The sequence below is a fragment of the Sinohyriopsis cumingii genome, unplaced genomic scaffold, assembly GCF_028554795.1.
Source record: "Sinohyriopsis cumingii isolate HCF-2022 unplaced genomic scaffold, ASM2855479v2 utg002626l, whole genome shotgun sequence".
Taxonomy (NCBI): Eukaryota; Metazoa; Mollusca; class Bivalvia; order Unionida; family Unionidae; genus Sinohyriopsis; species Sinohyriopsis cumingii.
Genome location: NW_028316261.1, coordinates 244770 through 357965, shown reverse-complemented (window position 1 = coordinate 357965; position 113196 = coordinate 244770). Strand labels below are relative to the sequence as shown.

At 34.8% G+C, this 113196-nt stretch overlaps 2 protein-coding genes across 2 annotated transcripts; one reads left to right on the top strand and one right to left on the bottom strand.

Moving 5' to 3' along the window:
- The first annotated feature begins 18424 nt into the window (after nt 1–18424).
- LOC149770143 (uncharacterized) lies at nt 18425–94986 on the top strand. Its single transcript, XM_089949336.1, has 28 exons — nt 18425–18434; nt 23473–23703; nt 25572–25970; nt 28174–28382; nt 30596–30760; nt 33809–33956; nt 35156–35316; nt 37967–38106; nt 39247–39371; nt 39996–40079; nt 43776–43847; nt 44340–44522; nt 53412–53611; nt 57003–57145; nt 65832–65908; nt 75679–75705; nt 76218–76739; nt 81449–81720; nt 82643–83180; nt 85230–85444; nt 85691–85855; nt 86757–86904; nt 87651–87811; nt 88168–88307; nt 90125–90249; nt 91528–91779; nt 92691–92759; nt 94719–94986. Exons 1-28 carry the CDS (start codon nt 18425–18427, stop codon nt 94907–94909), a joined length of 5172 nt encoding a protein of 1723 aa, XP_089805462.1. The 3' UTR covers nt 94910–94986.
- A 3767-nt stretch (nt 94987–98753) lies between these two features.
- On the bottom strand, nt 98754–106301 carry LOC149770142 (uncharacterized). The gene is made up of 5 exons (XM_089949334.1): nt 106141–106301; nt 104295–104351; nt 102421–102508; nt 100460–100581; nt 98754–99491 (listed from the first exon to the last, which is right to left on the bottom strand). The coding sequence occupies exons 1-5, from the start codon at nt 106160–106162 to the stop codon at nt 99232–99234; spliced, it is 549 nt and encodes a 182-aa protein (XP_089805460.1). The 5' UTR covers nt 106163–106301; the 3' UTR covers nt 98754–99231.
- Nucleotides 106302–113196: the final 6895 nt, after the last annotated feature.

Below are 113196 nucleotides of genomic sequence, written 5' to 3'. Positions count from 1 at the left end.
GCTTCTCGTTAATGGGTGGTTGTGAATCTTGGTTCATATTATGATCATCGGAAGATGTGCATACTGAAAATTCATAGTGCTTATACGATCATCATATACAAATGTTCGTATTGTCAGTACTCGATGTAAATGAGCCATCACAGATAAACGAGATTGATTATTGAGCATTCTCAAAACTATCTTCTAGTCAAACTAATCCCAAATATTATCTGGTTTTTAGGACCAGATATTAAATGTGTAGACCACATATGATGTGGTCTTTATGCCCAAATATTAAACGTATCCCAAATATGACGTGTTCGTTATGCCCGAATATTAGATGTATCATACATACGATGTGGTCTTTAAGCCCAAATATGAAACGTATCTCGTATATGCGGTATTTAGGCCCAAATGTTAATCGTATCTCACATATGATAAGGTCGTGAGGCCCACATATTAAATGTATCTCACATATGTGGTCTTTAGACCCAAATATTAAATGTATCTCACATAGTATGTGGTCTTTAGGAACAAATATTAAACTATCTCACATACGATGTAGTCTTTAGGAACAAATACTAAATGTGTCCCTCACACGATGTTGCAGTTGGACCCAAATGATAACGGTATCCCACATATGATGTAGTCTTTATGCCCAAATATTAAATGTATCTCACATATGATGTAGTCTTTATGCCCAAATATTAAATGTATCCCACATATGATGTAGTCTTTATGCCCAAATATTAAATGTATCCCACATATGATGTAGTCTTTAGGCCCAAATATTAAATGTATCCCACATATGATGTAGTCTTTAGGCCCAAATATTAAATGTATCTCACATATGATGTAGTCTTTAGGCCCAAATATTAAATGTATCCCACATATGATGTAGTCTTTATGCCCAAATATTAAATTATCTCACATATGATGTAGTCTTTAGGCCCAAATATTAAATGTATCCCACATATGATGTAGTTTTTAGGCCCAAATATTAAATGTATCCCACGTATGATGTGGTCTTTAGGCCCAAATATTAAATGTATCCCATATATGATATAGTTTTAGGCCCAAATACTACACGTTGTCAGATCAGAAGTCTTCTTCACCTAATTTGATGATGTAAATACTATAAAATTATGTTACCAACTCGTCATCTTGGTTATCGAAACCCCCTAAAGTGATATTTGATATTTTCCAATTTCCACGTATGATGTGGTCTTTAGGCCCAAATATTAAAATGTATCCCATATATGATATAGTTTTAGGCCCAAATACTACACGTTGTCAGATCAGAAGTCTTCTTCACCTAATTTGATGATGTAAATACTATAAAATTATGTTACCAACTCGTCATCTTGGTTATCGAAACCCCCTAAAGTGATATTTGATATTTTCCAATTAAACAAAGTCAACAGGTTCTTTTGTTTTTCAAAGTAACTGCAACGCCCAATGGCACCATCTCAAGACAGTTTATAGACCCCGTGTTTATCGCAAAAATAGACCCATACTAAAATCTTTCACCTGCACTGAATATTAGCAAAACTCAATTATATCATGTTTTCAGATTCTTTTTCTACTCTGATAAATCTTAAACTTGACAACCCGTGAATATCCCAAATCTTTCAGACTCATTATTTGTTAATACAATATCAAAAATAATATTCTGTACTGTTGGCTGCCATATCATATAAGTATTAAGGATAACAAGAGGGCAGGTATACTGCAAAATTGACCTGCATTCACCCATTTCCGAATATAAGATTCCATATATTAAGTTAAAATAGTATGTGCATTCGTGTGTGCTACATACCTGGCAAAATACATGGAATGGAAATCTGTAACAGCAAACCCATCTTTTTAGAGGGGCATGTCTAATATAAAATACAAAGCAGAGATGAGATAGTATCGCGTTAGTAAGACACGCATACCTCACTCAAACATGCCACATGAAGGACGAATCTAGACTGGTCTATACACGTTGTCATTGTCCACTGACAGTGGAACACGTTCTTGTGCAGTGTATGGACTTGAGTGTTCTTTTGTTTTTTATGTGAACCCAGCTTAAAATGATCTACTTCCAGAGGAAACCGTTAATTTTTGTTGGGAAATCCGTTTATATAACACATTTCCTATGTTTGAAAGATGTTACACTTTTGTCATATATCTTCTTATTTATATGCATTTTACAGAATTTGAACTATTACTTGTTGGGAGGGATGATTTTTTAATCTTATATTACTTCATGTCTACGTGTGTATGGAGGGGCTTAAGTTATATTATTATTATTATTATTATTATAGAGGGGGAGTTTGCAATTCAGTTGGGTTTTTTTTGGAGGGGGGGTCATTTGGCACCATGACCGCCCCTTGGTTAGTGGTTAGAGCGTCCGCCTCTGATGCGGGAAGTCACGGGTTCGAACCCCGGCCGAGTCATACCAAAGCTGGCACTCAGAATTAAAAGGTTATGTGTTAGGATTGGTCGGCTTGGTGTCAGGATCACGTGACTGCGTGGGACATGCCGAATGATGCCATTACACTAAACAGCCACGCTGCAGACATCGTAGCAATATGACTGGAAACTTGTTAAGCAACGTTAAAAATCCAAATCACACACACACACACAATTGGCACCATATAATCATTACTGTATTGACTTGCTGTTAAATGCTTATACGTGTATATTACGCCTGAGTGGCTTTAAAATGTCGTGGTTTTCCTTCAATGCGTAGACAATGATGTTATATGTACACATTTCAGATTCTTGAACTGGTCCTCCTCTCGCGGACTATAATACACACTACTAACATTATGTCCTGGCAAACGAAAATACATTCAAATGTTATTGATTAAATATGTTGTGGCTTTAATTTCTCGGCATAACACATTAAGTGTTGACACTCAATAATTAAAGAATATTTAGTCAGATTATTTTTTTCTTTGTAATGCCTTGCGATTGAAATTCCAAAAGCTGCACTGATGATGGGTGTGGAAATGTTAATTTCAGGATTAGGAATTACATGAAGTTGTCATGAGTCATAATAGAAACTTGTCACTCAACTTAAGGCGCAGAATATATCGACATGCCAAACATGGGATTTACAAAGTTAGCGAGAACAAAATTTGGAAGAAAAAAAATGCTTTTTCTTATCTAAGTGACGTTACAGTTCCTTTTGTGCTTCTTTTTTTTTTTTCAAAAATAGCAACACCTTCAAACAAAAATATGTATGTCCACCAAAAAGAAACTGTGAAAGACATGCGATAATTCTTCTAGGGCCATATGTATCACCGCATGCACAAATGATGTAGAAAGCATGTATATTCATGTTGAAATGTCAAATATTAATAAAGACGGAATGAAAAATATAATCCTATCAATGAAAGCATGATAAAACCGTAATGTCATAATCTCTCTCTCTCTCTCTCTCTCTCTCTCTCTCAATACGAAAAGTAAAATCACGTGAACTATTATTAGGAATTTTCTGTATTCAGATTGTCTTGGTGGCTCGGAAATCTACAAAGCTGAACTAGAAAGGGGCATTAAAACCTTTTCTGATGATTCAGCTAAATTTTTTATATTTTGTTTTAGATTTAATAGTATTATTATTAGTAGTAGAAGTATTCAATTATTATTAGAAGTAGTATATTAAAATATTGTTTAAATTATTACTTTTATTATTATTATTATTATTATTATTATTATTATTATTATTATTATTTTAATTTATTTTTATTATTATTATTTTAAATTGTTATTATTATCATTATTGTTATTATTATTAGTATTTTAAATTATTATTATTGTTATTATTATTATTTAAAATTATTATTATTATTATTATTATTATTATTTTAAATTATTATTGTTATTATTTTTATTATTATTGTTATTATTTTAAATTATTTTTTTATTGTTATTATTATCATTATTTTATATTATTATTGTTATTATTATTATCATTATTATTATTATTATCATCATCATTTTCAAATTATTATTATTATTGTTATTATTATTATCATCATCATTATTATTATTATTATTATTATTATTATTATTATTATTATTTTTTTTTTTTTTTTTTTTGTTAAGCTCTTACCATTATTAATAAATGAGGTAGCTACAATATTTCTGGCTGTGTACGTTCCAAGTTATCTGATGAAAAACAGTATTATCTAGAAAATTATATTAGTGTAAAATTTATATTTGTGCAAGTGCATTTTTGCGTGAATTCAACTCACAATTTATTTTTTCTTTATTTCATGGACGTTTTAACTTATACTTTAGCACAGAAAGCACTATATTTAACAATGTGACAATGTGTCAGGACATTGTTAATGCTTAGTGGTGCCATGGCGCATATGGATGGATGAGGAGCTTTTAGATCTACAGATAAAGCATGAAAGCAGTCATTAAACTGTCCTTTATGTGTGTTTCATTGTTATAGCTATATTAGGTTAAATGTTAGATGGTTCAGACGTATATATATGTGTGTGTGTGTGTGTGTGTGTGTGTGTGTCATTAGCTAAGGATTTCCCCTCCCGATTGGTATTACGATCTATAATCCGGGATAAATACATGAATGGACCCAATGATATAGTGAGATATTTCCCATAATAATAATATGAAATGAGTGATTCGAGCTGTGGGCGGATTTCAAACATTTTATTGGGGGGAGGGGGGCGCGTGGGCTGAATAAAGAATTTATATAGAAGTATCTGTGTATGTTATAAAGCCACATGCTGTACTTTTTGTATAACGACATTGCTACGTTCCATGTAATTACTGAAACACATTTTGAAGTGGGGTGGGTGCATTTCGGAATGCTGAAGATCTCTGCTATTTAATAACTGAAAGACGATCCTTCTAGCATAAAATAATGAGGACTACACTACTAAAATTAGAAAGTATATTTACGTTCTTTGATGTTAAATTATAATTAACACATTTCAAACCGTCCGTTGACTTACTCGCAGATGTTATTAAAAAATGTAAATACACTATAACCGTGCAATTCAGCAAGTCGTGTACTCCAGTTATTTGCGCACAAACATCTAAAGTGTATTGAAACATCTAATTTATCCCGATGTTATCGACAAACAAATGTGGCGCTTATAAAATATTATGATGTCTGCACAAGTCATTACTGTTCCCAGCTTCTCCGCGAATATCATGAGCTAATGTATTCACCTTTCCGCTCGTCTGTCCGTCCGTTCGTTATGCTTTCATTTCCGCTTTTTAACAGAACTGTTTACATTTAAGAAACTAAACTTGATATACTGATATATCCCGATTGGCAGGTGTATTGCGTACCGAAATAGTGGCCCGATCTTCAAGGTGAAGGTCACGGCTCATTGTTTTCAGTTTTGCGTCATTCTTACCTTTGAACTCTATAACTTTAGAGCCTTTGAAAATAAAGTGAAAAATGTAGCATAATTATATATTCAAAAGTCAATATTTTATGTCGTTTATCGCACCTCCTTTGTCCGCTCTGTAATAGTTAATTTGTAATTAGAAAATGAAATTGTGTATACTTTGATATATCATTCCTAGATCGTATATCGCGTACCGCGTTAGTTCAAGGTCATGGCTCAGCATTTTGAATTTTCCATCTACGCCTCTAACTGGAAGCAATCTTTTCTAAAATAGGGCTTCCAACCGTTTGCATGATTCATACTGCGCTCAAAGCAATTGACTATCGGTTCTGTCTCCACGCTAGCGCGTGTTTTGAATCTGAGCGAGTATTTGTCGGGTTTGTTTCCATTTTCGCCGGCGCTGTATCTAACTCTGTTGTGTTCATGGTTTTATATTCAATTATTTTATATTCAGTTACCACAGAATACATCTTAGCAATCATGCCGAGACGGCTTTGTGTTGCCTCGATAAGTTTGTAATAGATACTTATTCGTGAATGCAGCATTTTAAAGATTAATTTGCTAGCATCGCCAGCAACACCAGTGGCTATCGATACCTCAACAACAAATTCGTTTGGTGTGCCTATACTTGTTGCTGTAGTTACAATTCCAGTGACAGCAAGGCCAACGGTGGTCGAGGCTACGATTCCACAAACAACATCCACGACGACAAACACCAGTTTGCATTTTGCGAGTAAACAATTTTCTTTGAGATTTCATCTTGCAGTTGTTGACTGCTTTGATTATTTTCTCGCGTCAGTAGCTTTGAATGTCTATCATGGTTTTTCTATTACTATCTTCCCCAGAAGTATAATGGCTCGACAAGCTGGATTTGTTCGGCTGTAACACGTATACGCACATCGAACCAAGCATTTTGTTTACTGGTACAACCATCACAGCAATCATAGAAAATCTCATCTGGTGAAATATTTATATCTCCGTAGATTTTGCCGTATGAGGCATGCCACCACGTATACCTAAACCGACACAGATTACTCCCTTGCTTTTTGTTTTCAGTGGTTCTTGTTTTTACCCAAGAATTGTTACGCGACCAAGTGCGAATTTTGCGAATATTAGTACAGATCTTTCTTTTGCTGGCCGAGTCAGTGTTGGTTGTTCGACATGATTGACGGTGAATTTTTATAACGGTGGGCTTGTCGATGAATTTCACTCTGTCGATGTAGAAACAATCCTTGCGTGTTTTCACGCCTGATGGGGAAGGCAATGACCTTGCTTTTTCGCACGGTAATGCAGTTATTCCAAGGTTTTCTCAAGTACACCAGGTTGTTTCCAATGGTCGATTTTAATTTGACCCTTTGCAAGATTATATTTAAGTGTATACGAGGATTTGATAAAACTGTTTTTGCGCATATATTGGGCCAATAGCGGCACAAAATAACAACTGATGTTAGCATCCCCTCACCGTATGTACATTCCAGAACATTATCATCGTGTGACTGTTCAGAATCCATCAAGTATATGTAAAGATAAATCTCAAACACAAATGCCAAATATGGTTATGTACCAGTCCAGAGAAGACATTTAGTTCTTCATGCTGAATTTTATCTCGTGTTTACATGACAAGTTTGTAAACAATAGAGTCCGGACTGTCGTAAGCGAAATTGTGACCCCCCCCCCCCCAAAAAAAAAAAAAACTGATTCCGCTGGTCATTTATCACATTCTACTCCACTAACCTACAGTTCCTGTTAAGATAATCAAGTATGATCCGGACTCACGCGCACTTTAGGCATATCCGTTAAACATATCAGTCATTTTCAAGAGAATTTAAAACGTGCCAGCTATTTGTTAAACTTAAGAGGTCAGCTTTTTCCTCTGCTTCACTGGTTAATATTCCTTGAATTAGACTCGATGATGCTGATACGCTTATTTGTGACGGTAGTTCTGATTGTACTTGGGTGGCCATTGCATTCACTCAGTCTTAATAAAAGCATACCATTGACTTCCTGGTTTTCAGTTATTAGACCATTTTAATCGCGACCACACCGTTCGTCTTTAAAACAGCACTGTCGATGACCATATTGGACGTTTAATTTTTTTCCAGGTTGATCCAGGAAAATTACAATCCCGCCCACGTCGACGTCAGCACTGGCCACTCATTTAACATGAGCGATTTGAAGTTTTGTCTTACACGATTCAGTGACTTTGTTGCACGTTATTTTTTTTCTGTATTGATGGCTACGGTTTCAAACATGATCCCTAATCCGGTTAATTATTTTACTGTGTTCTTGATACATCTGTGAAAAATCATGCAGCATTTGTTTACTTCTTTGACAAGCTGTCTGACACATTTAGGCTAAAAGGTTATTTATTATTGTCCATAAAAACACAAACGCGCCATTTCCTGTCGTAGCTACGCTTATAGATTATTTCATCATACTGTACGTACCAGTTGGTGGTATATTTTATATTTTAAGATAATCGCTGATTGTCTTATATAATATTTTCGCAAACTAAACTGGCACTGCTCGTGATGGTTTTGTATTTAGTATCTCTTTGAGGTTTATAGACATGCCGCTATCTTAAGTTGTCACACATTAATTTCATACAATCAACAGATGTATTCCTATCTGTGTCAATTTCAGTACATCATCAGATTTGACTTTTCATTTTTGTGTGTAATACAACACGAGCTTGACGTTTTAGTCGGTTATAAAACAGTAACATTTTCCACGAGCGCTATTCCAGCCTGGAATGTTTCGATGAACATGTGACACGCTGACCAATTGGAACACACAGACACTTTTACAATACGGAGGTAAGAACCTGCTTACAAGCAGGTGAAAATATGCATGATATATCCCTTCATCGCTACTGATTTGAAAATGAGTTCATTTTAGAATTGTCATCGCGCCGTTGTTTTAGTGCAATGACTTTTACAGTGTAAAGGTTCTTTAGTCCAAAGACATTGTCTGAAATAATACGTCAGCACGCGTGACTGCATAGTCACGAATTGTATGCAACTTTTCTATCTCAAATTATGCAATTAGCCCATTCATCGTCAATCTCGATTCATTTTCTCATCAAGAAGCTAAGTATAGCTGCTACGGATTTAAATCTAAGAAAGCTTTCAGAATCAGGCATAACCAGAAATTTCATTCATTCATCATCATTATCATCATCATCATCATCATCATCATCATCATCATCATCATCAGTCTCATGACCTAATGTGGTCGTCGAGACACTGTGCTGCTGAACATCTGACCAGTTCCCTCCACTTGTCTCAATCATATGTCAATGCCTGTGTCTCCGCAAAACTTTTCCTGGTCCATTCTATGATGTTGTCAGTCCACTTTTTTCTCTGTCTACCTCTCCTTCTGCCACCCTGGACGCTGCCCTGCAGGACTGTTGTGGATAGACTGTTGGCTCTAGTGACATGACATACCATTTCAGCTTTCTCTTTTTAACGGTAGTGAGGAGGTCCTCATATTGGCCTACTTCACGCCTGATAGTGTTATGCACTTCTTCATTTGTGATGTGGTCCATGTAAGAGATGCTAAGGATGGTTCTGTAGCATCTTATTTCAAGTGACTGGATTCTTCGTTGTAATTCTGCTGTCAGGGTCCATGCCTCACATGAGTACAAAAAGACTGAGATGACTAGAGCTCGCAATAGTCTGATTTTAGTTTTCAGACAAATATTCTTGTCACTCCAGATGGGTCTTAGCTTTGACCTAGCTGCCATTGTGCTGCTCTTGACAAAAGTTCTGCTCTTGATCCCTCTTCAGTGATTATGGAACCAAGATATTTGAACTGGCTCACTGTTTCCAGTTCCTGTCCTCTGACTTTAATCTTGGCTGAGATTTGTTTGCCGCTATTTGTCATCAGCTTTGTCTTCTCAGCGATTATCTCCATGTCAAACCTGGAAGATGTTTCATCCAGGTTCTTCACTAAGGTGGCAAGCTCGTCTTCACTGCCTGCCAGCCCATCAATGTCGTCTGCAAAGCGGAGGTTGGTGATGTTACGCCCTCCAATGCTGACTGTCCCACAGTGGTTTTTCAGGGCTTCGCTCATGATGCGCTCTAAGTAGATGTTGAAAAGCGTGGGTGACAGGAGCCAGCCTTGTAGCACTCCCACTGTTGTCTGGAACCAGTCCCCCACAGAACCTTGGGCAATTAATGCACTGGTAGCATTGGCGTACAGCTGCTTGATGGTATTGGTTAACTTTTGACCCATGTTATACTTCTTCATTGTGGCCCACAATGCCTCATGCCAGACTCTGTCAAAGGCCTTTTTGAAATCTATGAACACATGATAGATGTCTTGTTGGTGTTGAGAGTACTTTTCGCACAGAACCCTGAGATTGAATATTTGTTCTGTTGTACATATTTGTACAGTCATTAACTGTATTGGCGATCAATCAGAGGCGCCCATTGTAGTTTCTCTCGCACTAGGCTCGACTTTTTTTTACCTGTAAGGAGTACACAAGCTAGTGCAATAAGAGTAAAATCGTTAGGAATAGTGGGCATTGACCCATATGGGTAACGGAATCTAAAACCACCATAAGACCACTACTGAAGCTTTTAACTTTATTGGCATTTAAATGTTTGAATTTTTGGCGGTTCTTTTAGACAAGCAGGGTGCTTAAAATAATGTACGCTGTCATCAAGTTGTTCTATCTGGAATATTATAAAATAGTTCCGTAAAAGGGGACAAAAGAATGATTTGGAGAGAAAAATCTTCCTTTTCAGAAAATTTACGGCTGAAAGAGTAAGTGTTAGAATTATACCATTGGATCGCGGTGTCCTTGGGCAAGGGATTTTACCCCAATTGCCTGGGCACTAAGTAATCTACTTATTTTTCTGTGCCGTAAGGCACGAAACAAAATCCTTTTCAAGCAAAGAAAGATCATTTGTGTATGTGATAACTTTATACTTTCCTCAATGTCCTATCGTCAATAATCAAGGTAGCTTGACAACTGAAGGTCTTTCTCCCTATCAGCAAACAACGTGTAAAGCGTGTTTGTCTCCACAGTAATTCATAAACATTGCTGATATATCTATAAATAAACACATGTCACCAATCAGTCGCTAGCTCTTGATCGTGCGGCAAACTAATCGCTTAAATGGTGTGGACAAAATTATACTGACACTAATCTTGAATGACTTTTTTTACCTAATTAACCAGCAATATTTTCACTTTTCCATTTTTTTTGTATAATAAAATATTCGCGAGTTGGCGTATGTGTGCATCTCATAAGGTTAATCTATTGATCTAAACCCTTAATTAAATTAAGATCAGTGTTATTTTCTCTTAGATTAAACAAATTCTTAAAGACTTTGTTATTTACTAGCTAAATAAACTTGTGCCTGCACAAAGACAGGGTCTCTTGTTATGTGAAGTAGATAACGGTAATTTATGAATACATTTTATTCATTTTACTTGATTTATGGATACGCTTTATGTGATTTATGGATACATTTTACTTGATTTATGGGCACATTTTATGTGATTTTTGGGATGCACATTATATGATTCAGGAATTTATTTTATCTGATTTATGAATACATTTTATTGATGTATGTGTACGTTTTATGGGACTTATGGGTACGCTTTTTGTGGTTTATGGATACATGTTGTTATTATTTTTATTTATGAATTGTTTTATATCATGTACGAAGACACTTTATGTTATTTTTATATGGATAGCCTTCGCCAAATATTTATAAGACTGTAAAAAATCTATATTAATAAATCGACATTTACATTCTTTCTTTTATTGTTTCCTTGTTAAGCATGCAGAAACATTTTTTCCAGTGTTTAATTCATCCATTTTCATCGTTATAAAGAACAAGAAAATCAATTCGACAAGATACATAAAAGCGAAAATGATACATCTTTAAAGTTGCAGCAAAAACAAATACAAACAATTTTATTAACTGGAATAAATAAACGAAATAGAACTTGAACTGTGGCATTTATTTAAGTAAATCTTTGTGTTACAGCAAGTTAATAAATCAGAACGACTACACAGTCCTTGCGATTGACATAATTTCCTGTTATTGGAAATATAAAACTTACAAATAGCTTAATATGTTAAATAATCTTGATGCTGTGTTACTGTAATGGTCGGTCCATTCAATTTAGAGTATTACTGTTGAGTTGTCCTTCAAAATGAGGATGTATATAGGCATTTTCTTAACGGGGACTGCCATTTGTAGACGTGAAAATAGAAAACTTATTTGAAATGACAAATCATCAGCTGTGAGACATATTCAAGTCATTTAGTGTGTACTAACTAATGTTTTCGCTCGATATCGTCATCTGATGTTCAGTCCTAGTAAATTTAAATCAAATTTTATTTCCTGATAACATTATTCGCAGTGACGGATTAAACCCTGTGGAGGCCCTTAGGCAGTCGAAATCTTGGTGCCCTCCTCGCACATTATCTCGTAATACATTTTATGAATAGTATTTTGATAAGTTGTCGCGGGGCTCCTAAAAGGCGTGGGGCCCATAGGCCGTTGCCTACTATGCCTATTTGGTAATCCGGCACTGATTATCGTACATGTGGAAACATTTAGCTTCTTTCCATTACAATTGAAACACTTTATACGTATGCAATGCACACAAAATGTTTGTACGCCAGGCAAACTTTAATGCTCAACTTAAGTGATCGGAATGCGTTAAAGTACAATAATAACAACGACACTTTGGAAAAGTACCGAAAGAGGACGCGAGTGAAAACAAATCTTACTTGGTTTTTTGTTTTATTTAAATCAAGAAAGCAATCAACATTAATCATATTTTATGTTCTTCAAGCTTAGAAAGCAATCAACATTAATCATATTTTATGTTCTTCAAGCTTATAATTGATTTAAAAAATGGTTGAAGGTCTGTGTTAAAACGGAACTAAGAGGAATTTCTGTAAAAGTAGGTCATTGCAACCACAGTTTGCTTTGTATCTGTGCTAAAAAGCAATAAAGTTTTATGACAATACATGCAATAGTGTCTAGAAAACTGAGATATAGACATATCTAAATGCAAAAAAAAATGACAATGGAGCATGCAAAGTTCACGTGTGTTACTTTTATTTAAATGTCGCTTCTGTATGCAGTGATTAAAAACGTCAATTCACCCATCTAATTTATGACTGTATATACAAATATAGGTCTATAATATATCCTTTCGGCGACATTAGTACCCTGCACGATGCAGTGTGATAAAATATGCCACTCAGTCTCTTGACAAGAGTGTATACAAGAGTGTCAGAGAAAAAGAACAAAATGCAACAAAAATAATTTATTCTCACCCTGGTGTGAAAATCAAGTGGCTGTAACTTAAATTACCTTTTTATTGGCAGCATCGTCCAATATCGAGTCTCACAACTACGCATACGACAGTATCAGAGAATCTTGACTAAATTCAGAACTTGGCGTATGGAATAAAAAGGTCATTGGAAGCTACTGTGACCAATATTTGTCTGTGATGAGTGGTACACGTAGCATCCTCTAAGAATAATGCAAACATGAAAAATTCATGACTAAATACAACAACGTTAGAGAAACTTAACAAACTTTTAAAACATGACGTTGACCCTTGTGCCTATAACGCTGTCGTAAAAGTGATGCACACGTTTTGTCTTTGCTTTGCAGATGCCGCGTCTGTACTCTGCAGACGTCTCGCATATGTTTTACAGTCGTAACGCATATGCTTTGCAGACGTCTCGCATATGTTTTGCAGACGTAACGCATATGCTTTGCAGACGTCTCGCATATGCTTTACAGACATGACACCTATGCTTTGCAGACAAGTGACAAAAGTTGTTCTTCGAGAACAAAACTATTAATCAAATACGTCATCGATGGTTATTTTTCGTTCTATGAGTTCATGCTTGACTAAAAAAGTACTTGCAAAACATCACTTAGCTATTCATTATGAAGTTAACAAATTGTTACAGTGTATCCAGTCATATAAAATGAAGCTGTAAATAATATTGCATGACGATGGCTGGACAAGCCACTTTTATTTTTGACCATGTTATCAAAGCCTTGCTTTGCATGTGGGAGTTGTAGAAAATGTTGTTTGATTAATGGAAATCTATTGATATTTGAAGTTACTATGATCAGTTGGAGGTACATAGATATAGGCAGAAATGTTAGATGTTCTGCATATCGGGAAGATCTAGAGATAGTACAAAATCAGCATCGTGAATACGTTAACATAAAGAAATCTAAAACAGAAACACCGATTTTGTTGTTGAGTATACATTCTTTAAAACCCGGTGACTCCTCAAGTCACTCCACGCAGACATTTCCCGTTTGGCTATAAAAGCATTCGCAGCTTCTAGATCAATCCTATGGATCATACCTTGAATATACTTTGATGGTTCCTATTCGGACCATTCTGGCAATTTACAAAACAAGGCTCGATCGAGAAGTTACCTATGATCGTACTATTGATTCGTACCACTTCGGTCAATCCTGCAGTCAATCTAATAGCTGAAATAACGAGCGTTGCCCGAACGCGCTAAGGTCTCTTTTGTGAAGATATTTGCGAGGAACAAAATGTATGATTTTCGGAGGTAAACTACTGCGCTGACATACAGCCGAGGCATATTTTAATCTCGCAGAAATAGCTGAGAGAGTTTCGAATGCCAAAAAAGCCAGCAGATTCAGATTGTACTGCACACTCGGCAAGTCTATTTTTATCCTCTTTGCATCGTCCATGTCGTGTACAACATTATTGTACAAGAACCAGCCTTTTTGGCATGAGACAGATAATGAAAGTACAATAAGAATGTACTCTGTACTTTAAACCCCCAATTCTGCCGTTACGTTGAAAAAGTCCTATATGACTAATAGTCTGAATAATACTGAATATTGAAAGATATTGGTCATAAACTTTGTTGGGTTCCATTAAAGCCAGATAATATCGACATTTCTTCACATTGTGAGCTGTGTAATTTCTCCCACGAACTGAGAAAAACGTCCATTTAATCCGATGTTGACGGCGACATTCGTGTGTAAACCATTTCAGTCAAAAGCTGTAGTAAGATTTTATCCCGTTACTGTCTAGTTCGAATTTCTTCTGACCCTGACACCCCATTTTTGATATTCGCTTAATTTCCTCATACCCGCCTGCCTCGTCATTCTCTCTCGAAACAACGTGTCCGCCACGTGCGAATGTTGTTATTAGAATAGTGGCTAAAGAAATTTGCCGAATGTATCACATCACTACTTTTGGAGCACTCCCGAAAAAGATTGGAATTGCGAGCTACTTCAATGACTGGATTATGTAGTGGTGCCTCTTCGTTCTAAATTGAATGTTTCAAAACCATTTAAACCTCATGTCTTGAGTATTTCAGAAAACGGTTTATGTCAGCTCGCCTTTTTTGACAAATTATTTTCTTCCTTCCAACTTTTAGTTAGATTCAAAGAATGGCGTATTTTATGGCATTGTGGCTTTAAGAAACAAAAACAGCTAAAAACAATACCTGTCTGTATAAAACCAAATTTAAGGTCGTCTTCTAACTATTGTAAAGTTTTAGCCCCCACTGTGTCTCCCTCTAACACCTACATAGTTGGGAGGGTTGAAAGGAGTACGGGTCATAACATGAACACGATTGGTCCAAAATTTTCATTTTATGGAATAGCCAACATTTCAAGCTGAACTAACTGATAGCATAAGTAATCATATGCATACTGGCGACGCAAACGAGAAAAAGCATCAACATAATTTCCTTTTGGTTGGTTCTTAGCACGCGCCTTATATAGCGACAGTTTGCGTGCAAGAAGATATAAAATGGTTCTGTAATTTAGATTGATTTTAGCAGTTACAGTAAAAACTTCATTTTACTAGTGTCGTCTCTTTGTATTTTTAACACCTCATGTCATAGATCAAAAGTGTTTATGTGATTAAATGTTGTCCGACATCCATCGTCAGATTTCCGCCTTTCGTTCTTCAGTTCATTAGCTCAAGTTTGTTTTCATGAAACTTTAAACACACACTCATTATATGGTCTGGTAGATCCTAAATGAAGATCATGGTACTAGGATATACGGTTTGGCCACCACGGCGGACAGTTTGAGAATCTTGTTATGGTTTGTGCTCTTTAATAGATGGTCATCTCAGTATTCACTAAAAGACTTAGCATATCTATTTGAGCCTAAATGTAAATGGTGCTGATCCGACGACCAATATGGATAATCCTCATGAACGTAAAGTCATACCGGTATGGGGTTTTCGAAAGAAGACTTCTTATGATTTCTAATCTAATGTAATTTAGTGTCAGAATGACGTCCACTATGGCTTCCGTCGCATATATCTTGAAAATATTTGTATCGCTACTTCTTCTGAAGGGTAATTCATATTGGCATGGGGGTCTTACGAGAATTCTTCTTATAATGTATAACTGGTCCTAAGTGAAAATAGTGTCACTCCGACATCCAATATAGCCGCCACTCCTCATTAATGAATGGTCATATCAACGGTTTTCATTAAAGACTTTCAATGTTGTTGAGTTGGTGCTAAATGAGATTGGTGCCGATGTGACATCTAACGTGGCCACCTCTGCCGCCATCTTGAATATGTTATTATTGATACTCCTTTTAAATGGAACGTCATATCGACATGGTGTTTGCACCAGAAGATTATATCTAGTTGACCCCAAATGAAAAGGTGCCAGTCTGATTTCAAATGTGACGGCCATTTTGAAAATCGTTTTACTACTCGTCCTAAATGGAAAGTCATATAGACATGTGGTTCTCCCAGAAGACTTTTTATGGCGTCTGGTTTGTCGTAAATCACAACGGTGCCGGTCTGACCTCCAATATTGCCACCATAGCGTCCATTTTGAAAACTATGTTATCACAATACCTCCAGAATTTATCGCTATATCGGCATCGGGTATTCACCTGGCGACTTCTTATGAACTATAGTAGTTCTTAAATATAACTGGGGCATCGCAGACATCCAATATGGCTGCCAAATATTGAAAACTCATGTCACTAATTCTCCTGAATGAATGTCATGTGGTTTTCAACAAATGTTAAATGGTGTCGAGTTTGTCGTAAATAAAAGTGGTGCCGATCTTAAATCCAATATGACCGTGAGTCGAGCTAATTCGAAAATTTCATTGCTCAAGGATATCTAATATGGTTTCAACAGTCAGCAGTAGAAAGAATGCATAGTCTTATCTTGAATTCCTGAAAATTCTTTCTGAATAGTAGTACGTCAATCTATTTGATGGCGTTCTTGTTTTAAAGTACGTGTGTTATTTTTATCCTAGTAATGTATGTGGTATGTTTGTAAAGTTACGAATATTGTCATTGTTGAATTCATTATTTCAACGATTAAGCTTTCGTTTGTGTCTATCTACCCGTTGCTATAATGTTCATATTGTGTTAGTTATTTATCATTCTGCTTTATAGATTTACAGTTTTCTGATCATTTGGATCGACAGATTTCTAGAGTTTAGTTTATGAAAACATGCAGAAAATAGGTCGTTTAATGTCCGGACACCAGTCATTGTTTTGAATTATATTTAGAGAAATTGGGACTAGGGACAACGTTTTACAAACGAATCCGTCTTCTTCAGCATATCTTCAAGTAAGTCTAATAATTGTTGCTTTTTATGTGTTGTTGGAGGGGTTACTTTTGTATTCATTCTATTTAAAAGTATTTATCACTTTTTTTGTTATCTCTTGTGAAAGAGTCCCCTTAAATCAAGAACACCAACATCAGCATAATTATTATTATTATTATTATTATTATTATTATTATAGTACATGGAATAATTACTATACAAATGAATATTTGCCACAAACTATTAATCCTTTGTTGTATTCCTGTAATTTCCACAGTATTTTTATCGATAAATTGTAAATAAGTTAATAATTATTCAGATGGTTTAAGTTTGAACAAAAGACATTTTGTGGCCAGAAAGTGTAATATCGCGATAAAGATTGTGTCCCTAAAAAAAGCATACCAAGGAAGAACACATATTCTTATTCTGTGTGTGTTAGATCGGGTTTCTTGTAGCGCAGCCTATCGGATTAAAGGGTAGTAACTAACGCAATGTAACAAATAATATAAACATAAACGTGTAACCAAATAGTCGTTAGCTTTAATTCACGATATTGCATTGGTAATAATCAATACTGACCGTGTCTGTTAGCAACCACGTATATTTTCAACCATTTTATCTACTCTCTCCGCTAAATAAATAACTCGCCGAATTCTCACCAAAATACGAAGTCCCCTGATTGGCTTGTAAAATGTTTGCCTTTGTCTTACAGCCTTTTATTTAGAAGATATACCAGCATTACATATGTACAGTCGATACAATGATGTAATTATTGAACAGTTATCCATTTCACTGTCACATAGCCTGCATGTGTTTTCTTCTCATTTGTCTTTTGTTTGTTTATAAGTCATATTTGTATTTTAAGACAATCAGTTGAAACTATCTTATTCTTTCTTAATCATCTATGTAAAAATCAGAAAGATTATGTCACCTACTTTTTGTTTACCATACATATTTTTCTTGTGTGTGTGTGTGTGTGTGTGTGTGTGTGTCTGTGTGTGTGTGTGTAAATAACTAACAGAGTAGCCTTGTATCTTGTGTATCTTAATTTGTAAAAGTTATATCTCAACCAGGCAACTCTTTTCACTAACTGACATAATGACTGATTTTATCGTTTTTACTATTTTCATTTCTTATGAGTAATTTTAAATAATTGTGATAATTTTGTTTCATAATGTGGATTTTTATAACAAATGTTATTATATACAAATATTTCACGAACCTTGTAATTACAGTAGAACATGTTATAATCGTCAGACGTCACTTCGTGATGTTAGAATTTATCCGTATAAAATTAAAATAAAAAAGTGTTGTTCTATGTAAATTTAAAAATTCAACCAACAGGTAGGTAAAAGTCATGTAATTTATGCAACGTTTTATATCTTATTGACAAATACAAGTGATTTCATTTCAAAACACGATATATAGGCAGATAGTTGAGAAATAAATCGATTATTAGATAACTGTGCAGGTAGGAATGTCGGTAGGTAAGTAGTATCTATCAAAAAATATTCAACACCTCATGGTTGTAAATACCTCAAATTTTCTACCCAAACTAAAAACAGGCACAAATGTTTCAAATAGATGTGATTGGAGAAAAAGCGAACCTTTCGCTTAAAAATGTCTGAAAAACGATTCAAATAACAATGATTTGAAATGGCATTAATTTCAAAAGACTTTTATCAGCTAGTAAACAAATGACTTTCATTTGCGGAAGGTGAGAAAATCTGAGTAACAAGAGAGCTAATGGATTAGGAGTAAAATACTAATCCCCTTCAAGACTGCTGCATCGAAAATGTGTAAGAAAAAAAGCTCTTCCCATCGGTAATGTTCATATCTTAGTATACAAAATCCAAACTAAGTATGATGTTTTTCAATCGACAGTCATAATTTTATCAAACTTCCCAATACTGAACAAAATTATTCCCATAAAGAAAATTGCAAAAGTTTAAACGCAATGTTTAATGCAAGCGACAAATGCGGAAAACTTGATGACATATTTCATATATGCAATACCTGACCAAAAACTAGTTCCCACGTAAATCCTATCGATAAACGTATATTTAGTATATAATTTGCCGAATCCAGAGCCTTGCTAAAGTTTCATTCCAATGCGTTAGTTCAAATTTTTCAGTTACATCAAATGATAGAAAACATGAGTTATCTGGCTATTATTTTAAGGACCAGCTATAACGAGTGGACAACCAGTTAATGACAAATGATGCAGCCACGTCTACTTTACAAAAGGCAATTCGCAAATTAATATTCTTATTCATATGCACGTGTTTCATTGAGGATTTTTACTTATTAAGAAATGAACTACGGTACTTTCTAATCAGTAAAGAACACAATAAACTTAAATCCAAAACCTTGTATAGTTTCTCAATCCTTTAAAACATACGCAAACTCAGACAGACTGACACACACACTCTATCTATCTTTCTATATATATATATATATATATATATATATATATATATATATATATATATATATATATATATATATATATATATATAAAATGTGCATGACCCATAGAAAGCCCAGATAATATTAATAAGTGATGGATGTGAAGGATCAATCAAACAAAGAATGTAATTCAGGCAGTTAGCGTACTAACGGGGGAGGGGGCGAGAGGCGGACGGGGCTGTTTCGCCGGGCGCCAGAGGTCCTGTGGTGGTAAAACCATGAGCACCAGAGGTCTCGGGGCGCAAAAAAACCTTTTTGCTCATTATCGTCGCCCCGGGCGCTATTTACCTTTATTATGCCACTAAAATTCAAATATTTTGATGCATACGCCCATATAAACAGTATATATTTCCCTTTCTTGGAAAAAATATCTTGTTACACAGATAATTACTAATGTTGATACTGACATTGTTAAATTCTGGAAAAATATAATGAAATATTAATCTTCAGGAATCATACGTAATTACGAAATCTCTGATAACATGTACATTGCTATTTAAAAGTAGTGGAAGTAAAAACCAGGTAGGATCAAAGTGAACCACAACGGAAAATCCTGATGGACTTTGGTGGCATGAGTACTAAATCATACACAAAAAGAAACAAATAAACCCCTCATCTCAGGTTTATTTTGGTTTCCTGAAGAAGATGTTGGTTTTTTCTATTTCTGTAAGGATTGCTATGTGGTTATGTGTTCTATTTTTCAACGTCTAATTATGTGCGTGATTCACGTTCTCAAATGAAATCTCAAGACACTCCAGACAGTGACAAAATATTTCTTGTGCGGTTTATCCGACAAATGTTAACATAAATTTATTTTATCTTCAACCAATGGATATTTTATGAGATGTGAGAAAACGATTTAATCCCCGACGAGGCGTGATTGAAATCCCTCCCCATGTTGATGATAAATCTCCACTGGGGTCACGATAACTCTATTGAGATACACGTACCGAGGTCCCGACCAATTCTTTGTTATGGAGTTGGGCCTTCTAAAACTCACGTTTACTCTCAGTTTTATGTCCATATTGTGTCGAACCAATGCTACAGACGTAAACAATAGCCTAACCTTCAATACTTTGGGTGTAACACGATTATTCACATCATATCAAACTACTTGTCAGGCTCTTACAACTATCATGACCTCTAATATGAGGCCCTAACAAGGGGTAATTGTACATTAATAATTTCAAGACAACCTTTCACGTAAATTTTCATGTTTTCTATATATAAAAATTCGATAACTATTTCACAAATTTCAGTGACTGGTTTACATCCCCTTTTACTCTTCAGAAACTCGGATGTTATCAGCTATTGGTCTCAACGGACATCTTGATATAAAAAAATCGCCTGTTTAAAATGGAACGAATCTCTGAAACAATTTTGTGAAATTGACTTACGAACATAATAACATATGTCTGATGGTCACCTGTTCAAAAAAGTCAAACTTTATATTGTTCCTTGAAAGACCGGTTTTACTAAATTTGGGGCTTTCCTAATTAATATTTTTATTTTTCTCCATTCTTGTTTTTAATGACTTTCACTCCATCAGTGATTAAAATAAATAAGACATCAATCAAGCACTCACAAAAATGAATACAAATCGTTAATAAATAAATAGATAAATAAATAAATAAATAAATAAATACAATTTTGGTCAATAAATAGGTAAATCCAGATAAGAGGAAAGGAGTATTGAAATGAAAATTGTATTATTAGTCAAAATATAATATTGACAATCTGAAGAATATGTCAGATCTTCCATAATTAACACGAAGCAATTTGTGTTCCCCGTTGGTGTCCCCGAAATCTTGTGGTCAATTAAAATACCAGACTAAATGCCGAATTGTATCAATTCTGTAAACAAATGATAAAGTAATGAAATTCAATAGAAACTACCTCCCACAATGTTGTCAAAACAATATGATACGTCCACTGTGATATTAGCGTTTGTATAAATAGGGTAACCTTAGCTGTGGTCAAAATTAAGGGAATCGACAACCATAAGGAATGGTTGATACACAATACAAGATGAAGACTTTAATTTTATTAGGTAAGCAAGTTAAATTATTATTATTATTATTATTATTATTATTATTATTAAAGCATGTAATTCTCGAAGATAAAAGTACGAACAAAATTTTTCAACAATAAGTTTATCTCCTTTCAATTCAAGCAAAATCTGAGCTTATATTAATTTTAAAATACATTTTTTTCTTCTTACGTAATTAAATATCACAGATGAAAATTTACTTAAAACTGTAGAGCTATATATCGCAGTGCATTATATGCAACAAATATTCATGTTGGAAAACAATGCGTAATTTTGCTGAATGAGATTAGCTTTTATTACAGCTATAATCTTTGCGAACTTCAAATGTCTTGAAACATACTTTATTAGTATCTAGTATTCACAGTTAATTTGTTCATATCTAGTTCAAACACGTGCTTTTCAGGCACATGTATTCAGATTATAATTTTTCACATCCTACAGCTGGTTGCAACAAAAAAAAAACCTTTGACCGTTTTATCAGGAATTTTGCCGGTTATGTTCGTCTTACAATATTCAGCTGTTTTACCATTTAAGTTTCTGACAGGGTTTTTTCTTTCGATTTTCAGCCCTTTTACCTATTTCGACATTGGGTATAATATGTAAGTACATAGCTTGTCTCAATCTGACACCCTTATATCTATTTGTAAAGAGGAAAATATAATTAATTTAGATACCAATCTTGACAAAGTGGTAACAATTAGCAAAACCATATAAAGGCAATACCCATTACCAATAGTTTTCAATACATAATTATAATAATATTTTATCATAATCATTTTGAATGACAAGAATGTTGTCGTTAATCTGCGTCTGAAAGCATGAAATAAAAAAAAAACCCATCTAATTTAAGAAAATAAATGGATTTTATAAATGCTAGGGAAATTGTCTGAATTCTACTTATCTAAGTATTACAATACATTCAGAAGTACTTTCAGTCTGAATGCGTCATCAAATTAATTATCAAGAAAAATTTGTGTTCGATATGGAAGCCACATTTATCTATTTTTTCCTCATGATTAAAACTGTGTCAATCACTTTGAATATGGATGTCGCCTTTACTGTGCAGAGGTAAAACAGCAAAAAAGTGCTGCGATAAAAAAAATTGGGAAGTGTGTTGCAAATAGATTATACAGCCTGCAATTGAAGCAACGAAGAATTGTAAGGAAAGAAATTTACTCCGTTTTACCTTCTATAGAATAGCGCTACTGTCATTTTTGGGAAACAGAAAGGTACTGAAATTTAGAGACTAATTACGAGAATGTATATTCTCATCGCAAATAAACATAGTACCAGACTGAGTAGCACACTGGTATCATCTTGGATCTATGATGCCTCGTCATCTACAATAAGCATTTGGAACCAAATAAGTCATAATGGTCATGAGTTGTGTTTATTTTCAGATTTACATCAAAAGTCGAAACGTTATATGAGAGTGTATTTTAATATTAAATGTACATGCGTATGTTTTCTGTTTAATCTTGCTTCGATGTAGCTTTAGAATATAATGTAATTAGAGCAATACAGCAAGACAAGATAAGACAACAACGTAAATGGCCCTTCTCGCGAAATTAAAGAAAACAGGAACACCTCAAACTTCCCTTGACCTAATTACCAATCATTCTTCGTTTAGACTTACTATATGGGATTAGGTATTCTTTAGAGATCAGACAAACTGGAATTCGAAAAGTGTGTACTAATAAAAATGCATGTGTGCATACCCATTTGGCATTGAGGTTGACGCGGAATTTGTGCATTAAATAAGGCAGCCAAATCAACGCATTTTCATTATCATATTGACATTGAAACATTTATTTGCATTGTGAAAAGATAGAGAACATTATGAACTGATAGAAAAAAGCCCATATAGACTAGAAACATTGCCTTTCTCTGTGTCCCCACTGCCGCATCTTGTAGTTTGCGACTTAGTTTGGAAAATGAATATTGACATAATTATTGCATGTAATATTTGCGGTAAAACTGGAATCAGATATACGTTTCTATTCTAGCATCACAGCTTATATGCGAACAAAAAGGAGAATACATCAGCTGCCCCGTTGGATATGTTCTACAGATGACATCAGTCGAGTACGGGCGGCAACAACTTGGAATTTGTAACCCGTACAATGTACCAAACTTGGTTACGAACTGCTTCTGTACTCAAATCACCGTCAACACCGTTAACGCCATGTGCAATGGACAGAGTATGTGCTTCCTCCAGGCAGACAATACGATATTAGGTGAGGAATGTTTCTTTATTTGCTGCGTTAAAATTACAATTATATATCAAAGTGTGTGTGTGTGTGTGTGTGTGTGTGTGTGTGATATTGGAGAGGAACGTTTTAATTTGATTCTTGACCTGTAGAGACTTGAAGGCAAAATATTGTTAAGAAAAATTCTATAGATATCGATGATTTAGCAATACACGCATTCATTTAAACCAGTGGTTCCCAAACTTTTTCGGGCTACCTCCACCTTGATTATACTCAGCGCTCTCCCCCCCCCCTTACCCCGTAAAAGCATTATACAGCATTAACGCCCCCCCCCCCCCCCCCCCCCGTAATCCCTCCGTCCACTTTGGGAACCACTGAATTAAACGGTCTTACAAGAAAAAAGCATTGTGTTATATTTTTACTCAGATCTACCTCTCAAACCTCGATCTATTTCTGATCAATACTGATATTGTACTATGGGGTGGGAGGGAGCGAGGGGGCGTGGGTAAGTGGTCTAAATCAATCGCATTTATCGAAGATCACTGCCACATCAACTCTCCGCGTGGGTTAGACTCTCGGGCTCGGACACTCAAGGTTTGCCAGTAGTTTCCCATGGAGCCCAGTGGATTCCTCCATCATTTATACTTGCCGCCATGTATAGCCCATCATGTACTGAGAAATGATGTTGAACCCCAAAACAACAACAGCTATATGCAAACTGTCTTCTTACTCCAAAAATACAATGTCTGTCTTGAATTACTGTGCAAAATAGTATGATGACGTTTTCTTATCATTTTTATAAACAGTCGTGAAATTATTACAATTTATGGATAAAATCTATTGCATGTATCTTTTCGCCCTTTTATTCATGTGACATGCACAACAGTTTTTAAAATGTCAAGGGAAATATAGAGCGGTAGGTCAGCCTATATCTCTTTTCCAATGTTAGTTTCATCATGTGTGACAGGTTTTATCTGATTCAACTATTACCTACCTACCTACCTGATATTTCGAGATTTCTTTTTGAAATTCTTACAGTCCATACGAACGTAGTCTCGTTTTCTCTTCTTGAATCAGTTTTTACAGATATACAACTTCTTTCGTTTAGAGACAGCGTCCATCTTAATACAGCAAAGGTAAACTGGAAAACGAATATATCTATATATGTAGGGTCATTAGTTCTGATTACAGATAGTACAGACTTGTTGTAGAATGGTAATTGGGATTTTGCCAATGAGACATTCCATATTGCACTTTGTTGTAGCAAATGTACGAATAAAATGCAGTGGTCGTTCGATGTGACTGACAGTTAGTGAGTTATTCTTGAAACACGAATCGTAGTGAATATATGTCACCTCACGCTGTAAATTGGATTTAAAGGAGAGAAAATGTTGATAGCTTTGGAAGCATATTATTTTAAAATTGTTTGAAGAATTTAAAAAAAAATGTTTTAGTTCTTATCAACATGGTATAAATCGGAAACAGCATCTACAAAAAAAAAATATTCACCCAAAATCTGTATACCTTTTTCCCCCTTTCATGTCTGAAGAAATGACCTTTACATTGTAACCTAAACAAAAGGAAAATATTTGAGCTAAGACAGCAGATTGTATCGATCATTATACAGTATATATATATATATATATATATATATATATATATATATATATATATATATATATAGTTCATGCGTTGTAGGATGTAGCAGTGTATATGTACTCATCAACCACATGGATACGATATTGTTTTCTTAATTAGTTAAAAGACTTATTACTATTGTTACAATTGACCTTATTATTATCATTATTATTATTATTATTATTATTATTATTATTATTATTATTGATTATTATTATTATTATTATTATTATTATTATTATTATTATTATTTACAGGAGAGGATCCTTGTCCCAGCATACCAAAGTACCTAAGAGTCTCATATGATTGTGTTTTGCCTACTACAAAGACGCAAACACAAACAACCACACCAACCACCGCTACAACAGCAACTCCTTCAACAACTCATGCAACTACGCCAACAACAATGCCAACATCTACAGCGACAACAGTTTCAACAGTTACTTCAACTACTTCAACAACCCCTACAACCCCTACAACTACACCTATAACAACTCCTACAACAACTCCTACAACAACGCCTACAACAACCCCTACGACAATGTCTACAACAACCCCAACAACTCAGTCAACAACTTCATCAACAACAAGGACAACGCCAACAACTACGATGCATGCACCATTTGTTCCATTTGCTCCATTCAGTGCACCAAATGGTTTGTATTGTGAATTTTTCATCGTCATGGTCTTTCATGTTTGCCTTACAAAACAAATTCTAACTAAGAAAAATATGTACCTTACTGAAACTCACCTAGGCTAAATAATATTGTCTATTTTTACATACACTGAACATTTTTGCGGCCCTCTTACGATTCTTTTGAAACGATTTAGCGAAATAAAATGTTCTTAACTTCTGACAGTCCCCAATATTGATAAGAGCATAAAGATGGGGGAAATATTCATTTGATATGATTATCGTTCAATTAAGGCTTAAATGGTTTCTTTTCTTGATAGGGAAACTTTTGTATCTATTATAATTATTTTTCACACCAAATGTATTCATTCACTTGTGTCTGTGTCGTAACTAGGCCATTTTCTCCTTTTTGAAAGAAAAAACAAACATTTCTAGCGTGTATCAAACTATCAACAAAACTACTTACAGCCTCATCAAACCTATCAGCAAAACCACTTATAACTTCACCTAACTATCAGCAAAACCACTTTTAACTTTATCAATCTATCAGCAAAACCACTTATAACTTCACCAAACTATCAGCAAAACCACTTTTAACTTCATCAACCTATCAGCAAAACCACTTATAACTTCACCAAACTATCAGCAAAACCACTTTTAACTTCATCAACCTATCAGCAAAACCACTTATAACGTCACCAAACTATCAGCAAAACCAATTTTAACTTCATCAACCTCTCAGCAAAACCACGTATAACACGAATCAAACCATCAGCGCAAGATTTGATTTGATAATTAATTGTTTAGGGTCTAAATATATGGATATATGTGTAATTGTTTTGAGTTATTTTCATATAAAATCTGTAATATCATATTTGAAAGACAAATATATTGTTTAGAATGATAAAACGGAGTTTTAATCGTGGATTCTTGGAGGTAATATCTTACAAACTTAAATCACCCCCAGTATCGCTACAATATCAAAAGAGTTGGCAAAACACCAGTTGTGAAACCTTTGCTTTGCAAAATTGTAATGATTGTTTTAGTTATTTTGTTTTCACGTCTTTTATGAAAGCTAGCAGATTAAGCCATAAGGAGTAAATGTATATGACCGTTCTGAAAGGGGCTGAATAATGTCTGCTTTTCAATTTGGGAGGAGCAAATAATTTATTATATTCAATGAATTTCATCAATTTTATACAATTTGGAACACGTATAAGATTTTTGTTCTGTTACATTAAAAACAAATATGGTGGTATTTCTTTCATGAAATATTGCAAATATTTAGTGTTGTCATATGAGCTGTATAGTAATCGACGTTCCAAGGGCAGACGAATACTCTTTTCTGATGCCGGAGTAATTTTAAAATTCAAGATGAATTTATGAATAGTAGCGAAAATTACGTCTTTTGATAACAGTGATGTTAACTTCTCCTGTCAAATTTGAAACGTTGCATTAGGAACTTATCATATTACTGTCCTTCTAGTGTGGTAGTTTTATTCGTATTTGTATACTTTGTTTAATTCCCGGCCTTTGGCTTCCATGGAGACTTCTCAATGAATTAACCAGATCAAGGATCGTGTATCGCAAATTTCGTTTCAGCCCAAAACATTTGGAATGGCTTTACGGATTGAAACAAAACCTTGATATTGGGCATTATATTTTTTTAAAAAATCTAGTCGAGATTGATTTTCACCTAATTTTGTAAAACGTTTGTTTGGTTGAGGTCAGAGTATGATTCAGACAGTCCTCTACATTATGAATTAAGCTTCCTCTCACTAACGTTGATGATTTATGAATTTACGTACGATTTTATATTAGCTTTGCTTAAATTCAGTGTTGATATACTTATGTTAAATTTGGACCAAATTGATCATATAAGTTTGCCATAGCATCATACATTCGCTCTCGATTCAATAAGTTTTTGAAAGACTTCACGGACTGAAATCAGACTTATCATAAAATTTCTACTAAAGACCTGGGTGGAGTTACTAATATTTGTCTGTGTTACAGCCCCTGCTTGAAGGGCTTAATGCACTGAAATCACATTTGGTATGAACCATTCAGTAAAATGGTCCATACCTGACCTGGATCAGAATTGAATATCCACACAATTTATTACAAATTAGACAGATTTATCCTGCAGCTGCATTTAAAATGTTACATAATAGCTTGAGCCAGTATGTCTTTTGGTCACGATTTCTTGCCTTATACTGCTTTTATAGGTTCCCAGGTTTGCCACGACTATCTTGTATCCGGACTTAACGGCGTGAAAGACAGTCAGCTAACAGCAACAAGCGTATTTGGTACTATGCCAGACAACCATGGTCCCAGCAGAGGACGCCTGTACACTGATGCTGTGCAGTATACAAATGGATCCTATGACAGAGGGGCTTGGTCTGCAGCCTACAATGATCAGCAGCAGTATATACAGGTGAGTGTAATTGGAACAGAAAAAAGAGTTACGAATGAACAAACAAAAACGAACAAAATAACATGACAATATTGATCGCCGATCGATAGAAAGAACACTGATACATATTTCATCTATCTTCCATGTTTGCTTATATTCTGTTTTGTTTTCATACATCTCTATATTATCTGACGGGGGCCCCGAGTGGCCGAGTGGTCTAAAGCGCTCTCCGTTACAGATCACTGCCATCTCACCTCTGTCTGCGTGGGTTCGAGTCTCGGATTCAGCCTATGTGGGTATGTGAGAAAGCTTGCCAGTAGGTTCTCGTGGGTCGGTGGTTCTTTCCGGGTTTTCCCGGGTTCTTCCTCCACCATTAATACTGGCCGCCATGTATAGCCTATCGTGTGCTGAAAAATGGCGTTAAACCCTAAAACAACAACAACAAAAATATTATCTGACCATTTGAAAATTTACCGTAAACAGAATGGTCAACCATTACAATATTATCTCAGTCGTGGCAAATCCAATTAACATAAAAATCTATTCAGCTATTAAACTAAATGATTGATTCCTTTAGCTACATTTTTCTGTAATAATGATAAATATTTGTTCTTATATCAGAATTAGATGTGAAATAATTACAATTAAGAAAGTCGCATGAAAAATTGGTTTGCACACCATCAAATATTTACATATTTTTATGAATCTTTTGTAACAAGTATTTAGACTGGCTAAAATCTCATCATGGCAAGCAGAAAAGTATACAAACTACTTGTTCATAACACCATAAAGAAACTACTTATATTTTCATGTGACTTTTGTGTGTGCTTGATGATAATTTCAAACAATTCTTAAAACATAGAGCTGTTAATTATTTCCACCTTATTGTCCTAAATATATATTATTAAAAGTATTTCTCCAGACCTGTTTCATGCCAATATATAACTGTTGAACTTATTTGCGTATCGACTCCAATCTTCATTTCCACTCGTTATATATTTATGCAAGCTTGTTGTTGTTGTTGTTGTGGGGTTTAACGCCATTTTTCAGCACACGACAGGCTATACATGGCGGCCAGTATTAATAGTGGAGGAAGAACCCGGAAAGAACCACCGACCCACGAGAAGCTACTGGCAAGCTTTCTCACATACCCACATTGGCTGAATCCGAGACTCGAACCGGCGCAGACAGAGGTGAGATGGCAGTGATCCGTAACGGAGAGCGCTTTAGACCACTCGGCCTCTCGGGGCCCCTGCAAGCTTGTAATATTTATTTATGATATTCATATATTTATTATATGTATATTAATTATATATGTATTCATGGGCGCCAACGCAAAGGGGCAAGGTGTGAACACTTGTCGGCGCCCCCCCCCCCAGTCTTCACCTATAAACATGTTTTTGCCTACATCCGTAAAGCTTAATAGCTGACCACTACATGTTCCCCCCCCCCCTTTGAAAACCTGTTTTCGGCTGCCCCTGTGTTTATTCATTTTATGTGTGGTTATTATAAGGGAATTTGTATTCTTGAGATATGTTTACACATGTCTATTTATATTTGTACACATTGTACATTGAAAATCGTATAAAAAGTACACAACAACTTTTAAATCGAATCCTGAATACATGGATCAAAATTGATTTTTTATATATCTAAAATGCATATCCTACCCGATATCGTTTGAAGAGAAAATTGCTTTTCAAGATTTGATATGTAAAGACAGACGAATATAAATTAAAAATACATGTTCTTAGCGCAACATCAAGCTTAAGTAACACAAATAACAAACCTATCAACTTGTTATTTTTATCCCGTCATTTGCATTCAGTGTTGTTTCAATATTTTTGCAATTAAATTATTTTCGTTGCTGTATCATCAGCTATAATTAAATTCAATCATGTCAGTTTCAACTGCTTTGATGGGCTACGTCTGCCGTACACAGACATTATTATTGCACGTGCTGCTTCAACAAATCTATTCTCGTTTGTTTCAACAGAAAATGAAACAAAACATGTATATGTTTACTTGTTGGAAGGTGATATATTTATTTAGTGGCTGATCATGTAAGAGTAATGGTTGTACAACTTTTGTTGTGCTGAAATGTTTGCTTGAGCAATGAGGAAAATAGTTAACCCTCGGGTTCGAATTGTTCCTGCGTGCTCCGACGAACGACACCACAATGCAAATCGTGTATGATCCCTATATGAAAAGATATTGATTGATTCACGTTGCAGGTCGAACTAAACCAACCGAGCATCATCCGTGGTGTGTCCACCCAAGGACGCCATGTCAACCCAGCAGACAATTGCTGTTTCGAGAGAGTCACGAAGTACAGGATTTTCTACAGCCTGGATGGTGTGAACTATGAAGCAGTGAAGGATTCTAACTCCAAAGATATGGTAGAGTGTAAAATAGTTACAATTAATAACACGTGTCGTATTATTTGAAAGAATAACAAACAGAATTTCCCACCAGGCAATATTTATTAAGGCGTTGTCTAATTTGAGCAAATGTTGCCTTAAACATAGCAATTAAAAGTAGATGAATGTATTGGGAAAATCTAGTACAGTTCAAGTAATGTATGTTCCTATACTGACCATAAGTCACCACTAGCATGTCCGGTAGCAATGGAGTGCAAGCTGAACGAATGCTGACTGTAAACCTGGATACCTAAATTAACCCTAAATTAAAATCATAAATTCAGGCAAAACGTATGCTGATATCACAACATGCAGGATAAAAATCCCAAAATGGCCGAGGAGATTAATTGTTATTACTGCATTGGTTAGTTAGTATATGTAGCTGGTATCGTGAGATGTTATGGAGTATTCTCTCTTGAGCACATTTTGAAGAGCTGACACTGAAATGGAGGTAAACTCAATAACAGTACATGATAAATTAAGCAGACACTCACGATGAGTGTCTGCTTAATGTATTATTAAGATTGCTTCATGTTGTTGTTGCTGTTGTTGTTATTGTTATTGTAGGGTTTAATGCTATTTTCCAGCACAGGATAGGATATACATCGCGGCCAGTATAAAATGGTGGAGGAAGAATCTGGGAAAATCTAGGAAGAACCACCGACACACAAGAAGCTATTGGCATGCTTTCTCACATACTCACATTAGCCGAACCCGAGACTCGAACCCACACAGACTGAGGTGAGATGGCAGTGATCCATAAGGGCGAGCGCTTTAGACCACTCGGCCACTATGGGCCCCCAAAGATTGCTTCATAATTATTGTCCCGATATTGAACTTGTCAAAGTGAAGCAGAATAAGGATGAAATGAGTTCCTACCCATACCTCTGACGAATTATAGATTAAAGATCGCCTTGAAAACGCTACTGTATTTGTCATAATATTACCATCCCTACATAAAATATTTTTTTTGAAAAACCTCCATCCATTCTGTTTTACTTTCATTATGGGCTGTTATCGTTTGGTGATAACCGCAATATATCTGGTGACGTATTGAATGGTCAAGGTCGGTAGAGTGCAATCATTGTCAAGTCAGAAAAATTGCATAAGTTTTAAGGTTTTAAAAAAAATATATTAAATGTGTGCACCTTTCATACGCGGCTGTTTGTGTTTCATGATGCTATGTACAATTGTCTTCGTGTAATTAAAATTACGTTTAGTCACATTTGAGTAGCGCCTATTTGTTTGACGCATTGGCTTCTTGTTCCACTTTGGTATTATTTTTAATACATGAAAGGTGTTTACAGCCTTAAAACAATGATGTCAAGAGTAAACTAGTATTGCCATGAGATAAATAATTGCTTTGTGGAAAAGCATGTATGGCAAGAATGAAATGCTTACATGGCATACATAGTTTTTAATTGGTATATTTCTACCTCATTGATATTCATGTTTCCTGTTTCCTTAAGTTTGCATGATAATATGAAATTAATATAATAAATCAAAACCATGCTCGTCCAATTGGCAAAATGTATTATTTATTTATTTATTTTAGGGGTGGGGGGCACTGGGGTAATTGGTGGTCATTGTCATCAAAGAATGTTTTGGGTGATTATAGGTTGAAATCAAGCACCCCGTTTGGTGTGTTGCGAGCTATATAGTTTACCATCAATTGAGACCTAACTAGTGCTTATTTCGTGTGAATATTTAAAAAAAAAAATTAAATGGCTTACCTACTAAACATAATTATTTTCTTCCCCGATTGACCTCCGCCCTTAATGAAAGAATTGGGTTCCTACTCCTGCATCTTCGCTAGCAAAGGCTCCGATACTATAACCATAGACAGGGCAAATAACATCGGAAACTTGGCTAGCGAAGATGCAATCCCGGTTTAAGCCGACCTGTAGGTTTATGATTGGTCATAATTATTAGTCATATGCAGATATAACAGAGACTGGTTTCTTTTATGCAGCCATGGGTTTGTTGACTTGTGATATAAATAACCAATATGCTATACAACCACAGTGTTGGAAATAAATAGCTAAATAGCCGTATACATCACTACAAAAGAAGAAAGAAACCCCTAAGAAGGAAGGAAAAGTATAGAATTGGTGAAAGATGCATTTGTTTTTGTCAGTTCCAACCTAAGTTAACATTGTTGTGCGGGAAAAAAAGGAAATTTCACATATCGCCATTAAAATAATAACGCAAGTATTGCAGAAAAAGCATTTGGAGTAAATTATTAAAACTATAATGAAAGAAATGTATTAGCTTGTTATACTTTCATTGGCCTCTTGATTTGGAAAAAATAAAATATTGCCGGGAGATAATTTTTTACAATAAATAGCATTGTCACATTTAAATCTCTCTCTCTCTCTCTCTCTCTCTCTCTCTCTCTCTCTCAATGCTACTTCATGCCTTTACGGTTTGCAGTGACAGGTAAGTTATCTCCTAGGAGATACAAATCTTGATTATCATGGCATATTTGGACTATAGCGCAATCTTGAGATGACTAATTTTTGTCCAGACCGGTACCATTGGATATCATCTGGTCAGTATGGCAGTTGATACGAAACAAACATCACATTGGTCAGTCTGGCGTCGGTGTCACTATCTGCATGCTTTTGACCATTGGTAATGAAAATAATTAAACGCATACAAATAACTTCGTATGATCAAACAATAAAATTGATCTCTGAGTAGAAATATTAAGACTTTCCAAATAATAGTGACTGGCGTTAGGATTATTTCTTCCTGGGGAGGAAACTGGCGGAGAAATAATTATAATTAGTTTACAGATTATCTCCCCTTTATTAGATTAAGTTAATCTTTGTACAGGTTTGCCTTGATGGGGGCGTTTCAAAAAGTATACTTGATTTAGATATTATTTGCAAATAGTATTATCAAACGTGACTGTTTAACTAAAGTCTGTAAGTATTAGGTTATACGAAATTAAACAATTCTTTCTTGTAAGTATCAAGTACCAGAATTTTACTTTAAAAAATCTAAATCTCTTTCTCTTTTCAGATATTCGTCGGCAATGCTGACCAAGACTCGGTCGTAACACATATGTTACCGTGTCCAGTCATAGCTCGGTTTGTGAGAATCAACCCTGTTGAATGGGTCGACAAAGTCTCCATGAGATTTGACCTTTTAGGGTGCAGTACCAATACAGGTAGACAGACAACATGACATGTTCATTCTCGACCACCGGCTCCACCCCACCCCCACACACCCGTTCCAAAATGTATCTACCAAAGGAAACAAAAACAAACATTATAAGACGCAAAATGAAAGATTATACAAGGCTAATTAGAAGTTAAGAATTTAATTTCACCACCTCGTATTTTAAAAGTATAAACAACCGACGAGCTGACTCTTTTTTTTTGTTGGGGGGGGGGGTAATTTTTGTTGATATAAGAGTATTTAACTTAATGATATTTTGTAATTTAATTTTGTTTTGTTTCAATTAATTTAATATGTTTCACTATCTAGTGCTTTTTTTCCAAAACGATTCAACATAATTAGATATTTGCCATTAAGGAAACACGTTAAAAATATTTTAAATTACGCCCGCTTGAAGTTCGTGATAACATGTATTATTCTACAACCTCAGTACATTCTGCATGAATATCACTTTAAGATAAAGAACGGGAAAGGCGTTCATTAATCAGATACGTTGCTATGTCGCATAGGTGTTGTTTCTTTGTATGAAATATGATTCTTACGACCGGACATAGTGACCCGAAAATAAGACATGTAACTGATAAAGTCTTTGTGTAGTATAAAGGACCTATACATTTTCACTAATTTATATTCTATTTAAAACAATCATATTTTCACGGAGAAGTGTTTTGTCTCTACAGGCAGGATACGGTCTTCCTAAATACATGTCAACGATAAAACAGAGCGAGAATATCCCACAGTAGTTTTAAGTCGCTATCAAATGTATGCCATTCAGAGGCGACGCCGGGGGGGGGGGGGGGGGATGGGGTGTAGTCCAGAGTTAACTTTTTTATGGTTTTTTTTTTTTTGTTGTTTTGTTTTATTTTGTTGTTTTCTTTATTTGTTTCTGTTTTTTGCGGCTGAACTTTTCAACATAATCCACCTTCAACTTAGTGTAACGGGGTAACGGGGACAGTTCTTAAAAAAGAACGTATATATAGGTCTTGGTTGAGGGTAACTGATAAAAACTGTTCTCTGTGGCAAATTAGGAGCGCTGTTTAAGAACATTGTCCCCAGACGCTTCAAACTGTCGCGCTGCCACTGATCCCCTTTTATAATATTGACACAATCTCTTTAAAATATGTTTTACTGCTTGTATTTATGGGGAAATATTAACGAATTGAACTTTATTTTCTTTTCATCGTCCAGATGGTCTAGGAAGCTGTCCTTCTGGTTGGAAAGAGAGGTCTGGAAGCAACACTTGTTATTTAATTACGGATGTTCATGACATGCGAACATTCGATGACGCTGACAAACAATGTCGTCTCCAACAGTCACACCTTGTCAAAGTGGACTCCATCCCAGAAAGAGTAAGAAATAATCCATCAGATATAACTTTTCCCTTGAATGTTTGTAATGGCTGAATTATATCTGGCTCGTTGGTGAATATTTATTGTGAGCATGTTTATTCTTGTTAACAATGGATGTTATTACATGTATTAAACGGTATTTTACTTCTCGCTGGCCGTTTTCTAACAGGTATGGAATTCATCAAACTTTGTTTGAGCACAAGAAGGGAATCTAATCAGAACTCATCGCTTCGAATTTACACATGTATTGAAAATCTAGCTTCCAAAATTCGGTCTCAGAGGTCGTAGTTTTTATGAATTCGATGCTAGAGTTTACATATGAAGTGTGAGGCCATGTCCAGCTGCCTCATAATCATGCATACCTCTTTGATCAAAGCTTGTGGAAAGATACGAAGGAACAATTGCTGTAATTTGTAGTAATCTGGAGTCCAACATAACATGGTGCAACATTATAATATGATCATGCTCTAAATAATCCCGGATAAAACAGGCGAGCAGTATATCAGTCTCTTATATCAATGATTTATTTTCATTGTTTGTATCGACATTCTCCATGACAGAATGGTTGGGTCATTTAATTATAAATTTCAGTAAATTAGACTAATGTTTATCCAGTAACATCAACAAAACATTACACTTCATTCTAACCAGCTTTGGGTTGTGTCATAATTAGACGGCTTTGCTTGGCTGTGAACAAACAGAACATATTCGTATATGTAAAATTAAGCATGGGACGGTGTTCGACTGACAAACACGTTGTAACAGTGGGGTTCTTTTATTCACAGAGGTAGGTTGTATTGTCTCTTTAATGGGTAGATAGTCGATCGAAGAAATGTTCAATTTGAAATGCAAAGACAAAATGTCCTCACACATAAATTGAGCACTGAAATTTCGCTCCTATGTGCAGTAGTCTATGGTCACACCGATTGTCTTAACATAGCATATGTGCTTTATGTACTTATCAGTCTCAACGTAATAATAAATCCGTGCACGATGCATTCATTTTGTTCATTTATTACTTATATCTGAGAGAGAGAGAGAGAGAGAGAGAGAGAGGTTTTTGTCTCACGTTGCACATAATTACCTCCTTGAACTGTTTCATTTCGAATTCACTATTCACGATTATACTCGTATGGTTGTTGTTTTGTTTTTTTGGGCTAAGAGTCATCACTTGTAGCAAATGTACAATTTTACATTTTCAAACCTTCTTTCAAACATATATATTTGCTACACCCTAAAAGGAGAAACATATTAATTTCGAAAGATATATAAGCCGCATTAAATCATATGTGTCCGAAATCTGTGCAAGAAAGGACACCCATTTATTCGAAGGGATATACTTCCTTACCATGGCAGCACTAAATTATTAATTCGTACGGTGTGGACGTTTAATTTGGCTAGGAAGGTATCCATCCCAGAATCACGTGTATTTTTGTACACAACAATAAAGCTTATGTCCTGGCATGCACATGCGCCAGATCATGTGATGTAAATCTTTCTTAGCAATCGGAGATTATTTTAAAAAAATCATGTATAATGATTTTAATGAGATTAAATTTGCAGAATATGGACCGTAAAATACGGCCATCGTTGTAACCGCTGCGAACGGGTATATCGTATTCAGGAGACTTTCAAGGGAGGCAACATGTGATAGCACTAGCAAGTCTTATAAACTATTTATATTCACTGTTTTTTATAATATAAACTATTTCAAAATAATGTGTTTTATAGAAATGGTACACATTCTTCATGTAGATCAATTCTCAGATTTTTACTAAACAGTAAGAGTAAAAAATATCGTATGCAATCAGTGGCGAAACAAAACGTTCTCGGCGGCCCAGCAAAATAGAATTCTTAGTCCCCCATCAGAAAAATGTTGTTTCATAATTCTAGGTTAAGTGGCATTAAAAGAGGTCAATTTTTTCTCATCTATTTTTCAATATCACCAAGAAACCTCACTGCATTGGTTCCGTTATACCAAAAGTCAACTGCTTCTCATTTCCCATGCCACATCATACGAAGCTTCCTTCTTTCTAGCCAAACAAGACTTCAGGCGTTTCTACTTTCTTTGTAAACTATACAAGACATCAGGTGTTTCCTTTTTTCCATAGAATACTTCAAGCGTTTCTTATTTCTTTGTAAAGAACAAGACTTAAAACGTTGCAATTTTCTTTGCAAACCTAACAAGATTGTAGGCGTTGATTCTTTCTTTGTAAAGCGAAAAAGACTTCACGCGCTGCTTCTTTCTTTGCTAACCAAAGAAGATTTCAAGCGTTTCTTCCTTCTTTGGAAACCGAACAATACGAGCGTTTTGGAAAGCTCTTACTTGTTTACATTAACTCCAAAGGAAGCAACATATGCAAATAATCTAAAGAATATGAAGCTGTTGATTACGTTACTCTGTGTGTGTGTGTGTGTGTGTGTGTGTGTGTGTGTGTGTGTGTGTGTGTAATAATTATTTTTAGTGAATCTCAATTCCACTACAGTGTCGCTCAAATGACTATATGACTATACGTGCATGTTTTTTAAAATCACTTTGGAAACCGTCATAATACAGGAACTTTACATTGTACAAGATCTTTGATCTGCAGTGTGAATAGTTGCAATCATGATCTACATAAATTAACGTTATCTTTATGTATTACAATAGGACTGGTTGAGACGGGAAATGGACTACCTTCGTCAGACACAAGGACAACATCATTTCTGGATTGGACTGGAAAACCGACCACGAACAGACACTATTGATCACAAATGGCACGATGGAACACCCTTGGATACATCTATCCTGTAAGTGTCAGCTCCATCTAATGAGTGGGGCTGTATAGCGACCCTGTAATTATTATTATTATTATTATTATTATTATTATTAACGTTTTTGTCAAGGTCAAAACTGAAAGGTGAGCCATGGTATCTGGAGAGCATAAATATATTGAATACACATATAAAATACATATATTGAATGCATATATAAAATACATATATTGAATACACATATAAAATACATATATTGAATATTGAGCAGGCTTGGATCAAAACATATTAAGAGATTATGATAACTCTATCTTTTATTTTTTTAACGAATAAGGACAGAATATCATTGTTGGACATTGGAGTTTCGTGTTCATAAAAAGACTTTTCTAGGGTACATAACACATTTTGAAATAAAACAAAATTCGGATAGAATGATTTTCACCATATTTTATACATAAATATTCTTTCAGGATTTCGTCCGTTTAAGTAGTTTTGTCTTATAATCTATTTTAAGTAAAATTAAAGTGATGGTTATATAAGTATATAAGAATATTTGTGTAAAATGCAGTTTTATCCTTTTTGTTTACTTTTTCTACCTTTTTGGATATGCCTACCTACCTACCTACATACCTACATACATACGTTCCTACGTACGTACATACATACATACATACATACATACATTTTGATTACGAGTTCGACGCTCAACCAACAGGGCTATCTCCTCTGTAACATACTTCGATGCATGCCTTACCGTATGCCCCACTGCATGACACCATACATTATATGTAACTTGTGTCCAGTGAATCAATCTTGCTTATTTGTTATATGCATCCTCATGTTGATGGAAACAAACGTTTATACATCTATAATTGCCCGCCGACATGAATTAGTCACTTAGATCTTTCAATAGGATGTAAATTAGAAAGTACTAAAATAACGTAAGTTTGTTATTTTGTTGGGGGTAGGGTGTGTATGTGCTAACATGAATGAGCAACAACTTTCAATATATGATTACATGGTAAATTAAAACAGACCAAACTCATTTAGTGTAAATTTCATAATAATACTTTTAACAGTCACTTCACAGAGGTGCCGACCATCAGCAAAATGGAAAACAAAAGAAACAAAATTATTATTATTATTATTATTATTATTATTATTATTATTCCACAGGCCGTGGGGAAATGGTCAGCCTGATAACACTGGTGGGTCAGAACATTGTGATGATCTATGGGACGGTGACCTCAATGACAATAACTGCAATCAACACTATCCCTACATTTGCGAAAAAGATAAATGTAAGTGCACGCTCGCGTGTGTGTGTGTGTGTGTTATCTTCCTGGGTCCATGTGCGTGTTCTGTACTGAAACGTATGTATGTATGTAATGTGGTTTCACAGAGGTTTTAGTATAGATTCAAGTCGTGTGATCTATTGTGAATTCATTAACTAGATGTGTATATATTTTCGTGAGTTTCATGCAGAAAAGATATTTCCATAGTGTTTATAATATTTTTTTGTGGATTGTAAGTTTGAAAAGGAGACGGGAATAATGGAACATAATGCCTCGCTACAAATATCATATTTAAGACACGCCCATGCCGTCTATAAAAATGTAGTTATACTTTGCCTTTCCACGTAAACATACGGGAAAAATAACTGTCTTTCCACGAAGATGTAACTGGAAAAAATAACTCCTGTACAATAACGATAATAGCTGGATAATTTTCCTGTAATAGACAAGACATTATTTGACCATCAGCAGGAGGCATACAGCACTGAAAATTTTATTTTAATAAAATAATCATAAGCCTCAAATAAGACTATTTACCGTATACGATAAACATCGAACTTTGTAATATATTTCCGAATTAAGATGTGTGGAAATCAGTGAATTAATATCAGTAATCTTATTTCTTTGCAGTCTGGAAGGCACCATACAATAAACCAAATTCAAACCCAGCAGTGTTAACTCCAACCACCAGACAGACACTGGCACCAACTACACGTAAGTATACATGAATCAACCTTTTACTTCCAGTATAACCTCTTATGTCGTAATTTATAGCAAATCAGTGTTCATTCGAAGGGATGTTCGTGATTCATAACAACAATAACAGGAGATTGTACCGTGACTGTAAGTTTGTTTATCCTAAAGAACAACACCATCCATGCATGTTTTGTGCATGGTTAATTTACATAACTTTTAGTATGAATGCACTTGTAGTAATACATGTGTAGTTTTACATTTTATACCCTCTCCTCAAAATAAACGTACCGCTTTGAATCACCTTTCACACAAAAGTTAAACGGTCTGTAAGTGCATAAATACCTTACAATTATATGTATGTATAAAATAAATATGAGGAGACGACTTAAACATATTGTTACAAGCCAGGAGTATTTGCTTGATTGAGCAGTGTCAAACCCTGGCGCGATTTAGCTAGAAGTCACAAGTTTATCCCAAATTTCTGAAGACTTCTATACAACTTCATTTGTAAATTAGAAAGCCCGACAAGTCCATTCTATTCATAAATTTCACTATAATCAATGCAAGACCACAAATCTCACAACTTGCTAAATATACATCAAGTGCACATCTGCATGGTTTCTCTTCATCAACTTTCCGTACCGTCAGCAGTTCACGCAGTAGAAACTATACAACTATCCCCTAACACAAGGAAGTATTTTAACTACGCTACCTTAGGCAAGTCAATTCATGGTGTCCAAGCACATCTCGCCAGTCGAAAAGCATCTCATTTGCCACTAAGGCGATATAATCGGTATCTACCGAGTCCCTTCTTTTTTTATTCCTTTGTGTAATTTACCGGTTTCATACCGTAAATACTGCTACTGCAATAATACCACCAATGTATACCACTAGATTTTAATAGGGAATATAGTATTACATGGACACTCATTCCGTTTTGACCTGAATTCACTACTACTGAACCATGGCATCATGGAAACTCACTAATACTTCACTCCGTGACGTTTGCTCCTTGTAATTGGCTAATTATTTCGGGCTAAGGAATATTTCCATTACACCGAATTCCAATAATCATACAAGTAATCACACAAATATAAGAATTCCATAAAACAGAGCGCTATAACCAAATGTGCATACTCCAAATTTATTACAATATATTTATTGAAACAATGCAAGTGGGATCGACTAGAAGGTGCTAATAATTTATCATGACCATACGAAAAATATTTTCTAATACAAATGATAAAGGTGCCTGGCATGTGTACACAATTAATTTTAAGTATACATACTATGAAGAAATGCAAACTTCTATTTAAATAGTGCGAGTCTGTGACCTATATCAACTGCTGCTAACAGTCCATGTACATAGTGTGTCTCTGACCTATAATGACCGTTGCTAACTGCCCAGGTTGAGATATGCATTAGCCGCTGCTAACATCAAAGTACATAGTGCGTGTCTCTGACTTTTATCAACCATTGCTAACAACTATGTACATAGAGCTTGTCTGAGACATATATCAACCGTTGCTAGCAGCCCAAGTAAATAGACCTGCATCAACCGCTGCTAACACACAGTACGTGTATGCAGGTTCATAGAGAGCGATCACGGGCCCTGGAGAAAAAACACCCGCACCTCTCCTAGCTATTGTTAAAACAAAAATTTTCATTTATAAAATTTACAAGTATTGTTAAGCCCGGGCTCCCTTACGGGCCCGGGCCCCGATGATATATCTCCGGTTGGCCCCTGCCCCTTCTTGTCGTCTCTGCGTGTCTGAGACCTGTATCAGTTGCTAACAGCCCATGTACATAATGCAGGTCTGATACATATATCAACCGTTGCTAACATCCCATACGCATAGTGCATGACTGAGACCTGTATCAACCGTTGCTAACATCCGATGGCAAAGATGCTGATTCACGTACTATGTTTCTACTTTTCTATTCAACTTAGTTTTGATATATTCTCATTTTTTTATTACATGACACTATGGATATCATGTTGCTTTAATCAAATTGCATATTTGTCATACATTTTCTATTGGACATAAGAAAAAAGACGTTACGAAGGGCGTCAAATACTGTACAGCATGAGTGTCCTACCTTTTTGCGTGAGGGACCATAGTGAATTTTATTTCTCGCTCTCGGTGCCGTTTATGAACTTTGCCTATTTTCTTTTACTACCAGTCGCCACAAGTTATTAAAAGTTGGCGCTCGGATTCTGGCCCGCAGGCCGTGTGTTAGACAATCTTGCTGTATAGGTACCTTTCTACACTTATTATGTACTTCTGTGAGAGGGAGCGGCAAAAGGTGAAGTTGTTTGCATTGGCAACGGGCACAATGGAGGGAATGTTTGCATACCTGTACGTTCCTTTCATATACAGTAGTTGAACTTCGTAAATGTGGTAATTATGGAAAATATGCACTATCTAAAGACGACAGCTTTCAAAATGGCTGCTTCCATGTGTTCGAAAAATGATACTGAACTAGTCCAAATTACACTAACATTAGTAATTATTATAATAAGGAAAACAAATTTTCCACGGTAGGCTATATCAGCTTCTGACTGCAAAAAATGAATTAAAAAATATATAAAAAGTAAACATGTTATTTGCTAAAAAAAAATTACAATTTACATTTGAAGTCCAGAAAGTAAAAATGACCAAGTGGAGCTAGCAGTCATTTGAGAGGTGTGATTTAGGGCCAAGCTGTATATTGTAAAGCACAAATTATACCCGATTAAATATACCAAAACTAAAGGCAGTTAAAAGTTATTGGTTTTTGTAGCAATGCCTAATAAACACAATGTCTGTTCTAAACAACCTGGACAATCTGTGACATTCGTTTCCTTTAAAACTCAGCCACACGCTAAAATAAGCTTGGCAGCTCAGAACCATGTCAAAATCATTTTCACACCTTCTTGGATGTATATGTTCACGTTCCGTATCAGAAAGCATTCTAGTTAATTAATTTTTAAGAAGAAAACAAACGTTCTTGGCTAAGAATAGATGATCATAATCGAGTCACTGTAATGCTGTAATGTGTGATATGCACAGAACGTCATTTCTTAAATAATGTACATATACATGCAAAGGCGGGTACTCTAGCAGTTCAGAAATCAGAACATCCCTGGCCGTTTTCATCAAGTTGAAAAAGCTTGAAGAGTGCGAATACATTTTAAATCAATATTGTAAATACTTTAAGGTTTTGTTAAACTAACTGATTTGCGTCACGTGATAACTATAAACATCACATTGATCTTATTTTGTATGTAACATATATGAGGCATGATGAATACTTTATTTCGTTATCAAGCCACGGCTTTTTATACCATAGAAGTCATTAAACTAGTTTTCTAAATTTGATATGCAGTCAGCGTGAATGTAAGTTCCTCTGTTGATAAAGGACGTCTATTTTAAAAGTGATATCATTAAAGCAAAATCAACGAGACACAGTATCAGGTATATCTATTAAAACCAACATTTTGTGAATGCTACGATGGAAGCTATTTTTGTTATAAGTAGTATGTGAACACATGTATTAAATGATTGCAGACGTCACGAGAAATGTAAACATTTTCTGCAAGTTTTTTTTTCTTGAAAATAATTTTACATTAAATGACTTACGTACTATCCAATACACACACACACACACACACACACACACATAAAGATAGATAGATTATGCTTATGGTTTGCGACGTGATTTTCCTTGCAGAGCCATATTTTATACCACCTCAGAAGCCTGGTGTTGGAAATGGTATTCAGATTGGTCAGAACTTCTTTGCAAGTAAGTACTAACTAAATGCTGATATGTTATCGCTGACATCGTCATTGTTATTGACAAAATACCACGTGTTTTACTTAGTTTTGTATTTAACAATAACGTGTAACATGTGTATATTTATAAGGATAATTATGATTCTTTACGATATATCAATAAAATCCCTTTGATATTTCCATCATTTTTGTAGATTATTTATGAAATCCATATGGTTCACTAAAACTACATTATGTTAGGCATTACATACATACATACATACATACATACATACATACATACATACATACTTGTGTTTGTGAAATAAAGCGCATTATACAAGATAAGACAACAATCATCGAGGTATCAGTGAGCAACTTAAACTGTTTTTGTTCTTACATGTACACGAGCAAAATTTTTGCCGAACAAATTGCTTCTTTGCCGCCTGCAGTTCAGATGATTACTACATTTAGTTCATCAATTATTGCATTAAAGAATGCATGCGATACTTTTTGTTCACAGCTGGATGCCTGCCTCTTCAAAATGGCTGCGCATCTAAACCTCTTGGAGACTACCAGTCATGTCAAGGCTGCCATTTTTACATGACATGCGCACCGAGTGGTATCTTCACGCGCCCTTGTCCGGCAACTCTCGTCTGGGACGATAACATCAAAACATGCTCAGCTTTATCGTCAACCTGCCAAGGCCCCTGAGCAATGCCGCAAACTGCAATTTTAGAATATCGAGTCCATATTTGGACTTGTATACTCTAATCCTTATTTATTGAATACACTTTTCTGCTTTGTAAATTGTTTTTTTTTTAATACTGGACCAAATCAATTCTGAATTTATTTATATGTCTAAGATTAAACGCATATTCATACAAGATTAGCACAGTTTATGGCCAGAGTCTACCAGACAAGACATTTGAAGCAATGAATAAACAAAATGCTTTGCGGCAATAGGTATAACGTCAACATGCTTTAGCGGTCAAACCCAGATGCTTTCTAGTTACACTCGCACATTATTTACAATATTGCCTTGCATCCAGTCTCCACTAATGCAACATGATCACCAAAAGCTGATTGCAAATGCATATTGGTTTGCACGATAAAGAACCTAATTGTTTTTCGCGTAAGTCCATTTGCCCATGCACAAAGTTATGCAATGAAGAAAATGTATAGTTGTGATGGAGTCACATGATAATTTACTAAGTCTACGGCATGGTGGTAAGTCACATAATCACATTAATATAACTGAGTTTGCACACTTACCTGTTTAAATTTGACTATCTGAAAAGAAAGGTGTCCAAAACTAGATTGTGCAACCGTCATTTTTGCATGCATCAATTAGTTTGCCACAAATTCGTGCACCTGCTATCTCTATTGTTAGTGATTAATGCTTTAATTTATTCGACAGGTAAATCACTAATAAAAGAAAGATATATTTTCTTTTTTCTTTAATTAATATTCCAATACCGCTTGAGTTTTTGTGTTTCATTTTTATTTCCAATCTTTGAATAATAGGTTAGCTTCTATAAAAGGAATACCTATCTGTAAAGACCATTTCGTTAAAGTGTCCAGGGTGACCACTATAGACAAGGCTTAGTGTATGTTACACATTTTGATCCAGACAAATGGTACCACTAAGCAAAATGTGAACCATTTTAACTATATTCCGCGCAGGTATCATATGTACTGAATGATATAAGTAAAAAGTACTTATATGTTACATGCAATTCAAGTTTCCCTCGTTTCGGCTGGATTAATTTTGTGACTTTGGGTCAACAACTGACGTGAGATTACTAATTTTGACGACTATCTGGCAAAACAAGTCAATTACATTAAACACATGATTGATCGTTTCATAATTTCGGAAAGAATTGAATCGTGAAAGATATTTGCAATATAATATTGGTATTTTACTGTTTTATTGGACACGGTATATTTACTTCTTAAGTCGATGACTATTGGACACGGTATATTTACATCATAAGACGATGAATATAAATTTGCCTATCTCGTGGGTAGGTACGGCATATATTGTGTTCTGAAATAAGTAGTATGTTGAATATATTTAAAGTGCATATTAAGCTTGTCTCTTGCATTCAGATAACTTACTCTTTTGAGAATAAAATGCTCTTTTGTACTTCGAGTTGTGTTCTTGTTATGCTTCAGTTCTATTTATATACATCCATTCTTATCTATCTATAGATTTAGCCGTTCGCCCATTCAGCATAATTATGTATCCAATTTATCTACCTTTGTATGCTCCTATCTATCTATCTATCTATATATCTCGAAAAGAAATCACTTGCGCTTGTGAATAAAGTATATAACATGTCATATTTTCATTGATTTTTATCTACTTCTTGTTTCAGTTGTTCAATATACATATAACTGCAATCTTTGTTTTAATTTTCTTCGGAAAATTCAGATATCACGAAGTGACTTATTGACGATTAAAATATCATCGCTAGTATATATATATATATATATATATATATATATATATATATATATATATATATATATATATATATATATATATGGTAGTTTCAATATCAAATCTCGATAAATTGTGTGTTTAAAATAGGCAGAAACTACCTACTGAGAAAATTTCCTACTTTAGAAGTTTAAATTAACTCGACTCAAAATATTCTCGTATACTTGTGACATTCTTTCATAAGATTTAATAAGAATTCATCCTCTTTCAGTACGTTATCATTAATTTTGAAATTCATCAATACAATTTATGAGATAAGATTAAATTTCTAAATTCATTGAAAATGTTCACATGAAATGTTCACCCAAAAAATTGAATGTATTCCTATAAACTATCCATAATGACAGGTATATTTTTTGAATCATAAAGCCAAAAAAAATTAATAGTTTCTTTTTAATCTTGTATTTCTGATGGGCTTTACCCTTTAAAATACAGTTAAATTACTTGAAATTAGTAAAGACGATTTGGCTTTCATATGATTCACTCATATATATATATATATATATATATATATATATATATATATATATATATATATAAACGTTGTACATTGAGATAGTGGCATGGCGTGATTTTAATGCTCTCCCAACGAAGAATAACTAGAATTAGTTTCCACAATCTACATAAGAAACAAGATTAAATGGAAATCGGTACAGGAACCCATATCTTCGGGCAGGCGATATAGCATTTTAATAAAAGGTTGTTAGTCAAACATTCGTGTATCACAACGGAAAAGAACATGCTGAAAGTTTTGCAATACAGAGACTTCTTTCTAATTGTATATTGGCTATTTACTAATTATAAGCTTGGCAAATTTTAATTACAATTAATTAGCAAAGTACTGAGAATGTGGTCTCAATGTCCTTTTGTGGCTTTACCATCCCAAAATGCGTGTATTAAAGTTAATAGACTCAATCAGAAATCAAAACACAGTGCATGTATTAAATCAAAATAAAATGAATTTCTTTGTTTTATTAAAAGGAAAAAACACATTACGAATTGTTATCAATATTTCTCGTGTCTTTTACTGATATGGTCCAAACATATCATTTGTAATCTTTTAAAGAATTCTACGTCGAACTGAGATGCTAAACTTGGCGTCGTTCCTGTAGTTTACATCCGAAGTTGGTTATCTGTTTAGTAGATGATTATTTCTTGTTTAAATTACCCAGTTCCCTGGTATAATGTTTTCCAAACTTCGCACTTGAAGCGAATCTTTCTAATCCCGCTAAAGGCATCAGAATATCAATTCCGGACAAAGTTTTATTCTTGGGCGTTAAATAAGATGCTACCTCCCATTAACCTTCTGGTAAGACAGTGCCTGTGTTACTCGTATCCAAGTAGCCAGGGGTCTAAAAACAAAGTTGAACATTCTTGTGTCACATTGTCGCACACCAGTCAAATATCCATCACAACATGAGACTTCTAGAACGGGTAGTTGATATGGGTCACTACGCATTAGTTACGCCTATTCGATATTTCGAAATCGGTACTTGAATGTTTAAACTATCCAGGGTTACAATTTGTTAAAGGGTATTACTTAGTATGTAATAAAATATAAACTTTAGTGGTCAGTGATACTTTCACGTATGAACTAAACTTTATGTTCCACTCGGGTCCAAACACTACTTACATATTAGCTTTGGTAATGAGACCAAGTTTTCTCATCCATTTAAAGGCTGAAAATTGATTGACCCAAACTCATACTTATTTAAGATGCTTAGATTAGTTGTTATGGGCATTACTCCGTACTCAATAAAACGTATATATATATATATATATATATATATATATATATATATATCGTCAAATAAACCGAATGACTTTTACATACCTTTCACGTGCATTGTCGTATCAACTGAATTACTTTTACACACCTTTTCTTTATTTCGTCGCATCAACCAAAATAATTGTACACTTTCCTGTAATTCTTTCTTCTACATACACAATGAGAACGTATTGAAATACTATTAGCCAAAAAAGTATTTCATTGCAAAATCCATTTTAAAATACATAAGTTCAAGAGTTTATTTTTTGCAAGTATATGCGAACTTTCAGTACAATAGACTTTTAATTTTCGTCAGATGAAATCTATATATTACTTCATGTCGGTGTTTGATATCCAAATAAAAATATAAAACATAATGCAAAAAATACAACATATTACAATGTTAATAACATAGCTGAACACGTGTTTATGTTTATGAAACAATTTTTAAATGATTAAACATAGCTATGTCATTTCCCACTAAGCCTAAATTGCTCCAATGTCTTGTTTGGTCATGTGGGTGGCATACAACCTACTAACCTATAGCCTATAGGGCAGTCGATCCATCAAACGGGTTTACACTTTGATAATTTGGTAACCACAGCCATGACATTAGCTATTTCACAAAAGTGCGATTTATTGAATGAGATTTTATATTTTAACAAATGACGCAAAAAGGTGTGAAACTAGGGTACTTAGCAATTTATAGCGCACTGAGGCAGAAGGTTTTCTTCCAGTGCATGCCCGCAGACACAGCCATTATAGATGAATTTAATACGTGTTACTATTCTACGTAAGTAAATTTTGTTAGTTATGTTATAATTTGATTATTATAAATAGCTTACTCGATATATAAGTAAAATAATTTCCTTGCTGGATGCAACGTTTAACTATATATATATATATATATATATATATATATATATATATATATATATATATATATATATATATATATATATATATATATATATATATATTGAAATTTAATTATGTAAAGTGAAAGTGTGTTTTAGTACCGGTATATATGTATTGTATTTTTCTATCCGTACTTATAAGAGACATAGGCAGATTTGTGTTTTAATGCTTTTTGTCACGTGGATACTTTTGGGTTTCTTAGTATATAACACCGTTCAACTGGACATGTTTGTGGCTGGGAATGAACATGTCTGTACGTATAGAAGCAAAGTAACATTTTTTTAAAAAAAATTGATTTCTGTATAAATGCTACATTTCAAAAGTCCTCGATATATGTGAGGTTTTATGTCATATATCGTGCTGTCCTCTAAACACCAGAGTGTTAGTATTATAATTAGTTGTAGTATCCAATAGATGATGCTGAACAATATGCAGTGGGCATTAGACTGCCACAATTGTTAGCATAGCAAATGTCATCATGGTCGCATTCTTAAGTCAATAAAAATTAAAATTATTCAAAGTTAAATGGAAGAAGTATATAGTCAAGTAAAAGCTTTTATAGGTATGTCAAACCCATGATATTAGCTTGAGAAAGAAATCTGAACAATAGCAAACACATTTTTAAACTTGACTTTAACTTGTAACTATGGAATACATTGACCACGACTTGTAACTATGTTATATATTTCTTTGCAGTGCTTTGGCAGACACTTGGATCAAAAGGTAAGCGTAAAAGCTTGTATATGCCTCCTTTTAAAGGACTCTGTGACATAATGAACGATCACAAACATATTGTATACATTTAATATTAATATTAGCTTCTGCATTAACGGCGTCTTGCCATAAAGGACGATTGAGTATTTGTATATCCATTGTTCACTGCGTAGTGCAATTTCCTTCACTGTACCTCCGAGAGCATTCAGCTACAAATAGTCCCCTTTCTTTTTTGTATCTTTATATTTTACATTCCTTAAGTAGTCAACTTCCTAATACAGGCATTGTTTTTTCCCTTAGGTATATTGTTGTTGTTTTTTTTTTACTGACTTCCATTATATTAATATCTCTGTTACAATTTTTTTTTATGCAGTGCACCAGAGCTTTTGTTCGTTAGTGCGGTTTTTGACTGATAATGCATAGTACGTTAATATTCATGAATATAGCCTCAGTTCAGTCGAGGAGCACCCGATACTGACCGTGATAATCTGCTCCAAATGAATGACGAGGTCATCAGATAGAGAATTGTATTTCGAGTTTGTAAACAATAGCTTCAACATGTTCATTTTCCTGAGATAGTTTTCATTGCATTACGTTTAAATTTTAAACAAAAATATTCATTGAGGTTTTTGTCAATGCCTCCATTTAGTTCATACGTGTTAATAAAATTGTTCAATGGCGATGTCTTTTAATCCTTTATTTTGCATTACGTTGTTTGCATGTGTTGTTTATTGGGCTTCTTTTCCTGTTTTTATATGCGCTGTTTCTTGAACTTCATTTCCTGTTTTTGTTGTGATCAATGTGAAATACGATGCAGCCTGCTTCTTTCAGCCCTCTCCCCGTGTTGCTGTTTTAACACTCTTTGTCTAAAATGTTAAAGCTGATTTGACAAGCTTCTTATCTCCTCAATATAGCTCATTCGTCCCAACTCTCGTTATCTTCTGAATCCCTGATACTACACTCTGTTAACGATTCTATCAGTTTCACGCATCACTCGTCTTTTTTTGTATTGTATCACATTTTACAGAAAATTTCAATATTTGTCCATACTGGCACTTTCGATTATTTATTTATATTTTCAACATGTAAAGCTTGATATCTATTTCAATAAAATCAGTAATATTTGTGGAGTGGGTGTAGAAATGGGGGTCTTCTAGAATCCTTCGACTGTTCACCCATAGTCATACCAGTAATAACAGTTTCTGACATTAGTACATCGGAACATTTCAATGTTCATAGGTTTTACTCTTAAATCTATTGCAGAGGTTCTCAAATTGTGGTTATTTATCACACGATTTAGTTTTTTAAAAAAATCGCCATAAAACAACAGCGAATGCGCTAGACGATGACGCCATATTATTTGCCTACATAAAAGATGTTTTTAATTCCTTTAAAGCTGCACAGAAACTTGTATGCGAACAGAAATTGGACTCGATCTCTTGCCCGCTGGGAGAATTGATCACCATTGTATCCGTCCAATATGGAAGGACTCAACCAAATGTATGTAATCCATATGGAATTAGCATCAGTAACCTGAACTGCAGATCAACGCTGATAAGCACCAATGCTGTTCTCGGCTCCTGTCAAGGGAGGACAATATGTCTGCTTAGTGCGGACAATCGAATACTGGGAGAGGACCCGTGTCCCGCGATTCCTAAATACTTAGAGGTATTGCAAATATGCTTAGATTTGTGCAAAAAAAAAAAAAAAAAAAAAAAAAAAAAAAACAGCAAGTTTGTCTTTAATGGTATTATCGTCAATTAGATGGTATTACAAAGCTTAAACAGCGAAGTCAGCTGACTAACATCGTGTGACCCCATGGACATTGTTGCGCTTGCCATTAGTTGGCTTTAATAAGACCAATTGAATATCCTAGACGCAGACTCATATCTTAAGTTGTTAAGCAGTCAGAAACTTTAGATAAGCTTACGGTTTTTTATACGATGTATTTTAAAACCGCAAGAGACTATGAAAAGATAATCCTGTAATGTATAACTTAGAAGAAGTTAAGACTGCGAATGTATTCCACGTCAAACATACAAAATGACTAGGGAGAGTGGTTTTAAAATTCATTGAGATCAAAGGCAAAGGTAAGCTAGGCATAAAGTTGGAAATTTATAAAGAGTTACCAAACGCATTAATGTGAGAATCCAATAATCATCCATGGCTGATCACGGAAACAGCTAGTCTCATAAGACAATGCTAAATATATCAAACATTGGCGGAAAACCATACTTCAGGAATAATATTCGAAAGTTCTAAAATAAGCTGACTTCATAAAGGTAAATTTCACATAATACAATACCAAGTTTCTACAAGGTTGTTTCTAGTTTAATATTATATGAATGCAGATGAAACATGTATGACGCACAAAACCTTGTTTTGGCACTCGCTTATACTGTCATTTCAATCATTAGGTTGTATACGACTGCGTGACACAGTTGAACGCAGGAATAACAACTTCTCTTCCAGCAACAAGGTATGTTTATTTAATGTTTCCTATGGACGTAGGCGCGATAAGTGGAGATAAATGAATTAGTAATAGTAAAACATTGCATTGGTAAATATATTTACATCGGAGAAAATCTAAATCTGTCATAAGAATTGAATATAGATATTAGAATGTAAAAATCGTCTTAAATTATTTCATGAAAGACTAGTTAAATGTAATCTATTTCATTGCTGAGATTAAAGTCCTTTCGCTAAAAGAATTGATAAAAAGATGAGTTCTTGCAAAGTTCTCTCTGAATCTAGAAAAGTGATAAAATCTAAACTTTATTCATGGTGTCCTTTTCCTTCCGTCAAGCAGTGCATCAGCAACAACACCAACGCTGAGTGCAACTATTCCAACAACTACTTCGTCTGTTTCAACGCAAACGTCAACTGGTTCTACGCCTACATCCACTATATCTACGATTACATCGACAAGACCACCACCAACGTCGACCGCTTCTACGCAAGCTTCTACAACGTCAACACCAATAACAACAACATCCAGTCATTTTAATCTAGTACCGTCCGGCATCAATGGTAATATACAAAACCTTCTTCAGATAATATTTGTATACAGGCCCCGATGTTTTATAATAAAAGATAAATCGTTACGTTACTGATATAATCGATCACACTTCGTGCAGTCTGTAAATGTGTTGCATTTAAAAGCCAATTAAATGTGTTCTCCAGTATCTCATTTTTTGAGGATAATTATTGTGGAGTTTGTTCTGTTCATGCCCGTTAAAGTATATGTTTGAGTACCAAACCAAAAGATTAATTTATCATTGAAAATGCATTATATTAGGCGCAGTTAGAAAGAATAAAATCAAGATCCGAATTGACTTGGTTATGTTCACATGACATGACGAAATTTCTTTGTAAAGTATAATTTACTCTTCCCTACCTATGCAATTTCCTTTATGCTTTGTTTGGAACCTTTTAACATTTTATTATTAAATTTACAGATAGAACGAATAGATTATTTCCTCCTGATGTCTGTCTTTTAATAATTAGATCACCACATACGTTGCTTATTTGTATTTAAACAAAGCGACATCTCTGACCTCACAACCATCCGGCAAATGCGTCTTGAAGATCGAGAGCACAACATGGATACATACAGATACAACTGGTTAATAGGAGTAATGAATGCAACACGTTATTATTATTATTATTATTATTATTATTATTTGTAGGCCCCAGAGTGTGTCATGAATATCTAGTATCAGGTTCTAGAGGTGTTGCAGACAGCCAGCTCAGTGCTTCGTCAGTATTCGGTCCGGGACACGAGGCCAGACGTGGACGATTATACCTGCATGCAGAGCAGCACCCTAATGGATTCAAGTTAATGGGAGGATGGAGTGCACTTAGTACGGACCCTAATCCTTGGATACAAGTAATAAATCGTCTGTGTGTCGAAAATCTATATTTTATTCCTCTGTCTAGCTGTATTTTCCACCCACTGATTGTATATGTGTCTGCCTTAAAGACCGGCTTCGGTTCGTAAAGGAGGATGAACACAGTCGTGACGTTTTCTCTCCGGCTGTCACGATGAATATGTACGTGACTGGCCTGTTACATATTGACTATTTTAACAGAAGGCCTAACCTCAGACCTGTAAAATATACCCAACTTGTTTTGAAACCCTGTCTGTAATATTCAGCTGAGTCTCTGTTTTTTTTTTTTTTTAAGGCTCTATCGGTATTTCCCAATATCTGTGCTGGTGGTTACCCATAACTTTAGCCTTGCAAGAAACTTGAGGAAATTCTACGAATTGAATACGATTAAACAGAGACATTCCACAACTTGACATATTACCTGATTATTATATGCGAAATATTGATTTATGAAATATTATAGTTAAAGCTAGGATCCATCCGAATGACGTGAATGATTAAAAATATGTAAAATGCAGAACAGCAGTGACTTTCATTTCCTGTTCTTATTTCCATCCGTAACTGCATATTATCTGTCTTGAAGACGGGGTTGGATTAGTAAATGAGGAATTGCCTTTCCTATCCCCATCTCATGAATTGAAACCGAGAATGCTTTTTCTGACATGTGTCTTTTAAATTCACTAAACACAAGAGTTTTAGAGGTCTTTGACTGCAAACATGAAACTCTGAGGTAAGTGATTTTTTTAATTAATAGAATGCTTCAAAATCATATAAAGTCAAAAGTCATTTGCGATTTACAAAAATCAATAACAATTTACATAAATTATGAAATTTTTGTATGCATGTATTTTATTCATTTAGCATTTTGTTCAGATCCCTATGTTCCTAGTATACCAATCTTTACTGCATTTACTTTAATTTACATACTTCACCAGGTGAGATTTAACTGGCTTAGCATTGTCCAAGGTGTCGTCACACAAGGCAGACATGTTGACACTCAAACCAGATGTTGTGATCAATGGGTCACTCAGTACAAAGTTGAGTACAGTTTGGATGGAGTCACGTGGCAGTCTGTACAGAACCAAAGTAATGATATGGTAAATATCCGACTGTTTGACTCTAATGTATTAAATAGTCCTCTAACTGTATCATCTACAAGCTAATTTAACGTTGGTCACGTGGCCTTTTACTCATCGGTTATACACGTAATTTGCCGTCATCTTTCTCAAATCACACCAAGATATAACATGTGATCGTAAATTCAACAGTACATTTGCTTATATTTATTCGGTTTTTCGTTTGTCAAATGGTATGTTAGTTAGTTGATTAATTAGTTAATTAGCTGGTTGGAGGGATGGTTAATTAGTCAGATAGTAGCTTTCAATTTGGATATATGACGCAGTGATGTCCATTATTTTCTTATAAATGATATGGCTTAGTCGATGTGTTTCCGTGTGTTTTCTATTCCTTCCTTTTACCTCTTTCTTATTTGCTTTACTTCTGCATTAATTTTCTTACATATTTCCTCCTTATTCAAATGTATGTATGAATGATGGATGGATGGAATGGTGAATGGATGTTTTTCGATCGCATTTTGTCCGTTTTTACTAGAATATATAAAGCAGTTTTAAAATATAAATTGTAATGTTTCCATTTTGATTTATTAGATATTCAACGCTAACAAGGACCAAAATAGCCCAGTTACCGATATGCTACCTTGTCCAATCGTAGCGAGGTTTCTACGTATTAAAGTAGACCGGTTTTACCAAAATCCATCCCTAAGGTTTGATGTGATTGGTTGCCCAGCCACTACAGGTAATACATTGTATACTGAATGTTTCTAATGATTTTATGTATACAATACATTGAGTAGCGGCAGCTCTCAATGTTGGCACATATGGTGTCTTGGGCTTCAACATGTGCAAGGGTAGGTGGTCCCCCGTCTAAGTTATGTGGTTTCATTCGTATTCTCCGGTTTCCTCCAGCGTGAAAGAACACATTATGAAGGTGCGTTTTGTTAGAATAACTTGTTATCTAATAGAGCCGACTTTAAACATTAAACAAAAATGGAATTGTTATTTTGATACAAGCTTATCCTAACAGATATTGCTACTGTGTTTAGACTTATTTATACGTCTCAATAATGCTATGCCAGTGAAACGCAACCGAGATATTCACTACACCACTCAATAATAAGCTTTCAATATATCGCCTCGTTGATGATTCTTAATACATTATTATTTATCAAAAATTCGTAACAGTCTATTCTACTGAGGAAACTTTGGGATTGCTTAAGAAAAATACTATTAACGTTGTGTTCTTATAACGAGTCACCCTGGCCGCTTAATCTAATTTGCATGTTATTAATTGCCATTGGTTGACCAAAGCAAATTTAATATTGTGGGCTGTTCAATTAACCAGAAATATAGTACCGTAAATTCTAAAGCCTTGAACATGTACTTACAGTTGATATTGGGTCATGTACTTCCGGCTGGATTGAACGACCCGGAACTGACGAATGCTACCTGATCACCGATAACTCTAACATTAAATCGTGGGAAGAAGCAGAAATCGCATGCAAAAGGCAGCAAGGAGAGTTGGTTAAGATAGATTCAGTGCAGGAAAGGGTACGAATTTTACAGTTCAGAAATCTAAGCAAACAATAGCTTTGCGAGACGGTCAAGAGAAAGTGTGTGTATACGTGCGGCTTGCGCTTAAAATAGTAAAGATTTCGTCTTTAGAAAGAAACTTAGAGTGGAACATGCCACTGTTTTTTTTCTTTCATTTTCAAGGGCATAATAAGGCAGTTTCATATTAGGTTCCTCAAGAAACAATATCACCTTGCGTTGACCATAGTTTAGATAACACCAAACATTGTTACAGTTTATTACACTTTAATTCATTTAATATATTCTATTCGAGTATGGTACTGCGTTTATTACTCTTGGCCTTCGAATCTTGTAAAAAGTAAATCTAACATTATAACCAAGACAGCTGTACTGATTCTAACCACCTTTGCTTCCGTAGATATTTATAATTCAAATTTAAACAAGATATGACGCAAGATATCTGAGTATTGACAACCTTAAACCATTAACCTGTCGTCCTTACTAAAACTGTAATCCCAATCTATTTACTTAAACTTTAAACCCGATTCTTTTACTTAAACCATATACTCGACCTTCTTACTTACACAATACACGAGACGTACTCTTCAGGCAAGTCATATGACTATTGTTCACAGTAAAGGCAGTTCTAGTAGTAAAACACCCACCACCACCACACCACCCAAAAATCAGTGTACATCGACCACGTCTATCTATCATCCATTAATGTGGTGTCAATAGTGTACAGTTTGGAATAGTTTTGATTTATTGAATTTCCTTACAGAACTGGCTCAGCACACGACTTCAAGCCTTAAACAGAGCTTCCAGCAACCTGAATGCCTGGTGGACTTCTCTGAATAATATACCACGAACAGACAACAAGGACTACAGATGGACGGATGGAACACCGCTGGACGTTAATGTCTTGTATATAAAACAAACATGAGAAACATACAATCAAACATACATGCAACCAAACATTTATCCATCAGTACGTACGTACGTACATGCATGCATACATATACATACATACATACATACATACATACATACATACATACATACATACATACATACATACATACATACATACATACATGCATGTAATATATATACCACTCCGGCGGCCTAAGTTATTATTGTCCGCCTCGGATGCTGGAAGTGTTCGAATCCGGGTTAGTTTAATGACTGGTCAGCCTGGTATCAGGATATTGTGACTGGGTGTGACATCATGCTATATGTCTGCGGCATGATGTCCCAGTGCTAGACATCACAATAAACTGCCACACTGACTGGAAATTTTTTAAACCTACGTTAAAAATCGAAATCACAGACACACACACACAAATGTAAGATAGAATATGTTCCGGTTTTGTACATAATTGCATATACACAGACACACGTGTGCATACATGCGTAATTCAGCTATTTTTTCACACAGAGACAAAAGTTTAAACCGTTTATGAATATTTGTATCATTTCTTTTCCTTCCGAAGCCAGCAAAAAGTAACAAAACATTATCTTTGGTTCTTGAATTAACATGACCTATTTACTTATCAACATCCAACAAAAATGAACAACTATGCATTAATTCCACATTAACATGACCTATTTACTTATCAACATCCAACAAAAATGAACAACTATGCATTAATTCCACATTAACATGACCTATTTACTTATCAACATCCAACAAAAATGAACAACTATGCATTAATTCCACATTAACATGACCTATTTACTTATCAACATCCAACAAAAATGAACAACTATGCATTAATTCCACATTAACATGACCTATTTACTTATCAACATCCAACAAAAATGAACAACTATGCATTAATTCCACATTAACATGACCTATTTACTTACCAACATCCAACAAAAATGAACAACTATGCATTAATTCCACATTAACATGACCTATTTACTTATCAACATCCAACAAAAATGAACAACTATGCATTAATTCCACATTAACATGACCTATTTACTTATCAACATCCAACAAAAATGAACAACTATGCATTAATTCCACATTAACATGACCTATTCACTTATCAACATCCAACAAAAATGGACAACTATGCATTAATTCCACATTAACATGACCTATTTATTTATCAAAATCCAACAAAAATGAACAACTACGCATTAATTTCACATTAACATGACCTATTTACTTATCAACATCCAACAAAAATGAACAACTATGCATTAATTCCACTTTGGTCTTCTCGTTGAAATCTGTGCGAAATTGTCTACTTGCTTATCATGTAATAACTAATTCCAAACGACATATTTATAGAAAGAATAAAGACCTATAAGTTTTATTTTACTTAACAAATAAGGATATTTTTAATGTGTGTGGCGCTACCTATGACCACAATATATAACATGTGAAGTTATAAACTGAAATTTATTTTTAAATATAAAGGAAGTATAAATTTTGACAGTTCCTGTCTGTTACTTTTTTGTTCCATTATTTCATAAAACGAACCATCGTTCTCTTTGACAGCTTTGCATTCATTAAGTTAAAGTTTTCTATCGACAAAATAGAACTGCTTTCGTACTGTTTCTATTTGATAAAAGAGAATTGCTTTGGCACAGTTGTTTTTCGACACGACACCATTGTCTTTGTACTATTGTCTTTCGACAAAATATAATTGCTTTTGTATTGTTTGTATTTAATAAATGAGAATTGCTTTGGTACAGTTGTTTTCCGACAAGATACCATTGTCTTTGTACTATTGTCTTTCGACACAATAGAACTGCTTTCCTACTGCTTCTATTTGATAAAGGAGAATTGCTTTGGTACAGTTGTTTTCCGACAAGACACCATTGTCTTTGTACTATTGTCTTTCGACAAAATAGAATTGTTTTGTACTGTTTCTTTTTGATAAATGAGAATTTATTTTCTAGTGTTGTTCTTCTACAAGACAATTGCTTAAGATTGAATTGCTATTGTAATGGTCATGACCTCAATGATTATTTTGCCTTATCGCTTAAAGAAGGTCGATCAAGCACAGACAAGTCTGAAACATATGGCTTATATTGGTTATTTCTTTCCTTATTTTTTAATCCGGGGGCTTCCTTTTTATTCTTCGAAAAGGCAATGGAGACCCAATGAGCCTAGCAATGCAGGAGGTAAAGAGCACTGTGGAAATCTGGTTGTAGATCAGTTGAATGATCTAGATTGTGACGTGAAGCTTCCTTTTATTTGCGAATCTACGAAATGTAAGTAGATTAAAGCAGTCAAGATAAAACGAATTAAACTAGAAATGTAGAGCTATTGCACATCTTTCTATTCATTAATAATAATAATAACAATAATAATAATAGCATTATTGATATTAAAAACAGCTCTTTCACACACACACACACACACACACACACACACATATATATATATATATATATATATATATATATATATATATATATATATATATATATAGAGAGAGAGAGAGAGAGAGAGAGAGAGAGAGAGAGAGAGAGAGAGAGAGAGAGAGAGAATGAATTCAATATATAACTAATATATAATGGATACAGAAACATACTCGTTGTAATTGATATAGTGTTGTTTCCCAATGTAGTGTTTCCATATTGTAAATAAGATATGAATTTAAATTGATATAATTTAACATGCATCCTATGGATCAGCGAAGAGAACAAAATAATACACCTTTCTGTACCTATACCTTTTAGTCTGGAAGTCCCCCGTTAATGTGCCACAACTGATAACGGTATCACCTACGAAAATAAATACATTGGCTCCTCCTACAGGTCAGTGGTATGCTATGATACATACATACATACATACATACACACACACACACACGCACGCACGCACGCACGCGCGCACACACACACACACACACACACACACACGCACACACACACACACACATACATACATACATACATACATACATACATGCATACATACGTACATTGAAAGTTTGGATTCACCTTTTCAAAATAAGATGCATATATTTCTTTAATTGTATACATTGGAAACATAATTTGTCAGAATTGTCAATTGAGTTGTAAACTATGAGTATCTATATTTTACATGTATATTATTGATTATTTATTAGAGCATCGTTTATGTACTTAAGTAGTTATACTCGTGAAAGACGCGTACATTTGCATCTTAGGTTTATAATTTTGTGAATTCATAAATTTCCGTAACGATCGTATTTTAGCAGTGTTGCTCATATCCAGAGAGGATAATATTAATCACATCGTATGAACTGATATTGCATAACAGTAACAATTTCACCGCGTCAACCATACAAACTTTCCATTTGTTCAGATTGGATACATAGAGTAAGAAGATCTTTTTTTAAAGCACTGGATGACTGTCGATTTCTCATGTTTCAGCTCCATATAATGTTCCTATACCGTCTGGCCTCGGGCCCGCTGTAGTTATGGGACAAAATGTATTTTCAAGTGAGTATGATTCAGCGTTCACAAATATATTAAATTTTATAAACTCAATATTTCATTCTTAAACATTATAAGAAATGTGACAGATATTGTGGTGGCCAAATGCATATCACTAGATATAATTTTGTACTACCTTCCCATTTAACATTACAGTTTCCATATCTCTCACCCAGACTGGAACTATTTATATATTTTAATGGTGTCTACGCATCTATTCATCAAATCATATTTGCTACATTTATTTTAGTTTTCTTGTTTAATTACATTCGCACTGTAAAGCTTAGATTATTGGTAAAGCGTTAAAGATGATTCATACATCATGCAAAATCAGTTTTTATGTTTTGTATCAAGTTGGGGAAAAGATACAGCGTAAGACGTGTAAGCACGAGGGTCTCGGCGTAACTTTATGTCATATCAAGATCGTCCCCCAGCCAATCCCCGACTCGGAACACAACACTTATTCAGCTCGGTGTATTTATCTCATCTTAATTTCAAACATGAAATTTAATGTGGTTTTCGTGGGAGGGTGTGCAAAAACAGTAGTAGAATGTAACAGTTGGAAAGGGTTTGATATAACTCGACCATTTCAAACAATTTGCATCATTCGTATAATCATGTTTTTTTCTCTTTATTTTTGTTTCATTTTTTTCCCCCCATTATCATTGCGAATGGATTAATCAAGACTTTCTATTCTCATAATAAAAAGAAAGACAAAATGAAGCTGCTTCAGTTTTCAAATGCAAATTTTGGACTAAAGACGTCTGAATTAAACAAAGTGTTAGATGTGTGTTGGGGTATGCTATAGAGAATATTGAATGAGACATTTTTAGTAGTAAGCGCATATTCATTTAAATAGAAAGAGAACTAGCAGGTTATAGAAAATATGGTTTTAGAAATCTGCCCGTAACAGGAAAATAACTAAGTATTGCGTGCATTGCAAAGTAAAAGAAAATGGTTTGTATTTTAAGCGTAATGAAGTAAACAAATTCTTTTCTAGCGGCACAATAACTTTCGCATTCTACTTATAGCCGGATGTTACAACGTCACGAACTGCTCTAGTATGAAATGGGGAGACTACCAATCATGTGACGGATGTGGATTCTACATGACATGCGCACCAAACGGAGCCTTCTTACGCCCATGTCCGTCAAATCTGAAGTTTGACGATAACCTGGTGGCCTGTACACCCCAGTCATCCACTTGTAAAGGACCGTGATCAAAATTAAAGTTTCAATTTGTTTTCTATTTATTGAATGGAATTTCGAATAAAATAAATACATTTCAGAGAAAAGTTGTTTTCTTGATGTCGTCCAATCGTAATAGATATATGTATATCCATCTTCATAATGAAATAAATTTGGAGTATGCGCATTTGGTTATAGCGCTCTGTTTTAAGGAATTCTTAGATTTGTGTGATTACTTGTGTGATTATTGGATTTCGGTGCAATGGAAATATTCCTTAGCCCGAAATAATTATCCAATTACTAGGAGCAAACGTCACTGAATGAAATGTTAGTGAGTTTCCGTGATGCCATGGTTCAGTAGTAGTGAATTCAGGTCAAAACCGAATGAGTGTCCCTGGAATACCATATTCGCTATTAATATCTACTGAAGCACATTGGTGGTGTGACTGCAGTGGCAGCATTTACGGTAGGAAACCGGTAAATTATACAAAGGAATAAATAAGAAGGGACTAGGCAGACACCGTTTAAGTCACCATGGTGGCAAATGTGATGCAGTTGTACTGGCGCAATCTGCCTGGAAACCATAGTTTTACTGGATTCAGGTGGCGCAGTTAAAATAGTTCCCTGTATTAGGGCATAGTTTTATAGTTTCTACGGCGTGAACTGCTGGCGGAAATCTAACGAAGAGAAACCATGCTGATGTGCGGTTGATAGATATTTGGCAGGTTGTGAGATCTGTGGTCTTGCATTTATTAGAATAAAATTTGTGTACAGAACGGACACATCGGGCTTTCCAATTTACAACTGAAGCTGTACTGAAGTCTTTGGAAATTTGGGGAAACTTGTGACTTCTAGCGGGAATCGCGGCAGAGTTTGACACCGTTCGGTCAAACAAATACCCCAGGCTTGTAACAATACATTAGAGGGTTTTTCAAGTCTCGAAAAAGTGTAAAATGCTTGAGCTAAATCCAAGACGATTCAGAGATGTAAAGTCATTAACTTGGCAAAAATAGGACTATTATTTTTTTTATCTTCAGTCAGTCTGTGTAAGAGATTGGGCTAAAGCAGCAAAAATTCAGTGCCTTACCAAAATACTTTTTATACTCGATACTTTTCTTTTACACATCATCACCATCATTCCGTCTTTTCCTGTTTCTCTTTCTCCTGCTACTGCTTCTATTACTAGCAGTGATGATGCTAATGTTATACTTCAACTGCAACTACAGTACTACGACCACTGCTATTGTACTAGGACTGCTATTGTACTACGACTGCTATTATTCTACTACGACTGCTATTACAGTACTAGAACTGCTACTATTGTAATATGATTGCTATGAAATACGACTGCTAATATTGTACTACGACTACTACTATTGTATTACGACTGCTACTAGTATACTACGACTGCTAATATTGTACTATGATTGCTATGAAATACGACTACTACTATTGTACTACAACTGCTACTATAGTAATACGAATGCTATGTACTACGAATGCTATGTACTACGACTACTATTATTCTACTGAGACTGCTATTATTGTACTGGGGCTGCTATTGTACTACGACTGCTACTATCCTACTACTAATACTACCTATTGTATAGGTCAGGGAGAGAAGATAACGTCAATAAACACACCAGACGAATCCATTATGGATTGTCAATATGTGCACTTTGTATATAAAGGTGTGTACAACAATCACCTATTATATCACTCGTGAGACTCATGAACTACCCATGTACGAAATCGAGTTGCCCATGTACGGAATTGACTTGCCCATGTACACAATACTTTATGACAGTTACTCATTATATAATGATATAGTTTTTACAAGGCTCAAAACTGTGTTTTTGGTTAAAATGACTTTCACTTGAAAACAAGAAACCACGTATATTCATTAACACGATTCTTTATACAATAAGGAACGTTGGAGTATGATTGCATCTCTACAAAACCGCTTAGATCCAACGGCCTTCGGATTTTAACATCGCATAAACCAAACATTTTAAGGTTTGGGTTAGGTTTGTTTATTAATTTTGTTTGTGTCCACATTCAAATGGGAATTATGTGGCTGTGGTACTTTTGCAATCAAGTTCGGTAACAGACGACATTGATACCAAAATTGGTATATGAGTTTGCAATTAACTCTCACCCATTCTATATTTGTCCATTATTCTGAAACATAATGATGGGTGATGTGAGAGAATCTAGACATAAAAGTGATGCCATTGTTTGTCGTTTGTCGTAACAGATACGTGTAGATGCAGGGAAGAAAATATGAACGCAGTCTTTACATAGCACAATTCGTAGATAGTAGGTCACGAGTTCGATCTTCAGTGCCGACATATTGACTGCTGAACCCTTGGGGAAGGTACTAATTCAGTTCAGTATTTTAGAACTGATGTTTGTTAACGCATCTAATAAAGATTATTTCTTTATTTAGTATTTTGATGATGCATATGGAATGGAACATTTGCATGATTCGGGTGGCAACCTATTTCAATAAGTTATTTTTGAAACCTATCTGGTGTTGCCGTTTGCAGTTTCTTTTAGGCACTTTTGAATGTCTGCTCGGTCTTCATCAATGCTTATGTAAATGTGCAGTGTTGATATATTGTAAGACCTATTCATTCTGAGAAGACGAAAAAGAAGAAGAGGAAAAGAAGAAAGTTAAATAAACTTACCAATAAAATGTACCATACGTAAATACAGATGTATTTCGTAAATCAGCAAGAAAGACGGCGATTATATTTATTATTATTGGCACATATCACTATATCACTATCTCACTATGAGCTATACAATTAACGATATCAGTATTTCATTATGAGATTTATAATTAAAAATATCAATATCTCATGATGAAATGTATAATTAACGATATTAATATATCATTATGAAATATATAGTTAACAATACCACTATGTAATATATATATATATATATATATATATATATATATATATATATATATATATATATATATATATATATATATATATATATATATATATATATATATATAATTAATGATATCAGTATCTCATTCTGAGATTTATAGTTAAATATATCAATATCTCAAAAGGAAATGTGTACTTAAAGATAATTATAATTTAAAAGTTGAAGATATTTATAACAGAAGATTTAGATGCATTTACTGACCACGAATTATCCATAGCAATACAAATAGCATATATCCATATTATAACAAGAACACCCCCACCCCCATATAGAGGGAAGATTGTAGACATGCAAAAATCATCACATTATCCTCTTCTTGACGTAAAGTGTCATCCCGATATCTCACACTATCCTCTGCGTAATATAAAGCGTCATCCCGATATCTCACACTATCCTCTGCGTAATATAAAGCGTCATCCCGATATCTCACACTATCCTCTGCGTAATATAAAGCGTCATCCCGATATCTCACACTATCCTCTGCGTAATATAAAGTGTCATCCCGATATCTCACACTATCCTCTGCGTAACATAAAGCGTCATCACGATATCCTCGCATTACCCTCTATTTAATAGTGTCACCAGAAAATGCCGTAAACATACTAAATCGTGAAATCGTCATCTGCTTAATATAATCTGACCTCGCGAACAAAAAATAATTTCAATAAAGATACGTCATGATGAGATAAGAGTCTTTTAAAGACAAAACTTAACTGATGTATACCATATAAACGAACCACAGCAGCAACAACAATAAAACATGAGTCTGCTAACATTGCAGATAAATAAAAGAATGCCTGTAAAATATCAAAGTGGACGAGAAAATAATTAGACATAATATTAAGCGTGTGCATTCAGGTATGGCATAAATATAACCGTATCACTGTAAACATGAAACACTTTATATCATAACCCATAACACAATTTTATATGAATCTGACAAACATATCTTTGTATATGTATAAATATGAAGAATTATAATTAGAATGTTGCTATAATTCCTGTTTTAGCATAGCAACTCCCTTAACTGCTTTAAGACAGAAACAAATTCCATTTGAACTAGATATGGACTATCATTTTTCAAAAGGTATGCATTGAGAATTGAAATATACATTGGATGGAACTGTCACATAAACACTAATTGAAATATACATTGGATGGAACTGTCACATAAACACTAATTGAAATATACATTGGATGGAACTGTCACATAAACACTAATTGAAATATACATTGGATGGAACTGTCACATAAACACTAATTGAAATATACATTGGATGCAACTGTCACATAAACACTAATTGAAATATACATTGGATGGAACTGTCACATAAACACTAATTGAAATATACATTGGATGGAACTGTCACATAAACACTAATTGAAATATACATTGGATGGAACTGTCACATAAACACTAATTGAAATATACATTGGATGGAACTGTCACATAAACACTAATTCGACCAATTTCAAAAATTAATTATCAAGCTTATATACTTCAGTGTGATCATTTAGACCTATTTTCAAAAATAATCAATGATCATGACATATGCTGCATATAAATAAATAATAGATTCAGTAACGTAACAAAGGTAAACACGAAATTATTAAAGTTAGTGAGTCATTTGTTCATAAATTTAAATTTTAGTAAAACATTACACAGTTGTGGTTTTCAACATGGGCAAAATGAATAAGTATTACGAATCTCAAATTAAAATCAATCAACATTAGCATTAAATCTAGTTCCATAATGTTGTATATATCTATACATGGTTAGTCGGAACTCTTCTAAGCTTTTCTTAATTTTCTTAAACATTTTTGTTTATGTCTGTGTCATTCTGCAACTTATTTTGATGCCTGGCTCGAAATGTAACGCATCCAGCTCCATCACCCTGTTCAGGCCATTCAGGAAACAGATTATAACTAAAACTCACTGACAGCAAGTCCGAAATGTAGTCAAAGCAGACATGTTCGGGGATGTAATGATGTAAAGTTTGGAAATTTAAAGACGATTTGAATAACATAGTTAATGCACAAATTTGGGTGTGAACCAGGATAAAAAAGAATCCTATTCTAAGCAAAAATTAGATTATTTTATTAAAGGTCAAAATTTCAAGGAGTTAAACTATCGTCTAAAGTTTCAAACACTGTTAGGAAAAAATTTCAACTTCAAAACTCTAAACATTATCTCTGGAAAGTTCTTAAAGCTCTCGAAATATCAATATGATTCGTCGTGAACGTTTGAATGATGCTCAGAATATACAGAAATTACTTATATATATGAGAGAGAGAGAGAGAGAGAGAGAGAGAGAGAGATGGAAAGATAATAATGGATAATTTATAAAGAGATTTAAGTTTAAAATGTGCAATTCCAGACTGATTTTAAATCGCACTCGTTAAAGCCAATGATGGTAGGGATTTGAGAAACTAGACGTGATTAGCATTCTACAGACGCCAAGGAGGATCGTGGATACGGACAATACTATACCAAACCTAAAGGTGTGATTCTGCAAACAACCCTATAATTTGTAAGTGTACCATTCCGAAGCCATCAAATCGCGATTTTCAGAAGCAAACAGATAGCGAAGCCAGGGCACTAATGCATCAGCCCAGAAACACATCCTCGATAGGTTCGTCAAAAGGCGGTTGAACATCCTCCATTCCAAATGTTTGCTACTGACTTTAAAAGTAGATGTCAAACTTTAAGTTTTTCAGAAAAACAAGATGTTTTATTAATTGGCTTTAAAACAGTGCCGTACTTTAGAAAACGTCTGTTTAATTCTAGATTAACCTTGATAACGTTTTCAGATCTACGTATTTTGGTGAAATTCTTCTTGCTACTGTGAGTCTATTATTTCTATTTTACAGAAGATGCAATAACATCTGGATAATGGAAATAATTTGATAATAATAGATACAATCATGAGCATCTGTTAAATTGCTGCTATGAAACATTTTGTACTATCATTGTTAACTCTAATTCATAATTCAAAATTGCCTGATAAAGTCTTTGTAAGTGTTTAATTTATTTTGGAGAAAAAAAATTGGAATAGAAGTATATAACGAGAGAAAACACCGAAAATAAATATAAAGAAATATGATTTATATAAATATAAAGAAATATGATTTATACAAATATAAAGAAATATGATCTATATAAATATAAAGAAATATGATTTATACAAATATAAAGAAATATGATTATATAAATATAAAGAAATATGATTTATATAAATATAAAGAAATATGATTTATACAAACATAAAGAAATATTATTTATATAAATATAAAGAAATATGATTTATATAAATATAAAGAAATATGATTTATACAAATATAAAGAAATATGATTTATATAAATATAAAGAAATATGATTTTTATAAATATAAAGAAATATGATTTATACAAATATAAAGAAATATGATTTATATAAATATAAAGGAATATGATTTTTATAAATATAAAGAAATATGATTTTGACGCATGATGCAGGAAATTTAAAAACATTATGTCTTACTTTATATCAATCCTGCAGCAGCAAAAAACGCAACACGAGGCTTGAAACCTCTTGTTCTAGCAAAAATGAATATAATGGGATAATAAAAGTATATCCATATGACCAAAGCTTCATTTATTCTTGCTTTAACTTTCTGATGTTCTTATTGCTATAACAGAAAAGCGGAAAATGTAATTGTCGTTACTTTTGTTCGCCGCTCAAAATTCACACACAGATTAAATATGTTTGTTAAGTCGCTTTTCCCATACACATATTGCTATGGATTCATAAATGAAAGTAGGTCAGTTTATATTTCACTCTTTGTTGACTTTGATACCGTTCGTGCTTCATTCATTTACCTGTACATTATTTACTGCTGGATCATGTGGCTTTGTTTTAGGGATGTACCTTCGTACGTACAGGTACAATACTCACATATGGAAAGATAGACACAATGTTCTATCTATAATCCCAACTTCATTCTCATCGGTTATAATCACATTTAAGACAGCTTAGATGATATATCATACATTACTTAAAAGGTTAATGGCTGAACCCTCGATATCTTTGAACATGGTTATAATCATTTTGTGGACACGGGTGGGGGTAATTTTTAGAAATATAACATTGACATATGAGAAATTCGCATTTAATTAGTTTTAGAATAAATGACCAATGTCGGTACTTCTTCAAAATGCATACGTCATTTACTATAATATCACGCATATGAAGTACTCGTTGACATACTTTTCAAGAATTTTGAAGTGTAGCACTGTGTTGAAATCTTGTTCTTTTCAATAATTGTTAAATATTCTTATAAAAAACTGAATATGTTTCATTTTTTAAAATCTGGGAAATCTTGTTCTTTTCTAAACAAAAATCAACTTTTTCAGGTTCATATTTTTTAAGCATACTGACTATTGAAATTTAGTATAGAATATTTTAACTCTATTCTTGGCAAACAGGAAAAAGAGAAAAATGCGTACGTATCAGTAAAACATGTGTCAAACATATATATATATATATATATATATATATATATATATATATATATATATATATATATATATATATATATATATATATATATATATATATATATATATATATATGTATGTATGTATGTATGTATGTATGTATGTATGTATGTATGTATATAAAAGCCACAAAGGTTAAGTAAATGTTAAGCATATGTTGCACATCCACATATGAAAACATGTTTTAAATTATACTCACCTGATCATTTGATGCCCACCATCAGCTATCAAACGATGACAACATATAGTAGTTTATGTACTGAGTGGACTTAGACAATATATATTATATCAATCTTCATTTTGGAATCAATAAAAAACGGATTTTTATCTTCAATTTATCTTAATTTGGATGGTTTTATCTTGCTAAGTCTTTTTGTGCAATACTTGGTTTATACATTTTTGGAGCTTTACTTTTAATTGGCAACATAAAACCATTATTGTGTCGAGCTGCCTTCAAACGCTTATAAACACATACATAGACACATACATACATACATACATACATACATACATACATACATACATATCTGATTTGCCAAAATGTAAATAGTTGGAAGAATACAGTTTCTTGTCTTTTCTGATTTATAAAATAATATTCTTTAATTTTGGTTTTCAGAACGGATCTGTATGTAAACGTATTTTTTCTTCATCCTATTGTGTTTGTAATTGTTATTTGTTTATCATTCCTCTTGACAAAGAGGTCCGTAAATATTCATAGGGCATGACCAGTTTGCCAGACTTGCGGCACCGTGCTTAGTCATGTTTACCTCCTCTATATTCATACCTCGACAAAACGGCCTCTCAAAGATCCGATCGATTTGAAAAGATTTAGATTGGCTTATAATATAATACACACACACACACACACACACACACACACACACACACACACACGCAAACCAAAAGATTTATTTTGGTTTATAATTTATAACACACACACGTGTACACATACTCACACACACGCGAACAAACAAATACATATATAAAACTGCAGAGACGCTAGTCACGTACTTCCATCCCGTTTTGTTTACCCGTCATTCTCATCAGTTTCTTAATAATCTCATTCAAGTCGATCATGCATGTTTACAATATCAGGTCTGTTTCTCCTAAGGTCTCATCCTTGACGGATATCCTAACCACTCAATTGTCTGTGTTTGTCCGAACAAACTAATATTTGAACCCCATGATATGCCATGTCATCCGGCCTAATAGAACTGCACCCAGTTAACGGCTTACCTTATTTACAGAATTTCAAGAAAAAAATTCCAGATTGTAAAAAATTCGGCTATGAAATTCTTCTTCAGGTCAACAATGGAATGTCTTATCTAGATATGCCGCCACTTGTTACTTTTTGGGATTAAAATACAGTCAAATCTAGTTTTTCATTTTCATCCGGTTTTTTGTCACTCATTCTCTGGTATTTGGTATAAAACTTGGCTGAATAGCTGCTAGAGGTTTACAAGTCGAAATTCAACATGGAGATTACACGTTATGTAATACTGGCAGGTAAGTGCATCTTCTGTCACCGAATTATATGGGGATCTTAAGCATGAAAGAAAGTATATGCATAAATAAAAATAACGTAAATATTTCATTTTAAAGAAAAGTAACAAGCGATTAATATTTGTGCAAATAATCTAATATCATCTCTGTAATTCTCTGCGTCGATGTTCTAAAATAGATTTATATCGTTATTATCGATATTATTAAGAAATGATTATTTATGTCTGGTGTAGACATGGATGATTAAATCAAATTTTAACATTTTAAACATTATAACATGGTAACCTTTACTTGCACAAAAGTCACATTTTCATATACTTCTGATTCTATCTAACAATGACGTATGATAATGTTATCGAACAACACGACTAAATGAGAGTATATATATATATATATATATATATATATATATATATATATATATATATATATATATATATATGTAGGCGTTTCATAAATGTCAAATCTACTGATTAGTCTTATTGTATCAGATACCCATCAACATATTTCAATTCCCAAGATTCATAGCAGTGATACCAGTGCTATGAAACTTATTAATATGTTCTTTTCATGAAGATCTTGTACTAATAGGTTCAATAAAAATTCATTCCAGTGAAATATAAATAATGTGCTTGTTTATCCAGGGGTAGTCATCTAATTATGGGATAAAAATTTCTCTATTAAATGATCATTCAAAAAGAAGTACACTCAGCATCATGTTGTTGTGGGAGTTAACGCCAGTTTTCAGCACATATATAGGCTATACATGGCGGCCAGTATTAATGGTGCAGGAAGAACCCGGGAAAAGCCCGGAAAGAACCACCGACCCACGAGAAGCTACTGGCAAGCTTTTTCACATACCCACATTGGCTGAATTCGAGACTCGAACTGACGCAGAGGTGAGATGGCAGTGATCCGTAACGGAGAGCGCTTTAGATCACTCGGCCACTCGGGGTCCCCCTCAGTATCAATAATTCATGTATCGGACAATGCAAAAATATTTTGCAATCTATACACCATTCTTATCTTATGCCAAGCCTATATGTCACACAGCTCTTGACCAATCAAAAAACACGTTACTTCTCAAAGGTCATTTCTGATTAGCTGATGCTGTAAATTCAATCTCATATTACTGAATTAGCATGCAGACTACTTAAAACACCTTCGTTCTCCTTTTTGGGAATACATCCTTGAAAGTATACAGTTCATGCATTTCATGTAAATGTTACTATATTTAAATTCAAAGAGGCGCGTTTAATTAGGCTGACAGAATATCAGTTGTGAGAGGTTGTTCTATTTAGATACAAGCTGGAAATTAAGATCGGATAAGTTTTGGCTACTTAGATAAGCGTATAATAAGTATGAAATTAGACGCGTTGCTCTCCTCTGTATCGTTGAAGACTTATCAAACAGAAAAATAGGTGGAATTTATTTCAGACAGTTTAGATAATATGCGCTTAAACCTTGCCGAATTAGATTATTTTAAACTGTATGTTGTCATTTTATTACCAATAATTGGAACAAGTTTTTTACCATATCGTATAAAGCCATAATTCATATAATTAATTGTACACGTTGTAAAATTAGTGTAACTGATGAATCTGATTCAAAGCTTTGACCAGTCTACATTATATCAGCAAACATTATGTTCTGAAATTAAGTTTAAAATTAGAATAATGAAAAATAGCCCACCTAGGATTTAGCATTATATTGTGCTAATACATGTTATGAATCACTATTCTACACTAATCTTGATGGGAGAAAAGGAAAGTTTAACCTAAAATGTCATTTGGCCAAACTGCATCGAAAACATCAGACTTAGTCATTCAGAGGATTTGGTAAATGAAAACATTTTTATGAATGTCTTCTGGCGACAATTTTTAATAACACCCCAGCCCATGTTTCTTATGCAGGTTCCACTTCCAAATTTTCAAATTAGCATATGAGACCATATATAAATTTAATTCTGAAATGTTCACAGGCTTCTAAAGAAATATGTAATTGTTTAAAAGGAACATACTATAAAACAATGTAGCATTGAAGTGCTTAATGTTCACTTTATCACTGAAATAGAAGCCTTTGTAATTTTGAAGTGTTTAATGTTTACGCTGTTATTGGAATGGAACCTCCCCCCCCCCCCCGTATTTATTTTTGTGAGTACCAATACTGCTGCTTTTAAGAGAAACTCACAATTTGATTGGTACTTTAGTTTGTGGATTTGAAAAAAGATTTGACTGTGTCAACACTGAGATCACCGTTTTTAGTGTTGAATTCCGAACGGGGGCTAATTGTTTCCACTTCGAATTCATTGTTTGTAACATTGGATTTGCAAATGGATCTTACAGTTACCGCATCCTTATCATTCTTTTATGTTTGATTTGCTAAAAGTGATCTTACTGCTTCCACAGCGATATCATTGTTTGCAGGGTTGGATTTGTAAAAGTGCATTATTCATCCCACAACGAGATTGTAGTTTGAAGGTTGGATTAGGACTGGGGTCTTACTGTTTTCAAAACGATATCATTGTTTGAAGGGTTCGATTTGGGAAGGGGTCTGGCTGTCTCCATAGCGAGATCATTAGTTGTACTGTTAGGTTTGGGAAAAGGGTCGTAATGTTTCCACAGCAAGACGGGTATTGTTTGTAGGGTTTGCATTGGTAATGGATCTTATTGCTTCAGCTTCCAGATCACTGTTTGTGTATTTCAATTCGAAGAATGTAGTAGCCACGAAATACTAAATATGATCACCAAATGCATTTACAGTCACTTTTGTTATGTACTGAATGAAGGTCAAAAACAGAATTCCCTTCCGCTTTTCCGTGTAAAAGGTCTAAAAATGGTCATCTTTGATATAAGGCCGTGGGATATATGAAATAAAAAATCTTCTGACTGCATGGTTCGTATCTGCGTTCATCATGGTGCATGCAAATTCATTTTTTGGAATTTGCAATGAGTGTAGTGTACTGCCATGTCCTGTTGATGAGTAATTTATATCAGAGAATTCCACGATATGACATTGGTGGGATTGGCAATGAGTGTAGTTTACTGCCATGTCCTACTGATGAGTAATTTATATCAGAGAATTCTACGATATGACATTGGTGGGATTGGCAATGAGTGTAGTTTACTGCCATATCCTACTGATGAGTAATTTATATCAGAGAATTCCACGACATGACAATGGTGGGATTGGCAATGAGTGTAGTTTACTGCCATGTCCTATTGATGAGTAATATATATCAGAGAATTCCACGATATGACAATGGTGGGATTGGCAATGAGTGTAGTTTACTGCCATGTCCTACTGATGAGTAATTTATATCAAAGAATTCTACGATATGACATTGGTGGGATTGGCAATGAGTGTAGTTTACTGCCATGTCCTATTGATGAGTAATTTATATCAGAGAATTCCACGATATGACATTGGTGGGATTGGCAATGAGTGTAGTTTACTGGCATGTCCTACTGATGAGTAATTTATATCAGAGAATTCCACGATATGACATTGGTGGGATTGGCAATGAGTGTAGTTTACTGGCATGTCCTACTGATGAGTAATTTATATCAGAGAATTCAACGATATGACATTGGTGGGATTGGCAATGAGTGTAGTTTACTGGCATGTCCTATTGATGAGTAATTTATATCAGAGAATTCCACGATATGACATTGGTGGGATTGGCAATGAGTGTAGTTTACTGGCATGTCCTATTGATGAGTAATTTATATCAGAGAATTCCACGATATGACAATGGTGGGATTGGCAATGAGTGTAGTTTACTGCCATGTCCTATTGATGAGTAATTTATATCAGAGAATTCCACGATATGACATTGGTGGGATTGGCAATGAGTGTAGTTTACTGCCATGTCCTATTGATGAGTAATTTATATCAGAGAATTCCACGATATGACAATGGTGGGATTGGCAATGAGTGTAGTTTACTGCCATGTCCTATTGGTGAGTAATTTATATCAGAGAATTCCACGATATGACATTGGTGGGATTGGCAATGAGTGTAGCTTACTGCCATGTCCTATTGATGAGTAATTTATATCAGAGAATTCCACGATATGACATTGGTGGGATTGGCAATGAGTGTAGTTTACTGGCATGTTTTACTGATGAGTAATTTATATCAGAGAATTCCACGATATGACTGGTGGGATTGGCAATGAGTGTAGTTTACTGCCATTTAATATTGATGTAATGATGATGGTCCAAGTGAATGACGCTATATGTCATTGTTAAGCAGTTGTTTGCATGTTTCTCAACATACCTCATTCAATATAGGATCCATTACTGTATAAGAAAGGATGCCAGATTTTTGACTTGTCCATAAAGTATTGTTATAAACGATTTTAGTGGCTGATAGACACACTTTTGTAGAAGAAATTAAATGTCTTGTTAACTTTAGATTTGATGGAAAACGACTACCTTCATTGCCATGGCTAAATACGTTACAAAATTAGTTGTCTAGTGCCTTTTTCCTATTCACCAACGTTTTCCTCAATATTCATAGTCGCATTCAGGTTAAAGTGTTTGCAGTGAGAGAGAAGAGAGAACTTGTGAAATGGATCTATATAAAGATGGAGCATTGATAGTTAAACAAGACTGAAACAGAATATTTATATTAAAAATACATGTCAGTGAGGTAAGCTCTATTTGTCCGCATGTTTGATAAAATTAAGAAATAGATATATTCATTTAATCACTACTTCAAATAAAACATCGCCCTTATGGGTATTTTGTACAGCTCATATAAATGAATACAGCTAAAGATAAACCTTCTAAATGCTCTTATGTTCTTTGCAGTCCTTCTTGTTCTTGGATTTACGGAGGGTAAGTCAAATATTTTTATTCTTTTTATTATTAAGTGTTGTTTTCGTTTGTTTTTCTTCGTTATTATTCCTTAATATAATAAAAATAGACAAGCAAATAGACCGTCAAAGAAATAAGACAATATACAGGAGCAATCTACAACACCTATCCTAGTAACTGCACAGTGGCATCATCTAATAATATGTAAGATATCACCTTAATTTCTAATATTCCAAAATAAACATAGTTTTATTTTATTACATTATTTAAATGCCTATATTACTTACTATGCTAATGTAGTTTATAAATGTAATAACAAATATAGTTGCCACTCGGATCAGGTAAAAAAGCATGACAAAAAGGTACATCTCTTTCTTATCCCGTGTCTATTGAATGACGACTTTATGTGTCCAGTACATGAACGAGTGTGTAATTAAGCCACGAAATTAAAAATGAGTAGAGAATCTTTCTTTTTATTGATTGTAATTTTGAATAGTTTTCATATTCAAAAAACCCTACACGTATTTCCCTAGGAATACAGATTAAATTATGTGAGATCGATCCGCCCAAAACAATACAGTGCACAGGAGGACAAGTTTTACAAGTGTACAACGTAATTTTCGGTCGAACATTGCCACCAGCTGAGTGCAATCCTTATCAAGTGCCCATTGCCAACTTTAACTGCAGAGGCGGTCCAGCTTCTTACCAAGCCGTGTCCGCCATGTGCGACGGTAAAACGTTATGCACTCTGCAAGCTGATGTTAACCTGCTTGGTGGTGATCCGTGTGCCCAAACACCGAAACATTTGATTGTAGATTACCAATGCATAACACCAACGCAACCAACAACACCAACAACACCAACAACGCAAACAACAACTACAACGGTCCCGACAACGACGACTACAACTTCAACACCGTCGACAACACCAACTTCAACTCCATCCACAACACCAACCACGCAGACCACAATTACATCTACACAACCATCAACGCCGACGACACAATCAACTGTGATGACTACTATAACAACATCCCAACCATCACCAACTAGCAGTGAGTATTGTATTGTGTGTCTGTATACATTCGTATTTTTATTGCTGTTCTTTATTTAGTCTCTCAAGGTGAGAAGGAAGAAACGACTATATTAAAGGTTGGAAATGGTTTTTACAACTGCAATTTTCATATAAACAAATTTCCCTATAACCAATGCAAATATTTTTACAATGAGTCAAAACGCTGAATATGGTATAATACAATTAAACAGGCACGTACTATCGTATATAAAGGTTTCAAAACTAATGTTGTGTTAATGAAACAAATATTCAAATACCAGTCTTCACCCGAGTACTGGAAAGAAAGGAATACTCGAACCAGTTTAGCTCACATCCATAGGCGTAGCTGGAGGGGGGGGGGGGCAGGGGGGTACATATGTCCCCGGGCGCCAAGGTACAGGGGCGCCAAAATGAGGCTTACAACGTTACATTATAATAAGTAAACAAGGGCAATATTCAAAAATGTGATTAAACGGGGAGGGGGCTGGGGCGCCAATTTTATAGTTCGTCCCCGGGCGCAAAATATCATAGCTACGCCTCTGCTCACATCTCATCTGAATTTCTTTTCAAGGTCTGTGTTTATAAAGCTTGAATTTAGCCAATGAAAGACACTATATAAAACAACTGTGGTCGTAGTCATTGGCACAAAGGTGAGATCGAAAACCGAGTTTAAACCTGTAATGTATGCCATTACCATGTCATGAACGCTACATCATAAATACGTTATAGCTCCGCCAGGATGGTCAGTATTACAATGAAAACCTCAGCCATCGATGTTTTCGTGTACTTAGTCAATCAGATAGTTATAGAATAACTGCTCATTTCTTTCATGCAAAATGTCAAAGAAGGGAGTAGTGAACGTTGATATGTTCAATCTAATCAATGATATACAAACTGAAGTGTGACTACCGTTTCGGATTGAGCGTAGTCTCCAGGGGAAAATCATCTTCCCAACGTTACTGTCTGTGCTTTCCTATTCATCTGAGTCAAAATCGCACTTTGAAGCACGTAGTACATTTCCATGTAGTGTAGCGGCGACAGACATCATACTAGTAAATACATTCAGACTCAACAGCAAGCTAGTAAATACGTTCAGACTCGACAGCAAGCTAGTAAATACATTCAGACTCGACAACAAGTTAGTAAATACATTCAGACTCTACATCCTACTAGTAAATACGTTCAGACTCGACAGCAAGCTAGTAAATACGTTCAGACTCGACAGCAAGCTAGTAAATACATTCAGACTCGACAGCAAGCTAGTAAATACATTCAAACTCGACAGCAAGCTAGTAAATACGTTCAGACTCGACAGCAAGCTAGTAAATACATTCAGACTCGACTGCAAGCTAGTAAATACATTCAGACTCAACAGCAAGCTAGTAAATACATTCAGACTCGACTGCAAGCTAGTAAATACATTCAGACTCGACAGCAAGACTCGACAGCAAGCTAGTAAATACGTCCAGACTCGACAGCAAGCTAGTAAATACGTTCAGACTCGACAGCAAGCTAGTAAATACGTTCAGACTCGACAGCAAGCTAGTAAATACATTCAGACTCGACAGCAAGCTAGTAAATACGTTCAGACTCGACAGCAAGCGACAGCAAGCTAGTAAATACATTCAGACTCGACAGCAAGCTAGTAAATACATTCAGACTCGACAGCAAGCTAGTAAATACGTTCAGACTCGACAGCAAGCTAGTAAATACATTAAGACTCTACATCCTACTAGTTAATACATTCAGACTCGACGGCAACTTATTAAATATATTCAGACTCGACGTCATACTAATAAATACACTCAGACACGACAGCATATTAATAAATAAATCCGGACTCTAGATCATATTAGTACATATATTCAGAACCGACCGTTCATTTTAACAAAGACATATCCCATTTGTGATTGGTCATGTGCATTGTGAATCACACTATTTTGAAGAGCGTTGTCCTTAACAGGTGTACGGCGAGCGTCGCCAGAAGTTGTCATTTCGCGCTTAATACAACTACTACCGCTACGACGAACCCGAAACGATAGAGGAATTGTTATCGTGTTTACTATATCCATGTCTCTGTAGAGTTGAGGTAAATACGAATCACTGTGTCCGTCCGTCCGTCCGTTCTTCTGTCCAGCGCATAATCCTGTGAAAGCACCAAGCCCTGCAGTTTTTAGTGGATTCACATCAAACTTGGTAAATATAATGCTCATCGCCTGAACAAGCAGTTATGTAAGAGTTATTGTCCTTTCTATCTTCCAGTTCAATGTAGTATCTGACAAAATCTTGCGAACGCAACCAGTCCAGGATTTTGTTTTAAATAGATAACTGTGAACTTGTTAAATGTTATTATCATAAAAGGATCACTTTCATCCCCCAATGTTGTTTACGGTTATTTCCCTTTATGTCTTGCAGTTGAAACAAGAAAATGCTATAACCTTGCAAACACATTTGGGTTCAAGAGTGATTAAAAGATTATATTGTATTGATCAGCATCTTAACGTAGGTCTAGTTATAGTTGACTTATAGGTCTAGTCAAACCGCAAACAACACAGATTCTGATCTGCCTTAGCATAATGCGCGTGCCGATCAGGGTCTATGCTGTATATTTTACTGATTACTTTTAACAGACTGCACATACTCTGACCTGCCGTTGCATTATGCTATGGCAGATCTGGGTCTGTGCAGTTTGCTTATGGACTCGTCTTCTAAGCGAGTAAAAACGGTTTGTTGCTGTTATCGAAAAATAACGGTGGTTACGCGATTTAATTAAAGTTACTGTCCTTTTCGAGGTGCAAGTGGATCTAGTGTGGCAATCTTACGAACAACGTGTCTCACACATTTCTATGGATTGGCATGGCATTTGAGAAAAAGTATGATCATGTGGTTGTCGATAAAAAAATTTCCCTCTCACAGTTCTGGTTAGATTTATTGCCCTTGTTTCTTGCAGCTGGTTACAGTGTATGACAAAATCTTATAAACGCAGCTTTTTGGGGGGTGGGGGGTGCGGGTGGGGGTATATCGCTGTGAAAATTTGATTGGGACTAGATGTGTTGTACGTGACTCGATCTAGTAGACATGCCTAATCTGACAGTTTTCAATGGATTGCCATTCGATTTTGTACATGTTATTGAACATGTGAAGATTTGCAAATCGACTAATCACGGACCGCTCCAGTGGCCTAGAGGTTAGAGCGTCCGCCTCGGATGCGGGAGGTCGTGGGTTCCATCCCCGGCCAAATCATAACAAAAACTTACAAAAAATGGTACTAACAGCTTCCTCGCTTGGCTCTCAACATTACGAGATTAGTGTTAGGACTGGTCGGCCTGGTGTCAGGATAATGTGACTGGGTGGGACATAACGCTACATGTCTGCGACATAACGTCCCAGTGCTAGACATCACTAAAAACTGCCACTGCAGACATCGTAGCGATATGACTGGAAAATTGTTAAAGCTACGTTAAAAAGCCAAATCACACACACACACACTAATCACGGTGTACTCGCAGTTTATGTTAGAGTTATTTCCCATTTCTTGTCATGCAGCTTAACATTGTCAATGCAACCCTTCTCGCATGGTTTGTTTTTTTTGGGTGGGTGGGGGTGGGGTTGGGGTGAGTGGGTGGTAAATTTGAAAGTTGTTTGCTTGTTTTGTTAAATATGCATCACCGTGAAACTTGGTACATACTGTGATCATAATCTAAAGATGTACAAATCTTTGTCCTGTCATTCCGGGTATTTGTAAGAGGTGTCATTTTACTTAGAGATGGATGCAATTTAAGACCCAATTATCCGTATGCAACTACTCTTGCAGTTTTCAGTCGATTACCATTAAACTCAGTACATATAATGGTCATTATCACAATATATGCACCAATCATTATCCTCTCACTATTATAGCGGCCTTGATGAACAACTGCTTCAACTGTAGACTCAACCGTCTTGGTAGTTTGTGAGATGAAAGAGAGGCGGATATATATTTACTCGAGCAAATTGCTCGCCATTTATATTGGTTCATCTACTTCCGATTGGTCCTTAACGATATCATGGCATCTGTAAAATAAAGATGAAATTTTATTAGAAAAACTCGCATATTTAAAACCCTGTATGTGATATAACCTATTTTCCAAAACAGACTGAAATCACATGTAAAAAAGTACTTGTTTGAATTCTGTCTACGACATTTTCTTTTTACTTCAAGTTTATCGTTAAAATGAGAAGTATTGTAAATAGTTGGACACCATGCACAATGGGAACAATACGATGGCCGGTTAACCTTTAAGAAGTAGTGTGCGTCCCAAAATATTTCAAACAACAATTGTACCTTTTGGGACGACAAAATTAGTGTATCAAGCAAAACAAATGCACGATTAAAATACAAAATCAATTTTGATTATCTTGCTATAAGATCAGAAATTTGAAAGTCATCACCATCGTCATTATCATCATCATCATCAGCTTCATCAACAGTATTCGTTGCAGTAGTAGTAGTACCTTTATTATCATAATATTGTTTTCATCGTCATCACCATCTTCTTCGCCTTATTATTATTATAATTATTTATTATTATTATTATTATTATTATTATTATTATTATTATTATTATCATACATATGTAATATCAATCGTACTTTTGTGTCTGTTTTCTTTCACTAATACGAATAATACAGTTTTTGTCTGCACAATAATTATAGAATTTATGCTTCCAGGTCAGCAGAAAGTAATCTGTGAACAGCAAGGGGAAACAATTCGATGCATTCCTGGGTATGAACTTGACATTGATACCGTGTTTTATGGCCGGATTCAAACCAACTTATGCAACCCCTTTAATGTTACAATAACAAATACCAACTGTTCGTCTACTAACATAAGCACGAACAGTGTCAAATCCGTATGCAACCACCAGAGTTCCTGTTTACTTACAGCAGACAACCATTTCTTACGAGAGGATCCTTGTCCGAATGTTCCGAAATACTTAAAGGTAATCATATTATAGGTTGGTTTAAGTTGTTCTGTAATGTATGTCGAAAAGATGTAAGTGATCATAATAAATCCATAACCAGTCCAATCACACGTATGCTTTCGTTAAAATGCTGCCTTGAAAATCAATGCATGCATCGGATAACTGAATTAAACCGATGATGTACGAGAGTGGCTTGGCAAAAGAAAATTCAGTTGGAACATTCTCGAACTTTTTCGTTCAAGTAGGTAAATAAATCTGAAATGGAATTCGCCGTCATCGAGAACTACATTCGGAACTCCTTTTCCACGCAAGACACAGTATGACGGCAGAATGTGGCAAAGTTATATTTTACAAATTGTTGGCCTTTTAAGTCGAAACATATATTGTGCACTCTGGTGGAGGCGAATTACCAAACCGATCGAAATTTTGTACATTCCTGCAATTGCATTCAATGTTGTTTTCGTCTTGACATAATTGGCTGGGCAAATATACGGTTAAAGATATAGTTTTTGAGACGCAGCCGGCGGTAAATGGGTTCTGTCCCAATGGGTGACATTAAATATCGAACTAAACTTAAATGTTGGCCATGAGTTTCATTATATGTGAAGATTCCTGTATGTAAATGTGTTCGAATCAGAAAAGTGAATAAGGGTAACAGTATTGCTTAAAAACAACATTACTAGCAAGCTGCTGCGACCAACATATATTCAGGCAGAATTTAAAATACGAGATAGTAAATTCAAATCTTACAGTTCGATTACTGAACACTAACTAATGTTTGCTCTTGTGGATAGGCATATATTGGGGGTGGGGCGGGGAAGGGTTTTAGTTATGCGGTATGTGCATGGTTTTGGAGTTGAATTAATTCAATTGATTAGAATATAATAAAGCATGAATAATAGTTTATATCGTAACTCAACCCTTGTTTTCTTTTTCTCAGGTAACGTATCATTGCAATCTAATGACTACGCCGCACACAACAATGGCTTCTACACCAACTAGTACAACTCCAACGTCGACATCATCAACAACATCAACAACACAAACAACGTCGAGCACGACAGCGACTCCTACGACAAGCACCACGCCCACTACAACGAGCACAACACCAACTACAACACCAACAACAACAACAACTACAACTCCTACAACAACAACAACTACAACTCCTACAACAACAACCACAACACCAACTACAACTTCAACCACCACAACACCAACACCAACTTCAACCACCACAGCAACTACAACCACACCTACTACAACCACTATGACAACAACGCCAACTTCAACCACCACACCAACGACTATTACCACTACACCAACTACAACATCAACAACGACGAGCACAACTCTGTCAACGCCAACATCAACAAGATCAACTCCAACATCAACTCAGACACCGACGTCAACTGTAACTACAGCTACAACAATTCTCACTGTGGGACCCTGGATAGCACCTGTCAACGTTCCAGCTGGTAAAGATAGTAATATAAATTAGATTATTATCTGACGTTGAAATTAAAGCAAAAAACTCTTTGTCGACGTATCCAACAACTTTACATTTATATTTTAGTGGGTGTTTTACATATTCATATTTATTTATAGTAAATATTAATAAATTTATTAAATCACACAATTCAAGGAGTTGTCGTGAATTCAAATTTACTTTTCTTCCTCTCTGCGGGAGGATGCATTTTTGTATAAACCATTTAATTTTTGAATACACATTATTCTTTCTGCTCAGCACGCTCTTATATGCGGTAGTTCATAATACGACCTTCAAGCGCTTTCAAAGTTTTTTTGTCGTTGAAGATATTTCATATAAAATAATAATAATAATAATAATAATAATAATAATAATGAGGACTTTATATAGCGCATAATCTTTAGAAGCTCTAAGCGCTTTACAACATTAGACAACACCTATAAGATAAAAAACATATAATGATATGATTACAAAAACAAACACCATGAAATTAGAAAACATTATAAAAAAACATGCTGAGAACATTTAAGGTAGGAAGCATTATTAGGTCTTTAAGTTTGTTCTTGCAGTCGAAATAAGTGTGTTTTGAGAACACTCTTGAATGGGATCACTGTGTCTTTGTGTCTAAGTTCAGTGGGCAATTCATTCCACGTTGCTGGGCCCTGGTGTGCAAAAGAACGCTGTTCATATGACTTTGTTTTCATAGTGGGGATAATGAGTATACGATTGTCAGAAGAGGAGCGTAAGTATATTGCTGGTGTGTACACATGGGTGAGGTCGGATAGGTATGTTGGACTAGAATCCGACAGTGAAACGTAGCACAGAGAACAATTTTTTGTGTTTGATTCTGGATCGAATGGATAGTCAGTGTAGCGTACAGAGCAGCGGGGAGGTGTGCTCTGCTTGTGGTACTCTAAGTGTGATCCGAGAAGCTGTGTTTTGAACTTTTTGAAGTTTCTGGAGCAGATATTGAGATGAACCAGACATAACTGAGTTACAATAGTCCAAAAAATTATTTGAATAAGATGGTTCCGTATCATCTTTTCTTGTGATTTCTTAACTGGTTGCATTTTTTCATATTGTTACTTGACTCAAGAAAGTATCGTTTGAAGAAACAATAGGTAGATACTGATAAAAATATTATATCCTAGATATCATGAGTACTTCATTTAAGTTTATGATAACGTTCACAGCGTGTGGTCTACCTTTTATAACACAAAGTAAAAACCATAGAAGATAACAGTAAAAAAGGGAACATTTTGCTCAGTTCCATCAGTTACAGATATAACAACGTGGGACAGTGCTTGGGAGTTTTCTGATGGCACTGGAAACTTACGCTTAGATAGCTTGTTTAGAAAATCAGTTTGCTCAAATCAATCTGTTGCTTTTGTACAGCTCCGTACAGTGGTTGTGGTTCATATATTACCATATAAAGACGTGATGGCGGATTTGGTGTTGCACATAAACCAAGTCACATGTTTAGAATAACACTTGAACATAATTTAAGGCACAGTAAATCCAACTTTACACAAAAAGCAACTAAAGAACCTGAAAAGAATGGTACATATTGCACATCATTAAATGCCTACAGGTTGGATCAAGTTTTAAATCACATATACAGATATATTTCTCAACCTAAAATAGCCTTGCATTAACATTAACACTTTAAAAAATATAGAAAAGTTAAAATCTCGCACCATTTTATTCATATCATCTATTGTAATGATACATGAAAAAATCTCTCCAATTTATTAATATCATCTATTAAATTGATATACGAAACATTCACGTTATTTAATAATATCATCTATTGAATTGATACTTTAAAAGATTCTACTTCTTTTTATGAATATCCATAAATTGTAATAAGGCATGAACATATTGCATAGATTCCATATGATGTGATAATACATGTTCTTTTTAATTGGCCTATTAAGTCCCAAACAAACATACAACAAAAAAGGTTAAGCATCATAGTGCATTAGAATACATAAATCTCCATGTTGGATATCACGGTGCCTTCTCTGTTCTCCTTCAGGCGCTCAGGTTTGCCACGAATACCTGGTCTCTGGACCCAACGGGATCCCTGATTCCAGCTTAACCGCATCCTCTCAGTGGAATTCCCATCTTCCTTTTGACCACAATGGACCAGAAAGAGCCCGCCTATTTTCCCTTGCAAATGATTTCGGTAATGGAACATACTACCGAGGAGCATGGTCGGCTGGAGTAAATGACAAAAATCAATATGTACAGGTATGTTTACACCCTTATCCATCATAGTGTGATATTTTTCGTATTCTGAAACCAAATATCTTTGTGTGTGTGTGTGTGTGTGTGTGTGTGTGTGTGTGTTTTACAATGGGTAAGGAAATGGGTTCATCCTACATACATAAGAGTAACTGTGTTGAAGCATATCGAACACTATACACATTTTAGGAAGCTACAATGTACGGATTGTATATTACAGTGTTCAATGATGCTTGAGTTTTTGTTTTTCAGGCAGAATTCAGAAGTCCATGTCTCATACGGGGTATCGTTACGCAGGGTCGCCATGTAAATCCCAATACCTTGTGTTGTCATCAGAGGGTCACCCAGTACAACGTCCTGTATAGCAATGATGGAAATAACTGGGAAACTATCAAGGACGATCAAGGCAAGGACAAGGTAAATGTTATAACAGAGACAAATCATGGTATCTGCGCTAATATTATCGAGAAGAAGCCGATAAATGACAGATTTTGTTCAAAGTTTTTTATAGACCTTTATATTCTTGGTGTCCAGGTTATGAATCAATAAGACCCAATGATATAGCAGTGGCGCATTGGGACCAAAGACTGAAATCCTAGAATATAGTTTAATATATTGGATTAGTTTTAATAAGTATTATTTTGTAAATTGTCTAAACATTTAGATTATTTGCCAGTAGAGTTTATTTAAGTGTCTTTTATTTAAATTCACGGTTTCTGTTGATGCTGTACGTTGCAGTAAATTAGGAAGAATCAAACAATTTCTTTTAACAAAGTATCTCGTATAGAAAGATATTTAAAAAACTAAAATGAAAAAATGAAAAACATCACACTTCTGGAGAGCCAATCGTGTTAATAGCAGAGACATATATTTGAACATATCATGCATGTATTTAAATAACTTAAAAATAACCAATATGCTATGTGATAGTGGTACGAGCCTAAAAAAGATTATGTAACAGAAACTAAGTCTTTCTTCCATTTCACGATACAGTTCGTGTTCTTCCTGATTTCTTCTGGACTGCATATGGTCATTTAACCTGTGTAATTTGTCTGTAACTACATAACATGTCTTAAGCACGCTAAATTCCCAACCGAAACTTGGTGTGCATGCTCACTATATGGGCTATTATTTCAACTGAACAAGCTAAATTTACCAATATTTTTATTTTTATTTTATTCGACTTCATATGACATATTCAGCATATTTGTAAAATAATGGTAATATGATTGAAACTTCTTGTTCATTATTCTTAATGTTTTTGAACCTTATAGCTGGCGATGACGTTCCATTCTTCATGCATTAAATTCAATTTCAGATATTCAAGGGCAATTTGGACCAAGATTCATTGGTGACGCATATGCTGGCTTGCCCGATTATTGCCAAATTCATACGAATTAACCCCGTAGATTGGGTTACCCACATTGCACTTCGCTTTGACGTTATCGGTTGCCCTTCCAACTCAGGTACGCTAATTTGGATCCGATTCTGAACGTCATGTTTGGAACAGTATTATTTTATACGCATTGTATCAATAGCAAAAACTCCATTGAACTGAAAATATAATTAATATTTAACATATTCACACAACACTCTATACTTTATATTATCGCTCTATTATTTTATATTAGTTCTGTAACATTATTAATTCATTCCTTTAAAACATAATTAGTCTAGGTTATTTTGCTGTTTTTGGTTTCTTTTTATTTATCTCTTTATGTTTAGAATTACATATCCTAATTATATATTAATTATCCCTTTTCCAACTCACCAATTCCTACCAATCGCAGGCCTATGTATAATGTATGTATGTTGACCATTCTGTATATATCCGAAGAAAAATTATCATCGGGTGAAAGTAATTGTTTTTGTCAGCCTCACTAATTAATTACTTTACATCTGTCATCTTTTCTCATAAAGTTTTTTTTATGACATCATCTAATGAAACACGAATGTGACTTCCCTTTCATTCCAACAGTTTTGGAACTGATAGCTTCAACCTTTCTCAGAAGGAAAGAAGTTGGAACTCGTCTCATAAATGCTGTCTAACTGCCTGCAATTTCAGTATTATCACTGTAGATAACAAATAAAATTACTGGCCAAATTGAAACGAAATCTAGCTAGTTTAGATAGCAGAAAAAGTAATCAAATAATTACTAATGCACCATATTTTAGCATATAATTCAGCATATCCTTTTCCGATTATTTACAGACAATCTCGGCGTTTGCTCTAAAGGCTGGCTTGAGAGACCTGGAAGCAGCACGTGCTATTTTTTCCACACTGGAAGCGATGTCAAGTCGTGGGATGACGCAGAGCGATATTGTCTTCTTGAACAGGGTCATTTAGTTGAAATCGATTCTGTGCAGGAGCGGGTAAGTAGAGACGGTACTAAATCATGACATTTCTCTGCATCAGAATCGGATGTCATTGCATAATTGGGAATTCGGCTTGCTTTAGAAGGGTGCTTTCAACATATTTGGAGAAAACTCACTATTGTGTTAAACACCCACCCAGACAAATTTCAGTCAATAAATCACTTATTTATCAGCAAACGCCTGATATTGTCACTGTACTATTCCCATGTAGAAAATGTTATTTCTTTATTAAGACTGACTTCACTGTTCAAGAAAGGCTTTCAAGTCAAACAATGTTTATGGTCTCTTCTTTGCATGAGAGAGAGAGAGAGAGAGAGAGACTTATTCACACTTTTTCTCCATCACATTTTCAGGACTGGGTAAGACAAGAGGCGGCTCGAATTGGAGGCCAGGCACATATAGATATGTGGTGGGTAGGGCTGTCAAATCAACCCCGTACGGACGACAAAGACTATAAATGGATAGACGGAAAATCTTTGGACAATGCGATCACGTAAACAACAATATAATTTCTTATCAGTTTCAAGTATAAATTTTCGTTGCCTGTATTTAAAGTGAAAACCCTGAGTGGACGTCTAATGAGCATAAATGAGTATCCATTTTCTTTTTACTTAGATGGTAACTACAGAGAGTTTGGCTATAATAACATGTCGGTTTCACATTCCAATGGAATAATGAATACGCATCATACTGGCAGAGTATGGAAGCATTATTACAACCAGGTTAACCCCGAATAATGGATTCACATTACCGTGGTTATTTATGGGCTAGTCCAGGCCCTTGAAACTATCTCACGTAAAGGCCAATAAGGACTGGTCATGTAGGTCTATCTACAATATCATATGTAGAAACGACATGTCCTTCATCAAACACAAGAGAACATGGTCATTGAGAGCAATGACAATGAATAAGTGAATGCACATTTTTTATTATTTTTTTATTAAATTAATAATATACTTTTTTGATTGTTATGATCTTCATTTTACATACTGAGGCCATTGTGTAGGCAAAATAACTTTATGCAAGTCGTTATAGACACCAGTGAAAACACTTTGGCACAGTACAGTTACGTTTGGTCCCAATCTCTAGGTCAGAGTACTGCCGCATGTATTCTGCCCTTTCCTAATTCTTTGTCATATGATTTGTTCGTGTTCGCTCTTTCTCTCTAGAACACCGATATTGTGAAATTATTGGTGTGCAATAAAGTCCAATGACGACACTGAATTTAAATGGCTTTACTGTCGTTAGCTTTACGGTCGTTTTTGTTGCTCAATGAGTATGAAGTATCTTTTCTAAAAGCAAAAGACTTCAACCCATCCATTCTGGTCTATGCTGCGAACCAGGTTCTCCAGCATAGGAATCCACTATGCTCTCTATATAGCTACCGGGACTATCCCACAAAAGCCATGTGGACCGATAAGGAAAATGCCAACTGCTCGCACGCGGAACATTGTCCTTGAAAAATGAGGCCAAGCAAACTAATATTTGTACGAAGCAGAGAAAGTTTTAAACAAATTTAATCTGCATTTTATTTGAAACGTCCATTTTAAAGTTTTAAAACCATGAAAAGTTTACAACTGAACAATACATATGACATTTTGTTGGTACTACAAAAGTTGGCACGCAATATCATTTTAAGTTCATTATTACTTTTAACTAATTCGAGATTTCAAGATTCAGTCTCTTTGTTCTATTCTCAGTATAGACCCGATACCAAGAAAGAGTTGCTAAATGGCTATAAGGTATCACGGTACCAATTGTTTTTCCATATACCTCAATGCTAATGTTTTGTGAAATAAATATACTTTCTGTCCTACTTGGGCATGCATGTCACACGCTGTCATATAGAACAATGCTAGATTGTCAATTTGACAATGACATAACCAGGTACTCCATTGCATTTAAGAGAGATAACTCTACTGGAACTAGACAGGGGTAAGAGTTATCTAGTCACAACAAGCACATTTTCAGTCATGTGTACCATATTTTAAAAAAATCATAAAAAATACAAAATATGATCTAGATAGAAATTAACACAAACTCACATGTTGCCAAGAGGCTCAACTTTTTTTTAAGCCAAACAGAAAGTACAAGTCTTACATAATGCACCAATCACAGCTAGTTTTATTCTTTAATTCTGAATACAATGTTCCATACACCTTAAGCTCCGCCCACCTGGACTTGCGCAATTGGTACCGTTATACCATAAAGGAATAGGGCTGGATTTATTTTATACATGGAATCAATTTGTGCCATATATTCTACTTGGGAAAACACTTCTATAAAAGTCATTAATACGTCTTATTTCAGACCATGGGTGAAAGGTCAACCCGATAACATTAACGGCAACGAACACTGTGGACAGCTATGGAAGAATGACCTAAGTGATTACCCGTGTCCTAACAAGATTCACTATATTTGTGAGAAGCGGAAATGTATGTATATAAGTATAACAAAATATGAGAGAAAGAGAGAGAGAGATAATTTATTCAATTTGGATTTTACTAATGACATACGTTTAGTATATAAATCGATATTAGCATTTGCACGAGTTTAATATCTGCGATTATTACATTCGCTCCAGAATGGAGTTTTACTTAATGCAAATTGTACATTATGTTTTTGGAAGAATTTAACAATCTAGATTAACACAATAAAGAAGGATTAATTGGTGACGTAAATTGGTTTTATATACAAGCCTCATTCAAAAAGCGACTACAAGCGGGCTTATATCCAGCTGATGCAGATGACTACACAAGAAGTACAAATTCCAGAAAGGTGATAAAAGTTCATTTTAGGATCTTGAATCTTGCATTTGCATCATGATTGGACAAACCACCAATTTTGTGATCTTGCTGAATCACAGAGGTTATTATATAGTGATCTGGCTAAATCTCAGAATACATTATCTGGTGATCTGCCTAAATCACAGAGAGCAACATCTAGTGATCTGGCTAAAATAAACAGAAAGCAGTGAATAGTCATCTCGCCAAATCACAGAGGGCAACGTTTTGTGATCAGGTCGAGTCAAAGAGGGTTGCATCTATTGATCTGGCTAAATCATAGGCGGCACTATCTAGTGCTCTAGCTAAATCACAGAGAGCAGCATCTAATGATCTCGCCAAATAACAGAGGGCATTATATAGTGATCTGGCCATATCACGGATGCCAAATATCAGAGGGCATTATATAGTGATCTGGCCATATCATGGATGCCAAATATCAGAGGGCATTATATAATGATCTGGCTAAATCATAGAGGTCAGCAGCTAGTGACCTGGCTAAATTACAGAGGCCATTGTATAGTGATCTGACCAAATCACAGAACTCACCATTTAGTACTTGGGTCAAATTACAGAGTACATGATCCAGTGACCTGGCTAAATCGGTGAGAACAGCATGTAGTAATCTAGTTCAGTCACAAAGAGCATGATGTAGAGATTTGGCTAAACCCGAAGGGGGCATCATAAAGTGATCTGTCTCAATAAAACGGGTCAGCATCTAGTGATGTGGCTAAATCTCAGAAGGCAATATCTATATAGGGTATTGAAATATGAGATCGATCTTTATTAAAGATAATTAAAGGGAATCAGTACAACTTGTCAAGCTTGATTGTAATTTGAAAATCTTTTCTTATCGGACAAGACTATTAGAAGTAAATATTACATCTTCTAAACAAAGCATACACAAAATATATTATTTTGTTTTTAAAGATTGGACTGTACCATCATTGGCGTCTTCCTCGGCATCTACGAATACACCTATCACATCATCAACCACCACAACATCGACGTCTACCTCAACATCAGCGATGACAACTACACCTTTGACGTCACAAACCACAACAACATCATATCCATCGACGTCTACATCAACATCAACGACAACTACACCTATGACAACACCAACCACAACAACGTCATTTCAAACACCTGCCATTGTGATAACAAAGGCACCAACTCAAGGTATTATCATCAACTCTGTCTTCATTCATAGAGTGCCGAGTTATTAAATGTTGATATTACTAAATATTATATTTCATACAGTATTAATATCAGAAACATAGTAATTTTCCTATTTGTAAATAACTGTAATGCAAGACAAAAGCACTGAGAGTGAAATCAATCAAAAATCTGGATTAGAACGCTCAAGTTCCGGCTTGGAATCGGAACATTTTGGCAAACTTCAGTCAGAATAATATTTTAATCGTAAATCAATCCAGATTGTCTTGACTTGACAAGGATACCAAATTGTAAATCAATCCATATTTGTTTGACTTGACAAGGATGCCAAATCATAAATCAATTCAGATAATTTACTGGACAAGGATGCCAAATTGTACATCAATCCAGATTTTCTTGACTTGACAAGGATGCCCAATCGTAAATCAATCCAGATTTTCTTGACTTGACAAGGATGCCAAATTGTAAACAAATCCAGATTTTCTTGACTTGACAAGGATGCCAAATTGTAAATCAATTCAGATTTTCTTGACTTGACAAGGATGCAGAATCGTAAATCAATCCAGATTTTTTTTACTTGACAAGGATGCCAAATTCTAAATCAATCCAAATTTTCTTGACTTGACAAGGATGCTCAATCGTAAATCAGTCCAGGTCATATAATGTATTAATTCATAAGGGAAATATTTATTTTTTATCCTTTTATAATTTCATCGATATGATTGGTTACATGTACTTTTACATTATGTCTGTAATATAGTTCATTGCCAACCCAAAGTAATTTAACGGATCGAGCCGATTTTAACCGTGTTACAGGACGTAGGAAATCTTTCTATTACATTAGAACTTTTGATTAAATTTATTTCATAATGCAGCAGCCTAACAGAAATGTGAGATAATTGTGTCTTTTTTAGGGCCTTATTTTGTTCCGACGCAGAAGGGTGGGGGTAACGCTGTACAAACACCAACAAATCTTTTTGCCAGTAAGTATTTTTACCATAAAGCAAAATAGATGAAAGGGATGACGGAAACATTTTAAAACGTTTCCCACGCAAAACTATGATTTATTATAGTAGTAGTAGCAGTAGTAACGGCATTGTGGTGATGATGGTAATAATGATATTGGTCTTGGTTTTGATGTTGGCAGTGGTGCGGTTGTGGTATAAGTAGTAGTAGAGGCAGTGGTGGTGGTGGTGGTAGTAGTATTAATGTTATGGTAGTGGTGGCATTGTCGATGGATGGGCATAGTTACAGCAGAAGAAGTATATGTGGTAGTACAAAGGTTATTGTTAATATAACAGTATCAATCTAGCAGAAATAAAAAGAACATGTTTTTGTGCTAGCAAACAATACATGTACCCGCATTAGTTGATACTCATTCAGCATCCTCAGATGCGCGCGCGTGTGTGCATGCGTGCGCACTCGTATGTGTGTATGTTTTTGATTTGGTCGAGACCACGTCAGCAGAAAGAAAGATATAGCAGTTACGTTTTCGGTGGAGTCGTCTTCGTCAAAATTGTGTTCAGATTTCGCTTAAGATTTTTAATTTGCATATATTTTCTGAACCATTTGATAGATTCTCATCTCGCTTGGCACGCTTTTCAATATAGGAGAGATAATTCAGTCTAAGACCGTTATATTCAAGGTTACAGTTAAAGATTGTTGTTGGTGGTGTTATTGTTTGCGCCATTTTCAGTAACTGATAGGCTAAACATGGCGGCTAGTAAATCTGGTGGAGGCTTAACCCGTGAAAACCTCGGAAAGAACCACATACCCATAGGAAGCTAATGGTGAGCTTTCAAACATACCCACGTTGACCAAGCCCGAGACTAGAACCCACGCGGACAGAGGTGAATTGTCAGTGATCTGTAAAGGCGAGCACCTTAGATCACTCAGACATCCGGGGTCAACACAGTTATAGAATATTTGCGTTAGGGCTTTGGTCAAATTTCTTTCCGTTTTTGCTAGAATATCCTAAACGGTTGATACATTTTCATCACCTATAGGCTCCCCATTATTAAGCCAAATTCATTGTGATACTCGCACTTTAAAATCGCAGCCATAGAAAATTTGCTTTAAGGTTTGTTTTGGTCAAAATATTATTCATTTGCTTGTATTTAATAAACGCATTGATGTATATTTTTCATGCTTGCAACAAATCTATATGATTCTAAGACAATTAATCCTGCGACACGCCTGTTCGCCCTATTGACCATGTAGTCAAGGTCACGGTCACAGAACAATCCCATTAAGGTTTGTAAAAGTTGTTATTTTCTCATCAGATTATATTTGTTTTTTTTTAATCCCGCCGTGAATTAAATTATACTATGCATGAAACATATAAAGCAAATACTATACATTCACGAAATGCTTGCTCAACTTTGTGACCTTGGGACCAAGGTCACACCTTTTGTAGCAATGATTTGATCGTGGGTGCATGAGATATGCAGGCACTTATCTTCTTGTTAATATTCGTGTGTCATCCTTCCATCGCACTTGCAATATCATCATTATCATCCTCAAGGTCACGGTCACAGAACAATCCCATTAAGGTTTGTAAAAGTTGTTATTTTCTCATCAGATTATATTTGTTTTTTTTTTAATCCCGCCGTGAATTAAATTATACTATGCATGAAACATATAAAGCAAATACTATACATTCACGAAATGCTTGCTCAACTTTGTGACCTTGGGACCAAGGTCACACCTTTTGTAGCAATGATTTGATCGTGGGTGCATGAGATATGCAGGCACTTATCTTCTTGTTAATATTCGTGTGTCATCCTTCCATCGCACTTGCAATATCATCATTATCATCCTCATTATTATTATTATTATTAGTAGTAGTAGTAGTAGTAGTATTTTTTATATTATTATTATTATTAAATATATTATTATTATTATTATTATTATTATTATTATTATTATTATTATTATTTCAGCCGGCTGTATGAAGTCGGTAAAGGAATGTTCCCTAAAAGGCCAGGGTGACTTCCAGGCATGTACGGGTTGTCAATTCTATGCCACTTGCGCCTCAAGTGGGTTCTTTGTGAGACCTTGTCCCGTGAATTTGAAGTGGGATGACATACTAAAGACGTGTCAGTATACATCTTCTACATGCCAAGGTCCTTAAGTACTACAGGAAAGCAAAGGATCAGATATTTTCTTTGGCGGATCTACGTGAATTTATTGTTTTACACTGTCAATATTAACACTTTTGACATCAGTAATAAAAGAACATTTTCTTACTTAGTCCCTTATTCGATTTTTTCCTTAATTGCCGCTCGTTTCCCTCTCCTTTGCTGCCTTCCTTAGTTTCATTCTTGCTTAGATAGCCAATATTTTGTTTACCCACTCACAAAATGGATAATTTATTTTTAATTCCGTCCATTTTCCTCTTGTTTTAACTTACTTATTTACACATTCACTCAATCAATTTACTTGTCTCACCTGCTTAGTTAAAAACTAGGCACATACGTGACGCCATTTCATTACTTTTATCCTGCGGTGGCAGCAGCGAAATTGCTTTTTCGATTTTTTTTTCTAAAGTGATATAATCTGTGTCATACCTTTGTTAGCAGTCGAGACATTGTGATCATTGAGAAAAAAATAAAAAAACCAGATGTTCAAGTAGCATTTCATTACGTTTAATAAAAGAGGAAAACATTTTGCATGTCACAAGACCTCGAAACTGTGTAGACTATGATATCAAGTCTTGGAAATTACATTTTTATTATCATTTTGTGTTGCTTTGATTTAGCTTTGGAGTTTGCCTTGTCGTTCTTGTCCTGTAGTTTTCCATTCACATCTTCCCACTCTTTAGTTGCAGAAAGCATTTATTTTTAAATGTACTTGAGAAATCACATTTTATGATATTTATACTAAATGTGTAGCATGTATACAGTGCCTTTCATTATTTTGCTATTGTATAATTTCAGAATATGCTTTCCCTGTCTACCATATTCCGTTTTATTTCAAATTAGGGGTTTAGGGTCAACTTAATCTCGCACGTGAATATGGGGATTACTAATGCTGAATAGTTCCATTACTATTGCACAGTCACTTCTAGTGCTGAATAGTTCCATTGCTATTGCACAGTCCCCTTCTAGTGCTGAATAGTTTCATTGCTATTGCACAGTCCCCTTCTAGTGCTGAATAGTTCCATTACTATTGCACAGTCCCCTTCTAGTGCTGAATAGTTCCATTACTATTGCAGTCACTTCTAGTGCTGAATAGTTCCATTGATATTGCTCAGTCCCCTTCTAGTGCTGAATAGTTTTATTGCTATTGCACAGTCCCCTTCTAGTGCTGAATAGTTTCATTACTACTGCACAGTCCCCTTCAAAACTGACTGGAAATAATGACCGGAAATTGCCGGAAATCGGCATGATCGGTATCTGTGCGGTGAGTATTACGGGTATGAAGCTCTGGATCCTAACTACGCGTTTAATTTGAAAGGTTAATCATGTTGTAGCTTAGATTATTAAGGTTCATCAGTGTTGATCAAAGGGTTATGATATGATATCTGTGTAAATGCTACGTTAGGGAACATATACATATATTTTGATAACGTAAACGCGGCGTAAAGGACGATGGTTGGGGTCGTGCTGCAGCCAAAATTTTTTACATGCACGCTGATTTTCTAAATCCTTTACAGTTATATCATACTGTTGCATCCAAACAATTCAGCGGTTTTGAAACATAAATTTTGTAGAACATTCAGCATTCAGCAACAGCAGAGCATTTTGCCTAATGCAAGCCAAATGTTTATCAGTTGAGAAGTCCTTACTTACAAGAACAGCATTAATAGATGGAAACAGTATACACAAAACAAAAGTGCCTTCGGAAATAGTAGTATATTTAGAAAAATATTAATCTGATATTTTTTTATACATCCACCTTCTAGAGCCCTTACCCGTCCCCCACCCCCAAATTTGTTGCACGTTTTCCAAGGCAAATGACACCGTACCGTAACATTAACATCAAAGAAACTAATGAAAGCAGAATAACCCAAACAACTAGAGCAATAGAAGTTTTTTTCCGTTCACAAAGCTAATCACAAAGCAGATCATTTTACATAGAGAACACCCTTTTTGTGATTTGTTAAAGTCATTTTATGTTCGTTATTTTTTGCAAAAAAGAAATTTCCTTTCAACAGTATGAGTAAAGCGATACAAATGTGAAACAAAGAAATTCAGTCTGAAACCTGCGTAAATCTTAACAATATAACACAAAAAGAGTGTACAAATGCACTTGTCTGTAACAAAATGTGAGTACACTCACTTGAACTAAGTAAATAACCTAACCACATGCACCGAGGTTTGCAAGTTGTACACTTACATGGTGAACCACACATTGAAATATGGCGGAATAGAGAAATATTTTCCCATTTAAATTTAATAAAATCAATACGATATTTTAGAAGATTGTTCAATTTTAGCACAGATTCAGTACATGCACATATAATAATGATTTTAATTAAAAGCCCAAACCAGGTGTCAGAAACAGGTCACTTGCTCTGGAAAGAAACATACAAATTAAAACATAAGCAAAGAAGAAACAAAACACATTTATTCCACATATTATGAAACAGAAAACCGTTCTACGTTAGCAGTAGGAGTGCGATCATCAGTTATAAATGTATAATTTCAATATATTCAAAAGAGTATTTTATAAACTAGAATTTCTTCTTACTTCAACCTCTACGAGGATACGTACGAAAACGAAAGCGACACCAAACTTCCAGAATTGCATTACAGTGATTACATACAGTTCCTCTGTTTGATTACAGAAGACGTCATTAAATCACGCGATAAAGCAACCGGAACTGATCCATTCGTCTAAGATATATCACATGGAGCAGGCCTGATCGTAAAAATAAACCAACCTGAATAGGCCCTTTCATATAAGATAAATTAGTCGGAACAGGCTGTTTGTATGATATATACCAACTAGAACATTCTCGTGTGTCAGTTCCTTTAAATAAGATAAACCAGCTGAAACAAAACATTTCGTAAAATAATACAAAACTGGAACTGGCATGTTCGTATAAGATTAAACCAGTCGGAACAGACCCACTCGTATCCGATAACCCAACTGGAACAGGTCCATTTTATATAAGATAAACCAGCCCGAACATGACCATTCATTTAAGATAATTCAGCTTGGACACATCCGTTTGTACAAGATAACCCAACTGGAACAGACCCGTTCGCATAAGATAAACTAGCTGGAATAGACCCGTTCGTGTTAAAACAGTGGCGGTTTTAGATCGTGAGGACAAAGGTCCCACAAAATCTAATTAAATATCACCGAAGACATTCTGGGAAATATTCATAGAAAAATACAGGTTTGTTTTCAAAATAAAATTTATTTTTAAATAATTTGCTTTAATTATATTATTTATATTATGTTTTCACCACAGTCCAAAATCTATGCGGCCCCCCCCCCCCGTGTGCAGGCCCGGTGAGTTTGGATTTGTGCCGCTACTGGTTATAAAACTTCTTTGATTTGACACAAAACAGATATTTTCTTGATCCCAAAACTCATTGTGCTCGTTTAAAGTAGTCTGACGTGTTGGGTCAATAAAACCTTTTCTCGCTACCAAACTATTTTGCATCCCCTTTGTACGTGTTTCATGGAAAGTGAATGGGTAATAAGATGCTAGAATATCATAAAAGTGGAACCCAAAACGATTATAAGAAGGGAGACAGCTTTAACCGAACCTATCAGCATCTTATCCGTTGCTAAATGGCTCGATTTTACTGTGGGATTTTAGACTTGTTCTCTGTTTTTTTCCGTGAATCATAAAGATCAGAGTTGGAACACGCCCCATGTAGCATTAGTGTCTGGGTGAGTTTCCTTGACAACCAGTGTGCTGATTATTTTGCATTTAAGGAGACCATAAATCTAAGCTGTTTGCGTTTACTATTCCCTATAATTCACAACCTCTTGAATACACCTCTTGAGTCGTTTCTTTTCACGTCTTTGTCTATTAATGAGATCATAAGTTTCACATTCCAACATTTTAAAATATGCACTTTGAAATCAAGTTTATTTGAATCATTAAGCAAAGTCGGATTCAATAAAGAGCGATGACACTTTAATTTCCATGAATGTCACAAAGGTGCTTAACAACATATTCAAATTAAAAAGTTCAAGATATAATTGTGAGCTGATAGGGTGATGACACTTTTATTCTTTCTCAGAAGAGATAAATTACAAAATCATTTTTACCAATTGTTGGGTATATATGGTACGTGTAACATTCGCTGTGCTATTTGTTCCTCAGTATGGAATGACTATACGTGACTTTCGCTTTTCATAGGCAACCTAAAGAACGAGACAATGATGACTCAAATGAAGACAATCAATATAAAGTTGAATCGTAGTAAGCTGTGTGCTGTAAATGTTCGATAAAAATCATAAGAATGATTTTGTCAATTTCTAAATAAGTTAATATGTACAAGTTGAAGATCTCAGAATACATCGCTTGACAGAATCGTCAAAATTAAGGTTGTTAGGGCAACTCCTTACGTAGAAGCCACTTTGTGCGCATGTGGCGAAACTTGTACAGCTATTACAATACTGAAAATCTCCTTCACCCGCAGCATGACACTCCTCAAACTTAGAGATACATCTTCCGGTGTTGGTTCCACTGCTTGTACTAGTTACAGATCCTGTTCCGGAGCTGGGAGTTGTTACTGTGCCAGATCCTGCGCAAGTGCAAAATATTTACAAAAATTTATTATTGTCGACGCGGCTAAGAAAAACAATTTGCTTCAACCATAATAAAACGTATATGCAATTACACTATAATGACAGTAATATTGATAAATGTGACCATATGTGAATACATCTTGTCAGTAACGAGGGAAGATCAACGATTTTTTTATATGGATATTCCATCTTTAGAAGGAGAGGTTTGTTACGCTTAAAATTATCATCATTTTCCATTACACTCTGAAATTTACACTATTTTCATTTGAAAAGTATGTTTAGACTGAATTACAGCCATACATGAGTATCAAACCCCTTCTATTCCGCCACTCGAGAATCATCGATAGCTTCAGAAATATTTTCCTACAGCTCGAATTGCTTTAAGGCTTGGTCTTTAATGTTTTATAAATTCAAATCCTGGTGTTGGACATTTCATGGTATATCAAAGAAAAGAAACATATCAAATACACAATATCGTCAAAAATTTCATGTACTATCTAACTGGTAAATGACACCGGACCATTACGTTATACTAACTGTATACATTAGGGGTGGATGGTATTACCGGGTTACCGTTTTACAGCGGTATTTTTCCAGTGGTACATACCACGACACTTTTTCAATGTACCGGTACGTCCATAGTTTCCATCTGTAAGGATTGTACGGAAATAACCGATGAATGTTGATACGATGCTAATGTTATAAACAGCATTATGCGGAGATGTATCCAGGTATACTTATGTTGTTTGTATTTGGACATAGGCTTATAATATTATATAACGTATTAAATGTTCCAATTGTATATTTGATTTTTGTTTTATATTTTGTTTCTAAGTAATATATCATTTATAATAGAGCTGCCTGCAAAAGAGACATGATGTTTTGGGGACTCCATATGTTTCGTCATAGAAATGCCACATAAGATGATCTAGTTTGCTGAGGGCTTTGTGTGTTTTGTACTTACCACCCAGACAATCTGAGAAGGAAGAAGCGTTGGACCAGCCATCGAATAGACTACAGGAGAGCGTAGCGGACCTTTTCCCTGTAGCAAATGCGTGCCCAGCTCGGCAAGTGGCTGAACATTCTCTACAAGGGGAGGTTAAATCATGTATTGTTTGTCAAGTGGTGTTGGGATATATCGTTTACAAACGTTTTACTGTACATTTCTGCGTTACCTACCGTTTGGTACTATTTGGGTTTCCAATCGTACAATATCTTATATTCTTCTGACGCTCTTTATTTCCGTACCATTCTACAACATTTACTGGAAAAGAGATATACCATTTTCATAGCATTCTTGATGATCATCATTAAACTACGCTAACCACATTTTCTTCATATTGTTTACTATATACGTTTCCAGTTGGAATATCGATCGGACATTTCCGTAAAGGCAAGAAAAATCAGCGGATATAGTTGTAGGAATACACCTCAATTTGATGGGTCTGGTGATTCGTCTCTGGCGGAGTGCAATACATATGTTGCAACAAAAAGGGCCGATATTGTTCCGATTGTAACTTTGTCTTCTTCCGCCGCCGTATTGTGTCATGTAAACAAAAGTAGTACAGAATATTATTCTCCATGGCTACAAATTACATCCGAAGTTTCTTTCTCGACTTGATGATTGTGACAAGTCATGACGCAACCTTGAGCATTTTGGTTTTGTAGTCCTGGATCTTTTTATTAATGAACTTTACGCCATAAATAAAGATGATAATAATGGTCTTGTTTTGTTTTTTGGTGGGAGTGTCTTAATTTAGAAGTCTTGAGTAGAATTAATGATACCGAACTTCTTGGATAACTTGTTTTAGCACTTACCTTTATACCGAAGAATAACTATAAATTTGGCTGAGACGGGGAGAGATTAAATATTTTTTAAAAGGACGTCAAATGCGAGAAAAAGAGAGCCATAACTTTGGACGAAACATAACAAAATAAAAAGTTGAATGTATTATAAACAGGGTGCAACAGTTTTCCACCTTTTAAACGTTCCTGTTTGAGTAACGACTATTGGTCCTTTATGTAGTTGATTTTTGAGTATTTTGAACCAACAATGCTGATCCTACAAAATAATGTTTGTTGCAGATGATATGTAAAGGGACAGAGCCTCCCAAGTGTGTGTGTGTGTGTGTGTGCATATATATATATATATATATATATATATATATATATATATATATATATATGTATATGTATATATATATATATATATATATATATATATATATATATATATATATATATATATATATATATATATATATATATATATATATATATCTATATCACATCAATTTGATATACCCGACTAAAGTCATGAAATTACACATGCTGTGTCATATGTTTGCTAGCCCTTCTCCGTTTAGTGTCTTGACACTACAGTGAGCGTACTATATTTATTCAGAATATTTGCTAATATTTCTTGAAATGTAATGTGCAAGATCTAAACACACAAACGTTTTACAAGCCAAGAAATCTAGAAGGTAACCGTGTGCATTTCTGCATTAGTCCAATAGTTACAACAATGTGTATTCAAACGTGCTTCCACTGTCTATGAAATCGTTTGATTCGTTATTTGGCTGCTAATTTCCAGTGCATGGTGCAAACCAATCATATGCGGAGACAAAAAGAATTAAGGGCGATTCGATGTCAGGAGTTTTAACGGGTTTACAATAATATTAAGTATGTAGCCTGAGAATCCATCGTCATTTTGACTAAACAGTGTAGCCCACTTTTGTAATGCCCTGTCCTTGTGATATTTCGAAATTTCCACCTTGAAAGCATAACATTTATTTTAAAAATCATAATCAGTCACCAAACTTTATTTTGCTCATTGATTTCAATCTGATATTTCTTTCGATGTTTCAGCTTATTAATTTAAAAAAACAAACAAACTTCACAACATCGTAATAGGTATTTACGTACAGTTTATAGAGTGTGTAGTCACAAACCATATCTGCATTTGTTGGTGCTCGTGGGACTGGACATTTCAGCAAGGTCTCGGGCTCTGGACCTGTAATTGATAATAAATCAAGTTCTTGATATATGTATTACTGCACCATAGATTTATCGTGTGTTGGATTTGTCATTATACATCAGTACGAGCATAGCTGATGTACTGCTGAATTCATAAAACTCTCTCTCTCTCTCTCTCTCTCTCAATTATTGGTCCTAACAGCGAAATTTGAATCCTTTAATATATTAACAATCTATATCAGCCCCTTTTTCTTTGAAAGATAGCGTATTTATTATAAGTACGTAAACGTAAATATTGTTTAGTATAGTTCGGGGTGGGGAAGGGCATAAACAATTAACCTGGGTACGTGGGACTGAAACCCCTGTAGGCGACCGTGGGGTAAAGCCGTCACACCCCTCTACCGGATCATCCCCTGGTGAAATGAAATTAGCTCTAGGTGTGTTAGATTTGTTAATAAGCCTGTATTAATACATCTTTATAAGTACATTTCTTGATATTAGATGACTTTTGGGTGATTCTTGAAACGACAAAATGCGTCTAAAGTAATAATTCACTGATGCCCGTCTTTCTTTACAAGATAACTTAATTATTATTGATGTGTAAGCATTTCTACTCCGGGTGCAATTTCTTTTTAAATTCAAAACATAGGAAACGTAATAAATTTATATTCCTGTCAATTTTAGCGGTATGAAGTTTGATCGAAAAGATGGCGTTCGCTTATTTACAAGGGAGATAAATCTCAATCGAACTGAAACCTACAGATCCTATCAATTTACTTGTCAGGTAGAACAAGTCTGATGTCTTTTTCTTTTTACCTCAAAAAAATAAATGCACACACACACAAACATACATACATACATACACACACACATGCATAATTTTTGCAGATTCGCAGAAGACATTTACTATTTAGCGGATGCCACGCAAAAATCAGATTAATAAACATCTTACAGTTCGTTATGGTTCACGTATACTGACACGTATGCTGACATAATTAATTATGTCACGCGTTGAATTCAATACAAGTTTAGCAACACCTGCAAAAGTGAAAGAAAGTTTCTTTTCTACATACATTTAAGTGTAACCGAATTAACATCTTTCTCATTCTAGATAGAAGTACCATGTGGTTGAAATTTCCAGACGAAATTGTTGCGCTATTTTGCAGTCACTGCTTACATGGCGTGGTCACTTTGAATGTTCGCCGCCCGATATAGAAATAAGGTGAAACAAAAACAACTGGAATGAATAAGTTCCAGCAAATTATACACCTCAAATAAATTTTGTATATTTAATTTATTTTTTCTACTTTTTTATGGAACACATTGCACCATGACTATCTTAGCTTTGTTTATCATGAATCCAAACACAGCATAAGGAAAAATCAGCGACGGTTATATTGCAGTTTCTAAAACTGTTATTGTTTGAATGAAATGTTAGCGCGTGTAAACTTTCAAGAACTCTCTTAATCAAACATGTTAACTTTGTCCTCATGCACAAAAGCCAGTGTTTAATATTGAATTCAAGCAACATACTTCAGGTTAGCAAATCTAGAGGAAAATCAGAAATAAATAACGATTTTTTTTAATGACTACAATAATGTAACAGCAACATATCGACCCAATTTAAGTAATGGTACCTTAAAACGTACAGTTATGTTAAACACTGTGAAAGTGAAACACGTAGATGACTGCGCATTGTTTTTTTTTTCTCTCTCTCTCTCTCTCTCTCTCTCAATCACACACGCACACACATACGCACACACACACACACACAGCCAAACAACCAGCCAATACGTATTTGCTGGAGATTTCATTTTAATTACCATCTTCTACCGATAGAGGCAATAAAAGTGCTTCAGTTCCGAGAAGATACAGAGAAACTGAAACACGAAAAAATATATTTTAGAAACAATATATCATACAGAAAATGTTAAACTTTATCAAACCGAACAAGCTAATCCAATTTTAAGTATCTTTCTTTATCAAATAACAAATTTTAAACTTGCTTTGATAAAACTTGTCTCACAAAATTAAACTAATAAATATTGACAACATATGTGCTCAGAATTGCGGGGCGTATAAATAAAGGAATGTCAAATTAAGTTTGAAGTATGACGTTTAGCAAAAGATGGTTACTGTAGAAATCATATCCATCTTTGCAAGTTTGTTTTGTTGGGTAGGATACATATTAGGTACTATATGTGCAAAACTATTTATTGGTATTGGGGATGAACTATTCAAGTATCAAACTAAGGCAGTTTTGTTGAGAATCCTTGTAGAAAATTATTGCAATTTGCTTGATAAACCTCCGAGTAGGGGTTTCTGCGGTTGTTATACTTGTAATTGAAATTAGCATTGATGCTCAAAACAAGTGAACACTCGTGTCAGTAAGGACAATAGCTATCCGTCTTAATTTTGATTAAGAACTTTAGCTTCGAAAAGTGCAATGACATACTGACCTTAATTAGGAGTACTCGTTGGTCTAATCGTTTGAATTACTGCCATGATATAATCGTATATTGTCACCATTGACAAAAGTACCAAAATGACTTGGTACGTGTTTGTTTGTGTGCGTGCGTTTAATAAAAAAGTTGTTGTACAAGGTAGAAGATATATATATATATATATATATATATATATATATATATATATATATATATATATATATATATATATATATAAAATCTACCTTGTACAACTATACAAGTTCAGCGCTGCATATTTCAATTATCAATTACTTTTGCCTACTTCTTTGCTGGCCATAACATCTCGCGATAGTTAAGTCCACTTCATTTATTTCACACAGGCACCCAGATATAATACTAAGATGGGAACGAATCAGGAAAATATTATATTCGGAGTGAAGGTTTTAAAACTCTTCTTACTAAAGGGAAGTAGTCTTTTAAGTGTCTCCACCGATTCCCACCAACTTTCACACAACGCATGCTGTTGTAATAGATTTATAAAGCACATAATGTCGAGAAATCCCGCCGAAATTCAATTTGGTCACGTCGTATAAAGCGTGCTATCAACATAAAAAGTATAAAGATTTCTTGGTCTGTTATCAATCTGCCCTCTGATTGGGGCTTTGAATAGTTTTCTAGAAATGGAATACTTAGTACAAAAGCTGGTAGAAACAGCGGAGACACTTCATTCAAATTAAATTAGCGACTTTTCTCGTGGGTAAAGTAATGACCGTTCAATTAATACTTGTTTTCTCTTGGGGAAAGGTAATTACATAGTTCCAGAAATATCTGATATACGAATCGAGGGATAAGTGTGAAAATACATTTTGGAGTTTCAAATCTTGGCATCTGTGAGAGGAGATTCAAACTCGCTGTCTACCCTCTGAACATATTGCCCTATGTTAGCATCAACCTTGTGTCGGGTACATGTGATTATTTTAGCAAGAGCGTAAGCAGTGTTGTGGATAAATGTACTGCGTTAAGTAAAGCGATGACAATATCGAGACTCACTCGTTCCAGTGATGTGTGCTTGGAAAACCTCTCACTATACGCAGTTATATGTATTTCGAATTAACAGTACATTGTCTACGAAGTAAAATATATAACAACATTTTTATATATCCTGCAGCCTTGTCTAGAAAATAGTTCAGTATAAATAGATCAATAAATTAATGTGAAAAAAAGAATAAAAACTATAAATTACCTGCGAGAATAATGAACATCATACTGGCTGTGTATTACACGATGCGGACTACGTGGGTCAAGCACTGGAGCGGAATGGTCAGGTGTCGGAATCACAATCTTATGACATTCAACCTTATCTTTGGACACAACTCTTAATGGCTGACCTATCTCAGTATGAGCGCTTGCCCACATGTATATACACAATGTCGAAGATAAGATATCACTGACTGAAGAGTGTCTCTCTTAGCAACAGGTGCTAGCTGTACCAACTCTTGAGTTAAATGATCAATTATCAAGATACTAAACAATACTAATTATTACTAAAAATGTTAATATGGATTCTTTACTTCACCTGCTCTCCTGTAATAGTTTGGCAATGGAAAACATACTTTTAAAAAAAAAGTCATTAACCCGTACTAATATGGTTAAATATATATGAAATCTACTTTCATCTCTCCCCGTTCTTAAAAATAGACAGAATAGCAGAAAGTCAGATTAAGGCAGACATCTACATAGATGAGTGGCTAGCATAGTTGGTGGACAGACAGACAGACAGATACATATATAGGTAAATATGTAGACAGATACATAGATAGATATATGGATGAACGGCCGGCCGGCCGGATGGATAGATAGACAGACAGACAGACAATAGGTAAACAGATAGATAGATAACAGTCGATACAGATATAAACATCCTACGAGTATTTTTTATTTCTAACTTTAATGTTTCAGTCATATTGGTACGATGTCTACAGTGTGACAGTTCATAGTGATGTCTTGCGCTGAGGGAATCATGCCGCAGACAAGTAGCATAATGCCCCACACAGTCACGTTATCCTGACACCAGGCCGACCAGTCCTAACACTAACCTCTTAATGCTGAGCTCCTAGCGAGGCAGCTGCATACAAAATGTATTGTAACCTAATGCAAAATATAGCATCCTGTTAAACATTACATACAAAATGGTACTATTCCTTGGCATCCATGTGTTTTGTTCAAGCCTGAAGCCATATTCTAACAGGTCCGTGAGACCTAAAATCTGATATATGTTACTAAAATGAGAGTTAAACAAAATATTTAGTCTAAAATATGCTTAGTTTTATCACTTCAATTGCCTCTGAAGAAAGCCTAGTGAAAAACAAGACTGGTGAGTTAGAATAGTGTAAACGTTTTGATATCCATCCGTAAATTTCCAAGTAGTGGTTAGTATAACCTTATTTCGATATATGACCCAGAAGTCGATATTCTACATAGAACAATGACACCGGTGCGTGCTTCTTTGAAAGAATATTGACCTATGAATTCTATAAATACCACAGATGTCCAATGAATGAGGTGTAACTTCAATCGTTCCTTTGATCTGAATATATGATTTTCTTAGCAATGCTAAAAGGATTTTTTTTATTGGTATAAATTCCTAACTGATAATGATGGTCCACATTTCACACTTTGCAATTTGAACAGATTCCAGCCAGTGGAGAGTAGTTGGAAAAATAAAAGGTAGAGTGAGATATTCATTGTAATTACTCATATATAGTTTATAATAGGTTTTAGATTCATATTTGCGCGCGCGCGCACACACACACACACACACACACACATATCTATCTATCTAATCTATCTATCTACTGTCAAAGTAAACCATCTTAAAATACCTCTTTGAGGACTGACTGTCGACAAACGTGAGGGCACTTATAACTTTGTTTAGCAAATGATTACATACGGTTCAAAAATCAATTTGGTAGGAGACTGAGATTGATATGAATTGAAGTTGCAACGTCATGAGCATACTTAGCCCAGTAAATACACGTGTGGTAAATGTGTGGCATCATCACATGCATAATTAACCCAGTAAATACGCATGTGGTAATTGTGTGGCATCATCATAAGCATAATTCATTACCCATCCTTTTAGTGGATAATGCAGCCACTAGATACACACGCTTCTTGGTATGTACGACGGGTGTATATATGTGTAGAGAGGTTGCTTTCATCATTAATAGCAATACTCTGAACAAAATAAGTTTTTCTTGCTCAGAGAAAGTTTTGGTACTCATGAGTTTTGTATGTACTGCTTATAGATTTGCCAAAGGAAATCCGCCGATGAACGAAATACGAATATTCGATCAATAAGACACAAGGCACGTTGTTCTAAATTCAACTTAACGACCTGAGGAATCTGTTCTGTTAAAAGTATTTAGTAAACCTCTAATTCTTTATTGGTTTCGATGTATATCTTCCATTCCAGTTTGTTGCAACAATGAATGGAGAAGTCATTGTATCGCGAATTTTTTAACGTGTTCGCCGAAAAGTCGTATCACGTGTTGGCACAAAAATGATCTTTCCGACTGTGGCACACCCTTCTTCAGTCAGTTTTCTTAATTCATGACGGTATCAATGGCTATTCATTTAATACCTTTGAATTCCTGTTCTAGCTAAAGATGTTGGAGCGAGTCATTCCATATATTTAGGACATCATCTTTTGAACGTCTGGATTTGACATGTAAATCACGAAAGTCAGGTAAAACCTCATGATATGTGTATTATTCTTTCATTCTTGATTCTCCCTGAGCTTGTGATGCCCAGAGTGGTTATGATTATTTGACATAGATGACATCGGTATATTGTGTTTGTTCTCCCGAGATTCATCGGTTTCGTAAAGGTTTTACATCCACCACACCATATCCGAAGAAATTCTGTTTTTAAACGTCGAACGTAGTCGTGTTTCCACATTTGCAACACGCGGTATCCTTGATTTACAAACTCTGTCGTCATTAAAAGATTGTGTCATACAAATCGTCCACGGTCAAATATGTCAAGGCGTTTTGTTTTTCTTCAGTTCAAAGTGAGGATACAATGTGGGGCCTGCGTGTAAGAGTCATCCGTTAAATCCATACGAGAACTGTTGGTTTTCCAAATCCTAACCGTCGACAGGATAAGATCCAATGACTGTCGAAATATTCCAAAACAGCGACGTTAAATGTCGTCAAGCGAAAGAACATATTTCAGGATTTCGTCTTGAAAATCAAACGGATAAAGGACATGATGTGTGGGCGGGCTTGGTTAAAGGCGTAAGAACTTCTAGCTTTCCTGTTCGCATACCATTGGGGTCGTAATGATATACTTCAAGCAAATTCTGCATTTCTTTGGTATTGAAACAGTATGCAAAATTCCCTTTGTGTCCTCTTGGTCGTTGTTGATCTTGACAATCTTTCATCTGGTAGTGGTGAGTTGATTCACAAATGCAACTTTACCTTTTCTACTACGCGAGAAATGTTAAATGCGATTCACCTAAAAGATGGGTACTACAACAATCATTACATACTCATGATCTGACTAATGATTGTATCGAATGATGCCCAATATTCTGGGACAAATTGGTCCGGAAGCTGTAGCAAATTCGAACCAGACTGGAGATTTCAAACTGTCAAGAGGATCGACATTTGTAAAATATCTTGATCTTCAACTTAGCACTGTCGTTTCAAGTAGTCTTACATAGGCTCGAACAAGTAGGTAATAAATACAGACGCGTTCTCTCCCATTAATTGGTACATGAACTCCATCAATTTAACCCTGTATATGTAAGCAGTTGTTCTAACCTTTCCGGACGTCACCCTGTGAGTAGTTTGAAAGCAAAACTATTTTGAGGTCCTACAGAACGAATTTTTTTTATTACCGATGTTGACTCTTCCACTAATAAAGGAAGGAGGTGGATAGTATTGGAAGAGTATCTGTCATTTCCTCTTTAAAATTCTTAGGGCGAACTTGCGCAAGAAACATTTAAAGATTTTGGGAGACACAGAACATCGTCGTTTTTTAGTCTAGTTTCTTGTTGGAAGAATGTAATAGCTTCATGACGGTGTATGATTTAAGACTGAGTTCACTAGCGTTACCTCTAGATAGAACCCCTACGCGTAAGAGAATACACTAATTCAGTTCGAAATCAACCCGGAAAGGTGAACGGGAAAGTCTGAATAACACTTTCGGTCAGATATTTACAGAGAACCATTAGAAAATATACATGTAACAAGACAATATTCACTACTACTCTTCTCGAGATAAAAGTGAAGATAATTGCTATGTTTGTGATGAGACAGATATTTCGCTCCGGATTATCATAAAAGAGAGGAGAAACCAGAATTTGCAGCAAAAGTAAAGATACCTGCTATAAATAGCAAGGCAAAGGACATTGGTCTTCAGAACTCCACAAGATAGTATTTCGCGATTTGTTTGAAATTTCATTGTGAATTTTATTCACGAGATTATACTATAAACGTAGTGAATCAATATCATGATTGTGTTTATTTAGCGTTCGTACGATATTCCTCACAGACATATATATATATTTTATAGTGGGATATGGTTATTTCCTTTTTTATTTTTATTTGGCAGTGATTCAGTAGTATATGTTTTCTGAGAGAACTGAATGACCCTGAAAGGATCATGGTCATTATCAGACAAAAAGATAAAACATCATGGATGTTTCAACGTCAGCTGCAACTGCCTTTACTCTCTCCCGCGTTTAAGTCCCATTGCTGTTGTGGTTGTGGCTGCTGGAGCAACTGATACCATCTTGGTATTATAGGGTTTGGGTAGAGGTGTTGGTTAATTTTGATGTTTGTTTTACCAAAGTGACCTCATACATTGCTCTCGGGCATTTTAGGAAATTCTGTAACGAACTAACACTCCCTTCTGTGCACTGCTCATTTTTTTTTTCTGAACGTGGTACGAACAAATATGCTCGCGAGTCAAGCAAATTGCAAAAGGACAATCGAAATCCCAGTCATTATAACGTACGGAAGATAGTCATCTGAGAAATAATGCTGGCTACATCAGCATTAGTAATACTGTCAGTCTGGCTATTTGGATCCACTGCAAGTACGTACCAACAAAAAGCCGTCATTTTAACCATAACTACTGTATTGACAGTTATATACTTGTGAATGGTACAAACTCTCATGGACATAATATCCACAATGCAAATGATGCCGTATGTTAAATATGCATATTTATATGTATTAAACATTATTTTTCTTGTTGTTTGACACTCTAACTGAAACAAGATACATATATTCGAACTGGTTGACTCAAAATCAGGAACGTGGCTATATAAAGGCGATTTGGAGCTTTTATTCAAGCGTTCTCGAGACAAAGGACAAAGATGAATGTCTGCGTAACATATTCCACTATTAATTCCAACATGTTAAATCTAGACTTCCTGGTGTATGCTGAGGCAACGTGGACCATCACCGCTATCACTGATATTGCCGGCCGGTAAAGAACAGCAAGATAAGCAGAGATGCTTGAAAGGAATATTAATCTAAACAATGTAGTACGGAGATGCTTGAAAAGAATATTAATCTAAGCAATGTAGTACGGAGATGGTTGAGAAGAATATTAATCTAAGCAATTTAGTACAGAGATGCATGAGAAGAATATTAATCTAAGCAATGTAGTACAGAAATGCTTGAAAAGAATGTTAATCTAAGCAATGTAGTACGGAGATGCTTGAGAAGAATATTAATCTAAGCAATTTAGTACAGAGATGCTTGAAAAGAATATTAATCTAAGCAATGTAGTACAGAGATGCTTGAAAAGAATGTTAATCTAAGCACGGTAGTACAGAGATGCTTGAGAAGAATATTAATCTAAGCAATTTAGTACAGAGATGCTTGAGAAAAATATTAATCTAAGCAATTTAGTACAGACATGCTTGAAAAGAATATTAATCTAAGCAATGTAGTACAGAGATGCTTGAGAAGAATGTTAATCTAAGCAATGTAGTACGAAGATGCTTGAGAAGAATATTAATCTAAGCAATGTAGTACGGAGATGCTTGAGAAGAATATTAATCTAAGCAATTTAGTACAGAGACTCTTGAGAAGAATATTAATCTAAGCAATATAGTATAGAGATGCTTGAGAAGAATGTTAATCTAAGCAATGCAGTACGGAGATGCTTCAAAAGAATATTAATCTAAGCAATTTAGTACGGAGATGCCTGAAAAGAATATTAATCTAAGCAATGTAGTACGGAGATGCTTGAGAAGAATATTAATCTAAGCAATTTAGTACAGAGATGCTTGAGAAGAATATTGATCTAAGCAATGTAGTACGGAGATGCCTGAAAAGAATATTAATCTAGCCAATGTAGAACGGAGATGCTTGAAAAGAATGTTAATCTAAGCAATGTAGTACGGAGCTTATTGAAAAGAATATTAATCTAAGCAATTTAATACAGAGATGCTTGAGAAGAATATTAATCTAAGCAATTTAGTACAGAGACTCTTGAGAAGAATATTAATCTAAGCAATATAGTATAGAGATGCTTGAGAAGAATAATAATCTAAGCAATATAGTATAGAGATGCTTGAGAAGAATGTTAATCTAAGCAATGTAGTACAGAGATACTTGAGAAGAATATTAGTCAAAGCAATGTAGTACAGAGATGCTTGAAAAGAATCTTAATCTAAGCAATGTAGTACGGAGATGCTTGAAAAGAATGTTTAAGCAATGTAGTACGGAGATGCTCGAGAAGAATATTAATCTAAGGAATGTAGTACGGAGATGATTGAAAAGAATATTAATCTAAGCAATGTAGTACGGAGATGCCTGAGAAGAATATTAATCTAAGCAATATAGTACGGAGATGCTTGAATAGAATGCTAATCTAAGCAATGTAGTACGGAGATGGTTGAGAAGATTATTAGTCGAAGCAATGTAGTAAAGAGATGCTTGAAAAGAATATTAATCTAAGCAATGTAGTACGGAGATGGTTGAGAAGATTATTAATCTAAGCAATATAGTACGGAGATGCTTGAAAAGAATGCTAATCTAAGCAATTTAGGACGGAGATGCTTGAGAAGAATATTAATTAAGCAATGTAGTACGGAGATGGCTGAGAAGATTATTAATCTAAGCAATGTAGTACGGAGATGCTTGAAAAGAATATTAATCTAATCAATTTAGTACGGAGATGGCTGAGAAGATTATTAATCTAAGCAATATAATACGGAGATGCTTGAAAAAAATGCTAATCTAAGCCATTTAGGACGGAGATGCTTGAGAAGAAT

Excerpts from the sequence above, each read along its gene's own strand:
- LOC149770142 (XM_089949334.1), bottom strand. The coding sequence starts at position 106,162 with ATGATGTTCATTATTCTCGCAG. Across the intron at positions 102,509-104,294 it reads GCCTCTATCGGTAGAAGATG|GTCCAGAGCCCGAGACCTTG; the intron begins GTAATTAAAATG and ends TATCAATTACAG. Across the intron at positions 100,582-102,420 it reads GACTACACACTCTATAAACT|AGAATGTTCAGCCACTTGCC; the intron begins GTACGTAAATAC and ends CTCCCCTTGTAG.
- LOC149770143 (XM_089949336.1), top strand. Across the intron at positions 57,146-65,831 it reads CCGCTGGACGTTAATGTCTT|CATAGCAACTCCCTTAACTG; the intron begins GTATATAAAACA and ends TTCCTGTTTTAG. Across the intron at positions 81,721-82,642 it reads ATGTTCCGAAATACTTAAAG|GTAACGTATCATTGCAATCT; the intron begins GTAATCATATTA and ends TCTTTTTCTCAG.